At 49.8% G+C, this 141,436-nt stretch overlaps 2 protein-coding genes across 4 annotated transcripts; one reads left to right on the plus strand and one right to left on the minus strand.

The window, feature by feature from the left end:
* Positions 1–1,227: 1,227 nt before the first annotated feature.
* On the plus strand, positions 1,228–34,566 carry RCC1L (RCC1 like). 3 transcript variants are annotated; one of them, XM_060173539.1, is made up of 11 exons: positions 1,230–1,620; positions 5,711–5,840; positions 8,733–8,861; positions 9,493–9,559; positions 11,319–11,370; positions 20,219–20,303; positions 23,418–23,599; positions 25,788–25,875; positions 26,486–26,659; positions 28,730–28,815; positions 33,941–34,560. In XM_060173539.1, the coding sequence occupies exons 1-11, from the start codon at positions 1,285–1,287 to the stop codon at positions 34,127–34,129; spliced, it is 1,518 nt and encodes a 505-aa protein (XP_060029522.1). In that variant the 5' UTR covers positions 1,230–1,284; the 3' UTR covers positions 34,130–34,560. The 3 variants fall into 3 exon arrangements, with proteins under 3 accessions (XP_060029523.1, XP_060029522.1, XP_007518033.2); XM_007517971.3 differs by having other exon boundaries at positions 1,231–1,620; positions 33,969–34,559; XM_060173540.1 differs by lacking the exons at positions 25,788–25,875; positions 26,486–26,659 and having other exon boundaries at positions 1,228–1,620; positions 33,941–34,566.
* A 4,862-nt stretch (positions 34,567–39,428) lies between these two features.
* CASTOR2 (cytosolic arginine sensor for mTORC1 subunit 2) lies at positions 39,429–76,427 on the minus strand. Its single transcript, XM_007517973.3, has 9 exons — positions 76,189–76,427; positions 49,585–49,655; positions 46,105–46,298; positions 45,044–45,176; positions 44,843–44,966; positions 43,227–43,337; positions 42,766–42,848; positions 41,311–41,405; positions 39,429–41,218 (listed from the first exon to the last, which is right to left on the minus strand). The coding sequence occupies exons 1-9, from the start codon at positions 76,299–76,301 to the stop codon at positions 41,153–41,155; spliced, it is 990 nt and encodes a 329-aa protein (XP_007518035.1). The 5' UTR covers positions 76,302–76,427; the 3' UTR covers positions 39,429–41,152.
* Positions 76,428–141,436: the final 65,009 nt, after the last annotated feature.

The following is a 141,436-nucleotide window of genomic DNA, read 5'->3' on the forward strand; positions in this document are numbered from 1 at the left end:
ACCAGACATCACTCTGGTACATGTGCTACTGAGATTGAACTCGGGACCTCATGCTTGAGAGTCCAAGGCTTTTTTATTTTTTAATTAATTAATTAATTAATTAATTCCCTTTTGTTGCCTTTGTTGTTTTATTGTTGTAGTTACTATTGTTGCTGTTATTGATGTCGTCATTGTTGGATAGGACAGAGAGAAATGGAGAGAGGAGGGGAAGACAGAGAGGGGGAGAGCCTGTGAAGCGACTCCCCACAGGTGGGGATCCTTGGGCCGGTCCTTGCGCTTTGCGCCAAGTGCGCTTAACCCACTGCACTACCACTCAACTTCCCAAGAGTCCCACTGGGCCACCTTCCAGACCACTGGTACTATCTTATACAAAATAATAATAATAATCTTGTGTGGTCTGAGAGGTGGTGTAATGGATAAAGTGCTGGACTCTGAAGCATGAAGTCTTGAGTTCAATTCCTGGTGAAAGAAATGCACGTGCCAGGTTGATTCTCTGGTTTTCTCTCGATTCCTATCGCCTTTATAAAGTAAATAAACAAACAAAAGAGGAGCTAGAGCTCAGCCAGTCAAGTGTTTGCCTCCCCATGTGCAGGGGTGCGGGGGTGAGGGGAGAGCTTGGGCAGCCCATGGGAGCAAAAATGCCAAGTGCTGATGACTCTGTTGTCAGTCACTGCTGAGGGATGAGGAGGTGATGCGGGGCTGCCATACTAGAGCTCTTAGCTGTGGCTGCAGCTGGCACTGAGTGACCTGCTAGTAGACAAGGCAAGTTCTGGTAAGATGACCGGGGACAGTGGCAAGGGTGATGGAATTGCAGGAGGAGACAACCCTTCTGTTTAGCTCTGTTATTTATTTAGTATATTATTATTTTTACCATAGGGTTGTTCTGCTCTGGTTGATGGTGGGTCCTGGGGACTGAACCTGGGACCTAGGAACAACAGACAGGAGAGTCTTTTTTTGCAGAACCATTATGCTGTCTCCCCTGCTTACAGGGAGGAAGCAGAGGGCCCGCGAAATGGACTCCGGGAGGGTAGACGTACACTCCGCCGGAAGTGGTATCCATTCGGTCCGCTGCTGAAGCTCAGAGGATGTTGGCTAGAGCAGGATCCCCAGGGTGCGCCCCCTCAGAAACCAGAGCTGCCCGGTGGAGCCCCGAGGATCTCCGGGAGTCCGTCCTCAGCGCCTTTGCCGTCAGCCCTTACTAAATATGGCGGCTCGCTCTTCCGGCGTGGCGTGAGGTCAAAGGTCCCGCAAGATGGCGGCGCCCAGGAGCAGCCACGGCGTGAGATGAGGATGGCGCTGGCGGCGCTGGCGGCGGGGCCTCGGCTCTCTCGTCGCGTGAGTGGGCTGGTCCCCGGGCTGGGGCGAGGCCACCGGACGGCGGCTGGCCGCTCGCAGGGCCGACGGGAGGCGGCGGAGGCCGAGGCGGACGCGCCGGTGTTCCAGTACGTGGGCGAGCGCGCGGCCCGCGCCCACCGCGTCTTCGTGTGGGGCTTCAGCTTCTCGGGGGCGCTGGGTGTCCCCTCCTTCGTGGTCCCCAGCTCCGGGTCCGTGCCCCGCGCCGGCTTGCGGCCGCGCCGCCGCATCCAGCCCATCCCCTACCGCCTGGAACTGGACCAGAAGGTGCGGCTTCCCCTCTCCCTCCAGCCCCGGTGCACCCACGGCGGGTGACAGGAACCCGTCCCGCCCGCCCGCTGCAGGGTCTTGGGGAGCCTGTGACCCCAGAAGTCAGATTTAGGAGGGCAGAGATCAAAAGGTCAGAGAGGGGCCGGCGACATAGCTCACCTAGGCAGTGCGCTATTCTGCAGGTGCCAGACCGGACTTCAGTCCCCGCCCTCACCGCATTGAAGGAAGCTTCGGTGCTGTGGTGTCTCTGTCTGTCTGTCTGTCTGTCTGTCTCTCTCTCTCTCTCTCTCTCTCTCTCTCTCTCTTTTACTATTCATTGAAACATACATATTTTCATGAGAGTGTGAGAGGCCAAAGCCCTGCTCAGTTCTGACTTGTGGTGGTGCTGGGATTGAACCTGCCACCTTAGAGACTCAGGAACGGAAACCATTTGTATACAGTTATGTTGTCTTCCCAGCCCACTATTATTAGCTTTCTTAACAAAAATTTTTATTATATTTATTTATTTATTGGATAGAGACAGTCAGAAATCTAGAGTGAAGGGGAGATATAGAGAGAGACACCTGCAAACCTGCTTCATCACTTGTGAAGCTTCCCACCTGCAAGTGGGGACCAAGGGCTTGAACCTGGGACCTTGTGCGCTAATGTGTGTGCTTAACCAGGTGTGCCACCACCTGACCCCTTGCTTTTTTTTTCATAAAGATTTTAATTATTTTATTTTATTTTTTAAATTTATTTTCCCTTTTGTTGCCTTTGTTTTTTATTGTTGTTGCAGTTATTGTTATTGATGTCGTCATTGTTGGGTAGGAGAGAGGAGGGGAAGACAGAGGGGGAGTGAAAGATAGACACTTGCAGACCTGCTTCACTGCCTGTGAAGCGACTTCCCTGCAGGTGGGGAGCTGGGGGCTCCAACCGGGATCCTTATTCTGGTCATTACACTTGGTACCATGTGTGCTTAACCTGCTTCGCTACCGCCAGACTCCCTTCTTTTTTTTATTTATGAGGAAGATAGGAGGGGAGAGATAAATAATCAGACATCACTCTGGTACATGTGCTGCCGGGGATTGAACTCAGTTACCTCATGCTTCAGAGTCTAGTGCTTTATCCACTGAGCCACCTCCTAGACTACTATTATTAGTTTTTTATTAATAATTATTTTGCCTGGCCACTGATCAGTCTTAGAATATACCCTATGTTGTCTCTTTCACTCTCTTTCTCTGCCTCTAAACAAATAAATATGAATAAAAAATAAAAGGCCAGAGAAGGGTCGGCAAAATAGCTCCCTTGGATAGTGCGCTGCTTTGCCATGTGCACAACTCAGGTTTGAGCCCGGCCCCCACCACATTGAAGAAAGCTGCAGGGCTATAGTCTCTTTCTTCTTTATTTTATTATTACTTTTTTTTTTTTTCCTCCAGGGTTATAGCTGGGGCTTGATGCCAGCACTACGAATCTACTGCACCTGGAGGCTATTTTTCCCCATTTTGTTGTCCTTGTTGTTATTGTTATAGCTGTTGTTGTTGTTGGATAGAACAGAGAGAGATCAAGAGAGGAGGGGGAGACAGGGGAGAGAAAGCATGACCCTCCTGCAGGTGGGGAACTGGGGGCTCAAACCAGAATCCTTCGCTGGTCCTTGTTCTTTGCTCCATGTGCGCTTAATCTACTGCACTACCGCCCAGCTCCTCTCCCCTTTTATTTTCTGCCTCCAGGGTTATTGCTGGGGCTGGGTGCCTGCACCACGAATCCACTGCTTCTGGAGACCATTTCCCCCCATTTTTGTTGCCCTTGTTATTATTACTGTTATTGTTGCTGTTGTTGAATAGGACAGAGAGAAATTGAGAGAGGATGGGAAGATGGGGAGAGAAAGACACCTGCAGACCTATTTCACCATCTGTAAGCGACCCCCCCAGCAGGTAGGGCACCGGGGATCCTTACTCCGGTCCTTGAGCTTCCCGCCATGTGCGCTCAACCTGCTGTGCTACTGCCCGGCCCCTATTTTTATCATCTTAGCAATATTTATTTTGCCTGGTGTCAGTCTCTTCTCAGAACATGCACCATGTGATTTCTTTTATATACTCTCTATGCCTGTCTCTAAAAAAAACTTAAGACTGTCAGGGAGCAAACTGTTGTATTTACTGTCAAATCTAAAACATTAATCTTCTAATAAAGGGGGGAAAGTTAAAGAAAATAATTGTCAGGGAGGTCTGGAGGGATAGCTCATGAGGTAGGGCACCTACCTGGACACCGTCCCTAGTGCCATGGCATGGGGTGGGGCCACTCTGGTTCATCTCTGAATCTCAGAAGTAGCTGGGAGTGGCTCATAATAACAACAGTGAGAAGTCAGGGAAAAAGTGGGCCTGTGGGCTGGTGGCTGGCTGCAGTCAGTGACTGCTGAGAAAGGAGAGGCTTAATGGAGTAGTTCTACAAGAGAAAGAAGATCTAAACAGGTCAGACTGGTTGCACAGGAGGTTTCTGACTGAACTCAGATTGGGAAAGACCACAGCACAGGGCAGTGCCAGGGGTCTGCCTGCCTTTTCTCTGAAGCCAACATTCTATAGAGTTGTTTTGGGAGTGTTTCATGTTGGTTCTTTGCTGTGTATGGTTGCAGATAATCTTCAAGGGGAGGAGGAAAAGACAGAGGTTTTATTTCTGACTTTTGCCGAGGACAGTAAAGAATCCTTATTAAACTTAAGGTTTTAACTTATTAATTAATGAAAAGGCAGTAGAGAGAAATTGAGAGTCCAGTGCTTTACCTCCCAGACCACTCTTTGTGTTAAGTTTTATTTATTTTAAGATTGATTTGCTCATTAATGAAGGGAGAGAGAGCCAGAGCATCAATCTGGTACATGCAATACCAGAAAGAAAACTCAACTCAAGACCTCATGCTGGATAGTTCCTTTTTTTTTTTTTTTTTCCCCTTTGACCAGCTCTGGCTTGTGGTGGTGCTAGGCATTGAACCTGGAGCCTTTGGTGCCTCAGGCATGAAAGTCTTTTTGTGGGGGTGGGGAGTGGGTTGTCAGGTGGTAGCGCAGCGGGTTAAGCACATGTGGCGCAAAGTGTAAGGATCCTGGTTGGAGCCCCTGGCTCCCCACCTACAGGGGGTCGCTTCAAAAGCAGTGAAGCAGGTCTGCAGGTGTCTGTTTATCTTTCTCTCCCCTTCTTGGTCTCCCCTCTCTTGATTTCTCTCTGCCCTATCACAACAATAATAATGATGACAACAACAAGGGTAGCAACAAGGGCAACAAAATGGGAAAAAATGGCCTCCAGGCGCAGTGGATTGATAGTACAGGCACCGAGCCCCAGCAGTAACCCTGGAGGCAAAGAAAAGAAAAGAACCTCTTTTTGCAGAAACTTTGTGCTGTCTCCCAGCCTGACAGCTTGTCTCTTAATGCTACAAACCCCTGCTTCTTCTAGCGTTTGCCCTTCTTCCGTAGCCAGTCAACAGCGTCAGGTTGAGCCTGATGTCAAGTTTCGAGACCTCCTTTGAATCTGGAGAGGTGGCAGTCGTTAACTCTGGAACTCTTTTTCTTTCTTTCTTTTTTTTTTTAATTATTTTTTGTTGTCTTTATTTTTATTTTTTTTTCTTTTTCTTTTTTTAATATTTATTTTGTTTATTCCCTTTTGTTGCCCTTGTTGTTTTATTGTTGTAGTTACTATTGTTGTTGTCGTTGTTGGATAGGACAGAGAGAAATGGAGAGAGGGAGGGGAAGACAGAGAGGAGAGAAAGATAGACACCTGCAGACCTGCTTCACCGCCTGTGAAGCGACCCCCCTGCAGGTGGGGGGCTGGGGTTTGAACCGGGATCCTTATGCCAGTCCTTGTGCTTTGTGCCACATGCGCTTAGCCCGCTGCACTACAGCCCAACTCCCTTGTTGTCTTTATTTATTAGATAGAGACAGCCAGAAATTGAGAGGGTAAGGGGAGATAGGGAGAGAGAAAGAGACACCTACATCATTGTCTCACCACTTGCAAAACTTTCCCCCTGCAGGTGGGAACCAGGGGCTCGAACCTGGGTCCTTGCGCATTATAACATGTGTGCTCATCCAGATGTGCCACCACCAGCCCCCACTCTGGAAACTTTTTTTTTCAGATTTCATCGGCTGCCTGTGGCTATGGCTTCACACTGCTTTCCTCGAAGACCAAGGATGTCACAAAAGTATGGGGGATGGGACTCAACAAAGACTCTCAGCTCGGCTTTCACAGCAGCCAGAAAGACAAAAGTGAGTCTTCTTCCCTTGGCTTCTTACTTCTGTGATTGGCTTGAGAAAGGACTCTGTTGGTGGGGGGGGGCGTTGTGTTTCTCTCTTTTGAAATTTTATTTTATTATTAGAGACAGAAACAGAGAGGAGACGGAGAGATAGAGGCAGAGAGATACCTGCAGCCCTGCTTCACCACTCGTGAAGCTTTCCCCCTGCAGGTGGGGACCGGGGGCTTAAACCCAGGTCTTTATTATACTGTAGTGTGTGCTCTTAACCAGATGAGCCACCCCCTCTTGTATTAGAGCTTAATGGTTTACAGTGTAGCTGTTGATGTTAACACATAGGCACAATTTCTTTTTTTTTTTTTTTTTAAATATTTATTTACTGGGAGTCGGGTGGTAGTACAGTGGGTTAAGCGCACGTGGTGCAAAGCCCAAGGACCGGCATGAAGATCCTGGTTCGAGCCCCCGGCTCCCCACCTGCAGGGGAGTCGCTTCACAGGTAGTGAAGCAGGTCTGCAGGTGTCTGTCTTTTTCTCCCCCTCTCTGTCTTCCCCTCCTCTCTTCATTTCTCTCTATTCTATCCAACAATGACGACATCAATAACAACAGCAATAAAACAACAAGGGCAGAAAAGGGAATAAATAGATAACAAAAATATTTATTCCCTTTTGGTGCCATTGTTTTATTGTTGTAGTTATTATTGATGTCGTCGTTGTTGGACGGGACAGAGAGAAATGGAGAGAGGGGGAAGAAAAAGAGAGAGAAAGACACCTACGGACCTGCTTCACCGCCTGTGAAGTGACTTCCCTGCAGGTGGGGAGCCGGGGGCTTGAACCGGGATCCTTGTGCCAGTCCTTGCTCTTAGTGCCATCTGTGCTTAACTCACTGTGCTACCGCCCGACTCCCCTAGGCACAATTTCTTATCTTCCTGTGACAAGTGTCTGAAGAACACTCACCCCCTTCCCTTAGGTTCATTTTATTTTATTGTATTTTTTTGGGGGGTGTAGCACAGAGAGAGAGAAATTGGGAGGGGAGGGGGAGTTAGAGAGGGAGAGAGAGGACCAGGTGGTAGCACATCTGTGGTTGAGAACAGATGTTACAGTGCGCAAGGACCCAGGTTTGAGCCCCTGGTCTCCATCTGCAGGGGGAAAGCTTTGCAAGTGGTGAAGCAGGGCTGCAGGTGTCTCTCTTGTCTCCCCTTTCCCTCTCAGCTTTTTTGACTGTCTCTATTCAACATATAAAGATAATTTAAAAAGGGGGGGAGTGAGGAAGGTAGACAGATACCTGCAGAGTTGCTTCAATGCTTATGAAGCGTCCCCCCTGCAGGTGGGGAGTGGGGGCTCAAACCTGAGTCCTTGTGCATGGTGACGTGTCCAGTCCACGGGGTGTGCTGCCACCCCACCTCAACTTAGGTTCTTTCCACCACCATGCACCAGGATCCCAACTCTGTCCACTCCTTCCGTCCCCTCCTTTCCCAGAGTCCTTTGCTTTTGTGCTTTTTTGTTTGTTTGTTTTGTTTTTCAAGAGTGGAATTACCTAAACCAGGCCAACCAGCAAGAGAGATCGAGTCATGGGGCAGCTCTGGGGAATGAACTCGAGGCCTGAATCATGGATCAAGTTTTCACACTGTTTTGATTTGGGGGCGGGGGGCACATCACAGCAGTAGTCTACCACCCATGGAGTTGCCCTGGTGTCATCTGTGGATCTCTAGCATGGCTTTGGGCTCGGACTCAGGGCCACGCACATGGAAGAGAGGTGTGTGTGTGTGTGTGTGTGTGTGTGTGTGTGTGTGTGTATGGAGCTTGCCCTGCTGCTGCAGCATCTCCCTTGTGGTATTGGGGCTTCTGTCCAGAGAACTTCTTTTCTGGCTTCATTTAAGTTTTTTTAAATTAATTAATTAATTTATTTATTCATGAGTGAGATAGGAGAGAAATAACCAGACATCACTCTGGTACATGTGCTGCCGTGGATTGAACTCGGGACCTCATGGTTGAGAATCCAGTGGCTTATCCACTGCACCACCTCCCGGACCACTTAAGTTCTTATTAGACATTTTCTTCCCCCTTGATTTTATTTACTGAAGAAACCACACTGTTTCTCCCGCAGAATCTTCTGCTCTGGACTTTGCTGAATATGCCCTCATGATGCTGTCACTTGATAGTTGGGGTCAGAGACACCTGCAGCCCTGCCTCACTGCTCAGTGAAGCTTCCCCCCCCATCCCCTGCAGGTGAGCACCGGGGGCTTGAACCCCAGGCCTTGGCCACTGTAGTGTGTGCGCTTAACCAGATGCACCATCACCTGGCCCCCATGAGAGTCTCTTAGCATAACCATTATGCTATCTGCCCCCACCCTCTGTCTCTCACCATCTGTCTTTCAAAAAGAAAGACATGGGGAATAAAAAGGTGGCCAGCAGTGGCAGAGCCATGCAGGCACCAAGCCCCAGCAGTAACCCAGGTGGCAAAAAAGAAAAACCAAGAGGCTGGGTGGTGGTGCATCTGGCTGAGTGCACAGGTTACAGTGCGCAAGGACCTGGGTTTGAGCCCCCCGACCCTTACCTGCAGGGGGGAAGCTTCACAAGTGGTGAAGCAGGGCTGCAGATGTCTTTCCCTCCCTATCACCCCCTTCCCTCTCGACTTCTGGCTGTCTCTATCCAAATAATTAAATAAAGATAATTTTAAAAGAAAAGGAAAACCCAAGTCCCCACACCATCACCTGACAGAGATTCCCCGTGCTCTCCTGGAAGCTAACTTGAATGTAATACAGGCAGAGTGTTGTGGTAGGCAGGGAGTTGGGTGCCGGGGTCCGGCTGAGAACTGTAGTGCCTGGAACCCTCAGTCAGCACCCCCTCGGGCTGGGGAGCCGGGTTAGAGGGCGCAGGCAGCGCTGAGCACTCTCTGCTTCCTGTTTCAGCGCGTGGCTATGAGTACGTTCTGGAGCCATCACCAGTGCCTCTGCCCCTGGAGCGTCCGCAGGAGACCCGGGTGCTGCAGGTCTCATGCGGGAGGGCCCACTCCCTGGTGCTGACAGACCGAGAAGGAGGTGACTAGACTGGGTGGGAGGGTTTGCGGGGAGTGGGGGGTAGAGGGTGGGGGGGCAGTGGTACTGTCCTCGTGACATGGAGGTCCTGAGTGGCAGAACCAGGGCCTGGGTGGGGTGGGGCATTAAGAACTTGGAACGTGGTGCAGGCTGTTGGGGCTGGTCTGTGACTGTCACAGTTGGAGAAGGACACCTAGTGGCATCCAGGGTGAGGTGTTGGGCTGGGACCACTTGACAGGTGCCTCCTCCCCCCGCGGTGCTGACCTCACAGGAGCCCAGACCCTCACGCTGATGTGCCCTTGTTCTTTTTTTTAAATATTTATTTTATTTATTTATTCCCTTTTGTTGCCCTTGTTGTTTTATTGTTGTAGTTATTATTGTTGTTGTTGGATAGGACAGAAAAATGGAGAGAGGAGGGGAAGACAGAGAGGAGTAGAGAAAGATAGACACCTGCAGACCTGCTTCACCGCCTGTGAAGCGACTCCCCTGCAGGTGGGGAGCCGGGGTTCGAACCCAGATCCTTATGGCGGTCCTTGTGCTTTGCACCACCTGTGCTTAACCCGCTGCGCTACAGCCCGACTCCCCCTCACGCTGATGTGATTTAGCCAATAAATGACTCTTTGCTACTCTTCAGTCTTCAGCATGGGAAACAATTCTTACGGGCAGTGTGGACGTGAGGTGGTCGCAGACGAGGTTTACAGGTGAGTCTCCCTCAAGGGCACCCCTTCCTCAAGTTGTATTTTGCACTAAGTATGAGAGACATTCACATTATCACGTGAGAGACATCCAGGGCAAGAAGAAGCAGGTTCTCCTATCTTGGGAGGACCAGTGGGAACTCAGGGGCAGCGAGAGTTCTCATTCCTTATTTTGTAGAGAAACAAGAGGTGAGAAAGACAGAAGAACCAGACAGAGGAGAGACCCCACAGCCCTGCTCCACCATCCATGGGGCTCCCAGGGTGGTGTCCATGGTGCTGAGAGAGGAGAGACCCCACAGCCCTGCCCCACTATCCATGGGTTTCTTGGGTGCTCTGCATGGTGCTGAGAGAACAGAGACCCCACAGCCCTGCTCCATCATCCATGAGACTCTCTGGGTGCTATCCATGGTGCTGGGAGAGGAGAGACCCCACAGCCCTGCTCCATCATCCATGAAGCTCCCTGGGTGCTGTCCATGGTGCTGAGAGAGGAGAGATCCCATAGCCCTGTTCCACCACCCATGAGGCTCCCTGGGTGCTGTCAATGGTGCTGAGAGAGAAGCAATCCCCACCACCCTGCTTCACCACCCATGAGGCTCCCTGGGTGTTGTCCGTGGTGCTGAGAGAGGAAAGACCCCACAGCCCTGCCCCACCATCCATGGGGCTCCCTGGGTGCTGTCCATGGTGCTGCCACATGTTGCCCTGCGTCCAACTCAGAACCATACACATGGTAGAGCTTGTTCTCTACCAGGTGAGCTCACTCCTGGTCTAGTCTTGTTCATCTTAAAAAGGCTCCTTTTAATTATTACACATGAGAGTGTTTCAAATGAGACAAAGAAAGAGACAAACCAGAGCAGCACTGGGGATTGAACTGGGAGCCCCATTTCATAGAAGTCTGATTTTCGACTAGTTTAGTTTTCTTTTCCAGCTCCTATCCTGTCCTGTCCTGTCCTGTCCTGTCCTGTCCTATCCTACCTATCCTATCCTATCCTATCCTACTTTCCCCCCGTGCCTTCCTAAATATTTACTTATTTATGAGAGGAAGAGAGAATCAGAGCAGTACTCTGGCACATGTGATACCAAGGATCAAATTCAAGACCTCATGCTTTCAAATCCAGTGCCTTTATCTACTGTGTCACCTCCCAGACCACAGCAATCCTATGCCTTTTAAAGATAGTATTTAGTGGGGCCAGGCAGTGGTGCACCTGGTTAAAAGTACACATTACAGTGCACAATGACCCAGGTTCAAGCTCCTGTTCCCCACCTGCAGGGAGAAAGCTTCACGAGTGGTGAAGCAGGGCTGCAGGTGTCTCTGTCTCTCTACCTCTCTATCTTCTCCTCCCCTCTCAATTTCTCTGTCTAGCCAATAAAAAATAATAAAGTAAATAATTTTTTTTAAAAAATACATTATTTGTTGTTTTATTACACAGGATAGGGGTAGAACCAAGGTATCATTCTGTCTCATATACTACCAGAGATTGACATCAGGACCTCATGCTTGAGAGTCCAGCACCCTATTTGCTGCTCCTCCCCTTCTTCCCTCTTCAGACCCAGTTCTCTTTGCTTTAAGAAAATTTCCTCTGGGGCAGGGTGGTGGCACACTAGGTTAAACGCACTGAGTACAAAGCACAAGGACCCTCGCAAGGAATCCTGGTTGGATTCTAAAGCATGAAGCGGGAGGGGAGCTGGGGGCAAGACCAGAACCTCACTGGGATTAGATGACTCTGACTTGACCCGTTTGTCTTTTCCCCAATTTGCTCCCCCCCAGTGAAAGCCACAAAGTGCACAGGATGCAGGACTTCGATGGACAGGTAGTGCAGGTGAGAGCCGGGGTCCCTGAGCCCCTTGTCCTGCCTCCCTCTTCCCAGCACTGTAGTGAGGGAGGAAAGCAGGGCGGAGGATGGCACACCAGGCATATGTGAATGAGCACACTGTTTTAGAAAAAGCTCTGCCTGCTGGGCTCTAGGCCAGGTTGCACACAGCCATCCACTTGGCCGAAGGAGGGAGCCTATCACTAGATGGAGAGGAAAACAGCCCCAGAGGGGCCAGTGGCGCACCTGGTTGAGCGCACATTACAATGCATAAGGCTCTGGGTTCAAGTCCCTGGTCCCCACCTGCAGGAGGAAATCTTTGAGAGTGGTGAAGCAGGGGTGCAGGTGTCTCTCTGTCTCTCTCCCTATCTCCCATCCTTCTCAATTTCTGGCTCTATCCAGTAAATAAATAAAGGTAATAAAATATAAATTACAAAAAAAGAAAACAGCCTCAGCATGGAGGGGGGCAGTTGGGGCTGGAGATGACAGTGTAAGGGGTCTATAAGGGGCTCAGGAAGTGTGAGGAGGGAAGAGGTTCCAACCAGAAAGGGATTCCAGCCAGAGGGGTGCAAGGCAGATGCGGAGCTAGTGACGTATCGGAAGTAATTATTATTTTAAACGAAGTTATTATTGTTATTATGTTTTAGATAGAGACAGAGAGTGGGGGGCTAGATAGCATAATGGTTATGCAAAGAGTCTCTCATCCCTGAGGCTTTTTTTTTTTTTTCAGATTTTTATTTATTCATGAGAAAGATAGGAGAGAGAAAGAAAGAACCAGACATCACTCTGGTACATATGCTGCTGGGTATTTAACTCTGGACCTCATGCTTGAGGGTCCAGTGCTTTCTCTACTGCACCACCTCCTAGACCACAATTATGACATTTTATTTTATTATTTATTATTATTATTATTTTGTATTTTATTTTATTTTTTTCATTTGTCTTTATTCCCTTTCAATCCTTTCCATACTAGTTGCTGTGGCTATGTGTATAACTACAGGCAAAGGCCTTTCATTATTATTATTATTATTTTTAAATAATTTATTTCTTTATTGGGGAATTAATGCTTTACATTCAACAGTAAATACAATAGTTTGTACATGCATAACATTCCCCAGATTCCCATTTAACAATACAACCCCCACTATGTCATTCATCATTTTTCATGGACCTGTATTCTCCCCACCCACCCACTCAACCCAGAGTCTTTTACTTTGGTGCAATACTCCAATTCCATTTCAGGTTCGACTTGTGTTTTCTTTTCTAACCTTGTTTTTCAACTTCGGCCTGAGAGTGAGATCATCCCATATTCATCCTTCTGTTTCTGACTTATTTCACTCAACATGATTTTTTCAAGGTCCATCCAAGATCGGCTGAAAACGGTGAAGTCACCATTTTTTACAGCTGAGTAGTATTCCATTGTGTATATAGACCACAACTTGCTCAGCCACTCATCTGTTGTTGGACACCTGGGTTGCTTCCAGGTTTTGGCTATTACAAATTGTGCTGCCAGGAACATATGAGTACACAGATCTTTTTGGATGGATGTGTTGGGTTCCTTAGGATATATCCCCAGGAGGGGAATTGCAGGGTCATAGGGTAGGTCCATTTCTAGCCTTCTGAGAGTTCTCCAGACTGTTCTCCACAGAGGTTGGACCAATTGACATTCCCACCAGCAGTGCAGGAGGGTTCCTTTGACCCCACACCCTCTCCAGCATTTGCTGCTGTTACCTTTTCTGATGTATGACATTCTCACAGGAGTGAAGTGATATCTCGTTGTCTTTATTTGCATTTCTCTGACAGTCAGAGACTTGGAGCATTTTTTCATGTGTTTCTCGGCCTTTTGGATCTCTTCTGTGGTGAATATTCAGTCCATGTCCTCCCCCCATTTTTGGATGGGGTTATTTGTTGTCTTGTTGTTGAGTCTGGCAAGCTCTTTATATATGTTGGTTATTAAACTCTTATCTGATGTATGGCATGTAAAGATCTTCTCCCATTCTGTGAGGGGTTTCTTGGTTTGGGTAGTGGTTTCTTTTGCTGTGAAGAAGCTTTTTAATTTGATGTAGTCCCATAGGTTTATACTTGCCTTAGTCTTCCTTGTAATTGGATTTGTTTCATTGAAAATCTCTTTAAAATTTATGCGGAAAAAAGTTCTGCCAATATTTTCCTCTAAGTATCTGATAGTTCCTGGTCTAACATCCAAATCCTTGATCCACTTGGAATTTACTTTTGTATTTGGTGAAATACAGTGATTCAGTTTCATTCTTCTGCATGTTTCAACCCATTGTTTCCAACACCATTTGTTGAAGAGACTCTGCTTTCCCCATGTAATAGTCTGGGCCCCTTTGTCAAAGATTAGATGTCCATACATGTGGGGCCTCATTTCTGTGCTCTCAGTTTTATTCCACTGGTCAGTGTGTCTGTTCATGTTCCAGTACCAAGCAGTTTTGATGACAATGGCCCTATAATACAGTTTGAGATCTGGGAGTGTGATGCCTCCAGTTCTGTTCTTTTTTCTCAAGACTGTTTTGGCAATTCTAGGTCTTTTCTGGTTCCAGATAAACATTTGTAGCATTTTTTCTATTCTCCTAAAAAATGTGCTTGGGATCTTGATGGGGATAGCATTAAATCTGTAGATGGCTCTAGGTAATATATTCAATTTGATGATGTTAATTATTCCAACCCATGAACATGGAATATCTTTCCACTTCTTTGTGTCTTTTTCAATTTCTTTGAGTAGTAACTCATAATTTTCAGTATACAAGTCTTTCACTTCTTTGGTTAGGTTTACTCCTAGATATTTTATTGTTTTTGTTGCTATAGAAAAAGGAACTGATTTCTGGATTTCAATTTCTTCTAACTTAGTGTTTGCATAGAGGAATGCCACTGACTTTTGAATGTTAATTTTATAGCCTGACAACTTACTGTATTGCCTGATGATTTCCAAAAGCTTCTTGCTGGATTCCTTAGGTTTTTTCATGTATACTATCATGTCATCTGCAAATAAGGAGAGTTTGACTTCTTCTCTTCCAATCTGTATGCCTTTAATTCCTTGCTCCTGCCTGATTGCTATGGCAAGAACTTCCAACACTATGTTGAATAGTAATGGTGATAGTGGGCAGCCCTGTCTAGTACCTGATCTGAGGGGAAATGCTTCCAGTTTTTCACCATTGAGTATGATGTTGGCTGTAGGTTTGCTATATATAGACTCCACTATCTTGAGGAATTTTCCATCTATTCCCATTTTTTGTAGTGTTTTGATCATAAAGGGATGTTGTATTTTGTCAAAGGCTTTCTCTGCATCTATTGATATGACCATGTGGTTTTTGGTCTTGCTTTTGTTGATGTGGTGGATCACATTGATTGATTTACGTATATTAAACCAACCTTGCATGCCTGGGATAAACCCCACTTGGTCATGATGGACAATCTTTTTGCTATACTGCTGTATCCGGTTGGCTAGAATTTTGTTCAATATTTTTGCATCTTTGTTCATCAGGTATATTGGTCTGTAGTTTTCTTTTTTGGTTGTGTCCCTGTCTGCTTTTGGTATCAGGGTGATGTTGGCTTCATAGAAGCTGGCAGGGAGTATTCCAGTGTCTTCAATCTTCTGGAAGACTTTTAAAAGTAGAGGTATGAGTTCTTCTTTGAAGGTTTTGTAGAATTCATTTGTAAAACTGCCTGGTCCAGGACTTTTATTTTTGGGAAGATTTTTGATAACTGTTTCAATTTCATTAGCTGTGATGGGCCTGTTCATGTTATCCACTTCCTCTTTACTTAGTTTTGGAAGTTGGTAGGTATCTAGGAAATCATTCATTTCTTCCATTTATTCCAGTTCTCTAGCTTGGTGGCATATAGTTGTTCATAGAAGGCTCGCATGATATGTTGAATTTCTGCAGTGTCTGTTGTGATATCTCCTCTTTCATTTACTATCTGATTTATTTGGGTCTTCTCCCTTTTTTGTTTTGTGAGTCTGGCTAAAGGTTTGTTTACTCTTTTGTTTTTGTTTTTGTTTACTCTTTCGAAGAACCAACATTTACTTTCATTGATCTTTTGTATGGTTTTCCTATTCTCAATGTTATTTATTTCTGCCCTAACTTCAGTGATTTCTGTCCTTCTGGTTGCTTTAGGATTCCTTTGTTGTTCTTCTTCTAGGTCTTTAAGATGTGCAGTCAGGCTGTTTATTTGTGCCTTTTCTTGTTTCCTAATGTGTGCTTGTATAGCTATGAACTTCCCTCTTAGGACTGCTTTAGCTGTGTCCCAAATATTTTGATAGCTTGTGTTGCTGAGGAGTTATTCTGATGCAGTCTCTGCCCCCAGGTTTTTCTATGCCCCGCAAAATCCTAGAGTGCCCCCTTTCAACCAATCCTGGCCCTACACGGCACTCCTGGTTGTCGCCCAATAAAAAGCCCCCTCACCCCTCCCCTCTCTCTCTCTGGGCTCTCGGCTCTCCCTCTCTGAGGTCTCACTCTCTGCTCTCCCCCCGTGGTCGGCCATTGCTGGCTGGCTCCACGTGGTCTGAACCAAACCCCCCCCATCCTATAATAAAGATTTGTGTACCCCTTTGCTCTGGACATCCGCTCTCTTCTCCGTGGTGCAGCCTGACACCAGACCACCGCAACAACAAACTTGTGTCTTCATTTTCATTGAACTCTCAAAACATTTTGATTTCTTCCTTGATTTCCTCTTTGACCCAGAAGTTGTTAAGAAGTGTACTGTTGAGCTTCCACATTTTGGGACTGTTACTAATCTTTTGTTGATAAGTGTTAGTTTAATTCCACTGTGGTCTGAGAAGATGCTTGGGATGATTTCAGTGCTCTTGAATTGGCTGATGCTGTCTTTGTGGCCTAACATATGGTCTATCCTTGAGAATGATCCATGTGGATTTGAGTAAAATGTGTATTCCAGTTTCTTGGGATGAATGACTCTGAAAATGTCCAATAGTTCTAGTTTATCTATCTCTTCATTTAGCTCCCTTATGTCTTTACTGATTTTCTTCCTGGATGATCTGTCAAGTTGAGATAGTGGGGTGTTGAAGTCCCCTACTATGATTGTGTTACTGTTAATATATTGCTGTAGCTCTTTCAGTAGAAGTTTGATGTATTTAGATGGCTTCTCATTGGGTGCATAGATATTAATAATTGTTAAGTCCTCTTGATTGACTGATCCTCTGAGCATTAAGTAGTGTCCATTCCTATCTTTTTTAATCTTATCTATTTTAAAGTCTATCATGTCAGATATGAGAATAGCTGTTCCTGCCCTTTTTTGTGGGCCATTGGCTTGTATGATAGTTTTTCATCCTTTCACTTTAAGTCTGTGTTTGTCTTGGTGAGTTAGGTGAGTTTCCTGTAGACAACATATTGTTGGGTTGTGTTTTCTGATCCATCTTCCTACTCTGTGTCTTTTAATAGGTGAATTCAGGCCATTGACATTTATTGATATCAAAGATTGAAGATATTTTAATGCCATTCTTGTAGAGTTTAGAGTGTTTTGCTATATGTCCTATTTGTGGTGGTCTGGTTGTTTATAGGAGACCTTTCAGAACTTCTTTCAGGGCAGGCTTGGTGATGGTTGCTTCCTTCAACTGTTGCTTTTCTGAGAAGGTTTTGATGCTTCCATCTAGTCTGAATGACAGTCTAGCAGGATATAGTATTCTTGGCTGAAAGCCTTTCTCATTGAGCACTCGATAGATATCTTGCCATTCTCTTCTGGCCTGTAGTGTTTGTATGGAGAAGTCTGCTGCTAATCTTATGGGTTTTCCTTTGTAGGTGACTCTTTGTTTTTCTCTTGCAGCCTTGAGGATCCTTTCTTTATCCTTATTCCTTTCCATTCTAAGTATGACATGTCTTGGTGTCTTTAGGTCTGGGTTAATTCTGTTTGGGACCCTCTGGGCTTCTTGAATCTTTATGTCTTTGGTGTTGTCTAGACTAGAGAAGTTTTCAGCTATTATGGCCTGGAGAATGCTTCCTTCCTCCCCTTCTCTTTCTTCCTCTGGTAAGCCAATAATGCGTATATTGTTTCTTTTGAAGTCATCCCATAGGACTCTGTTGTTGTTTTCAGCATCTCTTAATCTCTTTTTGAGATCTCTTACTTCTTTTTTAGTTGTCTCTAATTCATCCTCAATCTTGCTAATTCTGTTTTCAGCCTCATAGATTCTATTCTCTCTGCCCTCTACTGCTTTCTGGAGTTCATCTATTTTGTTGCCCTGCTCTGATACTGTTTTAGCTTGTTCAGCTAATTGCCTTCTTAGCTCAGCGATTTCAGCTTTCAGCTCTCTAATAACCATGAGATAATTAGAATTTTCTTCCATATTCTCATTTGTTGTTCCTACATTTCTGATTACAATTTTTTCAAATTCTTTACTCACTCCTGTTATTATTTCCTTAGCTAATGTTTGGATGTTGAACTCGTTGTTTTGTGCTTCACCCTCTGGAGGACTTTTAGCTGGACTCTTGTCCTGGTTCGAGTCTCCAATATTTTTTCTTGTTTTAACCATTTTATATATTATGTTATGAGTTCCCTTTATCAGTACTTTTCAAATTATCGATCACTATTGCCTGGATTGACTTGTGTCTAAGTAATTTAATTAAAGGGTTCACAGTGGTGGAAGTTAACAGTTTTTTCAAACCCTGAGTTGGAGCTCAGTGGTGTAAAAGCCTCTTTTTTTTTTTCTTCCCTGTAGGCTATGGGAGCCTGAGGGCTTTTAAACTATCAATAGGCTTCTTAGCTTAATCACTGACTCCTGACCAAGGATAAAGCAGGGTGTGGCAGAGATAATCCAGTGGTTATGCAAAGAGACTTTCACAGCCCCTCAGCTATGCCACCGAGGTATAGGTCTTCTCCTGAGTTTCTCGGTTAGATCTCTGTCCCCTGGTGTCCCTCCCTGTTGCTGCTCCAGATTCTGAGGGTAGTAGCAATGGAGACTCAGAGTTGCACTTGGTGAGTCTCTGGGGAGTTCTTTCCTCCCTTCAGCTGTCCCCTTGTTGTGGAGCAGACTGGAGGTGGTGTCTCCACTGATAAACTGTTGAACTGTTAGCAGTCACTTAATCTCTCCTTAGGCCCCTCTCTCCTCTCTGTCACCAGCCACGTATGTTTGTACTCACGGGTGATTTACTGGGTTCCTGTGGTCATTCTAGTCCTGTCTTGTTTCGGTCCGGGTGGTCTCCTTTGGTATTCCTAGTTGATCCGGGAGTGGAGAGGAGAGGAGAGGAGAGGAGAGGAGAGGAGAGGAGAGGAGAGGAGAGGAGAGGAGAGGAGAGAAAGCTATCTGCTGCTCGTAGCTCCTCCTCTGAAAGTCGAATCTTTATTTATTATTTTTAAAAATATTTATTCATTTTCTCTTTTTGTTTCCTTTTTTATTGTTGTAATTATTATTGTTGTTGTTATTGATGTCTTAGTTGTTGGATAAGACAGAGAGAAATGGAGAGAGGAGGGGAAGATAGGGAGAGAAAGATAGATACCTGCAGACCTGCTTCACCTTCTGTGAAGCAACGCCTTGCAGGTGGGGAGCTGGGGGCTTGAACTGGGATCCTTACACTGGTCCTTGCGCTTTCCAACACGTGCACTTAACCCGCTGCGCTACTGCCCGACTCCCTATTTTTATTTTTTAAATAATTTATTATTGGGAGTTGGGCAGTAGCGCAGCAGGTTAAGTGCACATGGTGCGAAATGCAAGGACCAGCATGAGGATCCAGGTTTGAGCCCCCGGCCTCCCACTTGCAAGGGAGTCGCTTCACAGGCGGTGAAGCAGGTCTGCAGGTGTCTGTCTTTCTCTCCCCCTCTCTGTCTTCCCCTCCTCTCTCCATTTCTCTCTGTCCTATCCAACAATGACGATATCAATAATAACTACAGCAATAAAAGACAAGGGCAACAAAAGGGAATAAATAAATATAAAATTTTTTATAATAATAATTTATTATTAGGTAGAGACAGAGATGTTGAGAGAGAAAGGAGAGATAGAGAAGGAAAGAGACAGAGAGATTCCTGCAGCCCTGCTTCACCACTTCCTGCAGGTGGGGGGCTGGGGGCTTGAACCCGTATCTTTGTGCACTATAAGGTATATGCACTTAACCAGTTGTGCCACCACCTGCCCTCCCCCATTATTCTTCCTTCCTTCCTTTCTCTCTCTCTCTCTTTTTTTAAGATTTTGTTTATTAATGAGAAAGATAGAAGAAAAAGAATCAGACATTGCTCTGATACATGTGCTGCCAGAGATCAAACTTGGGACCTCATGCTTGAGAATTCAAGGCTTTATCCACTGCCACCTCCTGGATGACTCCAATCCCCCCCTTTTTAAAAATTTAATCTGTCTAGTTATATATATATATATATATATATATATATATATATATATATATATGCCTTATTTATTTATTTTTACCAGAGCACTGCTCAGCTCTAGTTTATGATGGTGTGGGGGATTCAGCCTGGATCTTTGGAGCCTCAGGCATGAGAGTCTCTTTGTATAACCATTATGCTATCTACCCCCACCCTCCAGTTACTCTCTAAATATAAAACAAGAGCAGGAAGAACTGGGCCCAGGAGACTGCTCAGTAGTATGTGTGCACGTGGCCCTGGGTTTACCCCCTCCCCCCACATTCAAGAAAGAAAAAGCTTGTGAACCACTGTTAAATCAAGAAAAGTTATTCTTGGGGAAAAAATGTCAGTGGGGCTGGAGAAATTGCAGACCCAAAGGAAGAAGGGAGAGAGATGGCAGAGCCTGAACTGAGGGTGAGTTGGGCCAGCGAGGTGGGTGGGAGGGAGACAGATATTGGCTAAGCTGGGGGACACGGAGGCAACAGCGGTAGTGGTGTCTTGGGGTCTGTCAGCCAGACCTGGGGCCTCTGTCTGTCCTCAGGTCGCCTGCGGCCAGGACCACAGCCTGTTCCTGACAGAGAAAGGAGAAGTCTACTCCTGCGGCTGGGGTGCAGATGGACAGACAGGTACCGTGCTGCCTGCCCCCACTCCCTCATCATCTGATAATCCTAGAGGTCACTTCTGTCCCTCCCCTGCAGGCATCTGTGGTCCCAGGTTCAATCCCCGACACCAAATGTAAGCCAGATTGGAGCTGAGCAGGGCTTTGGTATAGAAAAGCCAAAGTGAGCTTAAATGAGGAGGAGGCAGACAGATAGCAGATGCACAGACCCTGTGTCTGTGAAGCCGGCAAATTCTGTCAGAGGAATTGGGCCAAGAGTCAGACCTGAAAGCCCACATGAGAATGTGTGAAGCCCAAATGGGAGTGGAAGACGGGGACAGTCATAAATCACTGTGTCCAGCGGCGGCTGCCTGGATTTCCCTTTGACCCAGTGTGTCTGGGGCCTTTTATCATCCTTCTTAGACCCCTTCCAGCAGCCCTATCACCTCACACCAGCGTCCCCCAGGAAAATACCTGCCAGGGAGCCCTATGGGGGCTGGGGGTGGGTGAAAAAATTGAGGAAAAACCAAGTTGGGACAATGAATGACCTCCCACCCCTGGATGCCTTGGATGGGTGTTCTATTAGGTTCATTGTGTAGTGATGCTTCATTTTTCTTTTCTTTTTTTTTTTTTTAAGATTTTATTTATTTATTAGAAAGATAGGAGAGAGAGAAAGAACCAGACATTAATCTGGTACATGTGCTGTGGGGATTGAACTCAGGACCTCATACGGGAGAGTCCAGTGCTTTATCCACTGTACTACCTCCCAGACCACTTTCTTTTTTCTTTTTCTTTCTTTTTTTTTTTTTTTTTTAACCAGAACCCTGTTCCTTTTTTTTTGCCTCGAGGGTTATTGCTAGGGTTCGGTGCCAGCACTACAAATCCATTGCTCCTGGAGGCTATTTTTCCTATTTTTGTTGCTCTTGTTGTGGTAGTTATTGTTTTAGCTGTTGTTATTGGATAAGGCAGAGAGAAATCAACAGAGGAGGGGGAGACAGAGAGGAAGACACCTGCAGACCTGCTTCATCCGTTGTGAAGGGACTCCCCTGCAGGTGGGGAGTTGGGGCTCGAACCGGGATCCTTATTCCAGTCCTTGCACTTTGCGCTGTGTGCACTTAACCCACTGTGCTACCGCCCAGTCCCCAGAACCCTGTTGTCAGTTCTGGTTTATGGTTGTGTGGTGGTATGCGGTATTGAATCTGGAACCTCAGAGCCTCAAGCATGAGAGTCTGTTTGCATAACTATTATACTATCTCCCCCACCTTTCTTTTTTATAAAAAAATGTTTTTGTTTTTATTTTATCTTTTTGCCTCCAGGTTTATTGCTGGGGCTCAGTGCCTGCACCATGAATCCACTGCTCCTGGAGGCCATTTTTTCCCCCTTTTGTTACCCTTGTTGTTGTAACCTTGTTGTGGTTATTATTATTGTTGATGTCGTTCATTGTTGGATAGGACAGAGAGAAATGGAGAGAGGAGGGGAAGACAGAGAGGGGGAGAGAAAGACACCTGCAGACTTGTTTCACCGCTTGTGAAGCGACTCCCCTGCAAGTGAGGAGCCAGGGGCTCAAACCAGGATCCTTACGCCGGTCCTTGCCCTTTGCGCCACATGCACTTAACCCGCTGTGCTACCACCCGACCCCTCAAAAATGTTTTATTTAGGGAGTCGGGCGGTAGTGCAGTGGGTTAAGCCCACGAAGCGCAAGGGCCGGCTTAAGGATCCCTGTTCGAGCCCCTGGCTCCCCGCCTGCAGGGGAGTCCCTTCACAGGCGGTGAAGCAGGTCTGCGGGTGTCTGTCTTTCTCTCCCCCTCTCTGTCTTCCCCTCCCCTCTCCATTTCTCTCTGTCCTATCCAACAACAACAGCAATAGCAACAATAATAATAACTACAACAAAAAAACAAGGGCAACAAAAAAAAGAAAAAATAATAAATTAAAAAAAAAGTTTTATTTATTTTTTTTAAATTTTTTTTTCTGTCCCTCCCCCCCTATTTTTTTTAAATTTTTTAAAATTATTTTTTTATGTAAGAAAGGAGACATTAACAAAACCATAGAATAAGAGGGGTACAATTCCGCACAATTCCCATAACCCGATCTCCATATCCCATCCCCTCCCCTGATAGCCTTCCCATTCTCTGTCTGTCTGGGAGTATGGATCCAGGGTCGTTGTGGGTTGCAGAGGGTGGATGGTCTGGCTTCTGTAATTGCTTCCCTGCTGAACATGGGCGTTGATCCATACTCCCAGTCTGCCTTTCTCTTTCCCTAGTAGGGTGGGGTTCTGGGGAAGCGGAGCTCCAGTACACACTGATGGGGTCATCTGTCCAGGGAATTCTGGTCAGCATCTTGTTGGCATCCGGAACCTGGTGGGTTCTTTAGTTATTTTAATGAGAGAGAGATACAGGAGGTAAGTGGGGGGGGGGGGCACTGCTCAGCTCTGGCTGATGGTAGTGCTGGGGATTGAACCTTGGGCTTCAAGAGCCTCAGGCAGGAGAGTCTTTTTGTCTCCCCAGCCTTTTTTTTTTTTTTTTTTTTTGCCTCCAGGGTTATCTCTAGGGCTCAGTGCCTGTACTACAAATCCACTGCTCCTGGAGGCCAGTTTTCCATTTTTGCCATTGTTGTTATTGCTGCTATTTGTTGTTGGATAGGACAGAGAGAAATAGAGAGAGGAGGGGAAGACAGAGAAGGGGAGAAAAAGATGGAGATACCTTTTCATGGCATGTGTTCAATCTGCTATGCCACTGCCTGGCCCCAGCAGCCATTTTTAATTTCTTTTTTCTTTCTTTTTTTTCCCCGTCCGGGTTGATGCTAGGGCTTGGTCCCTGCATGGCGACTCTACTACTTTTAGTAGCCTTTTTTTTTTTCCTTTTAAATAGAGACAAAAATTGAGAAGGAGAAAGGGAGAGCGACACCTATTGCTGCTCCACCGCTCGTGTAGGTTCTTTCCCCGCCACCAGAAGGTGAGGACAGGGGACTTGAACCCTGGTCCTTGTGCCTGGTCGCATGTGCACTCTACCAGCTGCACCACTGTTTGTCGCCCGCCCAGTAGACTGGGAGTCAACATTTGCTAAGTGCTCAAGCTTCAGGAGGCCTAGTAAGCGTTGGTTCAGAGGCTCTGTAACTGCAGCCATGTTCCCTGTCGTCTCCACAGGACTGGGCCACCACAACACGACCAGCGTCCCCACCAGGCTGGGCGGTGACCTGGCCGGTGTGCCCGTGGTGCAGCTGGCCACCTACGGTGACTGCTGCCTGGCTGTGTCCGCTGACGGGGGCCTGTTTGGCTGGGGCAACTCTGAGTACCTGCAGCTGGCTTCTGTCACCGACTCCACCCAGGTATGGTGGGGACCCCCACCCCCCACCCCTAGTGCCTGGAGAGATGGCTCACTGGGCAGAGCCTACACAGCACCTGGGTTCGAGCCCTGTCCATAGCACCAGAGGAAGCTCCCGCATCATCTGCTGCTCCTCCTACCTCTCTGCCCTGTGCCATTTCATTTACTTTTTGGCTCTGGCGTCTCGGGCGAGGATGGTTTCACTGTTACCAGCATCCTCCACTGCAGATTGTGCTCTGAGCCCCTCAGTAGCCCAGAGCAGCACGGAGGCCATTGCTTCTCTAAAGAAACAGCAGGGAGTCGGGCAGTAGCGCAGCGGGTTAAGTGCATGTAGTGCAAAGCACAAGGACCAATGGAAGGATCCCAGTTTGAGCCCCCGGCTCCCCACCTGCAGAGGAGTCGCTTCACAGGCGGTGAAGCAGGTCTGTAGGTGTCTGTCTTTCTCTCCCCCTCTCTGTCTTCCCCTCCTCTCTCCATTTCTCTCTGCCCTACCCATCAACGACAACATCAATAACAACAGCAACAATAAAAACAAGGGCAAGAAAAGGAAAAATAAATTAATAAAAAAATAATAAAAATTAATAAATAAAAATAAAATGAGGGCAGGGGTAGATAGCATAATGGTTATGCAAACAGATTGTCTTCCTGAGGCTCTAAAGTCACAGTTTCAACCCCCTGTACCATCATAATCCAGACCTGAGCAGTGCTCTGGTAAAAGAAAGAAAGAAAGAAAGAAAGAAAGAAAGAAAGAAAGAAAGAAAGAAAGGAAGGAAGGAAGGAAGAGCAAAGGGGGCCAGGCGGTGGTCCACGGAGTTAAGTGCACATAGTATGAAGTGCAAGGACTTGCACAAGGATTCTGGTTCAAGCCCCTGGCTCCCCACCTGAAGGGGAGTCACTTCACAAGCAGTGAAACAGGTCTGCAGGTGTCTGTCTGTCTCTCTACCTCTTCTCTGTTTCTCTCTGTCCTATGCAATAAAATGGGAAAAAATGGCCTCCAGGAGCACGAACTCATAGTGCAGGCACCGTGTCCAGCAATAATCCTGGAGGCAAACAAACAGAACCCAGCCGTGCATCCTCTGGGGGTTCCTGTGGAGACAGAGGCAGCCGGAAGCAGCCCAAGCTGTGGGTCAGGAACTAGGTGTGTGTGTGGGGGGAGATAGCTGGGTTTCCCGACCACCCAAGGTCTTCTCTCATCTTCCAGTTCAGGCTTCTGCTGGGGACAGGCAGTGTCCAAGGCCCTCTTGGTGGCTGCTGGTGGGACGCAGACCCCGGCCCCTCAGCTGTGGGCCGGGCCTTCCTGGGCTCTCGGCCTTCATGGCCACCCTGACGTGGGTGCCTCTACATGGTAGCCGGCCTAGAGGAGTGGTAAGAAAGTGGCCAGCTCACCGTCTCTGAGTCTGGGCGGTGACGTTGCCTCTGTCTTGCTGGCTTTCTGCTCCATGGCTGTGGCCCAGGCCTATGGGGGCCACACTGGCTCCCTTTACTCTCCCAGTCCCTCCCCTCCTCACTCTGGGCGGCTCTGGCTGGGGGACCAGAGCTCCCGCCCCCTTCCCTGCCTCTGTACCCGCCCCAGCCGGCCCCCACTGGTAGCCTGGAGGAGAGAGAGAAGGAGAGAACGAGAGACACGTGCAGCACTGCTCCACCACATGTGAAACTTACCCCTGTAGGTGGGGACCTGGAGCTTGAACCCAGGTCCTTGAGCATGATAACTTGTGTGCTCTCCTGGGTTTGCCACTGCCTGGCCTCATGAATACTGTTTTTGTTTTGTTTTGTTTTTGTTTTTGCCTCTGCCTCTAGGGTTATCACTGGGGTTTGATGCCTGCACTAGGAATCCACTGCTCCTAGAGACTATCTTTTTTCCACTGTTGTTGCTATTATTGCTGCTGCTGTTGTTGGATAGGACAGAGAGAAATCCAGAGGGGGGAGAGAAAAACAGACACCTGCAGACCTGCTTCACCCCCTGTGACGCGACCCCTCCCCCCACAGGTGGGAAGCTGGGGGCTCGAACTAGGGTCCCTGAGCTGGAACTTACTTGCTTCGCACTATGTGCGCTTAACTGGTGCGCTACCACCTGGCCACCATGAACACGTTTTTAAGGTGGCTAGGAGATAGCCCACCTGGCAGAGTGCACGCTTTACCAGGCACAAAGACCTGTCTTTCTAACTGTGCTTCCCTTCCTCCGTCCCTCCCAGGTGAACGAGCCTCGGTGCTTGTCCTTCCCCTCGCTGGGGCGGGTGACGCAGGCTGCGTGTGGAGGCACGGGCTGCGCTGTGCTTAATGGTGAGACCTTCTCAACCGCCGGTCCCCAGGGCACTTATCAGCAGTGGGGCCCCAGGAAGGGAAAGATGACAGCCGTGATTTACTTAGTATTTGTTTACTTTTCTGTGTGTGGAGCCAGGGCCTGCTCCCTGCCTGCTGCTTTCTCATCTAGACAGCACCTGAGCTTCCCCTGGTGACTTGGCCCCTCCCCCTGTGGTGCCAGGGCTCAAACCTGGACTGCAAGCCTGGTAAAGCTTGTGAAGTTCCTGGTGAGCCTGTTAACCGTGGATACTATGGAGACAGATAGACAGCAACAGAGCTGAGTAATTCAGCAAATCCCTGAGTAGGACATTGGAGGACGGGCCGGGGGTTCCCTTTGCACCCCCTCTGCAGGGAAGGTGGCGGAGCCACCGCACTTGGCCTAGGCTTCTGACCGGTGTGAAAACTCTGGGGTGTCAGCAGGGAGCCTGTCCTTCTGGGCATCCTTGTGTCCACGGGACGCCCCCCCTCCCTGGGCCAAGCTGGTGATCTGTTTCTCTTGGGGGTGCTGGGGCATGCCATGATCTGGGCTCCGGCAGGGGAGGCGGGAATTCCTCAGCCCTCACTCTGATTGCCCTTTGGGGGGGGGCAGGAGAGGGGCATGTCTTCGTCTGGGGCTACGGCATCCTGGGGAAGGGCCCGAACCTGGTGGAGAGCTCACGGCCCGAGAGGATCCCGCCCTCGCTCTTCGGCCTGTCACCCTACAGGCCCGATGTCCACGTGGTCCGCATCCGCTGCGGTCTCAGCCACTTTGCTGCCATCACCAGTAAGTTACCAGCACTCCCCCCCCACCCCCAGAGGAAGATGAGGTGAAACATGGCCAGCGAGAAGGGCAGAAGTGGGGCTGCAGAGAGCTGGATGCGGCTCTCGCAGCGTTTCGTTTGCACCCTTTCTGTGCTGTCACTGTTGATGATGACTCGATGACAAAGGGAAACAGGCCGGGGAAATAGCTTACCTGGACCGTGAGCTGCTTTGCCATGTGCACAACCCCGGGTTTGAGCCCAGCACCCCACAGCATTGGAAGAAGCAACAGGTGCTGTGGTATCTCTCTGCCTCTCAGTCTCCTTAAAAAAAATTGATTTAATGATAGGGAGAGGGAGCAGGGAGGTGGCTCACAGGGTTAAGAGCATATAATACGAAGAGCAAGGATCCCAGTTCATGTCCCCGGCTCCCCACCTGCAGAGGGATCATTTCATAAGCAGGTCTGCAGGTGTCTTTATCTTGCTCTCTCTCTCTCTCTTTTTATTCTTATTTATTGGGTAGAGACAGCCAGAAATCGAGAAGGAAGGGGATAATAGGGGGAGAGAGAGAGATACCTGCAGCCCTGCTTCACCACTCACAAAGCTTTCCCCCTGGTCCCAGGTGGGGACCAGGGACTTGAACCTGAGTCCTTGTGCACTGTAACATGGACACTCAAGCTGGTACGCTCAAGCTGGTAATACTTGGCCCCTATGTCTGTCTTTCTCTGTCCCTCTCTATCTCCCCCTCCTCTCTCAATTTTTCTCTGTCCTACCCAATAAAAATGGAAAAAATGGGGGGTCGGACGGTGGCGCAGCGGGTTAAGCACAGGTGGCGCAAAGCACAAGGACCGGCATAAGGATCCCGGTTCGAACCCCGGCTCCCCACCTGCAGGGGAGTCGCTTCAGAGGCGGTGAAGCAGGTCTGCAGGTGTCTATCTTTCTCTCCCCCACTCTGTCTTCCCCTCCTCTCTCCATTTCTCTCTGTCCTATCTAACAACGAATTGCGTCAACAAGGGCAATAATAATAACCACAACGAAGCTACAACAAGGGCAACAAAAGGGGGAAAAAAAAATGGCCTCCAGGAGCGGTGGATTCATGGTGCAGGCACCGAGCCCTAGCAATAACCCTGGAGGCAAAAGAAAAAAAAAATCTTACTGGGCTAGAGAGATAGCATAATGGTTCTGTCAAAAGACTCTAAGGTCCCAGGTTCAATCCCCAGTGCCATCATCAGCCAGAGCTGAGCAGTACTCTGATTAAAGTAAAAATAATAGTAAAAAATACCATTTTAATCCCATGGTAATTTTTTTGAGTTAAAAAAAAAAAAAGACTGATTTACTTATTGATGAAAGAGCCAGAGTGTCACTCTGCACATGTACTGCTGGGGATCAAACGGGGGACTTGGTAGCCCCTGGGCCACCTCTCTTTTTATTTAGACTGGGTGGTGGGGGACACAGAGCACTGCTTAGCTCTGGCATAGACATTGCTGGGGATTGAACCTGGGCCTCTGACATTAGGTCCTGAGCCTGTATGCTGAACTCTGTCTGCAGCTCCAGGAAGGGCTTCTGTTATAAACCCCTGGGCAGGAAGGCTGCTTCAGGCCTTGTTTATGAACTCACACTAGGTGAGGATGGTCCTCTAGCCACCCAGCCAGAGCCCCAACTACTGGTGGTCACTCTTTCAGATACTGTGGGGCTGCTGTGACCTCACACGCAGACCCCAGCCCCTGGCCCAGAGCCTCCAGACCTCAGCTCTAGTCCCCAAATCTCACCATCCTAGCTCCCAGCCCTGGCATCTAGGCTATAGCCCAAGCCCCCAGTCCCAGTCCTTGTCCCAGTCCTTGTCCCAGCCCCTGCCCCCTGTCCCAGGACCAGCCCCAACACCCCCGTCCTGCCCTACCCCCATCCCAAACCCAGCACCTGTCCCAGCCCCTGCCCCCCATCCCAGCCCCAGCCCTGTCCCAGCCCCTGCCCTCTGCCCCAGCCCCAGTGTCCCCTCCCAGCCCCCTGTCCTAGCCTCAGTGCCCTGTCCCAGGCCCCAGCCCCCCTTCCCAGCCCCCCTGTCTGAGCCTCAGCCCACCTTTCCTTTCTCCTTGCAGACAAGGGTGAGCTGTTCGTGTGGGGCAAGAACATCCGTGGCTGTCTGGGCATTGGCCACCTGGAGGACCAGTATTTCCCATGGAGGGTAAGGCCAGGCTGCTGCCCCTGGGTGGCCCTGGACCCAGCACGCTGCCCTCACTCCCCCATCTCCTCCCACCCTAGCGGCCTCTTTGCCCTTCTCCTTCCTGGGCCCCTGAGGGAACAGGGAAGGGAGCTGCCTGCTTGGGGGTTCCTGGGCCCATCCTGTGGGAGGCCGGCCTGCAGGGGCTGCGGAGCAGGAAGCACAGGCACACGGTGCTGAGAGAGGGAGCTGGCCTGGCAGGATGGCCAAGGGTCTGGAGGGCAGACCCACAGCCAGCCCAGGGGATGGGGGACAGGGCGAGGGGGCAGGGTCAGGCTGGGCACATATGTGATGTAGATCTCTAAAGCAGAGGTCGGAGTCGGGGGCAGTCAGCCCGCACACACTGAAAAAAGGCACAGGTGGGGAGGACCTGGGTTCGAACTCCTACTCCCCACCTACAGGGGGGAAGCTTCACAAACAGTGAAGCAGGTCTGAAGGTCTCTCTCTTTCCCTCCCCATTCCCCCTTCCCCTTTCAATTTGTCTCTTTAAAAAAAAGTAGATATATTTAGAACAATTACAGGTGAGAAGCCTGGGACGCAGCACAGTGGCTAGAGCATTGGACTTGCAAGAGTGAGGTCCAGAGTTCAATCCCCAGCATCACATGTGCCAGAGTGATGCTCTGGTTCAATCTTAAAGAAAGAAAAAAAAAGTGAGAGGCCAGGTGATGGTGCACCTGGTTGAGCACACACGTTTGAGCTCCCGGTCCCCACCTGTAGGGGGAGAGCTTCGCAAATGCTGAGGCAGGGCTGCGGGTGTCTTTCTGTCTCTCTCCCTCTCTCCCCCTATCCTTTCGGTTTCTGGCTGTCTAGCCAATAGATAAAGATAGTAAAGATGAGGTTTTTAAAAGTGATATTCTATAGAAATCCATTAAAAAACAATTATTTTTCTAGCTGACTTTTTAGTGGGGAGAGAGGTCACTTCACTGAAAGTTTTTTCAGAAACAGAAAGGCCTCAGTCTCTGCAGAGCTGCTGACGAAGCCGACAGACCTCTAGAACCGGGCTGGATCAGACGTGGGCTGGGAAAGTGACGACAGCCCAGCCACAGCATGCACACCTCTCCTTCTGGGCCGCTCATCCATCAGAGGGGCAGTGATTAGACTCAGGCTGCTAGGGGTTAACTGTTCTCCTTTTTCTCCCGACTTCTCTACCCACTACAGGGTTCCTGGGTCCTTGTGCCTAGTGACACATGCGCTCAACCTGGTGCACCAACCACCAAGTGTCCCCTTCAAATTAATTTTCTTTTTTTAAATATTTATTTATTCCCTTTTGTTGCCCTTGTTTTATTGTTGTTATTGATGTTGTCATCATTGGATAGGACAGAGAGAAGTGGAGAGAGGAAGTGGAAGACAGGGGGAGAGAAAGATAGACACCTACAGACTTGCTTCACTGCTTGTGAAGTGACTCCCCTGCAGGAACCGGGGACTCGAACCAGGATCCTTATGCCAGTCCTTGCCCTTTGTACCACCTGCACTTAACCCGCTGCACTGCTGCCCGACTTCCTGAAATTAATTTTCCTTAAGAAAAAATTACTGATTTATTAATGAGAAGGGTGGAGAGAGAGAAAAAAAAATCAGAGAACCCCTTTGGCACAGGCAATGCTGGGGATCAAACGTAGGACCTCATGTTCTTAGGCCTGGTGTTCTAACCACTGTGCCTCCTCCCTGAGTTGCAAAATGAGTTTAGAGTAGAAACCATTACATGGGGGCAGAAATAAAAGCAGCTGAGGGCAATCTTCTGGCATGGAGCATCTCAGTGCCTGGTAGACAAGTGGGTCCCCCCAGAGGGCACTAGAGGCCGGCCACCCTGCCCCCACCCTGGCCGGTGCCCCCCAGGGCCCCCTTGCTGCTTCTGCAGGGGTGCTGGGGGCTCTCCAGCAGCAGGGAGCAGGAGCCTGGGCTGAGGTTGCTAGGAACCCTTAAGTCCCAGCCCCAAGCGCCTCTTGTTGCCTTAGCTGTCACCCTAATGGGTGTCACTGAGGTCATTTGTATAGGAGGGAAGTGGTGAGTGGGGCTTGGTCACCACCCTGCATTTGCTGGTGGCCATGGGCCCTTAATGGACTTGTCTCCCTGCCCGGTTCACCGTCTGGGCCTGTTTAGCCAGGCCATCTGGTCTTGCCGTCCACCTTAAGCTCAGTAAACGTCCCAGGCTATCGCACCCCCCTCCACCCCTCGCCGTCGCCACGCGCCCCAGCTGTCAGGCTGCCCGCAGAGCCCTGCTAGGGGCAGGGTGGCAGTGTCCAGGCTGCTGGTGGCCATTGCTTCTGTCTCTGTGTCTAGAACCTCCTAGAGGAAAATGAGAAATCAGCCGCCTGTCATTGCCCGGGTTGTCCCCGGTAGAGCACATGGCCCGGCCGTGCTCGAGGACCTGGGTTCAAGTCCCCAGTCAGCACATAGGACACAGTGCACAGGGAAAGCTGAGCTTCACAGGTGGTGAAGCAGTGCTGTGGTGTCCCTCCCCTCCCCTCCCCTCCTTTTCCCTCCCCTCTGCTCTCCTCTTCTTTACTTAGAAAAAATGAGGGGGAGAGAGTCTGCTGGTAATGGGGGTATCACCCAGGCATGAAGTCCCAGCAAAAACCCTAGAGGCTAAAAGAAAAACCTTTTCAGGGGCTGGGCAGTAGCACAGTTGGTTAAGCGCACGTGGCGCAAAGCGCAAGGACCAGTGGAAGGATCCCAGTTCGAGCCCCCAGCTCCCCACCTGCAGGGGAGTCGCTTCACAGGTGGTGAAGCAGGTCTGCAGGTGTCTATCTTTCTCTTCCCCTCTCTGTCTTCCCCTTCTCGATTTCTCTCTGTCTATCCAACAACAGTGACAACAATGATAGTAACAACAACACCGATAAACAACAAGGGCAACAAAAGGGGAAAAATGGCCTTTAGGAGCAGTGGATTCATAGTACAGGCACCGAGCCCCAGCAATAACCCTGGAGGCAAAAAAAAAAAAAGAAAAAAGAAAAGAAAAAGAAAAAGAAACCTTTTCAACAGCCCGGGAAGTGGCTCAGTAGTAGGGCACTTGCCTTTCATGTGAAGCCCTGGGTGCCGCCAGAGGCAACAAAGACAAGGGCAGGTGGGGCTCCATGAATGGTGGAGCTGTGTCTCGGTGTCTCTCTCTCTCTCTCTCTCTCCTTTTCATCTCTCTCAAAAATAGACACTTAACACTCATTCATACATAGGTGCACATAAGTACACACACAGAAACACGTGAAACAAACCCTGGGCTGGGGAGGTGGCTCAGCCATGTTGCTGGTATATAAGGCCCTGGGTTTGGTGCCTGGCATGGCATTGAAAAAGTCACTTTCCAGGGCAGAGGGGACCCAGCCAGGATGACACAGAAGGACATTTGGAACCCTCTTCTTGATGAATTGTCACTTTGCACAAGAGACACGTGAATCAGTTCCCTATGTGAGATAGTCACCGTTGACTGTTTTTTTTTTATTTCCTTTTGTTGCCATTGTTGTTACTGATGTTGTTGTTGTTGGATAGGACAGAGAGAAATGGAGAGAGGAGAGGAAGACAGAGAGGGGGAGAGAAAGATAGACACCTACAGACCTGCTTCACCACCTGTGAAACGACTCCCCTGCAGGTGAGGAGCTGAGGGCTCTAACCGGAATCCTGATGGAGGTCCATGCTCTTTCTGCCACATGCGCTTACCCCGCTGCACCATTGCCAGGCTCCCAGATTACTCATTATTTTAAAAACTTTTATGTTAATGAGAGATAGAAAGGGAGAGAGACCAAGAGATTAGAGCCCTGCTCAGCTCTGACTGATGGTGGTGCAGGGAATTGAATTTGGGGCCTCAAAGCCTCAGGCAAGAAAGTCTTACAGATGGATCTACCCTATGACCCTGCAGTTCCTCTCCTGGGGATGTATCCTAAGGAACCCAACACGTCCATCCAAAAAGATCTGTGTACACATATGTTCTTGGCAGCACAATTTGTAATAGCCAAAACCTGGAAGCAACCCAGGTGTCCAACAACAGATGAGTGGCTGAGCAAGTTGTGGTCTATATACACAATGGAATACTACTCAGCTGTAAAAAATGGTGACTTCACCGTTTTCAGCCGATCTTGGATGGACCTTGAAAAATGCATGTTAAGTGAAATAAGTCAGAAACAGAAGGATGAATATGGGATGATCTCACTCTCAGGCCGAAGTTGAAAAACAAGATCAGAAAAGAAAACACAAGTAGAACCTGAAATGGAATTGGCGTATCGCACCAAAGTAAAAGACTCTGGGGTGGGTGGGTGGGGAGAATACAGGTCCGTGAAGGATGATAGAGGACCTAGTGGGGGCTTTATTGTTATATGGGAAACTGGGGAATGTTAGGCATGTACAAACTATTGTATTTACTGTTGAATGTAAAACATTAATTCCCCAATAAAGAAATTTTTTAAAAAAGAATCAAAAAAAAAAAAAAAAAAGAAAGTCTTACAGAACCATCATGCTGCCTTTGTGCCCTTTAAGATGAGTTTATCAGATAGAGAGAGCACGCTGGGGACCAGGCGGTGACGCACCTGGTCGAGCGCATATGTTAAATTGCACAAGGACCCTGGTTCAAGCCCCTGATCCCACCTGCAGGGGAAAAGCTTCACAAGTGGTGAAGCAGGGCCACAGGTGCCTCTCTGTCTCTCTACCTCCCCTCCCCTCTCAATTTTTCTCTATCTCTATCTAATAATGAGTAAATATATAGAGAGAGAGGAAGAAAAAGAGTGAGCGAATGCTGGTAGATGTGGTGCAGGGGTGGAGTTCAGGTTGCTGTGCTTGCAAGCTTAGTGTTCTCCCTGGGACATAGTTAATCCAGGAAGTCAAGCCTGGCTGGCTTCCTGGAGGAGGTGATTCATTAAGTTTAAGGACTTGAGAGCAGGGCTACTATTACTAGTTCACAGTTAATACAATTGTTGGTACACGTGTAAAATTTCTCAGTCTTCTGCAAAATGCTGCCACCCGAAAGTGGTTCTTGAGCCCCCACACCATAGACCCTTGGTGCTGTGTGAGCACCCTCACCCTCAGGGTGCTGGTTGCTGGCGCCAAGGCCAGGAGAAGGCTGGATGGCCCTGGGGGAGCTGGCATAGGGTCAGGCCAGAGCTCTCCCCAGGTCCCAGCCTGCTGCCCTTCGTTTCCAGGTGACGATGCCCGGGGAGCCCGTGGATGTGGCCTGTGGAGTGGATCACATGGTGACCCTGGCCAGGTCCTTCGTCTAAACCCTTGGACTGCCCGGCCGAGGCGCTGGATCGGGGACCCGTGTGAGTGTCCCTGGCCCCTCCCTCCTCCAGCTGACGTGTAGCCAAGCATTGGCAAGGGCCCCAGCCTTGCTGAGGGTGCTGGCAGCCTGGGGGGCTTGCCTGCAGGTCCCCGACTGCCTGGACACCTCCAGTCAGCTGCCTACAGCCGGCTCCCTGAGGGAACCCATGCTGAACCCCTCAGCCTGGGGTCTTCTCTCTGGAAATAGTGGTGGGCACCAGCTACAGACCCTGTGGAAACACAATTGTTACCTGCCCTGAGGACGTCCTAGAAAGATGACAGACCCCCCACAGGAGGGACATCAAGACCCAGTCTCTCGAGAGCTGAGGTCTCTAGACTCAAGCCTGGCCTGAGTGCCCACTGAGGAAAGCTCCAGAAACTACCAGACAGCAAGGCGTGGGGAGCATGACTTGTCTTTGCCTTCCAGAAAAGTGTCTTTTACGAATCTCTTTTGGAATAAAGTATTTTCTGGCTTAATCTATCATTTTTTTAAAAGAACAAATGGAAGGGGGTACGGTAGTGGCACACCTTGTTAAGTGCACACATCACTGTGCACAAGGACCTAAGTTTGAGCCTCTACTCTCTGATGAAGCAGGTCTGCACAATAGAAAAAATAAAATAAAATATAGCCTCCAAAGATGATGGAGTCATAGTGCTAACACCAAGCCCCAGTGATAACCCTGGCAGCAAAAACAAAGAAGTTGTCTTTATTCCCCCCCCCCCCCCCCCGATTTTACCAGTTCATGTAGAGATCAACTTTCAGGAAGATGAAGCTTTTAAAATTTTTTTTACATTTATTTATTTTCCCTTTTGTTGCCCTTTTTTAGTGCTGTAGTTGTTATTGATGTCGTTGGATAGGACGGAGAGAAATGGAAAGAGGAGGGGAAGACGGGGAGAGAAAGATAGACACCTGCAGACCTGCTTCACTGCCTATGAAGCAACTTCCCTGCAGGTGGGGAGCCGGGGGCTCGACCCATGATCCTTACACTGGTCCTTGTGCTTTGCGCCACATTTTTAACCCGCTGTGCTACCACCCTGAAGATGAGGCTTTTCCATGAGGCCGATGCTGATGTTTGAACATGAACTGGGAATCGTATCAAACGGGGAGCAGTGGGTGGTCCATGTGGGGGTGGCCTCTGGCAGGGAGGCAGCCCAGGACCCCTCCTCTGAGCCCTAGCCATTACTCCTGAGGGGGGGGCCAGTTCTTTTTTTTTTTCATTTTATTTATTAATGAGGGATAGGAGAAAGAGAAAGAACCAGACATCACTCTGGTATGTGTGCTGTCGGGGATTGAACTCAGGACCTCATGCCTGAGAAACCAACGTTTTATCCACTGTGCCACCTCCTGGCCAACAAATTCTCTCAAATTATTTTAGGGGACAGTAGGTGGTGCACCTGGGTTGAGCACACATTACTGAGCAAGGATCCAGGTTTGAGACCTTGGTCCCCACCTGCAGGGGAAAAGCTTTATGCAGGTCTCTCTCCCCCTTCCCTCTCGATTTCTGGCTGTCTCTATCCAATAAACAAATAAACATAAAAAATTATTTTAGGGGCCAGGTGGTGGCAATGCACGAGGACCTAGGTTAAAGTCCCTGGTCCCCACCTGCAGGGGGGAAGCAGGTCTGCAGTTGTCTCATCCTCTCTTAAAATAAAGGGGGGGGGATCGGGCGGTAGCACAGGGTTAAGCACAAGCCCCCGGCTCCCACCTGCAGGGAGTCGCTTCACAGGCGGTGAAGCAGATCTGCAGGTGTCTCTTTCTCTCCCCCTCTCTGCATTTCTCTCTGTCCTATCCAACAACGGCAGCAATAATAAAAACAAGGGGGAAAGAAAGCAAAAAAAAATTTTTTTTTTAATGTAAACTGTTAATAAGAAGAAGCAAAACTTTGGGGCTGGGTGGTGGCACACCGGGTCCTGGTTCAAGCCCCTGGCTCCCCACCTGCGGTGTGTATATGCGGGGTCGCTTCACAAGCAGTGAAGCAGGTCTAAAGGTGTCTGTCCTTCTTTCTTCCCCTCTCATTTTCTTTTTGTCCTAGCCAGAAAATGGCCACAGGTGCAGTGAATTCATAGTTCAGACACTGAGTGAGCCCTTGTAGGCAGAAAAAAAGTTTTTACAGGAGCCAGAACTTTACATTTTTTTTAATATTTATTTTCCCTTTTTGTTGCCATTGTTGTTTTTCATTGTTGTAGTTCCTTATGCCAGTCCTTGCGCTTTGCGCCATGTGTGCTTAACCCGCTGCACTACTACCCAACTCCTGAGCCAGAACTTTCTAGGGCTCAGTGTGGAGGCAGTGGAGCACTTTCCCCCCTTCTGTCTCCAGGGCTGCTTTTCCTGCTGGGCAGGGAATGGGGGTCAGCAGGCCCTGCCTGCCCCCTTACCCCTACCCTCCATGGAGCCATCAGGGAGGCCAGAGTCCCAGGCAGGAACTGCTGGCCTCAGACCCTCCACTGCGTGGGCAGTGCCTTGTCAGTAGAAGCCATTCCTGGGGTGGTATGTCCACAGGGGGTGGGGGTGGGGGGTGGGTCCCGGGCTTGGGAGGGGAGGAGGGAGGCCCAAGCCCACCTGTCCCATGCCTGCCTCCCCCACCCCCTCCAGAGTTGGGAGAAAAATGACGAAGGAGCCCATTTCTGTTTTCCCCACTTGGTCACCTCCCACACCTGACTCCCACAAAAAGTGGGAGTCCCTATTCAGGGGTGACCTATTAAGACAGCCTGAGCGGGAGTCAGGTGGTAGCACAGCGGGTTCAGCTCCCCATGTGCAGGGGAGTCGCTTCACAAGCGGTGAAGCAGGTCTGCAGGTGTCTTTTTCTCCCCGTCTTCCCCTCCTCTCTCCATTTCTCTGTCCTATCTAACAGTGACGACATCAATAACAGTAATAATAACTACAACAATTAAAAAAAAAACAAGGGCAGAAAAAGGGAATAAATAAATACAAAAAAGAAGGTGGCCTGAGGGACAAAAGACTTGTTCTACGGTCCTCACCCAGGGCCCCAGCATCTGCACAAAGTCAGTCATCAGCCAGTTTTTTTTTTCCCTTCTGCATTTGGTGAACACTTTACAAAGTACAAAATATACTGTCTTTTTTTTTGGGGGGGAGGGAACAAGGTTTTTTTTCTCTCCGTCATACAGTACATGAAATCTCGAGGGGGGTGAGTTTCTCCAACAAAGAAAGTCAGTGTGAGGGTCCCCAGAGAATGGGCCCCCTTCCCCTGCTGGTCCCCTTCTCCCCCAGGCTGGGGTGGGGGGCGGGGGCAGATAGGAGTCCACTGCTGATTGCTGGTGAGCCAGGGCTTTGGGGAGGCCCCCATGAGCCCCGCAGCATCTGTGCACGCACCCCCACCTCGGGATAACGGAAATGATTTTGGCATCAAGGAGGGTGGGGGGTGTCGGCCGTCGGCCCCCTGCTGAGTTCAGAATAGGTAAACTGAGGCAGAGGACGGGAGACACACTGAATTGTAAGAGGGTTAGGGAGCTGGTCGGGCGTGTGTCTCCCCACAATCATGACGGGGCCAGATGCTTCTAGTACTGCTAGAGCCCCTTGCAGAGTGGGGTTCCCTAAGTCCAGGGGGTGTTGGGGCGGGGGACAGTCTACCAGGGGTTCCTGGTAACCCATCATGTCTCAGCCTGCCCCTGGGGGAGCAAGCCAAGGAGGCCTCTGAGGACGGACTGGGCTCAACTCAGCATGAGCGCATGTGTGCACACACACATCACATGCGTCTGACTGCACATGTGTGACCATGCAGGGCACGGTGCCCCAGTATGAGCAGGGGCCCCCCTGCACCTCTGGCTCTCACAGCACCCCAACATGAACTCAAAGCTAAGAAGAACCTCTACCCACGCACACCCTACCCTGCCCCTGTGCCCAACCCTGTGCCCATGTGGTGTGGGGGGGGACATGTGTATTGAGCAGGAAGTGGCATAAAAAAAATCCATTCAGGGCTGGAGGCTCCTGCCATCACGGGGTCCCCATGTACAGACCCAGAGGCCCCCCTGCAAGATCCCCAAAGAGCGTGAGCAATCAGGGAAGGTGACTAGCAAGCTGATGGTGCCTTTGGCCAGGGTACAGGGGCCACCCACCTTCCAGACACCAACCTGCCCGATGGCGGCCTACCTGTAGGGGGTCTTTCTGGCTCCTCCTTTTCCCCAAGATTTAGGGGGGACCAGGGAGAATGCTGGTGGCTTTGGGGGGGAAGGTTGGAGGCCCTGAATCTCAGGGAAGGGAGCGCTATTCACCTCTTGCTAACAGCAGTGGTGCAGGCAGCTCTCTCTGAGGTTGGAGGGTGGGGGGTCCGGATACCCCCATGGGGGAGGGGAAGGGGTCTGGAGGTCACATGATGCCCTATGGTGCTGGGTCAGGGTGAAGGGGGGCTGAGCAAGAAAGGGGGTTCTTGAGAGCTGGAGGGGCATCTACAGAGACTTGAGAGGGTGCCCTCCACCCCTGGTTCTGTGTGCGGGGTGGGGGCTGGGGCTGGCATTCAGGCCTCCATGTCTGCTCACCTAGAAGCCGCCCAAAGGCAAAAGATCTGCCCCAGCACCCCACAGGGCCACACCCCCCATGGCCCTCGTGGCTCCAGACACATCAGCCTCAGGGCCCTCCAAGCGGGCCTGGGGGGTGAGCACCTGTACCCAGCAAACTCTTGAGATGATGCACCACCACCCTATACGCTGGGAAAACTACACACCCCTCAGAAAGCACACCTCCTAAAAGCCAAGGAGACAGAACTGAGGCTCGCTGTTCCCTGAGACACAGGGAGGACATGCCGCTGGGGCTCACCACAGGTGGGGGGGGGGGCTCATGGCATCCTCTCTACCTCCCCCCTACCGTTAAGGCTGTCACCCCCTCTCAGTGAGGCCTGAGAGAAGGAGCTGAGGTTTCTAAGCTGATGGGTGGGAAACAGCACAGGAACAGCAATCAGAAACGGGGGGGACAGGACCCCAAGAACGGCTCGGGAGGGGGGTTCGGCTGGCCTGCAGGGTGGGTGGGGTACAGTGGAGGGGAGGAGCACCCCAGGGAGGGGGCACTGTTTCATTACAAAGCAAGACTACTCCAAACAAAGCAAGGGTGGTCAAGGTGGGGGGGGGTGAACAGGGGTGCAGGAAAGGGCCAAACCCAGCTTTTAAGAGAGACGGGGAGGAAAGGGGGGCCCCCCACTACCCCCACCCCCACCTGGGGCTCAGTCCTGGGCTGCTGGTTTTGTTTTGTTTTCTGAAATCAGAACTGGAGGGAGGGGACGGGGGTTAGGGAGGGCAGTGGCTGTATTGCCTGGATACACGGATGGGAAGTCAGAGGTGGCTCAGCCGGGTGGGGGTGGGAGGTAGGGGCCTCACACGCTCACACACGTGGAGGGGGCGCCCACACAGTATATATTAACGTATATATTGCTCCAGTCTATCTGCTATTTACAGGGTTTCTCTATGGACATAGAGCACAGGTATGTGCACAAGAGACACGCCTGGGCGGGGGCACACGTTTCGGGGTGACAGGGCCGACACAGGCAGGCAGGGGGAGCGACAGGGATGGGGACCTGGCAGGGGTGCGGGGGGGGGTTCACGCACAGCCATCCCCCCACACACCCCCTAACACTCTACATATTTTGGTTGTTTTAAGCAAAATGAACAAGGGGAAAGGGGGAAAAAAAAGGGGGGGTCCTACTTAGTGCTGGGGTCTCCGGGCACCTGCCAGGAGCCAGACATACACACTAGCTGGTGGGTTTCTGGCATTCAGGGTAGGAGGTGTTCCCATATGAATTCTTCAATGGACCAAGGAAAGGTCCCTTCTCTGAGACAAGGTCTGAGGTGGGGGGTGGGGTGGGGGAGGGTTTGGCTCCTGCTTACATGCAAAGCAACCCCCCAAAGAAGTGAAGGTGCCAGGGTTCACCCCATTCCCCCACCACGACTGGAATACCACCCGTGACCCATGGGTCCCTCCTCAGATGCTCACACACCAGCGGGGCTGCCCCCCTTCTTGCTGGCTGGGCAGCCCAATGTGGGGGACCCCTCCCCACCGAGGAACCCCGTCATATAATAGATCTCTGCCCCCCACCCCCACTTTGTATATCACAAGGGGACCTAGGCCTCTAGGTAGTGTCCAGTGCTCAGAGCCAGGTGACAGCGAGTCTCTATCCTCAACCCCCCACCCCAAACTTAGCCACCTTACCCCAAAACTGGTACAGCCTGGGTGCAAATTAGGTTAAATTAAAATGAGGAACGGTTTTCTCTATTAAGGCTCAGTTTGCTGCCTCCCCAGCGAGGGAGTCATGAACACCATGGGCCCCGGGCTGGGAGGGCAGGTGACCTGAGGCTCAGAGGCCTTCCAAGACCCCCCAAAGTAGGAGGAGGGGCAGGACAACTGGGGGGGGGGGCCTGTGCTGGTCTCTCAACTGCTGGGGAGGCCCCCCCACTGGAGTCTGTCTGAGGGAAGTGGGGGTCCAGGGCTCATACCCCTGGCTGCTGGGTCTCCTGGGGGGCTGCCCCTCCTCCCAGGAGTTAAGGGTGGAAACAGGATCCCCTCTTGGCAGTCATGCTGAGAGTCGGGGTGCAGGCCCTGTGGTTGGCAGGTGAGGTTCTGGGGGACCCCCGCCCCCAGCCCCATCCTGGGTCTGAGCTTCGGTGACCACACACTACGCCCCCCACCCCAACCCAGGGGTGGACATTCACTCTGCAGGAACCACCCCCCAGCAGATGGGACCAGCGCCAGAGACCACGCAAACAAACAGCCCCACCCTCACAGGGGTCTTAGAAGTGCCCCCCTAAACTCAGCCGCTGCTCAGCCGGCCTCCCAAAATGCCAACAGAATGGGTACCCCAGCTTCCTTCTGGGAACCCCTCATACACTCCCCAGAACCCCGCCACTGCTTTCCAGGGGATCAGGCAGTTCTCCATGAATCTGGGGGGTGAGGGGGACAGCGGCTGGCAGGGTCCACATTAGGGTGGGGGACTCCTCCCCCCCCCTCCGCCCCCAAAGAAGCCTAGGGACCGAGTTTCCAGTCTTGAGAAATAACTGCAGGGAGAATCTTCAGGGTGGGGCTGAGCCCAGGCCAAGGGGGGCAGGGAGCGCAGGGAGTCCTCTTCTAGTGCTTCTCCGCCTGGGTGACTTTTAGGGCGCTGATGACCCCGCTGATGTTTTCTTCAGGGACCTGGAAGGGGTGGGAGGTGGACAGGTGAAGCCCTGTCCTGGAGTTTGGTCAGTGGCAGGGGTGGGGTGGCGGTTAAAGGCATGTGCTCTCACCAGTGCATGGTCGAACTTGAAGGTGCTGATGTAATAGGCAGGGATGTCGGCTGCGGCCAGGGGCTCAGAGATCTGTGCCACGATTCCACACTCATCTGCAGGGGTGGAGGGGGACAGGAGACCCTGACTCAGTGTCTTTGGACCCAGTGCCCCACCCCCAGTCTCCCTGGGAACCCCTGCCTTCTCCATTCTCTCTCCTAGGCCCTGGATCTGCCCACCTCTGCTCCCCATCTGCCTGTTTTCAACCCTCCACCTCAGTTCACTCTGGAATGTTTCTTTTTCTTTTTTAAATTTATCCCCTTTTGTTGCCCTTGTTGTTTTATTGTTGTAGTTATTATTGTTGTTAATTGATGTCGTCGTTGTTGGATAGGACAGAGAGAAATGGAGAGAGGAGGGGAAGACAGAGGGGGAGAGAAAGATAGACACCTGCAGACCTGCTTCACCGCCTGTGAAGCGACTTCCCTGCAGGTGGAGAGCCGGGGGCTTGAACCGGGATCCTTATGCTGGTCCTTGCGCTTTGTGCCACGTGCACTTAACCCTCTTCGCTACGGCCTGACTCCCCTCTAGAATGTTCTGGAATGAAACTAGGGCTGCTGTGGTATCTCTCTCTCCCCCCTCAATATTTATTATTCTTTAATCTGATAGGATAGAGAGAAATTGAGAGGGGAGAGGAAAGAGAGAGAGACATCTTTCCCCCCTGCAGGTGGAGACTGGGGGCTCAAATCAGGTTCTTGCGCGTTATAACATATGCACTCAACCAGGTGCGCCACCACCTGGCCCCTATTATTTATTTGTTTGTTTGTTTATTTATTTATTTTAAAGAGAGACCAAGGGCCGGGTGATAGCGTACCTGGTTGAGTGCACGTTACAATGCACAAGGAAGGACCTGGATCCAAGTTCCTGGTCCCCACCTGCAGGGGGGGAAAGCTTTGCAGGGAGTGGTGAAGCAAGGCTTCAGGTGCCACTGTGTCTTTCTCTCTAACTCCCCTTTCCCTTTCGATTTCTGGATGTCTCTATCCAATAGAGATAATATAAAATAATAATAAAGGGAGAGCGACAGAGACAACAGGAGAGAAGGAATCACAACACCAGAGCTTCCTCAGGTGCCTCAGTGCTTCCCCTGTGGAGATGAGTTTGGGCCTGGGCCGTGTGCACAGCAAGGCAGGTACCCTCCCTGATGAGCTACCTCATTAGCGGATTATTATTATTATTATTTTTTTTTCCCAGAGCACTGCTCAACTCTGCCTTATGGTGGTGTGGGGGATTGAACCTGGGACTTCGAAGCCTCAGGCTTGAGAGTCTCACTGGATAACTATTATGCTGTCTATCCCTGTCTGGGATTAATTTCTGACACACCTTGAGCTACCCTCCTGGCCCCTGCTGTCACTTCCCCCCTTCTCCACCATGGAGTGCAGACACAAGCTGGACCCTGGGGGTGGGGAGGAGGTGTCTCACCGAAGCCCAAGGGCTGACCCCCAATCCGGACCATCTTCCAGAGCTCCCCAGAGGCGCTGGTGAAGAGGAGGTTGCTGGGGAACCTGGGGAGAGCAGGAGAGAAGCCAGCGGAGTCACTAGATGGGAGGACCTCCTGGAACCTTCTAGAATCAGGTGGAAATGGGACACAGGAGGGAACAGCAGTGCTGGGCTTGGGAATAGCAGATACCCATGTTCCGTCTGTGCAGGCTGCCCCCTTTCCCATTTCCAAAGGGGGCTATGGGAGGGATGGGGTATCCTGAGGGAACCCCACTGTGGCCCCTATCAGGGCAGGGCTGGAGTGGGGGTGAGGCTGCTGGTCTGAGAGGGAGGGGTTGTGGGAAGGGCCCAGGAGGGGCAGAATGGGGCATGCTGTGTCCAACTTGGAGTCTGCCCTCCCCACCAAGGCTGAGCACCCCCTATTTCCCAGGAGCCCCACTCACCTCTGCTGGGTCTGCACGTCCATGACCAGAGAAATGTAACCCTCGATGAGGGAGAAGGAAAAGAACCGAATATTGCCACATTCGTCACCGGCAGCCATGGGGTCCTTCACCCTGGAGGTGGGGGAGCAGGTGAGGCCTGAGAGAGCTGGGGGCCAAGTGCCAGCATGACTGTTCCTTGTGGGGGACCTGAGAGTTTGTGGGAGGCAGATCATCCCCCCGAGATTTTCAGAGGCAGCCATAGCCCTTCCCAGTGACAGAGACCTTCAGCATGGGCCTTGCCCTGGCATAAGGTGATACCTGGGATCAAGCCTCCAGCCTCTGGGGCCCCGGGAATATTCTAACAGGTTGAACTCTGTCAATTGGTTCTCCAGCTTGTTTAAAACATAACTGATTTTTATCGTCATTATGGCTTTACAACTCCAGGATGACTTTCTTTTTTTTCAGATTGCAAAAGACAGAGGGAGGAAAGACATGACATCACTGAGCTTCCTCCAGTGCAGTGGGGGCTGAGATGGAACCTGGGTCAGACACGTGACAGAGCAGGTAGATTATCCAGGTAAGCTATCAAGCTATCTTCCCAGTCTTTAATTAAAAAAAAAAAGAGGGGCCAGGTGGTGGCGCACCTGGTTAAGTGCACACATTACAGTGTGCAATGACCCAGGATTGAGCCCCTGGTCCCCACCTGCAGGAGAGAGCTTCATGAGCAGTGAAGCAGGTCTGCAGGTCTCTCTCTCTCTCTCTCCCTCCCTCCCTCCCTCTCTATTTCCCCCACTCCTTTCACTCTCTGGCTTTCTCTGTCCAATAAATAAATAGAAAATATATATTAAAAAAAAAAAAAGGCTGGGAGACAGCATAGTGATTCTGCAAATGACTTTCCTGCCTGAGGCTCTGGGGCTCCAAGTTCAATTCCTATCACCAGCCAGAGCAAAGCAGTGCTCTGGTAAAAAATAAATAAATAAATAATAATAATAATAACTGTTTTGGGGCCAGGCAGTGGCACACCTGGTTGAGCGCATACATTACCATCTGCAAGGACTGGGGTTCTAGCCACCACTCCCCAGGTGGGAAGTTTCACAAGCAGTTGAAGCAATATTGCAGGTGTCTCTCCCCTTCTCTATCTCCTCTCCCCTCTCAATTTCTCTGTCTCTCTCAAATACCTAAATAAATAAATCTATTTGAAACAGCAGTGAGAAAGACAAAGACAGAAGGGGGGGGGTAAGAGATGCACCCAGTTGAGTGCCTACGTTACTTTGTGTAAGAACCTGAGTTTAAGCCTCCGGTCCCCACCTTCGGGGAGAAGCTTCACGAACTGTGAAGCAGGGCTGCAGGTGCCTTCCTTTCTGCCTATCTCCCCCTCCCTCCTCTCTCTCTCTAGTGCACTCAAACCAGGTGCGCCACCACCTGGCTCCTCAATTAGTTTCTACCCCTTTCCCCTCAAAAATAAACAGATAATGAGAGGGAGAGGGAAACGGAGGAGGGAAATGTTCAGCTCCGGTCCCACGCAGTGCTGGGAAATGAACCTGGTGGCTCTCTGGTCCCGCCCCACCAACCGGGAGGCCCCGCCTCTATAGGGACCCGCCCATACCGGATGTCCCGCCCACAGACCCCGCCCCTACCCGCCCGAGTAGAACATGACGTCCATGAGCAGCGTGGCCACCGTGGGCAGCGTGTCCGGGTCCAGGCTGGTGACGCAGAAGCTGTTGCTGGGGCTGGACAGCGGGTGGATGACCGGCCTCTGGACTGCGGGCAGAGGGGTGGCTGAGCACGCAGGGACGGCAAGTCAACTCCTACCCCCCACCCCCAGCCCTGGGACTCACCCATCTTGGACTTGACGAAGCCATTGGTGACACCCAGGTCCTCTGCTGCCACCGGCTCGCCGTTGACCACGCGCAGGATGGTGAACTCCGAGGATAGCGTGTGGGTGACAAAGGGCAGGTCCCGCTCGCGCACCTGGGGTGAGGGCCAAGCTGTGAGGAGGGAGCGACACCCCTAGGCCCCCATTCCCCGGCCCCCTTCTCCGCTCCCTTAGTTCTAATAAAAGTCAGGTGCAAGGGGGCCGGGCGGTGGCTCAGCGGGTTAAGCGCACGTGGTGCGAAGCACAAGGACCCGCGTAATGTTCCCGGTTGGAGCCCCCGGCTCCCCGCCTGCAGGGGAGTAAGTAGCTTCACAGGTGGTGAAGCAGGTCTGCAGGTGTCTATCTTTCTCTCCCCGTCTTCCCCTCCTCTCTCTATTCCTCTCTGTCCTATCCAACAACAATTACAGCAATAACAACGATGACCAAGGGCAACAGAGGGGAAAAATAGCCTCTAGGAGCAGTGAATTCATAGTGCAGGCACTGAGCTCCAGCGATAACCCGGGAAAAGAGAAAAAAAAAAAAAAAACACCACCAAAACTGCCTATGTTCCCTCAAGTCAATGTAAATACAATGCTTACTAACAAAGCCATGAAAATTTGACCTCTTTCTTTCTCTCTCCTTTTTCCTTCCTTCCTTTCTCTATTTTTTTGTTATACCAGAGCACTGCTCAGCTCTGGCTTATAGTGGTGCTGGGGATCGAACCTGCACCTTTGGAGCCTCAGGCATGAGAGTCTCTTTGCATAACCATTATGCTATCTGGAAGCAAAAAAAAAAAAAAAAAGTCAGGTGCAGGGATGAAGTGGGATGGAGGCCACAGCACCAGAGCTGCTTCTGGTGTCACAGCACTTGCCCATGTGGTGCTGGGGCTTGGACCCGGGCCCCATACACTCTTCCTGGTCAGCTTTGTCCAGGGCACCCAGGATGGGTTCTGGCCAGTGAGGCACAGGGAGGGCTGGGTCACCCCCCAGGAGACAGCAGTGTCCCCAGCAGAGCTAGGAGGGAGCCAGACCCCCAGGCCCTCACCAGGATGAAGTCGGTCTGGTAGGTGGACAGCATGAACACTGAGATGTTCTGGTCGGCCAGCGGCGCGATGACGGACTTGGCAATCTTGGTGACGCCGATGGGCTGTGAGCCGGGGAAGCCACCACCACCAGACACCACATTCAGGGCCAGCCAGGTGGCGTCTGCCACGCTCAGATGCTCCGAGGACGGCAGCTCTGTGGGGACAAAGGGGACAGGTGACAAGGTGGGATGACAGAGGCGACGGACTCTGGGTCTCCATTCTGCTCAGCTTCCAGGATCTCTTCCTGGCAGGAGCAGACGGGGAGGCTTGGGGACAAGTGTCTTCAGTTGGGCAAAGAAATGATGAGTCAGCATCATTATTATTACTGTTGTTATTATTAAAAGAGAGGAGGAGGAGATAGAGAGTGAGAAAGAAAGACACCTGAGATCTGCTTCACTCCTTGTGAAGCTTTCCCTCTGCAGGTGGGGAGAAAGGATTCGAACCTGGATCCTTGCACATGGTGATGTGTGCACTCAACCTGGTGTACCACTGACTGGCCCTCTTATATTATTTTCTAGATAGAGCAGACAGACTGAAAGAGATCACAGCACCTTCCTTCAGTGCAGTGGGAGCTAGACTTGAACCTAGGTCACGCAGATGGCAAAGCAACATGCTATACAAGTGAGACATTTGGCTGGCCTTTTAATTTTTTTTTTATTTGCCTCCAGGGTTATCACGGGGACTTGGTGCCTGCATTATGAATCCACTGCTCCTAGAGGCTATCTTTTCCCCTTTTGTTGCCCTTGTTGTTTATTATTGTTGTTGTTATTGCTGTCGTTGTTGGATAGGATAGAGAGAAATCGAGAGAGGAGGCGAAGACAGAGAAGGGGAAAGATAGACATCTGCAGACCTGCTTCACCACCTGTGAAGTGACTCCCCTGCAGGTGGGGAGCTGGGGACTCGAACCAGGATCCTTACATCAGTCCTTGTGCACTTAACCCACTGCGATATCACCCAGCCTCCTGGCCTGACTTTTTATTTATTTTTCCTTCACTGAACTCAACCTGCTTTTTATTTGGACAGAGAGAAGGAGAGACATCACTGCACCAAAGTTGTCTCCTGGGGGGGGGGGGGAGAGCACTGCTTCACCACCCATGGGCCTTCCTGGGTGCTGTGCATGGTGCTGAAAGAGGAGAGACCCCCCCCACCCAACCCTGCCCCACCCTCCACAGAGCTCCCCAGGTGCTGTGCCTCCTTCTTGCTGAGGTGTGTGTTCTACTTGACGGTTATCTCCTGGCCCCTCTCCCCTGTTGGGAAGTAACACCGCAGGCTGCTCTTCTTAGGCCTGTTTGAACCCTGGAAGGAGTCCCTGATCTATAAGGGGAAGCGTGAAGGCTAACCATTGGCTGTCCCCTCTTCTCAGGCTCTGCTGGCCTGGTTTAAACACACTTTCTGTGTCCCGCCTCCAGGACTCTAGAGGAGCCCTGTTATCATTTTGTCTCAGGAAGCCTGGGGACAGTTTCCAGTGGCTCCAAGGGGCCCCAGGGCCTAACTCCTCGCTCCCTCTCCTGCACAGTCAGCCCAGGTCCAGCTCTGCTGCTGACTGCTACGGCTCAACAGCCTTCCATAGCTCCCACTGTCCAGAGGAGGTTCAGACATGCCCTGCTTGCCTCTGGGTTGTCTCAACCTCTTGTCTCCATATTGGTTTTTTCCAAGGCTGAACCTGGTCCCTCCTTCTGTCCCCTCAGTCACACACCCCTGATCTGACATGGCCTCTGCCTCTCCAGCTTCAGTGTCAATAGAATTCCTCCCCCAGGAAGCCTGCCTTGACTGCACAGGTCAGCAGAAGCCCCTTCTGAGTCCCCTATAAAAAGCTGTTCCATGGAGGGCTCCCCATATTCTCCTAGATCTAACCAACTGCAGTGGGATTCTGGGATATGGCCCAGGTGTGTGCACATCTGGACTCTGCAGCACCCTCCCACCCTCCCTGCCTCCCCCTCCCCACAGCCAGCTCAGACCCCATGAATGTTCCCCCAGAAGCTGTAGACAGAGCTCCAACCTCCACATCTGTCCGTTCCCAGCACTACCTACTCTAGGAAGCCCTTTCAGACTGCGCTTCCCGGCAGCACTTCCTGTTGACACTATCATCCTGGTTTTCTGCATCTCTGTCCCCCAAGAACCCCAAGTCCTTGAGGGGCAGGGGTTGGAGCCTGGCTCATAGAAGCACCTGTAAGTGAGCACAGGTGTGAGGCCCTGGGCAGGTTCCAGAACATTCCTGGTAAGTCTTCAGCTCTGGAGCCTGTCAAGGCAGGAAGAGGGGCACCAGCCAGGTTGGGGGGGTGGGTAGGTGTGTGTGTGGGGGAGGAACAGACTCTGCTGCCTCCCTCACCCCCCAGTGGAGGCAAAATAAGCAGGTGGGGTGAATCAGCAGGTGGTGCAGTGGACAAAGCACTAGACTCTCAAGCATGAAGTCCTGAGTTCCATCCCTGGCATCATATGTGCCAGAGGGAGGCTCTGTATGTCTCTTGTCTTTCTAGTTAATAAGTGAAATTTGAAAGGAAGGGGGAGAGCGCACACTTATTACCATGTACAAGGAGCTGGGTTTAAGCCCCAGCTCCCCACCTGCAGGGGGGAAGTGTCACAAGCAGTGAAGCAGGTCTGCGGTTATCTCTATCACCCCCCCCTTCTCAATTTCTGTCCTATCAAGTAAAATGTATTTACTGTATTTATTTTAATTTGTATTTATTTATTTTTTGCCTCTAGGGTTATTGCTGGGGCTCCGTGCCTGTGCTATGAATCCACTGCTCCTAGAGACCATTTTTCTCATATTGTTGCCCTTGTAGTTGTTATTTTTAAAATGTTTTATTTATTTATTCCCTTTTGTTGCCCTTGTTGTTTTATTGTTGTAGTTATTATTGTTGTTGGATAGGACAGAGAGAAATGGAGAGAGGAGGAGAAGACAGAGAGGGGAGAGATACCTGCAGACACAGGCTTCACTGCCTGTGAAGCGACCCCCCTGCAATTGCAGAGCCAGGGGCTTGAACCGGGATCCTTATGCCGGTCCTTGCACTTTGCGCCACGTGTGCTTAACCCGCTGCACTACTGCCTGGCTCCCGCCGTAGTTGTTATTTTATTGTTGCCGTTGTTGTTGTTAGATAGGACAGAGAGAAATCAAGAGAGGAGGGGAAAACAGAAAGGGGGAGAGAAAGATAGACACCTGCAGACCTGCTTCACTGCCTGTGAAGCAACCCCCATGAAGGTGGGGAGCCGGAGGCTTGAACCAGGATCCTTGCGCCTGTCCTTGCGCCTCACACCGTGTGCGCTTAACCTGCTGCGCTACTACCTGGCCCCCAAGTAAAATGTATATATAATTTTTAGATGGCCAGCAGGAGTGGTGAATTCAAAATGGAGACTCTGAGCCCCAGCAATAACCCTGGTGGTAAAGAGAGAGACAGAGAGCAGAGAGAGCCAGAGGGCACACACAGGCAGCCAGTACTTACCCAGGAAGCCCTCCTCATCCACGATGATGGTGTAGTCCTCTGGCGTCTCTGTCAAGCTGAAGAATTTGCACCTGGAAGAACAGACAGACATAGCCATGAGTTAGTTCCCTCAGGGCTCTGGGAAGGTTTCCCACCTCTAACCTAGGGGGGGCACCCAGAGAGTAGGGGAGCCTCCAGTCTCTCCCTCTGCTCCCCCCAAGCTCAGGGACCTCTGAGTCGGCTAGCCTCTCAGATGCTGCTGAGCCCCTAGGAATGGGGCTTCCCCATACTTGAACTCAAAGGCTCTATTTCCCCCTCGCATCATCTGAGAAACTCCCACAAACTCTGAAGGTCAAATTCAATTCAGGGATGGGAGAGGGTATGTCTGTCAAGGGTGCTTTTTTTTGTGGGGGGGAGTGCAATGTCTGCACTATCCAATGTCATCTCTGGTCATATGGTTTAGCTTGGAGCAATGTCACCATTAAAAAAAAAAAAAGATTTTATAGAGATCTAGAGGTATAGGGAGACAGACACCTGCAGGGGGCCAGGTGGTACTGCACTGGGTTAAGCACACTGCACAAGGATTGGTGCAAGGATCCCAGTTCGAGCCCTCAGCTCCCCACCTGCAGGGGGATCGAGGCAAAAAAAGAGAGAGAGAGAGAGAGAGAGACCTGCAGCATTACTCCACCACTTGTGAAGTATTCCCGCTGCAGGTGGGAAATTGGGGCTTGAACCTGGGTCCTTGCACACTGTAACATGTGCATTCTACTAGATGTACCACCACTTGGCCCCTTGTCACTATTTTTAAGCAGCACTGGGAGTCAAACCCAGGGCCTCTGTATAATGTATAATGTATAATGCCACTGAAGAGCTTCCCCAGGTCATGCCCTTCCTTCCTTCTTTCTTTCCTTCCTTCCTTTTTGCTCATTCATTCATTCTGTATTTCATCTTTATTATTCATTATCTGCTTCCGGGGCTTCACTTGATTTTGAGCCTGTAAGACTCCAGTGTTCTTATTGGCTCCTCCCTCCCTTCTTTCTGACAGAGGGTCTGAGATGAAGAGGAGAGGCACCGCCACACTGGAAACCAAATCTCCCCTCTGCATGGTTCTTCCATGTGGTAGCTGGCCGGGGGCACGGGGTTGGGGGTCCTCAAACCCAGGTCCTTGCACCTGCTGCACTCCATCGGATGAACTATCTGCCAGCCCACTAATTCTTTATTTTAGAGTAAGAGGGAAAGAGAGAGGCGAGGACATCACACCACCACTCCATCATCCTTGAAGCTGCTCTTGCTGGTGTTTATGCTGCTTCTTGGTGGCAGAGGCTCAAGGGTGCCTGCACATGATAGTGTGGGCTCTGCCCAGTGAGATAATTCCCAGTCCACCTGTTCTTTTATTTTCATTCTTATTTTCATGTTTTTTAAATATTTATTTATTCCCTTTTGCTGCCCTTGTTTTTTATTGTTGTAATTATTATTGTTATTATTGGATAGGACAGAGAGAAATGGAGAGAGGAGGGGAAGACAGAGAGGGGGTGAGAAAGACAGACACCTGCAGACCTGCTTCACTGCTTGTGAAGCGACTCCCCTGCAGGTGGGGAGCTGGGGTCTCGAACTGGGATCCTTACGCCAGTCCTTGCGCTTTGCGCCACCTGCGTTTAATCCGCTGTGCTACCGCCTGACTGCCCACCCATTCTTTATTTTAGAGAGAGGGTAGAGACAGCACATCACAGCTCCACCATCCATGGAGCTCAGTGGCTGTCCATGGTGCTGAGAGAGGAGAGACCCACAGCCCTGCTCCACCATCCATGGGGCTCCCTGGGTGCTGTGGACCCCACAGCCCTGCTCCACCATCCATGGGGCTCCCTGGGTGCTGTCCATGGTACTAAGAGAGGAGAGACCCTCACAGCCCTGCTCCACCATCCATGGGGCTCCCTGGGTGCTATCCATGGTGCTGAGAGAGAAGAGACCCTCACAGCCCTGCCCCACCCTTCATGGAGCTCTCTGGGTGCTGTGCATGGTGCTGAGAGAGAAGAGACCTCACAGCCCTGCTCCACCATCCATGGGGCTCCCTGGGTGCTGTGCATGGTGCTGAGAGAGAAGAGACCCCACAGCCCTGCTCCACCATCCATGGGGCTCCCTGGGTGCTATCCATGGTGCTGAGAGAGAAGAGACCCTCACAGCCCTGCCCCACCCTTCATGGAGCTCTCTGGGTGCTGTGCATGGTGCTGAGAGAGGAGAGACCCCATAGTCCTGTCCCATATCCATGGGCTCCCTGGGTGCTGTCCATGGTGCTAAGAGAGGAGAGACCCCACAGCCCTGCCCACCATTCAAGGAGATCCCTGGTGCTGGGCCTCATGAAAAGTGCTGGGGCTGGGTGGCTGCAGGATGGGCTGCTGCATCCTCGACTAAGAGCTTGTGCCCTTGGGGGTGACAGAGGCCACTGGGGATCTGTCACCATTGCTCTAGTCACCAGTATTGGAGCCAGCCCCCATATTTCCTGCTAGCCACCCCCCTGCTTCCCTCTCTCCCTACTGTTATTCCTCTTCCTGTGTCTCCTAGACCCCCAACTCTTCAGTCTCAGGCCTGTAAAGGGTGACATGGGTGGTTGATATCCATTCCACTGTCCAGAGTATCCCTCCAGACCCAGTTTGAGACCCTACAGGATCTTTCTTCCCCCCCAGCCTGTCCTTGTGCCACTCTGCCTCGATTATCCCCCAGGAGAAGACAGCAATGGCTGGGGGGGAAGAAAGGCTCTGAGGTCCTGGTGACCAGAGACCCAGGTTCTGATCCCAGTGTGACATGGCAGCACTATGGACAGTGATGGGCCTGCGAGGGGTTAGGCAGTTCCCAGTCAGCTCCTGTCAGAACTCAGGACAGATTCAGCCACCAAGCTGCAGATGCTGCCATGATGCCACCCTGACTTCCCTGGGCAGACGACCTCACCAATGTGTCCTGGAATCTCACCTTCCCAGAGCCCTGTCCCACTAGGGAAAGACAGAAACAGGCTGGGGGTGTGGGTTGACCTGCCAACATCCATGTCAGTATTGAAACAATTACAGAAGCCAGAAATGTGAATTCCAAATAAACCTTGTGCTGTAAAGTCACTATTCAGTGCCACACCAGAGTTTTATATAATTATACAAAGTTTTAATATATTAAAAATTATATATATATATATATATTTGACCTCCCACCTTCTGCACCCCACAAAGAATTTTGGTCCATACTCCCAGAGACATAAAATATAGGGAACCTGGGAGTCGGGCATTAGTGCAGCAGGTTAAGCACACGTGGTGCAGAGTGCAAGGACCGGTGCAAGGATCCCAGTTTAAGCCCCCAGCTCCCCACCTGCTGGGGAGTCGCTTCACAAGCAGTGAAGCAGGTCTGCAGGTGTCTATCTTTCTCTCCCCATCTTCTCCTCTCCATTTCTCTCTGTCCTATCCAACAGTGACGACATCAATAACAACAATAACTACAACAATAAAAAACAAGGGCAACAAAAGGGAATAAATAAATATTTTAAAAAATAGGGAACCTTTAGGAAATCTGACAGTTGTATACAGATGTATATACCACCTTAAACAAGATATAGAATATTTTCATCTTTCCAAAAAATTCCATTGTGTCCCTTTCCAGTTTGTTCTTCCCTGTAATTATCGTTTTGTCTGTTGTATTTTGTGTAAATAAAATCATATACATTAAAAAAAAGGATATTAAGTGCACATGGCACGAAGCACAAGGACCAACTTAATGGTCCTGGTTCAAGCCCCCGGTTCCCCACCTGCATGGGGAGTCGCTGCACAGGCGGTGAAGCAGGTCTGCAGGTGTCTATCTTTCTCTCCCCCTCTCTGTCTTCCCCTCATCTCTCCATTTCTCTCTGTCCTATCCAACAACGACGACAACAATAACTACAATAATCAAACAACAAGGGCAACAAAAGGGAATAAATAAATAAATATAAAAAAACAAGAATAGGGAACCTTCCGGTGGAGGGGATGGGACAGGAGACTCTGGAGGTGGGAACTGTGTGGAATTATACCCGTTATCTTATAATCTTGTTAATCATTATTAAATCCCTAATGCAAATAAAAAAAGAACCCAGGACAGAGGTGTTTTCCAGGCTGCCGCTGAGTCCTCACTCATCAGAGCTGAGCAGTGCATAGCCGGTGTAACTGTCAGTCTCTCTCTTTCATTGCCCCCAGAGTTATCACTGGGGCTCAGTGCCTGCACGACTACCTACTGCTCCTTGTGGCCATTTTTTTCTTTCCTTTCATTTGATAAGACAGAGAAATCAAGAGGGAAGGGGGAGATAAAGAGGGAGAGAGAGAGAGAGACAAAGAGACACCTGCAGCCCTGCATCACCACTCATTAAGCTTCCCTCTTGTTTGGTGGAGGGCAGTACTCCATGGGCTAGACTACAGATGGTGGCAGGTAGCTGGGAGGCAGAGCTGTCTGTCCCACTCCTGGCTCATTCCTGCTGTCTATGGCAACTATGTCTCTGGGCCCACTGGCTTCTCCCTCTTTCTCTCTCTTCTTTTTAAAAAGTTATTTTATTTTTCTAATTTTTTAAATTATCTTTATTTGTTGGGTAGAGATAGCCAGAAACCAAGAGGGTAGGGGGAGATAGACAGGGAGAGAGACAGACCTGCAGCCCTGCTTCACCACTCATAAAACTTTCCCCTTTCAGGACCGGAGGCTTGAACCTGGATCCTTGCACACTGTAACGTGTGCTTAACCAGGTGTGCCACCACCTGACCCCCTCTCTTCCTTTCTTTTATATTTATTTATTTATTTTGGATAGAGTCAGAGAAATAGAGAGGGAAGGGGAAATCGATACCTGCAGACCTGACTTTGCACTTGTGAAGTTTCCCTCCTGCAGGTGGGGGTCAGGGGCTCGAACCCTTAGGGATGGTAGCGTGTGTTCTCTCTACCAGATGAGCTACCGCCCTGCCCCTAGGTCCATCAGTTGTGATTGGAATAATACTACCGAAGAGGAGGTCTCCCTGTACCTTATTATTATTATTTTCCCAGCGTACTCACTGTTCAACTCTGGCTTATGGTAGTTTGGGGGATTGAACCTGGGACTTTGGAGCCTCAGGCATGACAGTCTCTTTGCAGAACCATTATGCTAACTACCCTTACACCCCCCCATGTCTTGTTATGACAGGAAAGAAATCATCTGCTGAGGCCACAGGGGGCTGGAGAATCAGCGTCAGGGTTACTCTGCCAGCAAGTTCTGGGGCGTCCTGCAGAGGTGGAATTGCAAAAGGCACAGGGATCTGAGGGTCTGCAGGAAGCAGCTCAGGCCAGGGGCCGGTACATCCAGTTACTCAGCAACTCTGGGGCTGGCAGGTGGTGGCTTTTGCAGGCCAGCACAGTGTACTGGTGAGCTTTGGGGCTGGGAGAGAGCTCACTTGCTAGTGTCCATGCCTGTGTGGAAGGCTGCAAGTTGGAACCCTGGCACCACACAGGAGAACCACAGCACCAGGAGAAGCTCCAGAAGATGGTGGTGTAGTGTTGTGCCTTCCCCTTTCTTTCTGTCTTTGTCTCTCTTGATTGCTGAAGTGGAAAGAATGAAACAACTGGCCTAGAAGTAGGGGAATCATACATGTGTGAGGCCTCCTTAGGGCAGGAATTTAAAAAAAAAAAAAGAGATGATGCATTTTATGTTCAAAAACTGAGCTGGGAAGGGAGAGTCTGCAGGAGACCTGTAGGAGGTGGGAGGAGGGAAGAGTGCCTGAAAAATGTGCACAAAGGTGGGCTGTGAGGCCAGAGATGGCGACTCAGGGGGGCAGGGGGACCACCCTGAGGCCACTGGGAGGGGCCAGACACTGTGGTCACAAGGACCGGTGGTGGGGGGCAGGGTGGACAGACAGGAATCTCAGAACAGCTGTTGGGGGAAGGAGGGCTTGGAGTACAGTTGAAGGCTCTCATGCAGGTGCCAGGGCTTGAACTTGGGTCACTCACATGACACAACAGGCTCTCTCCCAGATCAGCTATCTTGCTGGCCCTGGGGGGGGGGAGGGGGGTTCAAGCTTTAAAAGGTAGGGAGCACTCACAGAGCAACCTGCCCCGTTGCACCTGGCTATCATGTGACACCCGAGGGGACCCAACTGGGGGCCTCAGGGCCTGACCCTACACTTACAGGTGGCAGAAGGTGGAGGGGGTATATCCCCCACGGATCAGTCTCAAGGGGGCTCTCGCCAGTATTGACCCCCACCTCCCTACCAGGAAATGGAACCTGGAGGCGCTATTTCAGGAGCTGTTGACTCGTTGCCTGGCAACCCTGGTAGAGCCCGGGTCACTCAGTGTGGTGGCCTGGGTGGAGCCCACCACACATGACCCCGGCCAAGCCAGCCACCCCCTCCCACAGCCAGGAAATCCCTCTACCTGGTGGACCAGCTCAGACCCCCACGTCTCCCTGAGACAGGTTCCACGTTTTGCCCTGAACCCCAAGCTCCTGAGAGGCAGGATTAGCCAGACAGTGAACAATGGTCCCTTTCCCCAAATGCCACAGGCACTTTGTCTTCCTCTATTTTTATCTTTTATAAAAGACTTATTACTGATGAGCAAAAGAAAGGAGGAGGAATAAGAGAGGAGAAAGAAGGAATAAGAGGAGGGGCAAGGAAGGAGGGAGGGTTGAGGAGGAGAAGCAGAGTCACTCTGGCACATGTGATGCTGGGGATCAAACTTAAGGCCTCATCCTTGAGAGTCCAACACTATCCACTATACCCCCACTGGGGTATCATCAAATTAAAAAAAATTTAACGAAAGAGATAAAGAGGGCAGGGTAGATAGCACAATGGTTATGCAAAGACTTTTGCGCCTAAGGCTCCAAAGTCCCAAGTTCAATCTCCTGCACCACCATAAACCAAAGCTGAGTGAGAGAGGGAGGGAGAGAAAGAGAAAGACAGAGAGACAGAGACTTGAGCTCTGCTCAGCTCTGGCTTTCTGGTGGTGCTGGGAACTGAACCTGGGATCTTGGAGCCTCAGGCAGAGGAGAGTGTTTTGCAGAACCACTGTGCTGTCTCCCGAGCAGTGTTGAAGCTCAAACATGGGAACTCATGCCTGAAGGTCCAGAGCTCTGGCCGCTGTGCCACCTGCTGGGCCGCCTTTTAATTTCTTAAATCCAGTGCCAGGGTTTAGACCCCACCTGAGCTCTCCCACGGAGCCACTTCCTTCACCCAATTTGCATTTTACTCTTGAGAGAGAGAAGGGGCTAGGCGGTAGTAGCACAGCAGGTTAAGCGCAATGGCACAAAGCACAAGGACTGGTGTAAGGATTCTGTTTTGAGCCCCCAGCTCCCCACCTGCAGGGGGTCACTTTGCAGGCAGTGAAGCAGGACTGCAAGTGTGTCTGTCTTTTCTCTCCCTGGCTTTCCTTCCTCTCTCGATTTCTCTTTGTCCTATCCAATAGTAACAACGGCAACAATAACAAGGGCAACAAAATGGGAAAAATGGCCTCTGGGAACAGTGGGTTTGTAGTGTAGGCATTGAGCCCCAGCAATAATCCTGGAGGCAAAAAAAAAAAAAAAAGAGAGAAACACACACACACACACACCAAAGCACCCACAACTCCACCATCCAAGGGGAGGAGTCTGGGGCTTCACAAAGGGAAGCAGATGCCTCGCTGCAAAGCCACCCCCAGCCCTGTCTGGCCCAGCTCACCCCTTCTCTCTCATGGACAACAGAACACCCCAGCCCACTCCTCGCCTCCTTGCACCTTCCCTCCAGAGACCCCAAGCACTCGGCTTCCCTATTTTCACACAAACATTCAGGAAGGCCCCTTAGGCCACCCCTGGACAAGGTCCTCAGCGGGTCACTGCCCACCACACAGCCCTTAACCCTGCCTGGGACCCTGCCTGTGAGTTACCTCCCCCACCCAACCCCCGTTGGCCCCGCAAGGCCTGGGCTCCTGCTCTGTTCCCTGCAGCCAGACACTCTTCCTGGGAATGACCCCAAATTCTCACTCTTGGTCTGCAGCTCTATAGGCTCAGGGGGAACTGGCCTGGCCTCTTATGTCTCCCCAATTCCCAGAGGAGAGATTCTGAGACTCTTGTGGGGGGGACCATGGCTCAGCCACCCCCCCCCCCCCACCTCCACTCCATGGCTGAGTCAGCCCCAGGGTACATTCTCCGCCAGACAGCCACACAGGAAACTGGATCTGTTTACTTGTGGATTCCGAGCCCAGCAGAGCGAGGCCTCATGCAGGCCAGTCCTGGGCAACCTGGGCACTGAGCCCTGGTCAGGGAAGCCCTGTCTGTACCCCACCCCGATAAGAAGTGGAGGTGGGGAGCAATTTCAGGTAAACCTGCCCAGTGAATATACACAGTGAGCCTTCAGGTTTATAAACCAGATGGACCAAAGAGGAAGAGGAAGATGGCAAGGGCTTGACTTGTGGGGAACTCTCTATAAGCAACCCCCATTCCTACCAAAGAGGGAGGGGCTGGGCCAGAAGTTCAGGAGGAGGAGGAGTGCAGGACTTGTCCTGATTTCAATTCCTGGAGCCACCAATGATGGAACAGTGGTCTGCTCTCTCAGTTGAAAAAAAAGAAAATTGGGGGTCGGGTAGTGGTGCACCTGGTTAAGCACATATAGTATGAAGCAAAAGGACTCATGCAAGGAACTAAGTTCATGTCCCTGCTCCCCACCTGCAGCAGGGATGCTTCATGAGCAGTGAAGAAGCAGGTCTACGGGTTTTTCTCTTTCTCCCTCTCTATCTCCCCTCCCCTCTCAATTTCTTGGTCCTGTGGGGGGGAAAAAAAAGGAAAAAATGGTCACCAGGATCAGTGGATTTGTAGTGCAAGCACTGAGCCCCAGCGACTGGAGGCAAAAACAAAACAAAATTAAAAAAAACAAACAGTAGAATGGTGATGCAAAAAGGCTTTCATTTTTTAGGCCCCCAGGTCCCAGGTTCAGTCCCCAGCACCACCTCCAGCCAGAGCTGGACAGTGTTCTGGTTAAAAGCTGGACAGTGTTCTGGTTAAAACAGGCATGTGGCACAAAGTGCAAGGACTGGCGGAAGGATCCCAGCTCGAGCCTCCGGCTCTCCACCTGCAGAGGAGCTGCTTCACAGGCGGTGAAGCAGGTCTGCAGGTGTCTGTCTTTCTCTCCCCCTCTCTCCATTTCTCTCTGTCCTATCTAATAATGACAACATCAATAACAACAACAATTAAAAAAAGACAACAAGGGCAACAAAAGGGAAAAAAAAAAAACAGGAATCACCCAAACAGCATTCAATCCCCGGTGTTTCACTCAAGAAAGAGCAAATGGCCCAGGAGGTTAACTCCGTGGACAAGTGTTGGGTTCTCAAACATGAGGCCCTGAGGCTGACCCCTGGCATCATATAAAGAAGAATCACTCTCTGGTTATAGTTCTCTCGTTAATAGTTATCTTTTGGGAGTCGGGCGGTAGCACAGCGGGTTAAGCGCACATGGCGCAAAGCACAAGGTCTGGCGTAAGGATCCCGGTTCCAGCCCCTGGCTCCCCACCTGCAGGTGAGTAGCTTCACAAGCGGTGAAGCAGGTCTGCAGGTGTCTTTCTCTCCCCCTCTCTGTCCTCCCCTCCTCTCTCCATTTGTCTGTCCTATCTAACAATGATGACATCAATAGCAACAACAATAAAATAAGGGCAACAAAAGGGAATAAATACATAAATATAAAATAAAATATTTTTAAAAATATCTTTTTTTTTTTTTTTTGCCTCTAGGGTTATTGCTTGGGCTCAGTGCCTGCACTACAAATTCACTGCTCCTAGAGACTATTTTTCTTCCTTTTTTGTTGTCCTTATTGTTGTCATTATTGCTGTCATTGTTGGATAGGACAGAGAGAAATGGAGAGAGGAGGGGAAGACAGAGAGGGGGAGAGAAAGATAGACACCTGCAGACCTGCTTCACTGCTTGTGAAGTGACTCCCCCCCACAGGTGGGGAGCCGGGGGTGGAGCTGGGATCCTTGTGCCCGTCCTTGCTCTTTGCGCCATGTGTGCCTAACCCTCTGTGCTACCGCCCAGCCTCCAATTTTTTTTTTTTTTAATTTTTCCCTCCAGGGTTAGTGTTGGCGCTCAGTGCCTGCACTACAAGCCCACTGCTCCTGGAGGCTATTTTTTTTCCATTTTGTTGCCCTTATTGTTATTTTTGCCATTGATGTTGTTGTTGGATAGGACAGAGAGAAGTCGAGAGAGATGGGGAGATAGAGAGGGGGAGAGAAAGACAGACACCTGCAGACCTGCTTCAGTGCTTGTGAAGCGACCTCCCTGCAGGTGGGGAGCCAGGGGCTCAAACTGGGATCCTTACGTGTGTCTTTGTGCTTTGCGCCACGTGAGCTTAACCCATTGTGTTACTGCCTGACCCCCAATAAGTATCTTTATAATGTTTATCTGGATCATCTTTATGGTCTGGGAGTGAAGAGCTAGCTGAATGAGTAATACTCATGTTTTGGTGTCCCTAGGTTCAGTCCCCTGCACCATGGACAGCTACCAGGGAGCCCATGGATGGTGGAGCAGGGCTGTGGGGACTCTCCTCTCTCAGCACCATGCACAGCACCCAGGGAACTCCATGGATGGTGGGGCAGGGCTGTGGGGTCTCTCTTCACTCAGCACCATGGACAGCACCCAGGGAACTGCACGGGTGGTGGTGGGGGTCTCTCCTCTCCCAGCACCATGGACAACACCCAGGGAACTGCATGGATGGTGGGGCAAGACTGTGGGGTCTCTCATCTCTCAGCACCATGGTCAGCACCCAGGAAGAGCTTAGTTCATGGCTGTGCAATGCTGTGGTCCCTTGCCCTCTCCCCCTCCAAGAATACACAGTATCAAACAAGCCAACGCAATTGAAGACAGGTCTGCAGTGGGCTCACAGCTGAAGATGGCACTGAAAGATGAGGACCCTCCCCACTGGGTGTCTGGGTCTGGCAGGACTGTGAGCCTGCTGCCCACCACACCCCAAGGCTGTACCCTGCCCACACACTCAACTGCAGGACAATGCCAGGGATCCAGCAGGTACTTTGAGATGGAAGTCCTCCCAACTGAGCCTCCTTTCTGTGCCCTGAGGGCTTTGCCCGCAGATGGTGGGGCATTTGTGAGGACTACATATTGTCATCAGCCATGGTGACCTTGGCAACCCCCACATACAACACAGAGATGAATAGCTTGCTGGCTAAGAGGAGGAGGAAGATGGAGCAGAGGATGACATTGCAGGGAGCTGGTGAGAAACAGCATGGCTGGGACTGTCCTGGTTTGGACATTAGACATTCAGCAGCCCCACCCCCTAGAGAAGAACTGTCAGTTCTGACAGGTCTGAAGCCTCAGAGTGGGCTGGACAGTCCCTCCTAGTGCTAATGAGACATAGGAGGAGGGGAGACAGCTTAGCTGGTTGAGCGCAGGGCTTGTGAGCCCAAGGCTCCTAGTTTGATCCTCAGTGTTGCCCTGTGCTGGAGTGGTGCTGTGGGCTCATTCTCATATGACAAGTGAAGTGAATCAAGTCTGGAAAAATAAAATGGAATACAAGCCGAGGGCCTGCAGGAGGGCTACTCAGGGCCCCCACCCCCCTGCAGCCTCCTTCCAGCTGGGGCCAATGCAGGTGGAGCAAAACACAGGCTGTGACCTCCGGCCAGGTCCCCACTGCTGGATACCAAGTTGGCAGCTTGAAGTAGACCTCTAACCCCTGGAGTCTTCCAGCTGCCAAGCCAAGAGCTGGGGCTGCAGCTTCTTGGGAGGCCTGGCCTGCTCAATCCTGCCCGATGTCTGTACCCTGCACCCACCCCATGCCACCCCCGCCCGGAAGAGCCTGGAGCCAGGAAGGAGTGTGAATCTCCACTCTTTGCAAGCTGGGCAACCCCAGGCATGTCCTGTGCCTCCCTGTCACCACCTCTGTCTCTCCCTGCAAAATGGTGGCCCCACACAGTAGACAGAACACTAGGCTTGCACATGTGAGGTCTCCAGTTTGACCCCCACCAGTGCATGTGCCAGAGTGACACTCTGGTCCTCTCTTGTGTTAATTAATGAACCTTAAAAAAAAATTGTGGTTCAGGCGCAGTGGACTCTCAAGCTTTGGACTCTCAAGCATAAGGTCCCAAGTTTGATCGCTGGCAGCACATGTGCCAGTGATGTCTGGTTCTTTCTCTCTCCTCCAATCTTTCTCACAAATAAATAAAATATTTAAAATTAAAAAAAGAAAACCCTCATTAAAAAAAAAGTTGGGGCAGGGGTAGGGGTAGATAGCATAATGGTTATGCAAACAGACTCTCATGCCTGAGGCTCCAAAGTCCCAGGTACAATCCCCTGCACCACCATAAGCCAGAGCTGAGCAGTGCTCTGGTTAAAAAAAAAAAAAAAAAAAAAGTTGAGGAGGGGAGATAACACAATGGTTCTGCAGAAGACTTTCAAGCCTAAGGCTCTGAGGTCCCAGGTTCAATTCCTGGCAGCACCATCAGGCAGAGTTCTGGTAAAAAGTAACTTAAAATTTTTTTTCAGGGAGTCAGGCGGTAGCGCAGCAGGTTAAGCGCAGGTGGTGCAAAGCGCAAGGACCGGCGGAAGGATCCCAGTTCAAGCCTCTGGCTCCCCACCTGCAGGGGAGTCACTTCACAGGCGGTGAAGCAGGTCTGCAGGTGTCTCTCTTTCTCTCCTTCTGTCTGTCTTCCCCTCCTCTCTCCATTTCTCTCTGTCCTATTCAACAACAATGACATCAATAATAACTACAACAATAAAACAAGGGCAACAAAAGGGAATAAATATTAAAATTTTTTCCCTAATTTCTCTCATTTTATATTACTACCCTAAATCAAAACCAGAAAATATAGTATAAAATCTAAAAACATCAGCCATGCATATAGATTCATAAATCCTTATTAAGGTGAGGAAGACAGTATAAGCGTTCTGCAAAAGACTCTCCTGCCTGAGGTTCTGAAGTCCCAGGTTCAATTCCCAGCACCATTAGCAAGAGCTGAGCAGAGCTCTGGTTTCTTTCTGTCTCTCTCATTCAAATCAATAAACAATATTAACATTTAATCAGTATTTAAAGAAGAGAAGGAGAAAGTAGAATAAAAAGGAGAAGAGTGGGAGAAAGAAGGAAAAGTGACCTGAGAAGTGGTGTAGTGGTTAGAGCTTTGGATTTAAGAAAAGGAAGGGGGGCTGGGGAGATAGCATAATGGTTCTACAGAAGACTTTCATGCCTGAGGCTCCAAAGTCCCAGGTTCAATCCCAAGCACCAGCATAAGCCAGAGCTGAGAAGTGCCTGGTAGCTCTGTGTCTTTCATCCTCTCTCTCTTTTTTAAAATATTTATTTATTCTCTTTGGTTGCCCTTTTCTATTGTTGTTATTTTTATTTTTTTAAGTATTTCCTTTTTGTTGCCCTTGTTTCCATTGTTGTTGTAGTTATTGTTGTTGATGTCATTGTTGTTGGATAGAACAGAGAGAAATGGAGAGAGGAGGGGAAGACAGAGAGGGGGAGAGAAAGATAGACACCAGCAGACCTGTTTCACCGCCTTGTGAAGCTACTCCCCTGCAGGTGGGGGCTCGAACCAGGATCCTTATGCCCGTCCTTGCGCTTTGCCCCACATGGGCTTAACTTGCTGCGCTACCGCCCGACTCCCTATTGTTGTAGTTATTATTGATGTTGTTGGATAGGACAGAGAGAGGAGGGGAAGACAGAGACGGGGAGAGAAAGATGAGACACCTGCAGACCTGCTTCACCGCTTGTGGAACGACTCACCTGCAGGTGGGGAGCCCGGGGGCTCAAATCGGGATCTTTATGCCGGCCCTTGCACTTCAAGCCACCTATGCTTAACCCGCTGCACTACCGCTAGACCCCTGGCATCTCTCCTTCTAGCTGAATGGGGAAAGTGACTCGGAACAGTGAAATCACATACATACACTCACCCTCTACATCTCTCAGAGGAAGAAGGTGGGGTGCCAGCAGCTAGCGCCCCGCTGGAAGCTTCCCCAGGAAGGGAGGTGCATGAAAGGTGAGGGGGTGGGAGTCTCTGGGCTCCAAGCCGCCAGGTTCTCTGGACCTACATGGCAGCTGGTGACCTCAGCGCCCACAGCCTTGGCAGCCGCTTCTAGATCCTCTAAGGGTCACAGCGGCCAGTGGCTGCCCACTCACCAGCCTGGGGCCAGATGGTGAGGTTTTAAAAAATATTTATCTCAGGAGTCAGGCAGTAGCGCAGCGGTTAAGTGCACATGGCGCAAAGCACAAGGACCGGCATAAGGATCCCGGTTCCAGCCCCCAGCTCCCCACCTGCAGGGGAGTCGCTTCACAAGTGGTGAAGCAGGTCTGCAGGTGTCAAAAATTTTTTTATCTCATGAGCTAGAGAGAGAGAGAGAGAGAAAGAGAGAGAGAAGCAGAGCACCATTCTAGCACATGCAGAGTCAGGGATGGAACCCAGAACCTCATGCTTGAAAGTCCAATACTTTACTTGTTGGTATGCTTCTAAATTCTGTTTCTAAGACCCCTTCTGTTGCATTGCTTGCGTTATAGTCTATTTTCATAATCATTGTTTTCATTGGTTTAATCCCCACTGGTTCGTGCGCTATTTTCCTTCTCCCCACCCCCTATCCTACGTACTTCCTCTTCCTGACACTTCCGCCTCAGGAGATATATAGGACAGAATTGTGATTAGAGATTAGATTGTTGAACTGCATCCCTGCTCGTCAATAAAGATTGAACTGCGTTCCCAGCTCAGCCATGAGTCCCTGTTCATCTGTCTCCCACCCGTGAAACTAGCCCGGCAAATAGCACCTTGAACAGGGACTGGCATTTACCCACTGTGCCCCCTTCCCAGGTGCCATGTGGTATTCCCATGGAGTGTGTGCAATGTGTGTGTGTGTGTCTCTCTCTCTCTCATTAAAACAAAATGGAAGTGGGTGGGGGTAGATAGCATAATGGTTATGCAAACAGACTCATGCTTGAGGCTCCAAAGTCCTAGGTTTAGCTGAGCAGTGCACTGGTAAAATAATTAACAATAATAATAATAAAATGAAATTGAGCTGGGTGGTAGTGACAGTGTCTCTTGACTGTGGGGAGCACAGGTGTGCAGTGAGAGGCTTCCTGTGAGCTCACTGGCGGGACTGGCCCTGAGCACTGTACTCAGGCCCCCAGGAAAGTCAGCAGGAGAGGTGGGGGCTGTGGGCTCCCCAACCAGAGCACTGGGTCGGGCAGGCTTAGAGTGTGCAGTGGTTACATTTGGTTCCCCAATGGTTGGACCTTGGGACCGGGCACACTCCAAATTGTGTGGGGTGTAGGTGAGGGGGAGGTTATTGGGGTTGAGGCTCTTCAAGTGAGAGGGGTGAAGCCATTGGTCATTAGGTGGGGGGTGAAGGATGGGAGGGTGGCCCTGAACCTTTGGCTGTGTCTCCCTGGGGTATGGTCAAAGAGGTGGTCATTGACACCTAGTTCACTTCCACTTTATACTAATGAAAGACAGAGAGAGAGAGAGAGAGAGACAGACAGACAGACAGACAGAGATCAGAGCCCTGCTCAGCTCTGGCTGCTGGTGGTGCTATAGATTGAACTTCAGGCCTCAAAGCCTCAGGTGTGCAAGCTTTTTTGCACAACCATCATGCTATCTCCCCAATCCAAAATATTTATTTATTCTAATGAGAGATACAGAAAGATGAGGTGGGGAGAGAAACACCAGAACCCTACTCAGCTCTGGCTGATGGTGGTGCCGGGGACTGAACCTGGGACTTCAGAGCCTCAGGCAGGAAGTCTCTTGCAGGGCCATCATGCTGTCTCCCCAGCCCCACTTCCCGCCCCCCCCCCCTTAAGATATATTCATCAACACACGTGAGAGACTCAGAGCAGCACTTTGGCACATGGGATGCCGGGGATCAAACTCAGGACCTCACCTGTGTCAGCTTGCAAATCTGATATCCCCCCTCCAATACATAGCGTCTGCAGCCCTGTCCTCGAGGCCCTGACTGCCCCAGGTGGACAGAACCCCGTGCCCTCTCTCTCCTGCACCACAACCCACTCCACATGCTGCCAGCTTCTGCCCTCCCTGCACCTGTCAACCCAAAGCGAGCAACACTGCTGTGACTGCGGGTGACAGACAAGGCCCCAGCTGCTAATGCCAGGTTTCAGATGTCAGCAGCCATCCAAAAGGGCATGCAGTCTAGTGCCCCATGGCCATGTTTATGCCAACAGAGAAGCACATGCACGTTGCTGGGCCCTGTACGCACCCTCGTGTGCAAGAATACCCCCTCCTCCAATAATTGGTTCTCAGCATGCTTCCCTGTCACAAATATTTGATTCAACTGAAGACAGACACAGGCTTTTGATTTCACACACTGAGTGACTAGGGAGGTGGCCCAGTGGTTGAACACAGAACTGGCAAACATCCAGGCCCTGGGTTGGATCTCTGGCACTGCATTCTCCATGGTGGCACTCTGGTCTATTTATTTACTTAGGACAGAGAGAAGTTGAGGGGGAGGAGGACGTGGAGAAAGAGACAGACACCTACAGTACTGTTTCACTATTCATGAAGCTTACCCCCTGCAGGTGGGGGCCGGGGGCTCGAACCCAGGTCTTTGTATACTGCGACATGTGAGCTCTACCAGGTGCACCACACCTCCCAGCCTCTTTGCTCTCTTTCATCAAAAGGATTTCCCTCCTTCCCTGGTAGAGACAGAGAGGCAGAGAGTGAAAGAGACCACAGTGCCAAAGCTTGCTTCAGTGTGGTGGCACTGGGCTCAAACCTGGGCAGTGCAAAGCTGTACTCTGTCCAGGTGAGCTATTCTGCTGACCTCAGTACATTTTTTAATTTTATTTATTCATGAGAAATGATAGGAGAGAAAGAACTAGATTATCACTCTGGTACATGTGCTGCCAGGGATTGAACTTGAGACCTCATGGTTGAGAGTCCAACACCTTATCCACTGACCCACCTCCGGTCCGGACCACCAACTATTTTTCTCCTTCCTTCCTTTTTTTTTTTTTTTTTTTTTTTACTAGAGCCCTGCCTAGCTCTGGCTTATGGTGGTGTGGGGGAATGAACCTGGGAGCCTCAGGCATGAGAGTCTGTTTGTATATCCATTATGCTATCTCCCCTGCCCTATCTTTTAAAAAGTGTCTTAAAATTGTCTTTGTTTATTGGCTAGAAACAGTCAGAAATTGAGGGGGGGAGATCGAGCCAGAGAGACTCCTGCAGCCCTGCTTCGCCACTCACAAAACTTTCCTTCTGCAGGTGGGGATCGGGGGCTCGAACCCAGGTCATTGTGTACTATAACATGTGAGCTCAACAAGGTGCGACTAGTCCCCCCACCCTCTTTCCTTTCTCTTGTGTTCGGTTGCAGGAGCTTCCCTACACTGGGTCCAACCAGTTCAGACAGAGACAGAGCACGGTACTTCAGCTTCCTCAAGGGCGTGCTCGGGGTCAAACCTGGGTCGCAGCATGACAAGGCAGAGAAGCCCTCCCAGGTGAGCTATCTCAACTGACAAACCATAAAAAAATAGTTGTGGGAGTTGGGTGGTAATGCAGCGGGTTAAGCGCATGTGGCGCAAAGCGCAAGGACTGGCATAAGGATCCTGGTTTGAGCCCCCAGCTCCCTGACTGCAGGGGAGTCACTTCTCAGGTGGTGAAGCAGGTCTGCAGGTGTCTGTCTTTCTCTCTCCCTCTCTCCATTTCTCTCTGTCCTATCTAACAACGACAGCAATAATAATAACAACTACGACAAAAATTAAAAAAAAGAAAAACCAAAAACCCAAACAAGGGCAACAAAAGGGGGGGGGGACTGTTTTGTGGGGGTGGGGGTGACTCCATTGCAGAGGGCAGCACAGACAACTCTGAGGCCCCAGGTTGAGTCCCCAGCACAGGTAGGGTCTACACCAGAGTGACGCTCTGGTTTTGCTCAATAAATAAATAAGTCCTGAAGATACAATAAATAAGTCCAATAAATAAGTCCTGAAGATACAGTTTAGCATGCTGCTTGGTTCGTGTGGCTGGGCCAGGCCTTCTGAATTCCAGCCTCGTCTCTCTTACCTACGGTCTGTTAGGACACAACTTGTGGGGCTGGGCTGTGGTGTACTTGGTTGGCAACATGTTACCATGTGCAAGCCACCGGTCCCTGAGAGGGGAAGAGATACCTAAGGCAGTGCTGCAGGTGTCTCTTTCTCTCCCTATCTCCTCCTTCCCTCTCAATTTCCCTTTAGTCTGTCAAAGGAGGGAAGGAGGAGAAAGAGACCATCAAAGTCCTGTAGAGGCTCAGAAGAGAATCAGTCCTTCCCAATTGTGACTTCTGATCTTGGAGGTTGACTGTGCCACAGAGCTCAACGGATCCTAAGGCTTGGATGTGCCCCTGAGGTGAGGACAGAGGGTTCCTAGTCTTTTCTACTCATCCCAGAGACATGGATGATGCAAGAATCATGCCAGCCCTGGTGGCTTTCTGGAGGAGGTGATACATTAGGTTTAAGGACTTGACAGCAGGGTTGCTGGACTAAAGTGGGAGCAACCTGGTTTGCTACAACTGTCCAGGATAATTAGTTGCACTGTTCCTGGTTATTATTATTTTTCCTCCAGGGTTATCTGATGGGCTTGGTGCTGGCACTACAAATTCACTGCTCCTAGTGGCCATTTTCTTTCTTCTTACAGGATAGGACATAGAGATTCAGAGAGGAGGGGAAGACAGAGAGGGGGAGAGAAAGACAGACACCTGCAGACCTGCTTCACCGCTTGTGAAGAGACCAACCCCCCTGCAGGCAAGGAGCCAGGGGCTCGAACTGGGATGCTTGAGCAGGTCCTCGTGCTCCTGTGCTCCTGGTTCTTCTCAACAGAATTATTCCCCATCTGGAATGAGTGATTGCAAATTTTATTTACTGCATTGGCTACCTGTCGCCGAAGGAATTATCTCCAAACCTAGTGGTTTGAACTAACAGACTTATATTCCACACAGTTCCTATGGGTGAAGCATTCACATTCACACTTACCCAACAGGGCATTTCTGGTTTAGGGTCACTCTTGAGGGCACAGTCAAGGTGCTGGGTGGGGCTGTGCTCACCAGAGGCCTTCCCCGGATGTGGGGATCTGTTTTCTTTTTGCCTCCAGGATTATTGCTGGTGCTTGGCACTACAAATCCACTGCTCCTGGTGGCCATTTTTTTCCCAGAGAGAAATAGAAAGGTGTGGGGGAAGATAGAGAGAAAAAGAGAGACACCTGCAGATCTGCTTCACTGCTTGTGAAGCTTCCCCCTCCTGCAGGTGGGGGCCAGGGTCTCGAACCTGGATCCTTGTGCTTCGTATTCTGTGTGCTTAACGTAAGGCAGGTGTGCACAGGCTGAGCACCCTAACAGGCCTCAGCCCCTCTCCTCTACTCTGGGCTGCTTGAGCACCCTCACAACATGGCTGCTTCACAATATGGCTGCCAGCCCTTCAAGAAGCAAGAAGGGAGACAGGCAGGGTGGGCAAACGGGAAGAGACAGAAACTGTCTGCCCCTTCATGTCTTCAGCTCAGAAGCCTCCACCACCTTCTACTGAGGAGAGCTCTGCAGATCCCACTTGAAAGTCGTGGAGCTCCAGGGTTATTGCAGGGGGTCAGTGCCTGCACTACGAATCCACTGCTCTTGGAAGCCAATTTTTCTCTTTTGTTGCCCTTGTTATTATTATTGCTGTCGTTGTTGCTGGATAAGACAGAAATGGAGGAGGAAAAGACAGAGGGGGAGAGAAAGACAGATACCAGCAGACATGCTTCACCGCTTGTGAAGCGACCCCCCCACCCCCCGTAGGTGGGGAACCAGGATTCTTATACTGGTCCTTGCGCTTTGCGACACTGCACTACCACCCACCCCTGAACTCCAGCTTTCATAGGCAAGAGTATCAAAGGATTTGGGATGGTTAAAAAAGAAAAGAGCATGTGGGTTCACGTTGGGGCACAGTGCTGGGGAGGGCAGATGGAAGGTCAAGGAGCATTCACAATGCCAGGGGAGCTGTGTGCACCAGGGGCAGGAGTGGCTAGGGGTTCACACTGAGCCAAACATCTGCCCCTCCCCTGTCCCCTTCCCCACAGCAGTCGCCCCCTCCTTCAGGACCAGAAGCCTCTCACTCAGCAGGTGAAGAACATGCCTTCCCACTGGATGGAAACTCTGTCCCCAACCACAGTGAGGACATACTGCAGGGTCACTGCTCCAACAAACATGCCACTTTACACCCAGGCTGTAGTCACTCACAGCCTGCACCTGACACATCTTTTTCTTTTCTTTTTTTTTTGGGGGGGAGGGGGCTCTGCATCGTTACATATGGGCAAGTCCACTGTTACCAGGCTAACTTTTTCATTCTTATTCCAAATAGAGACAGAGGGAAGCAGAAAGACACCAGAGCTTCTCCTGGTGGTATGACACTCCCATGTGGTGCTCAGGCTCAGACCTAGTTACACCACCAAGGCACATGCCCTCCTGGATGAGTTATCTTCCAGCCTTGAAAGATGAGACTTCTTTATTTATTTGAAGATTTATTTTATGAGAGAAATACCCGAGCACTTCTCAGCTCTGGTATAAGGTGATTTTGTGGGTTGAACCTCTGGCTTCTGGTGCCTTTAGGCATGGGGGGAGGGGTGGCGCCAGTGATCAGAGGGAGCTGTCTGGGCTTAACTGGAGAAGTGGCCCTGGGAATAGATGGGTAGTAGAGAGTAGTAGAGCCCGTATAACTGCTGGTAGAAAAATGGGGATCTGACACAAGTGAGGAGGGCTGGGTGAACCACACTGAACATCTTGGCTCGGGGGCCCACTGAGGTCTCCCCACCTGCACCCTCGCCCTGATCCACCTTTGCACCCCCCCCCCCAGCAGACAGCTGTCCCTTCTACCTAGACTCAGCTCACACTGTACTGCCTCCCCCAGGAAGCCTTACTTGCTTGCATCTCTCAGGAATCCTAGAGTATTTGGAGTGACTCTATCTGTGAGTGTGAATGGGGACCTTGAAGGGCTCCCTAGTGCCAGACTTTTCAAATCCACACACCCCTATCCTCCCAAGTTGCAGTTGGCGCTGGGCCAGCTTACCCAAGGGCATTTATTCTTCCAGTTATCCATGGAGCTGATGGTGGTACAGGACTAGCTGAAGGGTTTGTCAGGTTTTGTCTCTGGAAGTTCTCAAAGTAGAGGCCAAGGGACTTGTCCAAGGTCACACAGCCAGGGCACAGCAGCCCTCTTGGCCTTTCCCTAAACTGCACTCAAACATTAGCCCCAGCTCAATGCACTCAGGACGAATTTCCTAGAATTGTCAGTCTTTCTAGCGGAAACAGTTCGGTGTGGAATCATGACCTTGCTTATGCCCCTCGTGTGCACTGGCCTCTCAGCGACACCTCTGCTCTTGGCTCCTGGAGGGCGGGACATCCAAATCTGTGAAATTTGGGGCGATGCTGAGGTGTCACCAGGCCAGGTTCAAACCCCAGCCCTGCCCCTTCTGTGTAACCCTAAGAGATGTGCAAGTCCGCCCCCTACCCCGCCAATTTCCACATCTATAAAACAGGAACCAGTCATAGCCCGTCTAAGTGGGCTCGGTGACTTCTCTCGGCCTGGGGCTGACCCCCACCTTCACCTGAGGATTGCTGGGGTCTGGCCACACCTGGGGCCATCTGATCCCCCCACCCACCCCGGCCCCCAGTCTCCGGGCAGGTGCACCTCCAGTACAAGCCCCCTGAAGCTGGGGGAGAGGGAGGGAGACTCTTCGCCTTCCCATTGGCTGCACGTCCCCCAGGGCTGCAGCGGTGAGTCCTGATTGGCCTGTGGTGTGCTCGGCTACAGCCGGGACTCCTGATTGGCCGCTGATGGTCTCATCCCCTGCACCAGTGATTGGTGGAGGCACCGTCATGTGACTCAGCTCCTCTCAATGAGAAGAGGAAGTGTGTGCAGGAGGGGGGCGTGTGCGTGGAAAGGTTTCTCTGCAGGACATGCTGGAGGCCGCAGCAGCCCTTTCCCTCCCCTGGGGCTGCAGCGTGCGTGCGTGCGTGTGTGTGTGTGTGTGCGTGTGCGTGTGTGTGTGTGTGTGTGTGCGCGCGCGCGTGTGCGTGTTGAGGTCACAGCGACCCTCCAAGGACGGCCTCACAGAAGGAACATCCTGACACATGCCTTTAGTTTAACCAAGCCCCCAGCAGCCTGACTCTCCTCACTCAAAGTCCCAGCTTCTTGGAATGGGTCTGGGGTTTGGTATCCGTAGCCTGAGGCCTCCTGCCATTCCATGGTCACGTCTTCCTGGGATTATGCCCATCACCACGATGGAGGAGGGGGAGAGCCTGAGCTCCGCTGAGCACTCAGGGAGGACTTCCTGGAGGAGAGGAGGCTGAAAGGGAACTTGCAAAGAATGAGAAGGTGGCAATGGATGTAGGGCAACATTTCAGACCTGTAGAACAAAGGGCTGAAGGCAGGACATGCGGAAGGTGTGTGAATAGGTGCTAAAACCGTGTTGGGGGGGGGTGTCATGAGAAATAAGGGGGGAGGGGAAGAACAAGAGATAGGTAGTTGGATAAGGGTGAGGTCTTCTGCCAGGCACCTCAGGTTCTGCACAGGGTGGCAGGGGGAGCTCTGTGGCCTGCCTTGATTCTGCCCACCAGTTCCACACTTAAAATAATTGGACCCAGCAGGCATTCAGACCTCTGCCTCAGGCGCCAGGTGGAAGCTGCCAAGAGCCAGGACAGGGGTGCTGGACTATGCCGGTCCAGGTGTGATCCCACCTGCCTCTTCCAGAGGAGGCTCTGGCTGAAATCTAGGCCACTGGGAGCATGAGCAAGACATCCATGAAACCACCAGTCACTAAGTGCCTACAGAGTGCTCATGAAGTGTGCTGGAGAGAGGACCTGGTTCAAGGCCCAGTTCTGTCTCTCCCCGGCAGTGACCTTGTGGCAGCCAGTCCCCTTCTCCTCAAAATGCCAAATCCAGGGGGTGAAACTGATGGCAGCTCTTTGCCCTCTGGTCCTGTGGGGATGAGAAGGTGCACAAAGAATCCTCAGAGGACTGGTTCTGATCTAGGCAGGAGACCCAGACGACACCACAGATGAAGTTGAGAAGCAACGAAAGGTGGCCAAGGGAGACAAGGAGGGGCCAGCATGGCATTCCTGTCAAAGCTGAAGCCCACAGAACGATATAGAAAGCCAGGAGGAGGGGCTAAGCGGTGACGCAGCTGGCTGAGCACACACACTACAGTGCACAAGGACCCAGGTTCAAGCCCCCCTGGTCCCCACTTGCAGGGGGGAAAGCTTCATGAGTGGTGAAGCAAGGCTGCAGGTGTCTGTCTTCTCCCTCTCCCTTCCCAATTTCTGTCTTTATCCATATATATATATATATATGCCTGGAGGCTCCCTTCTGGAACTTTCTAGAACTTTTTGCACAGTTGCTGTGACTATAGAGGGGCTGGACTCAAGTATCGAGTATGGGCCCTGTTCGCAGCCTCTGAACCTAAGCTGGAAAGATGCAGATTCAAAGCCAGGCTCCACCACCTCCCATGTGCCCTTGAGTGAGACACCTAGCCCTTGGGCCCTGGATCCATTCTTTGTGAAGCAGGGGCGATACCTAATCCACAGAGTTGTACTGTCACATTATGTAGGATCAGAGGGACTAGGACACCCCTCCCCGCCACACTTCCTATCTCGAATATTCCTGCTCAAAAGCTTTAGCCTCCTATGCCACCTTCGACAAGAAGCCCTTCAGATTCCCTCTTCTACCCCAGAGACTCTTGCCTTGAATGGACCCTGCTGTTTCCTTCTTTCTCACTGGGCACTGAGCTATGAAGGAGCCAGGTCACGCTGGCAGGTGAGTTCAGGAGCTCTCAGACTCAAGTCACACCCCTACACCGAGAGTGAGGAACCAATCAATGTCATTTCCTTCCTCAAGCCTGCACCCCAGGTAGACGGACAGGAGTGGGTAGGATGGAAGCAGGGAGGCCATGACTCAGTCTGCTGGGGGTGGACAGCCAACTTCCAGGGAGCTGTCTCCAGATCAGAGGACTGCACAGGAATTTCCTGAGGGCAGAGGGTTAGGCAGAGATGGTGGATAAAGCGAACCCCAAAGATTGGGGGTGTAGAGGAGGTGGGAGAAGGGACAGTGGAGGTGGAGGTCACCAGTCTTGGTTGGAGTGTGGCTAAAGGCAAGGTGAGAGTTCTGGAACCAGTTCCCAGAGGCCTCAAATACTGTTCGAAGCAGCCCGGGAAGGGGCGCAGTGGAAACAACACAGATTCTCAAACATGAGACCCCAAGTTCGATCCCTGATGTTGCATGTACAAGAGTGACACTTAGCTTTCCCTCCTCTCTCTCTCTCTCATTAATAAATCTTGAAGGAAAAAAACCATGCCAAGGACTCATGCCTAGGGAGAGTGACTGGAAAACTTCAGAGGGACAGCTCAGTCTCCCAGGGGTGGGGTGTGGGAGTGCGTGTGGTGGCGGTGGTAGGGGGTGCTGAAGAATTTTGGGCAACAGTAAGCTGGGGTGGGTAAGAATGGGAACAACCACAGGATGTGGGGAATCCCAAAGGACCCAAAGTCTTACCTGGATGACCAAGTACTAAAATCAGTTTCAAAGTACCCCCACTCCCACATCACCCCCACCCCCATGTGTGAGAGCCTGAGGAGGAAGACGAGGGACCCTGCTAGGGTCACTGGGACAATGAGCAGGACCTGTAGTCAACCCAACCTGCCCCCCCACCCCCTAAGTCTGGGCCCTGGGCTTTGCCTCTAGCTTGACAAGTGAACTCTGACTTGGCTTCTTACTTAGCCAGCCCCTGGGGACAGAATGACCTTTGACCCCTGAGTCATCTTGAGACTGGACTGGTCACCTGGGCCTCAGATCATCCAACCCCCACCCCATGTCTGGAGGAGAGGAAGAAGGTGGGGGGGCAGGGGCTCCCCCCCTGCCCACCTAGGTGGCCAGAGAATGGGTGTGTGGAGGGGGGAAGGTAGAACGGGGCTGGTCCCTCCAATAAGGGGCAAGGGCAGGGGGCACTGGCTGTCTGTGCTTGGCCAAGAAGCCCCCAGATGCCCCTTCCTTGCAGCACCCAGGCCGAGCTCGGCTGCAGCCTGAGTCATCATCTCAGTTTGAGTGGGAGCCAGTCAGGGGGGCTGCCTGGAGCCAAGGCCAAGGGTTGGCAAGCCCAAGCTGTTTTCTCTTCCTTCCAGTCCTGGAGCCCCCAGATGGGCTAAGGAATGGGGGGCACCGAGGCTGAGGGTGTGCTGGTAGATGAAGGACAGGGAGAGCTGTCAATAGCCAGCAGGGGTTTTATTTGGGGGGGGGGGTGTGGGCAGGGATCAGAACTGGAGCAGCCTGGAGCTTTTGTTTTCAAATGACCTGTTTAATAATTACCTTTGCAGTCTGAAGAGCCAGCCCCCCCTCCCGGGAGCCAGGCGACTTGGGGGGGTGGACTGCAACCCTGCTGAACCCCACAGAGCAGCCGGGAGAAGAAAATAAACAAGATACCGCGGATCTCACACACAATGGTGGGACCCAGCTCCCCCCAAAACACACATCAAAGTGAGATTTTTTTTCTTTTCTCTTTTTTTTTTTTTTCCTTCGGGTAAGAACTTTCACAGTGGCTGAGATGAATGGTTCCCTGCATCCAGGAGCATTCTCCCTTCTCCCTTAGCCCCCAGGAGGGTGATCAGTAAAAGGGGAAGGAGGGGGGCCCAACCTGGGTGTGTGCATTGTATGTGATTTTAACATTAACCTTGACCAGTAATAGATTGATTCATTCCCAGGCTTCTCCGGCGTCGTCCCCCCCCAACCCCCCAGGCAAAATCCAGCCGCCACCAACTTCATCCAGTTTCATTAGTCACAATGGTGGACAAACAAGGGCGTTAAGTTACAGGGGCTGGCGAGTACTCAGACTCCGGCGGACTCTTTAGAAGAAGAGAGAGAAGAGAGATGGAACAAGCAAGCAACTACCGTAATCCAAGCACCCACCCGGCTCCCCCAAGTCAGGCCCTGGCAAAACCTAACTTGAGGTTTCTTCCTCTCCCCTTTTTTTTTTTTGTTTTTCTTTCTTTCTCTCCCCCACCCCACAGGCCTTCCAACTATTTTTTTCTCCCTGCAGCATCCAAGCAGGGTCTCAAGGTGAAGCTATAAACATGTCAGCTCCTCCCCCTTTTTCTGGGGTTCAGCACCCCGCTGTCCCTGCCCCCCACAACCCCCAGCCCGGGGAGGGGGGTGGCGAGAACCTCTTCTGCAGCTCACCCCGGAGCCCACGGGCACCGACACCCATAGGTGCTCCCCTGATTTTCCTGCTGGTGTGTGTGTGTTGGGGGGGTGGCTGATCTTCTGAACCTCTCTTCCCCCCCGCCCCCCAACACCACCCAGCCATGTTGGGGGGGGCGCCCCGGCCGTGGGCAATGGGGGAGGGGGTTGCGAGTTTGTTTTTTCCACACCTGTTTTCCATTCATTCATTCACTCATCCATTCATTCGTTCGTTCGTTCGTTCATCCATTCTCAGCTCGGGCCCTGCAGCCACCAGGGTCCAGAAATCTCGCGGGGGTGGGGAGGTGGGGGTGCAGAGGCGGGGAGACGGCGGGGGGGGCGGCCCCCCAGCCCGGGCTGGATGTTGGGGGAGTGGGTGGGGGCGGTGAAGGTGGTGGGGGCGGCGGCCGGGGAGATGAGGGGTGCCCCCCACCAACCCCCAAGTTGCGCTCGCGGCCGCCCGCGCCCCTTTGTCTGGCGACCGCGCTCACCTGGTCTTGGAGGACAGGAAGGCGAGCTTGATGAGGCCGTAGGTGAAGAGCGGCAGGCTCTCCCTGGCGACGCTGGCGACTTGCAGCCGGTGCTCCAGGATGTGGAGTTCCATCGTCCGCCCGCCCGCACCCGCGGCGGCTCATCGGCGGGCCCCCCCCCCCCGCCCCCTGCGCCCCGCCGCCCCGAGCGCCCCGGACAGCACAGAACAGCACAGCACAGCCGGCCGGGCCCCGCGCTGCGGCCGCGCGGGACAAAGGGGAGGCCGCGGCGGGCTGCGGCGGCGGCGGCTGTGGCGGGCGAGGGCGGCAGCGCGGGGAGAGGGGCGGCGCGCGGCCCCGGCGCTGAGAAGCAGCTGGTGTTCGCTGGAACAAACAACTTGCCACTCAAACGCCGGCCCGCGGCGCATGCGCGGCCGCGCGGGGGCTGCCGGAACTTGTAGTTCAAAGTCCCGCCCCTCCTTCTCGGTGGCGGCTGATGTCAGGGGCCGACCGGGTGCACTGGAAATGTGGCTGCGCTGTGCCCGGCGGGGCTCGGAGTGGGGGTGGGAGCTATAAGGCCGACCTTTGCAGCCAGCCACACTGCACTGTGGCTCCGAGTTCCGGACTGGGCTCTTTTTTTTTTTTTTTTTTTGAATGGGAAGGTTGCACAGCGAGTCACCCCGAACCTTAACGGGGAGGCCCAGGTCTGCAACCGGAGAGATGGAGAGAAATCGGTGCGGACCAGTCAGAAGGCCGAGTGTGGGGGGGCGTTGCTGGGGGTAGAGGTGGGGCAGAGATCTGGGAGAGCTTCCTGGAGGAGGGGGAGCCCCCAGGCTGGGTGCCACCGGGAGGGAGGGAGGGAGGCCGGCGCGGCCTTCCAGCTGAAGGAGCGTCCAGCCTGGGGCGCCGGAGCGTGACAGCCCCCGCCGAGCGGTGTTTGGCTTTGCTGGAGCGGAAAACACGGCCGGGCGGCCGGGGAGGCGAAGAGATAAGGCGACAGCCTGGGGTCATGTATGCGGGGTCCGAGCCTGCAGTAGTCCCCTCCCCCCCGGGAAGTTGCGGGGGGGCGGCTCTTCTGTTACTGGGTGATGGGTTGGACCTTTCTTAGGTGAAAAGTGACTGGTGCCTTGCTGCCCTCTGGCAGTGATTTGGGGCAGGTGGGCTCTCTTGCCAAGATTCTGGCTGGACCCTGACCTCCCCTCCTCCCCTCCCACCAAATGGGAACATCCTGGGCCTCCTCATTTGCAAAGGGGTGTGAAGCCAACAATCTGGTGACCCTCAGAGGCTGCTTATCTCTTTTGCCTTGATTTCTTTTAATTTTTTTTCTTTTTCTTTTGCCTCCAGGGTTATCACTGGGGCTGGGTGCCTGCACTATGAATCCACTGCTCCTGTGGCCATTTTTTCGATTTTATTTAAATTTTAATTGTGTGTGTGTGTGTGTGTGTGTGTGTGTGAGAGAGAGAGAGAGAGAGAGAGAGAGAGAGAAATTGAGAGTGGAGGAGGAGCTAGACACCTGCAGATCTGCTTCACTGCTTGTGAAGCAACCCCCCTGCAGGTGGGGAGACAGGGGCTTGAACCCGGATCCTTGATCTGGTCCTTGTGCTTCGTACCACCAGCCTCTGCCCCCCGCCCCCCGCCCCCCGCCCCCCGCCTTGATTTCCATGAAAGAACCGAGCAACCTTTTTCCATAAAGAAGGTTTCTGGGGTGGGGGTAGAGAGTATAATAGTTATTCAAAGAAACTCTCATGCTTGAGGCTCCAAAGACCCAGGTTCAATTACCCCACACCAGTTGAGCAGGACTCTGGTTAAAAAAAAAAAAAAAAAAAGATACCTATATATCCCAGGGCCTTGAATATACTGCTGAGTGGCCTCCTCAATTCAATTCATTTTTTTTGTCTCCAGTTGTTGGGCACTAGGAATCCATCGGTCCTGGAGGCCATTTTATCCTTTTTAAAAAAAATTATTTATTTATTCCCTCTTGTTGCCCTTGTTGTTTTATTGTTATAGTTGTTGTTATTATTGATGTCATCGTTGTTGGACAGGACAGAGAGAAATAGAGAGAGGAGGGGAAGACAGAGAGGGGAAGAGAAAGACACCTGCAGACCTGCTTCACCACCTGTGAAGCGACCCCCTTACAGGTGGGGAGCCGGGGGCTCGAACTGGCGCTTCGAGCCACCTTTGCTTAACCCTCTGTGCTACCGCCTGACTCCCCCATTTTTCCTTTTAAGAGAAATTGAGAGAGAAGGGGAGGTAGAGAGAGAGAGAGAGAGAGAGAGAAAGAGAGACCTGCAGACCTGCTTCATTGCTTGTGAAGCATCCTTGCTGCAGGTGGGGATTGGGGGCTCGAACAGGGATCCTTCTGTAGATTCTTGGTCTTAGTACTATGTGCGTTTAACTGTCTGACCCCCCTCCCACCGCTTCTCACACCTCCGTCCCCTGCTAGACCCCTGGACACATTCCTGTTAGGACCACCTTCACCTCCAGATTCTCATGGAACAGGCAGGCAAGTGTCTCTCATATGCTGGTTACTTTGCAGGTACTCAGGACAGTGAATAATGGAGGCAAGAGTCTAGAGAGGGAAACAGGAGAGCAAATCAGTAAATAAAAACAATGGGGAAGATGTCTGGCTAAAGAAATTATGGGACATATACTCCATGAAATACTACTCTGCAATGAAAAAGATGATATTATATCCTTTGGAACAAATGGATGGAACTGGAGGTGATTATGCTTATCGAAACAAAGAGGTGGTAGACATCTATGAAGTGGTTTCACTCATACCTGGAATCTAGAGAACAGATATACATGAATGAAAAAAATAAAACAACAATAAAACAAACAAACAAACAAAATAGCAAGAAAACTGTTTTATTGTTTATTTGTTTTTGTTGCCACCAAATCACTGGGGCTTAGTGCCAGCATGATGAATCCATTGCTCCCAGTGGCCACTATTTCCTTTTCTTTTTTTTCTATTTTATTTGATAGAACAGAGAGAAATTGAGAGGGGAAGGAGAGATAGAGATAGAGATGGAGAGAGAAAGAGAGACACCTGCAGACTGGATCCACCACTCATAAAGCTTCCCCACTGTAGGTGGGGAGTAGGAAACTTTGCACATGCTCACATGTTGGCTTAACCAAGTGCACCACTGACCACCCCCATATACAGTTTCTAAGACTGGTGAGAACTCTGGTGGTTCTCGCTGGGAGGTGGGAGGGTGGGAACACAGGACTTCCGTGGTGTGGAACTACACCCTGTAATTTTACAATCTTGTAATCCACTATTAATCACAAATTTACAAACAAGAAAAAAATAGAATGAAAGTAAAAGGTCAAGGGGTCAGGCAGTGGCACACCTGGTAGACATATTACATATACAAGGACCCAGGTTTAAGCCCCCGGTTCCCACCTGCAGACAGGGAAGCTTCATAAGTAGTGCAGCAGGGCTGCAGGTGTCTCTCTCCACTTCTGTCTTCCCCTTCCCTCTTAATTTCTCTTTGTCCAATCAGATAACAAGTAAGAAGCCAAGAGATTACTCAGCAAGTAACTGTAAACTGTATGTCTTCCCATTCCTAACCTGGTCTCATGTTTATGTCCCAGCACCATATGGGAGCATCATGGACAGCAGACTCTCTCCATATCTCCCTCTCTCTCTCTCTCCCCTTCTCTCTCCTCTCCTCTCCTCTCTCTCTCTCTCTCTCTCTCTCTCTCTCTGTGGTGCTGTGGTATTGTTCCCTGTGTCCTCTCCCTTTTCTCTAAGAATATAGAAAAAAAACAGGGGCCTGGGGTTGGCACACCTGGTTAAGCGTACATAGTACTTAGGGCAAGGACCTGCACAAAGATCCCGGTTCGAGCCCCTGTCCTTACCTGCATGGTGAGGGAGAATGGCGACCTGCCTGCAGGCCTCATATTCAGTGTATAAAAACACAAGTCTTAGGGCTGGGTGGTGGTGCCTCTGGTTGAGCGTACATGTTAATTGCATTGGCACAAGGATCCAGGTTCGAGTCTCTGGTTCCCCACCTTCAGGGGGAAAGCTTTGTGAGGGATTCTCTGTCCCTGTCTATTTTCCTCTCCCCTCTCAATATCTGGCTATCTCTATCCAATAAATAAAGATTAAAATAAATAAATAAAATAAAACACAAGTATTGCTGGAGGGGGACTGGGGTAGTGACACACCAGGTTGAGTACATGCTTTACAATGCTCAAGGACCCAGGTTCAAGCCCCTATAGGGGGAAAGCTTCATGAGAGGTGAAGCACGTCTGCAGGTGTCTCTCTGTCTCTTTCTCTCTTTCTAACTTTCCCTCCCCTCTCAATTTCTCTCTGACTCTGTAAAAATAAATAAATGAGTACTGACAAGAACCAAAGCCCAGGAGATGGATGGCACAATGGCTAAAGTGTTGGATTCTCAAGCAAGATGTCTCAGAGTTCAACCCCAGAGGGATGCTCTAGTTCTCTTGTATTTTTTCTCTCTCTCTAACAAAGAAGCCTCCTTCCTTTTTTCTTTCTTTCTTTCTTTCTTTCTTTCTTTCTTTCTTTCTTTCTTTTTCTTCCTTTCTTTCTCTCTCTCTCTATCTCTCTTTCTCTTTCTTTCTTTCTTTCTTTCTCTCTCTCTTTCTTTCTTTTTCTTTTTTCCTAGTATTGCTCAGCTCTGGCTGATGGTGATGCTAGGGACTGAACCTCGGACCTCACAGCCTCAGGCAGGAAAGTCATTTGCATCACCATTATGCTGTCTCCCTAGCCCTAACAAATTCATCTTTAAAAAAGGGGGCTGGGTGGTGGCACAGTGGGTTAAGCACACATGGCACAAAGCGCAAGAACAAGTGCAAGGATAAGGATCCTGGTTCAAGCCCCCCCCCCCAGCTCCCCACCTGCAGGGGAGTTGCTTCACAAGTGGTGAAGCAAGTCTGCAGGTGTCTATCTTTCTCTCCCCCTCTCTGTCTTCCTCTCCTCTCTTGATTTCTTTCTGTCCTATCCAACAACAGTGACAGCAATAACAAGAACAATAATAATAACAACAATGATAAACAACAAGGGCAACAAAAGGGAAAAAATAGCTTCCAGTAGCAGTGGATTCCTAGTGCAGGCACCAAGTCTCAGCAATAACCCTGGAGGCAAACAAAACAAAACAAAACAAAACCAACAGTGGTCTGAGAGGTAGCCTAGTGGATAAAGCATTAGATTCTCAAGCATGAGGTCCTGAGTTCAATCCCTGGCAGCACATGTGCTAGAGTGATGTCTGGCTCTTTCTCTCTCCTATCTTTCTCATTAATAGATACATTTTTTTTTTTAAAAAAAAAAAAGCACCCTGACTTGCACATAGGAGGCCCTGAGTTCAATCCCTGGCACCACCAATGCCAGGGTGGTGACTGGACCCCCCCCTTTAACAAACACATCTTTATTTAAAAAAAAAATAAAACAGAGGGGGGCCTGGCGGTAGTGCAGTGGGTTAAGCACACATGGGCAAAGTGCAAGGACCGGCTTAAGGGTCCTGGTTCGAGCCCCTGACTCCCCATCTGTGGGGGGGGGGGGATCGCTTCACAGGCTTTGAAGCAGGTCTGCAGGTATCTCTCTTTCTCTCTCCCTTTCTGTCTTCCCCTCCTCTCTCCAGTTCTCTCTGTCCTATCCAGCAGCAACAACAACAATAACAATAATAACAAGGATAAACAAGAAGGTCAACAAAAATAGCCTCCAGGAGCAGTGGCTTCATAGTGCAGGTACTGAGACCCAGTGATAACCCTGGAGACAAATCAATCAATAAATAAAATGGAACAGAAAAATGGCACAGAGCTTGTGCACAGCAAAGGTCAATTACTGTCATCTTTTACAGGGTTCAGGAAGCTCTTGTCTTGAGTGTGTGTGTGTGTGTGTGTGTGTGTGTGTATTCATGCTGAGGCCTCCTGAGAGCAGGGCACTCTCCACCATTTAATTTTTTTTTTTTTTTTTTTTGGTCTCCAGGGTTATTGCTGGGGCTCAGCGCCTGCACTACAAATCCACTGCTCCCGGAGGCCATTTTATCCCTTTTTGTTGCCCTTGTTGTTTTGTTGTTATTGTTGCCATTTATGTCGTTGTTGGATAGGACAGAGAGAAATGAGGGGAAGACAGAGAGGGGGAGAGAAAGACAGACACCTGCAGACCTGCTTCACCGCCTGTGAAGAGACCCCCCCTGCAGGTGGGGAGCCCGGGGCTGGAACCCGAATCCCTACGCTGGTCCTTGCGCTTTACGCCACGTGCTTGCGATTTACGCCAAGTGCGCTTAACCCATTGTGCTACCCCTGGATCCCCCCACCCCACATTTAATGTTTTTTTTTTTTTTTGCCACACAAGGGATCACACGTGCAAGGTACTACTATTGAGCCACCTTTAGGCCTTCTAATCTCTTAATCTCTCTTTAGGATAGAGATAGAGACATTGAGAGGGAAGGGAGAGATAGAGGAGTGAGACAGAGAGACACCTGCAGCCCTGCTTCACTGATTGTGAAACTTTCCCTCTGTAAATGGGGACGGGGGACTTAAACTCAGGTCCGCGGGCATAACATGTGCACTCAACCAAGCATACCATCACACAGTCCTTCTTTTCTTTCTTGTTTATTTATTATTGGATAGAGACAGAGAGAAATTGAGAGGGGAGCGATAGCTAGGGAGAGGGACAGAGAGACACCTGCAGCTCTGCCTCACCATTCGTGTGAAGCAGGTGGGGACAAGGGGCCTGAACCCGGGTCCTTGTGCACTGTAATGTGTGCATTTAACCAGGTGTGCCACTGCCGGGCTTCCTTCTTTTCTTCTTTTTATTTTATTTTTTCCCTTTATTGGGGGGTTAGTGTTTTATTTTTTAAAATTTCTTTATTGGGGGACTAATGCTTTACAGTCGACAGTAGATACAATAGTTTGTACATGCACAACATTTCTCAGTTTTCCACATAACAATACAGCCCCCACTAGGTCCTCTGTCATCCTTTGCCAGGACCTGTACCCCCCACCCCCAGAGTCTTTTACTATGAATGCAATACACCAACTGCAGTTCAGGTTCTACTTGTTTTTTTTTTTTTTTTTTTCCACTGCCACTGGGATTATCACTGGGACTCTATGCCTGCAAGAAGAAATTCACAGCTCCCAGTGACCATTTTTTCTTTTCTTTCTTTCTTCTTCTTCTTTTTTATTTGACAGGACAGAGAAATTTAGAGGGAAGGAGGAGGAGCTAGAGAGGGAGAGATAAAGAGACATATCTGCAGCACAGTTTCACCAATTATGAAGCAGCCTCCTTGCAGGTGGGGACTGGAGACTTGAACCCAGATCCTTCTGCATGGTAATGTGTACTTAATTGAGTGCTCTACTGCTTGGCCTTGTCGTCTCTATTTCTCTTTATTTCCTTCTTTATATTTATTTTACTTTATTTTAATTTAATTTTTATTTCCTCCAGGGTTATCGCTGGGGCTCGGTGCCTGCATCACGAATCCACTGCACCTGGCGGCCATACGTTTCCCATTGTTGTTGCTATTATTGCTGTTGGAAAGGACAGAGAGAAATGGAGAGAGGAGGGGAAGACAGAGAGGGAGAGAGAAAGATAGACACCTGCAGACCTGCTTCACGGCTTGTGAAGCGACTCCCCTGCAGGTGGGGAGCTGGGGGCTTGAACCGGGATCCTTGCTCTTTGCACTATGTGCGCTTAACCCCATGCGCTACCAGCCGGGCCCCCTGTACTTTATGAGGGAGATACAGAGAGAGACAGAGACTAGAGCTCTGCGTGCCTACATATGTGCCTGCGTGCGCACCTCTGCGTGTACGTGCGTGCCTCCGTGCGTGCTGTGTGCTTCCATGTGTACGTGCCTCCTTGTGTGCGTGCGTGCCTCCGTGCGTGCATGCGTGCCTCCATGCGTAGTGCCTCCTCTGTACGTGCGTGCCTCGTGGGTGCATGCGTGCCTCCGTGCGTGCGTACGTGCTTCGGTGAGCACGTGCGTGCCTATAAAAGGCGCACTGTCCCTGGAGGTCCCAGAACTGTTCCTGGCAGTGGCTACCCGGCGCATCTTCATTCGGGGGTGCTGCCTTGAGTTTGTGACGCCTTTGTGACCTTACGGCCACCGGGCTGTGGCTCCTGCACCCCCAGAGAGGTAGGGAAGTCCAACGACGCCATTTCTGCAGATGAGGGCTGACGGGAGGGGAGGTGAGAAGGGGGCCTGTGGGCATCCACGTGGCTTTTGTGGGGTGTCCCCACCCCTAGGGGACCCCGCAGACTGAGCCCACATTGACAGCGGGACCCCAGAGCCCCGCTGGGACAGGACACGAGGCAACCGAGCCTCCCTGTCTCTCAGTCTCTGACTGTCTCTCCAGCGTGGGTCATTCGCCTCCTTCCTCCTCCTGTGTCTCCCCCCATTCTTCCCCTCCCCCCCAGTTTGTGCCCTTTGGACTTTTTTCCTCTTTCGACCCCCTTAACTTGTGGCTGGGGGACAAGGTCAGGAAGAACTGAAAGCTGAGCTGGTGGAAGGTAGACACCTGCCCCCCACTCTGCTTCAGTTTCCCCTCTGCGACTAGGGATGATGCCAGAGCAGGTGCGGCCCCTGTTGTTATTGTTTTTGTTGTTATTATTTTAGCAGAGCCTTGCTCAGCTCTGGCTGATGGTGGTGCTGGGGTCTGAACCTGAGACCTTGGAGCCTCAGGCTTAGAAGTCCGTTGCATAACCATTGGGCTGTCTTCCCAGTCACTACCACCTCCTGCTTCTCCTCCTCCTCCTACTATTTATAATAATAATGAGTTCTTTTATTTATTCTTGGATAGAGACAGAGAGAAACTGAGAGGTGAGGGGGAGATAGAGAGGGAAAGAGACAGAGAGACACCTGCAGACCTACTTCACCACTTGTGAAGCTTCCCCTCTGCAGGTGGGGACCAGGGGCATGAACCTGGGTCCATGTGCAATTTAATGTGTGTGCTTAACCAGGTGAACCACCACGTGGCCCCAATTATTATTGTTATTTATCGATTTATTTATTTAATTTATTATTGGGTAGAAACAGATAAATTGAAAGGGGAGGGGGAGAGAGACAGAGAAAGAGACAGAGAGACACCTGCAGCCCTGCTTCACCATTCGTGAAGCATCCCCCCAGCAGGTGGGGACCAGCGGCTTGAACCTGGGTCCTTGTGCACTGTCATGTGTGCACTCAACCAGGTGTGTCACCGCCTGGCCCCCCTATTATCATCATTTAAAAATTTTATTTATGTTAAGAGGAGAGAACCAGAGAATCACTTTGGCAGATGCAACGCCAGGGATTGAATTTGGGACTTCGGCTTGCAAGCCATGTGCTCTAGCTTCTGCACCGACCCCCCAGCCACAGAAATGCTGTGCTTGCTATTTAGGTATTCCCAAAGCTGGCCTCCCATGGAACATCCTTCAAGGTCACGACCTGAGCTTCTTTCTTGCTATCCCCCCCCCCTTTATTTGGGATTAATGTTTTACAGTCAACAGTAAAATATAGTAGTTTGTACATATGTAACATTTCTCAGTTTTCTATAGAACAATTCAACCCCGATTAGGTCCTCCTTCGTCTTCCAGGACCTGGACCCCTCCCCCCCCAGAGTCTTTGACTTTGGTGCAATACACCAACTCTAGTCCAAGTTCTGCTTTGTGTTTTCCCTTTTGTTCTTATTTTTCAACTTCTATGAGTGAGAGCATTCCACATTCATCCTTCTCTTTCAGGCTTATTCTTGCTGCTTTTATTTTATTTTATTTCATTTTTGCCTCCAGGTTTATCACTGGGGCTCGATGTCTGCACTATGGATCCACTGCTCCTGGCGGCCATGTTTTCCTTTTTCTTTTTTCTTTTTTTTTTAAATATAGGACAGAGAGAAATCGAGAGAAAAGAAGCTGGAGAGGGGGAGAGACAGACACCTGCATGCAGACCTGTTTCACCGCTTGGGAAGCAACCCTTCTGCAGGTGGGGAGCCAGGGGATTGAACTAAGATTCTTGTGAGGGTACTTAGGCTTAACCTGGTGTGCTGCTGCTTGGATTCCCTTGCTGCTATTACAGTTATTGTTGTCTCATTTTTTTCCCCGTTAGAGCTCTGCTCAGCTCTGACTGATGGGATTGAAGCTGGGATCTTGGAGCCTCAGGCATGAAAGTCATTCTCTTTCTGCTTTGATCGCTTCCATCTCCCTCTTGCTTATTGCTTTCATTTTGCTGCAAAAGACAGGGCCCCAAAGGGGTGGGTGATGGTGCACCTGCCTGAGTACATGTGTCAGCATGCTCAGGGATCCAGGTTCAAGCCCCAGTCCCCGCCAGCAGGGCTGCAGATGCCTTTTCTTTCTCCCCATTCCCCCCTCTCCTCTTGACTTCTGTCTCTCTACAATAATTATAAAATAAAATAAGATGTGGGCCCGTGATTCCCCCAGGTGTGATTTGGGGTAGGTGGCACCCCCAGGCAGCTCCCTGGCCTGCACGAGTCTGTCATGTCCATGAGCAGGATGGGAGAAGCAGACGGGAGCACCTGGAAGTAGCATCCGGAAGTCGCCTGGGGCCCGTTCAGACTGTAAGCCCGGGGAGGACCCTGTGACTAGTGGGGTGACTCTTGATGCCGGTGTGGTGACTGGCTGGGGGGGGTGGTGCACTGGGGGTCTGAGTGACTCCAGCTCTAGAGCAGCCTGGAGCCCCTCATGTCATAAGCTGTGCCCGGGGTGTCTCAAGGGACATTCCAGAGCTGAGACGGTGTCTGTATGGAAGGCATCTGGCCCCATTGACATGCTCAACAGATGAGTGGCTGAGAAAGCTGTGGTTTGTATACACTGTGGAATACTACTCAGCTGATAAGAATGAATTCCCCTTCTTCACCTCATCTTGGATGGAGCTTGAAGGAATCATGTTAAGTGAGGGGCCAGGCGATGGCACACCTGGTTGAATGTACACATTATAATGCTCAAGGATCTGGGTTCAAGCTCCTGGTCTCCAACTGCAGGAGGAAAGCTTCACAAGTGGTGAAGCATGGCTGCAGGTGTCTACTTGTCTCTTTTCCTCTCTATTTTCCCCCTTCCCTCTCAATTTCTCTGTCTCTATCCAATAATAAAATAATTTAAAAACATCTAAAAAAGTCATATGGAATGAGATAAGCCAGGAAGAGAAAGATGAACACTGGGTGATCTCACTCATGGACAGAAGTTGAGAAGTAAGAACAGAAAGGAGAAACACAAAGCAGAACTTGGACTGGGTTTGATGTATTGCACCAAAGTAAAAGACTCTGGGGGCTTGAGGGGGCAGCTTTCAGGTCCTGGTACATGGGGTGAAAGAGGATGTAGGCTGGGGGTGAGAAAATTTGCAGAAAATTGAGATATTTCTCCCATGTACCAACAACTGTATCTACTATAAACCATCAGTCCTCTACAAAGTCACAGCACCTCTGCAGTGAGGTGGCATCTGCCTTATCTCAGCGCCAAAAGTGTCTGTCAGGTGATGCCCCTCCTGCCACGAAGGACCTCTCAGAGCTGATGCAGTTAATGTCTCGGCCTCTCCCAAGTGTCAGCCTCCACTCTCCATTGAGATAGCGAAACCTTTTAATTTACTGTCCAGCTCCTAGATGGAGTGAGTGAGTCAGGCATCCCTGTGCCCCAGGTCTGCTGGACCACTCCTCCTCCTTCCCCAGCTCTGGGGGCCCAGTTCACCTGGCATGTGGTTATGCTTTTCTCAGCTGGCACTGCTCACCTCCTGGGACTAGGGGAAGGAGGTGACACAGGGCCCTAGGCAGCCTTGGTGGGTCCCAGCCAGGCTACTTCCTGCCCATTGTGGTACTTGTTCCCTTGAAGGCTTCTGTAGAAATGGGGATGAGGACATAGTGGGTTTGTGCTAATGGCTGAGGATAGTGTGACTGAGTAGATAGTGCCCAGCACACGGTGCCTGGCACACAGTAGCTGGTCCAATAGGAGTTGTCTCTGGGGGGGACCAGGAGATTGTTAAGAGTAGAGTAAAAGCATTATAGTGTGTGAGGCCCTGTGTTAGGTCCCCAGCACCATGGACAGCACCCAGGGAGCCCCATAGGTGGTGGAGCAGGGCTGTGGGGTCTCTCCTCTCTCAGTACCATGGACAGCACCCAGGGAGCCCCATAGGTGGTGGAGCAGGGCTGTGGGGTCTCTCCTCTCTCAGCACCATGGACAGCACCCAGGGAGCCCAGTTGATGGTGGAGCAGGGCTGTGGGGGTCTCTCCTCTCTCAGCATCATGGACAGCATCCAGGGAGCCCCAGGGATGGTGGGGCAGGGCTGTGGGGTCTCTCCTCTCTCAGTACCATGGACAGCACCCAGGGAGCCCAATGGATGGTGGGGCAGGGCTGTGGGGTCTCTCCTCTCTCAGCACCATGGACAGCACCCAGGGAGCCCTATGGATGGTGGAGCAGGGCTGTGGGGTCTCTCCACTTTCAGCACCATGGAAGCTTTATGGGTGATGTCTCTCTCTCTCTGTTTTTGCCTCTCCCTTTCTTCTTTCTCTCTGCCATTGTAGTGATACAGAATAATAAAAAGAAATGACTCAGGGAAGGTTTATTCCTGGTGCTGCATAACACTGCCTTTGGCTGGTCAAGCTGAAGTTAGTTTTAGGGGATTCCTGGCAGGTTCCCTTCTGTGGCTGCACCACAACCCAAGACAACAGCCTCCGGCACCTCCCCATGACCCTCCCTCCACTGTTCCCAGCCCAGAGATGGGGCAGCTTACCTAGGGTCAAAAGCCAGCCAGAGGTGCCACCAGCTCTGGACCTGAGCCCCTGCTGGCCTCCTGTTGAGACTGAGTGTGTGAATTTGGCCTTGGTTGTACAAAGCATGTCTCTGGGGGGTGCAGGCTTGGGGTATGTGGGAGGCACCTGTCATTTGTGTTGATTGTAATTCTGTAGAAAGTTTCAGCTACTCTTCCCCCTCCCCAGCTGCAAAGAAATGAATTTTTTTTTGTTTGTTTCCAGGGTTGTTGCTGGGTCTCTGTGCCTACACTACAAATCCACTGCTCCTGGAAGCCAGTTTTTCCATTTTATTGGATAGGACAGAGAGAAATTGAGAGGAGAGAGGGAGATAAAGATAGAGGGGGAGAGAAAAACAGACACCTGAAGACCTACTTCACTGCTTATGAAGCATTGCCCCAACCCCTGCAGGTAGGGAGTCCAGGGCTTGAACTGGGATTCTTGTGCTGGTCCTTGTGCTTTGTATTATGTGCGCTTAACCCGGTGTGCCAGTGCCCAACCCCAAGAAATTATTATTATTTTTTTTTTGCCTCCAGGGTGATTACTGGTGCTCGGTGCCTGCATCATGAATCCACTGCTCCTGGAAGCCACTCCCCCCTTTTTGTTGTCCTTGTTGTTTTATCATTGCTGTGGTCATCATTATTATTATTGTCATTGATGTCATTGTAGTTGGATAGGACAGAGAGAAATCAAGAGAGGAAGGGAAGACAGACAGGGGCAGAGAAAGACAGATACCTGAAGACTCGCTTCACTGCTTGTGAAACGACCCCCCTGCAGGTGGGGAGCTGCAGGTTCGAACAGGGATCCTTATGCCAGTTCTTGTGCTTTGTGTCATGTGCACTTAACCCGCTACACTACCGCCTGACCCCCAAGAAATGGATTTTTGTTGTTGTTGTTGTTGTTGTTACTGGAGCAGTGCTCAGCTCTGGCTTATGGTGGCATGAGGGATTGAACCTGGGACTTCGGTGCCTCAGGTATGAGAATCTGTTTGCATAACCATTATGCTATCTACCCCCCCTGCCCAAGAAATAAATCTTTAAAGAGCAAATAAAATGGCATTAATAAAACCCAAGTTGGTGTGTCTCAGCAAGTCCTTGTCAAAGCCCAGGCAGAGGTGTGCAGAGATGAGCAGGGGAGGGGTTCAGGGTGACCTTGGCAAGCCAGTGTCTACCCATGGGACCTGGGGAGACAATGTGGGTGCTCGGAGTCACCCCACCTGGGGGGAGGTCACCAGTTTCTTTGGTTAGGGCCATAGTGAGGGACCCCTCCCCCCCAAGAGATGACCCCCTCACAAAGCTCTGCTGGTCTGGGGGTCGGGGTGCCTCGCTGACTGCCGAGTCGACCACTGTCACCTGACACATGCTGAGGGAACCCCGAGATGCTGAGGAAGTAAGGCATCACCCTCAGAGCACACAGGCCTCGTATCTGGGTGGCAGACTTGAGCCAGGTGGCTCTACCCTCAGAGGGGGGCACTTTCTGCATTCTACCCCCCTCTTCACAGATCTTCCTGAAGCTTGGAGCAGTGGGAATGGCCCTGCCTGGGAATGAGTTCTGGGGTCCTCTCACAGTTCTCCCAGGGTCCTCAGCCCTCTTCCAGCCAGGGGGCTTCCCTGGAGCCCTGATGCCCCCCCTCCTTCAGTGACCTTCCCATGGTGCAGCAATGCCTGCCTCAGTTTCCCCTCTTGTGCTCTAGGTATCCCTGGGGCTGTTGTTATTTTTTCCTAACACCCAGTTGACTTGACAGGGCCCTTGAGCCAGGGACTGTCCCTTTCCTGTGTCACTTGCTTGGCACCTGGGCTACCGGATATTCAGTTTCCCTCTTTACTTATTTTTTTTTTGGGGGGTCAGGGTTATCACTGAGGCTCCATGCCTGTGCTGCTCCACCACTCCTGGTGGCCTCCTGTCTTGCTTGTAGAACTAGGGGTTGGGGGTGGGCAGGCCTATTGTCTCTCCTCCCTCTCTCCTCTGCCCCATCTCTGTTGCCGTGAGCCCCTCACGCAGACCCCCCCCTGGAGAACAGAGGTGGACACGTCCTGTTTGTCCTGCCCAGCACGTTGCGCAGCCCAGGGTTGACCCTCGCCTCTGAGAGGGCCCCCTGGCCTCACTCACCCGGTGACTGGCTGCTGCCTGCTTGACCAGACAGCAAGGCCTTCGTTGCCATGGAGACAGATAGATGTGCTCACCCAGCCTGGGGTCCTGGACCAGCCCCAGCACCGCCCAGTGCTGACGAGGCTACACCTGCTGCCTGGTGGAAATTGTTCTTTTCTTCTTTCTCTTCGTATTCTCCCTTCTCCTCTTCTTCCTCCCCTTCTATCTCTCTCTCTTTCTTCCTTTTTTTTTTTTTTTGCCTTGCCACCAGGGTTATTGTTGGAGCTTGGTGTCTGCATGGCTCCACTGTTGCTGGTGGCTTTTTTTTGTGATAGGGAGAGAGAGAGGGGGAGAGAGAGAACACAGCACTGTTCCTGCTCTTGAAGCTCCTCCCTTGCAGGCTTTCCCAGTGGTGTCATCTACCTGCCAACCCCCTTTCTTCTCCTCTCCCTCCCCCTCCTCTTCCTGTCTTCCCCTTCCCTCCATTCCTCTTCTCTTATTTGTTTATTGGCACCGGGGCTGCACACATGTGAGATTCTACCACTCCAGGCTCATTGTTCATTCAGATACAGAGCCAGAGAGGGAGAGGCACCACAGCGGTGGAGCCTCCTCAGGTCCCATGGCGCCTCTCATGTGATGCCAGGGCTTGAATACGGGCTGTTTATGTGGCAATGCAGGCACATTACTTGGTGAGCTGTCTTTTTGCCTTTAACTTTTTAAAATATAATCTTTCACATTTATTTATTTATTGATAGAGACAGAAATTGAGAGGGCTGGTAAGATAGAGAGGGAAAGAGAAAGAGACCTGCAGCCCTGTGCCACTGCTTGTGAAGCTTTCCCTCTGCAGGTGGAGACTGGGGACCTGAACTAACGTCTTTATCTGATAGAGACGGCCAGAAGTTGAGAGGAAGGCGAGACAGAGAGGGAGAGAGACAGAAAGACACTTCCAACCCTGCTTCACCATTTGTGAAGCTTTCCCCCTGCAGATTGGAAACAAAGGGCTTGAACCTGGGTCCTTGCACACTGTAATGTGTGCTCTTAGCCAGGAGTGCCACCACCTTTCCCCTCCTCTTTTGCTTTTAAGAGGGGAAGGGAGGGGAGAGAGGGAGAGGGAGAGGGAGAGGGAGAGGGGGAGAGAGAGAGAGAGAGAGAGAGAGAGAGGGAGAATGGGAGAGAATGGGAGAGAGAAGCACTACTTGGGCATATACAGTGCTGGGAATCAAACCCATGGCCTCCTGCTTTTAAGGCATGTGTTCTACTGTGGACCCAATCCCCCACCTGATTATTATTTTTTTTAAATTTCTTTATTGGGGAATTAATGTTTTAGATTCAACAGTAAATAAAATAGTTTGTTCATGTATAACATTTCCCAGTTTTCCATATAACAATACAACCCCTACTAGGTCCTCTGTCATCCTTCTTGGATCTGTATTCTCCCCACCCATCCACCCACCCCAGAGTCTTTTACTTTGGTGCAATACGCCAATTCCAGTTCAGGTTCTACTTGTGTTTTCTTTTCTGATCTGTTTTTCAACTTCTACCTGAGAGTGAGATAATCCCATCCTCATCCTTCTCTTTCTGATTTATTTCACTGAACATGAATTTTTCAAGGTCCATCCAAGACTGGCTGAAAACAGTGAAGTCACCATTTTTTATAGCTGCGTAGTATTCCGTTGTGTATATAGACCACAACTTGCTCAGCCACTCACCTGTTGTTGGACACCTGGGTTGCTTCCAGGTTTTGGCTGTTACAAATTGTGCTGCCAAGAACATATGTGTACACAGACCTTTTTGGATGGGTGTGTTGGGTTCCTTGGGATATATCCACAGGAGAGGAATTGCAGGATCATAAGGTAGGTCCATTTCTAGTCTTCTGAGAGTTCTCCACAGACTGTTCTCCACAGAGGACCAATTTACATTCCCACCAGCAGTGTAAGAGGGTTCCTTTGACCCCACAATCTCTCCAGCATTTGCTGCTGTTACCTTTTCTGATGTATGGCATTCTCACAGGAGTGAAGTGGTATCTTATTGTTGTCTTTATTTGCATTTCTCTGACAATCAGAGACTTGGAGCATTTTTTCTTGTGTTTCTCTGCCTTTTGGATCTCTTCTGTGGTGAATATTCTGTCCATGTCCTCCCCCCATTTTTGGATGGGGTTATTTGTTGTCTTGATGTTGAGATTTGCAAGTTCTTTATATAATGTGGTTATTAGCCTCTTGTCTGATGTATGGCATGTAAAGATCTACCATTCTGTGAGGGGTCTCTTGGTTTGGATAGTAATTTCTTTAGCTGTACAGAAGCTTTTTAATTTTATGTAGTCTCATAGGTTTATGCTTGTCTTAGTCTTCTTGTAATTGGATTCGTTTCATTAAAGATGTCTTTAAAATTTATGCAGAAAAGAGTTCTGCCAATATTTTCCTCTAAGTATCTAATAGTTTGTGGTCTAACATCCAAGTCCTTGATACACTTGGAATTTACTTTTGTATTTGGTGAAATATAGTGGCTCAGTTTCATTCTTCTGCATGTTTCAACCTATTTTTTTCAACATCATTTGTTGAAGAGACTCTGATTTCCCCACTTAATAGTCTGTGCACCTTTGTCAAAGATTAGATGTCCATAGGTGTGGGGGCTTACTTCTGGGCTCTCAATTCTATTCCACTGGTCAGTGTGTCTATTCATGTTACAGTACCAAGCAATTTTGATGACAATGGCCCTATAATGCAATTTGAGATCTGGAAGTGTGATGCCTCTGGTTCTGTTATTTTTTCTTAAGATTGTTTTGGCAATTCTAGGTCTTTTCTGGTTCCAGATAAACATTTGTAGCATTTGTTCTATTCTGCTAAAAAATGTGGTTGGGATCTTGATGGGGATCCCCCACATGAATTTTTTTCCTTTTGAAGTTGAAGAAAATGATTCCCTTTGCTTTTATTTTTGAAGAGATTTTCCCAATACTCCTCTTAACTTGCTGACCGGCGGAGAGAAATTCATCCTGCCCATTGCCGGAGGGTCTGCTAGCTTATTTTGCCTTTTTTGACAGACTGGTTTTGTTTGGGATTCTTTTCTGCTGCTGACTTCATGAGCAAGCTTTCCTGAGGTGTCAAGTAACACATAATTTCAGCCAGTTAAAGTCATAGCATGGCAAAGATGGGGAGGACCAGCACCCCAATTTATTATATAGAGTTGGAGTAACTGACACAGCAAGGCTTGACAGAGAACCAAAAAAAAGAAAAACACCAATTTCTTTTCTAAATGTCACTTATAAACAGATATCAGTGACAGGTGAAAAATAACTGGCTCCTGCTACTAAGAAATACAGTTTATCCTCGGAATGTAAATATGGTTTTGTGCTGAGAGGTTAGTGAGTATGATTTATTCCACCAGTAGATTGCTGGAGAAAACAAAGTACTATGATAATGCTTGATATAATTTAATCTATGTTCATACCGTAAAAAAACAGCTGACGGGGGTTGGGTGGTAGTGCAGTGGGTTAAGTGTATGTGGCACAAAGCACAAGGACCAGTGTAAGGATCCTGGTTCAAGCCCCCAGCTGCCCACCTGTAGGGGAGTCGCTTCACAAGTGGTGAAGCAGGTCTTCAGGTGTCTATCTTTCTCTCCCCCTCTCTGTTTTCCCCTCCTCTCTCCATTTCTCTCTGTCCTATCCAACAATGACAACATCAATAACAACAGCAATAATAACTACAACAACAAAACAACAAGGTCAACAAAAGGGAAAAATAAATAAATATAAAAACAAACAAACAAAACAGCTAGGGGGCTGGGTGGTGGTGCACTGGGTTAAGCGCACATGGTGCAAAGCACAGGGACCAGCATAAAAATTCCCAGTTCAAGTCTCTGGCTTCCCACCTGCAGAGGGGTCATTTCACCAGCAGTGAAGCAGGTCTGAAAGTGTCTATTTTTTTCTCCCCCTCTGTCTTCTTCTCCGCTCTCAGTTTCTCTCTGTCCTGTCCAACAACAACAATAGCAGCAGCAACAACAATGACAACAAAAATGGAAAAAAGATGGGTTCTAGGAGCAGTGGAGTCACAGTGCAGGTACCTAGTGCCAGTGATAACCCTGGAGGCAGAAAAAAAAAAGCCCAACAAACAAAATACTTTATTTGAGACCAGATGGTGGCACAGCTAATAGAGCACATGAGTTATCATGCTCAGGGAACTGGGTTCAAGTCCTCAACCCCCACATGCAGGAGGGAAGCTTCAGGAGCAGATGTCTCTCTGTCTCTTCCTCTCCTCCCCTTCATATTCCCTCTGTCTCTATCAAGAAAGACATGTCAGGGGACTTTTAGGAGGTGTGGCCATGGGATAACAGGGATCTAATCGTCTCTCCTCCCCAAACATCAAATAAATACAAGAGACCCAACTGAAGTCATAATCTACAGCTGAAAGTTCTGTAGCCGCAAATGGGTGCATGCATTCGGTTGGGGCAAAAAAGGGGCACGGGTGTGGGTTGAAGAACAGCCAGTTCAAATCAGAGCTCCAGATGGCATGACACTGAGCTGTTCCATTTTGGCGATTTTACATTAAGCCCAACAAGCAATGAAGGTTGTTCTGAGTGCTGGAAGAAAAGAGAAAGGGGTTTAAAACCTCTCAATCTTTGACTCAGAGAGTATTTAGCCTTCTGAATTTAATGCAAGGACACAACATAAAACAGGGCATTTGTGACCACAAGATAACGCAACCCCCTCCCCATCCAACCTGCCAGGGATCACACAAACAAGAGAAACCTAGAGATCACAATAGCACCACCTGCTGGCCATCAATAACCAGCACAGAAAAGTAGCAGCTGTGTCTCTCTACTCTCCCTAGTCAGACACAGATCAACCCAGGTAGGTGTCATTAGTGGGATTGAATGGTACTGAGAGAGGGACCTCATAACACACCATATACAATGGTTAAACCAAGAAGAAATAGTCAAGAAACAAACTAGGACAAAAGTCCAGGTAAAACTCCCCCAAAGGGCTTTGAGGACAAGATTCAAACACTAACTGAGCCATTAGTAACAGGAGTGAGGAAAGAGTTTGAAAATAATATCATCAGAAATGGGGAGGCAGCAAATGAGACTCTGGAAGAAAACACTAACTATCTGGAGGTAATTGGAGAGCTGAAAGCTGAAATAGCTGAGCCTTAGCTCAACTTAGCACAGCTAGCTGAACAAGATAATGCAGTATCACAACAGGGTAACAACATAGCTGAGATACAGAAAACAAAAGAGGGGAGAGAGAATAAGTGAGGCAGAAATCAGAATTAGCAAGATTGAGGATGAATTAGAGAAAACTAAGAAAGAAGTAAGAGATCTCAAAAACAGATCAAGAGGTTCTGAAAACAAAAACAGAAACAAATGGGATGACTTCAAAAGAAGTAATATATGCATTATTGGCTTGCCAGAGGAAAAAAGGGGGGGGGGAAGAAAGCATTCTTTAGGACATACTAGCTGAGAACTTCTGTAGTCTAGACAACATAAAAGACATAAAGGTTCAAGAAGCTCAGAGGGTCCCAAACAGAATTAACCCACACTTAAAGACATCAAGACACATCATATTTAGAATGGAAAGGAATAAGGATAGGGAAAGGACCTTGAATGATGCAAGAGAAAAACAAAGAGTCACCAGAAGAAAACCCATAAGGTTAGCAGCAAATTTCTCCACACAAACACTAAAGGCCAGAAAAGAATGGCAACTTATCTATCAAGTGCTTAGTGAGAAAGGTTTTCAACCAAGACTACTGTATCCAGCTAGACTGTCATTCAAACTAGATGGAGGTATAAAAAACTTCTCACATAAGCAACAGTTGAAAGAATCAACTATCATCAAGCCTGCTCTGCAAGAAGTTCTGAAAGGTCTCTTATAAACAATCACATCACCATAAACATGCCACATATTAGAACACTTTAAAATTTTAGAATAATGGCATTAACATATCTTCATTCTATAATATCAATAAATGTCAGTGGCCTGAATTCACCTATTAAAAAGGCATTGAGTAGGAAGATGGACTAGAAAATACAACTCAACTACATGTTGTCTGCAGGAATCCCACCTAACTCAACAAGACAAACACAGACTTTTAAGAGAAAGGATGGAAAACTACCATACAAGCCAATGGACCACAAAAAGGGCAGGAACAGTTACTCTCAATCTGACACAATAGACCTTAAAACAAACAAAATTTAAGGGGCTGGGCGATAGCACAGTGGGTTTAGTGCACATGGCGTGAAGCTCCAGGACCAGCGCAAGGATGCCAGTTTGAGCGCCCGTCTCCCCACCTGCAGGAGGGGTCACTTCACAAGCGGTGAAGCAGGTCTGTAGGTGTCTGTCTTTCTCCCCCTCCCTCTGTCTTCCCCTCTCTCCATTTCTTTCTGTCCTATGCAGCAACAACGACAGCAGCAATAACAACAGCAACGATAAACAACAAGGGCAACAAAAGGGAGAAAAATGACCTCCAGGAGCAGTGGATTTGTAGTACAGGCACCGAGCCCCAGCAATAACCCTGGAGGCAAAAAAAAAATTAAAAAATAGGGATGGACATTACTTAATGCTCAGAGGATCAGTCAATCAAGAGGTCTTAATGATTATTAACACCTATGCACCCAGTGAGAGGCCATCTAAATACATCAAACATCTACTAAAGGACTACCACAGTAAATTAACAGCAACACAGTAATAGTAGGGGATTTCAACACCCCTTGGATGTTAGACTAGAAACTATCAAATACTTAGAGGAAAATATTGGCAGAACTCTTTTTCATCTAAATTTTAAAGGGACCCTCAATGAAATGAATCCAATTTAAAAAAAAAGTTGAACAATAAACACAAAGCAGAACTTGGACTGGGTCTGGTGTATTGCACCAAAGTAAAGGACTCTGGGGTGAGGGATAAGGGGGGAGGATTCAGGTCCTGGAACATGATGGAAGAGGAGAACCTAGTCCTAGGGGGTTGAATTGTTATGTGGAAATGTTATGCATGTACAAACTATTGTATTTTACTGTTGACTGTAAACCATTAACCCCATAATAAAGAAATAAAGAAAAAGGAAGAAAAGAAAGAAAAATCAAGGGGGTCTGGTGCTAATGCAGTGGGTTAAGCACGTGTGGCACAGAGTGCAAGGACCAGCGTAAGGATCCCGTTCGAGCCCCTGGCTCCCCACCTGCAGGGGCGTCGCCTCACAGGCAGTGAAGCAAGTCTGCAGATGTCTGTCTTTCTCTCTCACTCTCTGTCTTCCCCTCGCTCTCCATTTATCTCTGCCCTATACAAGAACAAACGAATGACATCAACAATAACAATAATAACCACAACAAGGCTACAACAAGGGCAACAAAAGGGGGAAAATGGCCTCCAGGAGCAGTGAATTCATGGGGTAGGCACTGAGCCCCAGCAATAACCCTGGAGGCAAAAAGAAAGACAGATCAAACACCTTGATCTGTTTATCCCTCTTGTGGTGACAGCTCAGTGTCTCCTTGGACTCAGAGACTGTTTTTCAGAGATTAAATACTCAGCAGGGAGACACAGGGCTCACTTTTGAGAGGCAGATCTCCTGGGGGCCCTGTGTGTAAGTGCTGTAATGGCTGGAGAGACTCAGCCACGGGGAGGGCATGTCCCATTTCGCACAGGGCCCTGCAGCATGTACAAGGAGGAGTGTGTGAGCGTTGGGTGCCATATTTGACAGTACACTTGTTGGTATGTTTCATATTGGTTTGGTCTCCTTCCCCCCCCCCACCAGGAGAATTGGTTTGGCCCTTGCTAGTTTTGCGGGCCCTCTTTCTCCCCGCCCCCTATGCTATGTAGTTCCAAGGTTCTGGTGGAAAAGCTGGGGGAGTTCTTGGCACGGCCGGGGGATGCAGGACAGATCTGTGTAGTGATTAGTTTAAGGGTCTCTCTGCTGCCAGAGCAGAAAGACAGGAGAGCACATTTTTGCCCGTTTGTGAATTAAGATTAAACTGCAGCTTCTCAACCCAACCAATGTGTCTCTGGTCATCTCTGTCTACCGCTGCAAAGCTAGCCCGGCCTGCTGGAGCCCTGAACAATAACGACAAATGGCACCCTGACCTGCGCATCCCCCCAGATAAGTGAAGACTTTGCCTACCTATCTACAATGGCCTTCTTTTCTGCTTGTGAAGAGGTTTCCAAAGGCCTCTGCCCTTTCTTCACGAGACTGTTTCGCTTATCTCTGGACCACTCTGTGGTTTCCGCCCAACGCCATCCCGCAGGAGCCCAGTGCCAGCCCACATGAGCCGGCTTTCTGCCACGTGGCGCGGGGCATTGGGCACGGGCTCCCTTCACGCTGCTTGGCTGCCAGAAGCAGGGCAGTGGACATGGTGGGCAAGGCCCATCATGGCCGCCACCCCAGGGCACCTCGGCCTGCGCCTTCTGCACGGCCGGCCCGCCCGCCATCCTGCTATGAAGTCTGGACAGATCCCGGACCACCTGGAGACCGCGGGTTCCCTGCCAAAACTGGCTGAGATCCCAAACTTGTCTGAGATCCCAAACTTGGGTCTGAAGGCAGACGAGCTAGAATACACAGAGATTGGTCCAGAGATAGCAACCTACAATTCCTAGAAGTGGAGCTACATGAGGCCACCTCCAGATGGTGACCCCCCCAACAACTAAGACAGTACAGATCTAAATTTGTGTTTAAAATGACATGTCTTCGTAACAAAGGTTTCTCTCCTTGTGTATTAAAGACCATGTTTACGTGTGTGTTTAAAGTTTGGTAAACATTAACTGTAAGGTTAAAAATGTGACTTTAAGGCTATATTATTATCAGACAGAGTTAAATGAAAAAGGTTTTAAACATAGTTCTCATAAGGGTAAAATTAACTTATATTCAAAGTCTGAGTTAAAAATTAGTTAAAAATCAATATATTTTAACTAAGTTAGTAAAAAAAAACCAGTGCACACCTAGGGTGTGTCTCCATCTTGAATGGGTATAACAAAAGGTGAAAAAGACGTTGTTGATATGTAAAAGTCTCAAATTCCTTCTCAATTAGAAACGTTAGATTGTGCTATGGTTATGCTAATGATTCTCATGCCTGAGGCTTTTTTCTTTCTATGGTTCTTATGTTTGCCTTTCCACATTCTGTTGTTTGAACTTTAAACAGCCTTGGAATCGTGCTGGAAGGGACTTCCAATTGTAATAGAGTTATCAATTGTGGTAAACTTCTAACCTGCTACAAGTTTTGTTTCATAAGTAAGTGAATTGCAGCTGTCAAGTTCTCTACAGAAAAGCGGAATTCCGATGGCTGACATTCCCCATCGAGACAGACGTACAACAATTCACCCCCTGGCAATTCTTCGGTGGACATCTGCTTTGGACTTGCACTTCTATCGGACTCACTGGTACACCTCGGACACTTTGCACAAAACTAGCAGCTTCCCTTTATGCTGCTGGATTTCTCAAAGACTGACTGGAGCCAGCTGCCTTGGGACTCTAGGCCATATCCCCGCCCCCATGCTAGGTAATGCCCACAGAGAAAAAAAATGCCCGTCGAGGCAAGTAACGCCCCCCAGAGGCAAAAAAAAGGTCCCCCTCAGGCCTTCCCTTGGCAGCACACTGGTTCTTGTCTTACATGTTCCTCCATGTTTGTGCCAGTTTCTTTTTTGAAAATGCCTGTACCATATAGTCTGTTCGCCCCCACACCCCTGATACTGTGGTCATTTAGTTAAAAAGGAGGAATTGTTGGTATGTTTCATATTGGTTTGGTCTCCTTCCCCCCCACGCCAGGAGAATTGGTTTGGCCCTTGCTAGTTTTGTGGGCCCTCTTTCTCCCCGGCCCCTATGCTATGTAGTTCCAGGGTTCTGGTGGAACCACTGGGGGAGTTCTTGGTGCAGCCGGGGGATGCAGGACAGATTTGTGTGGTGATTAGTTTAAGGGTTTCTCTCTGCCACCAGAGCATAAAGACAGGAGAGCACATTTTTGCCTGTTCGTGAATAAAGATTAAACTGCAGTTTCTCAACCCAGCTGTGTGTCTTTGGTCGTCTCTGTCTACCGCCGCGAAGCTAGCCCGCCCTGCTGGCGCCCCCGAACCTTAACGACAACACTTCTGGGGTGTATCACATTTCTCCCTCTCTTTTTAAAGTTATCTTTTATTTATTTGATAAAGACAGCCAGAAATTGAGAGGGAGATAGAGATACTGAGAGGGTGATCGAGAGGAAAAGAGACAGAGAGAAACACTTGCAGCACTGCTTTACCACTTGTGAAACTTTCCCCCTGCTGATGGGGATCGGGGGCTCGAACCCAGGTCCTTGCACACTGTAACATGTGCTCTCAACCAGGTGTACCCCCACCTGGCCTCACTTTTCCATCTCTTTTGCTTCTCAGAAAAACAAATGAACTTTCTGTAATGAGATTTCCCTCCATTCGGCCACCCCCATTTTGGCAGACACGTGTCCGGAACCTCCTGCTGCCTCCACGGCTGCTTCTTCGCCCACCCCCGTTTTGACAGACACATGTCTGAATTCTCCTGTAGCCTCCAAAACCACTTCTTTGGCCACTTGTCCAGAAGCTTCCACTTCGGTGACTCCTCCTACCGCTACACACTTATCAGAGCAAGTCCACACATTTCCGGTCAATGTTGCCCCCAATAGACAAAAACCTCAGGCCTGGTATCCATATTCTGCCACAGACCTGAAGGAACTACGCCAGGCTATCAAGGATGACGGTGTTCATGCCCCATGGACCAGGTCCATTTTACAAGGCCTGCTTCAGAACCTTAATACCCCCAAGATTGGAGGGATGTAACTCGCGCTACGCTCCCAGGCCCCCTCTTCCTGCAATGGGAGGCATTCTTTCGCGACGAATGTTTACAACAATCGCAGAAAAATATTCAAAATCAGCCAGAGGGGAATTTTGATGCATTGTTTGGAACAGGCCAATTAGAAACAGGGATTCAACAGGTGGAAGCCAAGATTCCACCGGGGTATTTTGATCATGTATGCCTGTGTGCATTAAAAGCATGGGAGCGATTAACACCACCCATGGGAGCGGCCTCAGCCCCCATTCTCTCCCTTCAACAAGAACCTGATGAATCCCTCGCTAAATTCATTGCCACTGGGTCCAGTTGAGTTTGGAAAGGAAGATTTATAATCCTGACGCTTGTTTTCTCCTCCTGCGATCCATAGTCTGGGATGGAATGCTTCCGCATTTTCGACAGGCCTGTATCACTCTTAAAAATGAACACCCAGATACTTGGATTATAGCTACACAGGATCTCAGATCAAGCTCTTTTCAAGGACCTATGTTACAGGCCTATGCAGCTACCTTACATAAGCAAAAAGGGGCTTGCTTTCAGTGCGGTCGCCAAGGGCATTGGCGTAACCAATGTCCAGAAAATAGACCGCGACCCTGCCTCCAGTCAGGGCAACCCCGCCTCCAGACAGGGAATCAGAGACCACGAATGCCATGTCCCAGATGCCAGAAAGGATTTCACTGGAGGAGAGATTGTTGGTCAAGGTTCCATAGGAACGGCATGCCTCTGCCATATGTAAACAGGGATTTAAACTAGGTGTGGGGCTTCCCTTAGCCCCGCCCCCAAGAGGGAAGGAAGCAGGTCGCCCACTTGGTGCTATGCCCTTCTTCCACAAACAGAAGCCCAGCTTGGGACCCAATCCGTCACTACACCCACCATGCCAAGTAACAATAACAGAGGGTGAGCAGAAGGAGGAACCTGTGGTATGTGGGAACTTCCAGCATAGAAATAACTGGCTGGAGCAAGAGAACAGCTTGAATTTGGAGCCTGAGATTTTATGGACCACCCCTGTTTTAGAAAGGGGTCACCCAACTATGACAGAAAAGATTGGTAATATTCCTTTTAAGTGTTTGATTAACACAGGAGCAGATAAGACAATCTTAAGACAAGCAGAGGTTCCCCAGAGTTGGGAACTCCTCCCAGGACCACGCTTACATGGTGTTGGAGGATTGACTCAGGCATTCCGCACACGAGATTCCCTTGTGTGGGAAGATCCAGAAGGGACTACTGGACGCTTTCAGCCTTTAATAGCTGATATAAGCACCAATTTATTGGGAAGAGACTTGCTGGAATCTTTAGATGTAGTGATATCCTCAGACACCTCTGCAGGACACCACACTCACTCCTGTGAGACTGCTAGACCCAACCAGCACCCCCAATACTAACTGCCACTGTTCGTAACAGAACTCCCCGCTTAGATTGGCTTTCTAATGAGCCTGTCTGGGTGGAACAGTGGCCTTTGCCTAGGGAGAAGCTATAAATTTTAAAAGAACTCGTCCAAGAGCAGTTATCTTTGGGACACATTCGTCATTCTCGGAGCCCATGGAATACTCCAGTCTTTGTGATTAAAAAGCGCTCAGGAAAATGGCGCCTCCTCCAAGATCTTCATGCAGTTAATAAAACCATGCAGGTTTGGGGCTCCCCCCAAAGGGGTTTGCCTCTTGCTTCCGCAATTCCCACAGGAATTCCAATCATAGCTATTGATATACAGGATTGTTTTTTTCTCTATTCCCTTACACCCACAAGATTGTAAATGTTTTGCTTTCTCTGTTCCTTCTATTAATAATGCCAGCCCTGCCGATAGATTTGAATGGGTGGTACTGCCCCAGGGCATGGCTAATAGTCCTACTATTTGTCAAGAGGCTGTTAAATCGGCCCTTTTTCCATATATTCATAAGGGCCTTAAGGTTTTTCATTATATGGATGACGTGTTAATATGGGGAGAATTAGATACAGATCTCTCCGCCCTACGTGATTTTCTAATCCCTGCCTTAAAGAGAAGTGGACTTAATGTAGCTCCTGAGAAAATACAGCTAATTCCTCCAATATCTTTCTTAGGCTCAGAGATTTCCCTAACGCAGATTCATCCTTTAAAACCTTGTGTTACTTTTCCTTCTAATCTCACTTTTGCTTCTTTACAAAGTTTTCTTGGAAATTTGAATTGGCTTAGGCAGTATATTTATCTGCCTATGAGCTGCCTGCAACCACTGTTTGATCTGTTAAAAGGAAACAAACAGCCCTCCTCAAAGCGTATGTTAACACCCGAAGCCTCCTTGGCACTGGAAAAAGTTAACCAGGCTCTCCAGGACATGCACCTCGTTCGGTTCTCCCCCTCCTCTCCAGTAAATCTTCTAATCTTTAACTCCACCCCCATGGTAGTGGGGGCATTGTGGCAGAAACATGGCGTTCTCGAATGGCTTCATACACCAGTAGGCGGAGCTCCAAGACTCCTTACCGAGATTGATGCCTTAGCATTTATGGTTCGCCAAGGAAGAAACAGATCGGTTCAGGTCTTAGGAAGGGAACCAGATTCAATCATTCTTCCCTTTTCTCTCATAGATACAGAATGGCTCATACGCCACCATTCTCGTTTTGCCATAAGTTTAATGGGTTTTCCAGGACAATTAGATAATCATTTCCCCTCTAATAATTTGATAGCTTCTTTACCTCTGTTGCCTCTACTAGTACCTAAACTTTTCTCTCGAGATCCCATCCCCTCTGCTCCTACAGTGTTCACTGATGGTGGAAAAAAGGGAGCTGCTGCCCTTATATATTATCCAGACTGGCAATACCCCGAACCTCTCTTTACTGAACTTCCTGATAATTCCCCTCAGTACAAAGAACTTTATGCTGTTTTCCTTGCATTAAAAGTTGTACCAGAATCCTTCAACCTTTTTTCTGACAGTGTGTATACTGTTAACTTACTTCCATGGCTTGCTCGATCTTATGTAAGAATTGATGACAACCCACTTTCTCCTCTTTTAATTCAAATTGCCTCTATGCTCTGTTCTCGAACCCAACCACTGTATGTTCAGCACCTACGTTCCCACAGCCCTCTTCCTGGTCCCCTGTCTGAAGGGAATGCTGCAGCCGACCACCTTGCCTCCACAGGAATTCTCCTAGCTGCTGTCTTTAATCCTGCTGACTTTCATTCCCTAACCCATGTTAATCTTAAAGGTCTTCGAGCTCGATTTCCTGATATTCCTCTGCCACAGTTAAAACGTATTCTTGCTACATGTTCCTCCTGTGCAGGTCTAATCAAAACACCTGCTATTCAGACTCTGAGGGTTAATCCTCGAGGTTTAAAAGCCAATGCTCTTTGGCAAATTGATGTTACCCACATACCCAACTTTGGCAAACAAAAATATGTGTTCGTCTCAATTGATACCTTCTCTAAGTTTATGTGGGCTACAGTTCAGACTGGAGAAAACTCAAAAAAGCTTATAAGCCATATGCTCTCCTGTTTTGCTGTAATGGGCTTACCTCTTCAACTTAAAACGGATAATGGACCTGCTTTTACCAGCAAACAATTTAAAGATTTTTGTTCCCTCTGGAACATTACTCATACTACAGGCATTCTGTATAATCCACAGGGACAAGGCATTGTTGAGAGGGCCCATCAAACTCTTAAGGCTCAATTAAATAAAGAAAAAGGGGAAATGTACCCCCCCCAATATCCAGCTGGCAAAAGCCTTAACAACATTAAATCTTTTTAATATTTACAAAAACTCAGGCCAACCTCCTATTATTCTTCATTGGCAAACACCACCCACCCACCCTCCCAGCTATTAAAGTCAAATTTAAAGACCCACTTGATAAAATCTGGGAAGGACCTGACCCCTTGTTGACTTTGGGGAGGGGTTTCGCATGCATTTTTCCACAAAATTACTCCAAGCCTGTTTGGGTTCCTGCCCGCCATGTCCGGCAATACCCACATGATGGCGCTGATATCCCTGAAGAACAAGAAACACTGCAAGAAGACTGGCTGCAAGAGGACTGGCTGCAGGATGCACCCCAGGATCCATAATACAGCATGGCAGAATAAAAAAAAATATATATATATGATTCACAGAACTCTTCCCCCCTGAATGTCTTATGCTATGACCGGCCAGTTGTGTTTTGTGAGTGAGTGAGTAAAAAAAAAAAAATTGAGTGAGTTGAGTGACCAAAATTTTTGTATGACCCATTGTGCTCAGAGTACTCTGAAAGTTAACCTACTTTATATAAAACGGCTGGACGCAGCCATGGTTTCTGGAGACGTCCAGAAACAGTCCAAAAAATTGTTCATTCCCCTTTTTATTTCTTTTTTAAGTCTTGATATAAACATGAAATGTTTAGTCTTAAACTGTGTGAGTAAAGATGGTTCAACTATGACAGTAGATCTAAATTCGCATTTGAAATGCTATGTCTTATTTACAAGTTTTTCTCCTCCTGTGTGTTATAAACTGTATGTTTAACATGCGTGTTTCAAGTTTGGTAAACATTAACTTAACGGATAAATTGTAACTTCGAAGCTACATTCTTACAAGAAGAGGTAAAATCAATTCATTAAAGTAACTGAGTGTTTAAGGTAAAACTCTAAATATTCAATGTGACAATTCATCATCTCCTAAGTTAAAATACAAATCCTCTACACAGGACATTTTTGGAGGGCCCCCCAAAATGTCCTGTAAGCTATCTTGTGGAAATTAATCCACAACAAATTTGGCATCAATCTGATATTGTAAATGTACCAAAAAAAATTGTCACTAAAATGTGTTAACTCTAGTAAACTGAGTTTGCTTAAAAACCCAATGTAAAAATAGTTAAGAATCAATATATGTGACAAATTTGGTATGAAAATTTTGCTATATAGAGACTGCTACATGAGGTCACATAAGATGACCTTTACATGAAATTATAAAGATACCTAAACCAATTATAATCATTGAGTTATCAATTGTAGTAAACTTCTAATTTGTTACAAAGTTTTTTCATAAGTAATTGACTACAGCTATGACAAGCCTTTGCATAAAGAAGCATCTGCTCATATAGAATCCCCAGAAATCCATCTTGGACCCCTGACCTCTGACATCACCCACAATTACAGCCATCCCCTGAAACCCATGATGTGACCTGACATGATCTGGACAACCTGATTCACAGACTCCAAAGGATAAGACTTTCCTACTGCCTTTCTCTCAACCATCAGTGTCTGCTCTTCCTGCTTCTGTTTCGCCCATCATGTTTTGGCAGTTCCAGGTCACTCTCTACAGAGAAGAAAAGTTCCAGTGACTGTCCTCCTCCATCAAGATAGACGTGTGGCATTTATTTCCTGGCCTTTGACATTGTACTGATGCTTCTATAGAACTTACTGGACACTCCCTTTATACTGATGGACTTCTTGAATATTGACTGTAGCAGTTCATAGAACTTTCCGCCAGCTGACTTGGGATTTTGCAATGCCAGATCACCCCTCTAGCCCCTCGGCTTATCAGGCCCCCACTCCTCCACCCATCAGGCTCACTCTGTCTCTTGCTACTCTTACTTATCCCTCCCTGTCTTGTGCTAGTTCTTTTTGAAGACACTTACATGCTATCATTCTGCTTTCTTCCCAACAGGTTTCTGTTCACCCCTACACTGCTATTCCCCTGACAGAGATGAAGCCTTTTACAGACATTTACCCAGTTATATATGGCCATTAAGTAAGAGGGAGATGTTGGGGAATTGTGAGGATATGGTTGAGCTTGGAAGGGCTTGAGTCTGAGGGGTGTGTCAATCCTGTTAGTCTCTCTCTCTACGGAGAGGTTGAGCAAGGAGGGACAGTAGAACCCCAAAAAGTGTGCCTCTTATCAGTCTCCCTGCCTCACAAAGTGCCCCACACTCCTGATACTATGGCAAATAGTTAAAAAGAAAGGGGGGAGATGTTGGATAGTATGCCAGCTCCCCCTGGCTTCTGCTTAACACTATTCTATTTACATAACCACTGCATTCTATTTACATAACCACTGTTAACAAGCACCACCCTCCCTCCAGGGCATTGGTGGTTCAGTGATAGGATTCTCGCCTGCTCCACCCCCTCCTTGTCACACTCTGATTTTCACCAGTCACTTTTCTCTCCACCCTCTCTATATCACATCCTGTTTCCACCCTACTTGGAGAGTATAAAAACAGCTGCTCTTCTGATTAAAGACACTTGGAAATTGCTTTCCGGCTCTGAGAGTTCCAGAGTGTATCTCCTGCAAAGTTAGTGAGGCACGAGTTCCTGATCCCTCTCCCACGCAGCAGCCTAGATCAGCTCCAGTTGAGTTCTCTCCAACCCCGAGAGCACTAGCTCGGGAAGAAGTACCCTCAGGCTATCCCGGCACTTATACACTTCACACTGTGTGCGTTTAACCTGGTGTACTACTGCCCGACCCCCCAGCTTTTTTTTTCTTTTAAGGTATGAACATAGATTAAATGATATCTATTATATCTTTATTTTAATTTTTTTAAATTTTATTTATTTATTTATTTATTTTATTTATTCCCTTTTGTTGCCCTTGCTGTTTTTTTTTATTGTTGTAGTTATTATTGTTGTTGTCGTTGTTGGATAGGACAGAGAGAAATGGAGAGAGGAGGGGAAGACAGAGAGGAGGAGAGAAAGATAGATACCTGCAGACCTGCTTCACTGCCTGTGAAGCGACTCCCCTACAGGTGGGGAGCCGGGGCTCGAACCGGGATCCTTATGCCGGTCCTTGTGCTTTGCGCCACCTGCGCTTAACCCGCTGCACTACAGCCCGACTACCCTATATCTTTATTTTTAAAGCAGTGGTTTAAGTGCATCTTTAAAAGAGAGATTTATTATATTTATTCACTAAGCAGAGAGCATCAGCAAGAGAGAGAGAACGAGCAAAGCAGAGTGAGCTTTTGTGCACACACAAGCACACGTGCGCGCACACACACAATGCTGGGGATCAACCTTGGGGCTTCACACTTCTAAGGCCAATGCTCTATCCACTGTGCCAACTCCTGGAACACTGAGTGCACTCTCAGACGGTTGCCCAAGGAGAAGCTACAGTGTGTGAGTGCCTTCTGAGGCCTCCAAGATGTCTCAAATCCACCTTTTCCTGAGCTTCTTTAATCCTTTTTTTTTTTTTTTTTTTTTTTGCCTCCAGGGTTATTGCTGGGTCTTGGTGCCTGCACTATGAATCCACTGCTCCTGGAGGCCACCTTTCCCCCATTATTGTTGTTGCTGGATAGGTCAGAGAGAAATGGAGAGAGGAGGGGAAGACAGAGAGAGGGAGAGAAAGATAGACACCTGCAGACCTGCTTCACCGCTTGTGAAATGACCCCAGGGATCCAGGGGCTCGAACTGGGATCCTTGCTCTCTGGTCCTTGCACTTTGGTCCTATCCTACTTTTAATAAAATTTATTAATGAGAGAGAGATAGATAGAGAGAGGAAGAGAGAGAGAGAACAAGTAGAGAGAGAACCTATCAGAGCATCATTCTGGCATATGTGATGCTGGGGATCAAACTTGGAACCTCATGCCTGAGAGTCCAAGTCCTTATCCATTGTGTTTTATGTGGAGAAACTGGAGATGCAGGGGCTGGAGCACAGCTCAGCTAGTTGGGCATGTGCCTTGCTGTGTGTGCAGTCTGGGTTTGAGCCCTTGCAACCACAGCAGGGCGGTGGGGGTGAGGGTGGGGACTCTGGTGCAGTGGTCTCTCTCTGAAAAAAACAAAAACAAAAACAAAACACTTCACCCAGGAGTGATGAAATAATTTTGTGTGTGAGGCCATGGCGCCATCACAACCCACTTGACTCAGGAGATAGCACGGAACTCAGAACTTGGAAGCACGAGGTCCCTGGCATCTGACCCCTGGCATCACATGTACCAGAGTGATGCCCTGCTTCTTCCTCTCTCTCTCTCCTTAACGAATAAATATTCTACAAAAGGGATGTGGATGTAGGTGTTGCTATTTGCTAGTTTATGTGCAGATGTGCCCAGCCATTGAGACAGCATCATCCTTTCTGCTTCCTGGCTGGATCTGACAGGCTTCACAGCCGGCGGGACCAGAGCAGAATGGACCCTTGTCATTTCCCACAGAGCCCAGGGCAAGGATTCTGTCACTGTTTAGCAGAGTCTGCCCTTCTGCAAGGGAGAGCTGAATAGACCTGACAAACAAATCAGTAGTGTCCAGATGGAAGGGGGACACAGAGAGCCTTCAGGAGGGCATGTGGCCACACGTAAGCAAATAAACGAGGCCAGGGAGGTGGCTCAGCGGATAAAACACATGCCTTCCATGTATGAGACCCCGGGTCTGATCCCTGGCACCATCACATGGGAGAACCAACAATATAGAAAAAAAAAAAAGGGACTCTGTGAATAGTGAAGCTTATGTGTTTTTTCTTTTTCTTTTTCTTTTTCTTTTCCTCTTCCTTCCTTTCTTTCTTTCTTTCTTTCTTTCTTTCTTTCTTTCTTTCTTTCTTTTTCTTTGATTTTTTTGCCTCCAGGGTTATTGCTGGGGCTTGGTGCCTGCACTACAAATCCACTGCTCTTGGTGGTTGTTTTTTCCCCTTTGTTGCCCTTGTTGTTTATTGTTGTCATTGTTATTATTATTGTTGTAGATGCTGTAATTGTTGGATAGGACAGAGAGAAAGTGAGAGAGGAGAGGAAGACAGAGAAGGGGAGAGAAAGATAGACACCTGCAGACCTGCTTCACCACTTGTGAAGCAACCCCCCTGCAGGTGGGGAGCTGGGGGCTTGAACCGGGATCCCTCTCCTGGTCCTTGCGCTTTGTGTAATGTGCTTTTAATCCATTGTGCTACTGTCCGACCCGCCCCCCTTTTTGTTTGTCTCCAGGGTTATCGCTGGGGCTCAGTGCCAGCACTACGAATCTACTGCTCCTGGAGGCTATTTTTCCCATTTTGTTGCTCTTGTTGTTGTTGTTACTGTTATAGTTGTTGTTAGGACAGAGAGAAATTGAGAGAGGAGGGGAAGACAGGGGAAGAGAAAGAAACCTAAAGACCTGCTTCACCGCCTGTGAAGTGACACCCCTGCAGGTTGAGGAGCTGGGGGCTAGAACTGGGATCCTTACACTGGCCCTTGTGCTTTGTGCCATGTACTCAACCTGCTGCACTACCACCCATCCCCCTGTATATAACTTTTTTTAAAAAAATGTTTATTCCCTTTTGTTGCCCTTGTTTTTTTTCTTGTTGTAGTTATTATTGTTGTCTGTCTTCGTTTTTGGATAGGACAGAGAGAAATGGAGAGAGGAGGGGAAGACAGGGGGAGAGAAAGACACCTGAAGACCTGCTTCCCACCTGTGAAGTGACACCCCTGCAGGTGGGGAGCTGGGGGCTCGAACCAGTATCCTTACACTAGTCCTTCTGCTTTGTGCCATGTACTCAACCTGCTGCGCTACCACCCAGCCCTCTATATATAACTTTTAAAAGTATCTTTTTTTGTATTGGATAGAGACAGCCAGAAATCGAGAGGGTACGGGGAGATAGAGAGGGAAAAAGAGGGACACCCGCATCCCTGCTTCACCACTCACAAAGCTTTCCCCCCTGCAGGTGGGAACTGGGAGCTTGAACCTGGGTCCCTGTGCACTGTAACATGTGCGCTCAACCAGGTGCACCACCACCCGGCCCCTCATCACAGTTTCTTAATTAGATAGAGAAAGAAAGACAGATAAGACAGAGACAGATAGATGTCACAGGACCAGAGCATCCTCTGGTGCTCTGGCACTCCCATGTGATGCCAGGCAAATGCCATAACCAGTGAGCTCTCTCTCCACTCCTTTGTTCTGCAGTCTCTCTGTCCTGCCCACCCCTCCCCCAACTCTCTTCCTGGCTCTGATTCTTACTGCTGCTTGACAAACAGCCCCTGTGTAGAGCAGCTCAGGGTCATTATTTTATTTTACTTGCATTTTTGCAGGACTCAGTACAGAGTGGGATCTGCTTGGGGCATCCTGTCTGGCTGAGGTGGTGGCTGACTGGGAACCCATTACCGGTCCATCATGGACCAGTCATGTGTCTAAGATGGTGCCCGGCTTTGGCTAGTGGAGATGCCTGCTGGCATTCTACTGCTCCCCCTCCGGCCCCTGTGTGGCAGCCTCTGGACACAGTGGTTTCTTCTAAGGTGAGGGTAGAAGCCATGTGTCTTTCTCTGATATAGTCTGAGTCCTCCATACTCTGTCCCTCGAATCAGCCATACGTCTTCGTGACTAAGGGAAGGGGGTCTGGATGTGCCCTATTGATGGGGGCGTGACAGGAGCACACCCAGGAAAGATGGATGGCATGGAGCAGACCCTCATGGTCATCTGCACCTTCTCTGTTGTGTGGTGGGCTTGGGCAGATGCCATCTTTGTCCACTGGGCACAAAAAGCTTCCGGATACCAGCTTGAGGCTTATCCAGGCTCATTCCAGACTCCCACCGACTCTGCCTGCCTTTCAGGCCACCTGGCTAGCCTCACACAGTCAGAGTCCCCTGGTGAGGACTGTATTTCTGAGGATCAGCTCTGATCAGGATGAGCATGGTCTTGGCAGCCTGGCTCCACAGGGGTCGCTTCTGGCAGGGTCACATTAACACAGAGCCTCTTCCCTGGGCCAGGCTGGCAAATGCTCCTCACGAGAAACCTGGGGTCCGGGCAGACCATTCTGACATCACTCAGGACACCACAGCCCGGTGGCTTCCCAGGGCAATCAGACGGGGCCCACAGCAGCTCAGGGCTGTCATGTGGATGTTCTAGACTGTCCTGCCTTCTGCTACTATTCACCTCCCAGCCAGCCCACCTCCTGACACCATCACAGGACACAGCTGCCTGCCTGAGGTGCCCAGTCTAGACTCTGGCACCGTGCATACTGAAGCAGTTTTCAGGCTTCTCTCTCATATTAAACTACTTTGCCAACTCAGAGGCAACCCATAAAATAAATCCATTAAAAAAAAAGTTGTAAGGGTCACCCTGAGGAGGCACAGTAGGCAGGGCAACAGATACGTGTGTGAGGTCATGAGGTTGAGCTCTGGCATGGCGTACACATCAGAGTGCTGCTCTGGTTATCTCCCGCTCCCTCTCTCTCTTGTGTCAACAAATATATATATTTTTCCCAGAATCTTGCTCGGCTCTGGCTGGTGGTGGTGCTGGCGATTGAACCTGAGAGCTCAGGGTCTTAGGCAGGAAAGTCTTTTGCTGAGCCATTGTGCTGTGTCCCTTGCAATAAGTAAATGCTAACCATGTAGCATTCAACAAGTAGATGTTCACTAGACTTAACTGCCATTGTGATTTCACAATATATACAAGCGGCAGGTCGTTATGTGGTTTACCTTAAATGAATCTGTTGTCACTTGAGCTATCACTCAGGTTTTAAAAGTGTAATTTTTTAAAATTCTTTTTTTAAAGTTTTTATTTATTTATTCTCTCTTTTGCTGCCTTTGTTGTCTTTTTATTGTTGTTGTAGTTATTATTGTTGTTGTTATTGATGTTGTCATTGATAGATAGGACAGAGAGAAATGAAGAGAGGAGGAGAAGACAGAGGGGGGGGAGAGAAAGATAGACACCTGCAAGCTTGCTTCACTGCCTGTGAAGGGAACCCCTGCAGGTGAGGAGCTGGGGGCTCAAACCGGGATCCTTACACCGGTCCTTGTGCTTTGCGCCACATGGACTTAGCCTGCAGTGCTACCACCCGACTCCCTAAAAGTGTAATTTTTTTTTTTTTGCCTCCAGGATTATCGCTGAGTTTTGGTGCCTGCATTATGAATCCACTGCTCCTGGAGGTCATCCCCCCACACTCATTGTTGTTGTTGGATAGGACAGAGAGAAATTGAGAGAGGAGGGGAAGATAGACGGGGAGAGTTAGATAGATACCTGCAGACCTGCTTCACCATGTATTGTGTCGTGTTGTGTCCTATCCTATTTTTTTTTTTAAAGCTTCTGGTCTACCTACGATATTATATGGCTGGTCTCTTCATATTTTTCAAATAAAACTTCAAGTCAATATCTTCAAATAGATTTTCTGAGGTCTGGCTTCCAGTCGAAAGGTTGTTGAATCAAAAGGTGTGTATGTGTGTGTGTGTGTGTGTGTGTGTTCCCATATGCATTGCCAAATGCTTCTGTAGAGGGACTCTTTTCTTCTTTCCTTTCATTCTCACTGCTTTAGCAGGATGTGGAAATTTAATTATTATTATTATTACCCCTGCAACCTCACCAACAGGCGTTAACACTCAGGAGAGGGTTCTGAACTCCCATGCAACATTTGTTGTAATTTAAATCTGCTTCCCTCTGATTGCTGTGAAGTTGAACCAGTGAAGAACAGGCATCCCCTTCTGCGTTGGCTTTGTCTCCCAGAGACTGCTTTCTCCACGCCACAGAGAGAGGGGAACAGTTTGGTGATCCCGTCTTTCCTCCAGTAATCCTTGTTTTAATCTATACTTGTCCGACTTTGGGGGGAGGGAGCTTTTTTTTGTGTGTTCTAAACTGACGTGTGATTCTCCTATTGCTTCAAAGCCTGTAAAGTAATCCTGCCATCAAAGGAGTGATAACTGCTCAATTTTGAAAATTCTGTTATGTGGTGTTTTTATATTTAGCTATTGAATCTACATGAGGTAACATGACTGTTCACAGGACACACACACACACACACACACACACGTGAGGAGTTAGAGGGGTCAAGATATTTATGAAATGCCCAGGATCTGTGAATGAAGGGAAGTGCCAGCTGTGTTTCTCTCAGGCAGTTAAGATTAGAGTGCAGTTTCTAGCTGTGGTGTATACATTATTATTATTTACTATTTATTTATTTTATTTTATTTTATTTATAAAAAGGAAACATTAACAAAACCATAGGCTAAGAGGGGGACAACTCCACACAGTTCCCACCACCAGAACTTTGTATCCCATCCCCTCCCCTGATAGCTTTCTGATTCTTTAACCCTCTCGGAGTATGGACCCAGGGTCATTGTGGGCTGCAGAAGGTGGAAGGTCTGGCTTCCGTAATTGCTTCCCCGCTGAACATGGACGTTGGCAGGTCCATCCATATACCCAGCTTTTAATATGATGCCAGGGAGGTAACTTAAGACCTCACACTTGCATAATACTATGCCAGATTTTTCATTTTTCTCACTTAGAAAAGAGAAGAGAGGGAAGGAGGAAGACACCTCAGTGCTGCTGTCATCCCTAGAAGCCCCCCTCATCCCCCACTCCCATCATGATGCTCCTTTATGGTGTTGGAGGCTGAAACCCAGGACCTTGCTCTTGGCCAGGCATGTTTGAGCTCTGAGCTGTTTCCCAGGCCCTGCAGTGTACACATTTGTTGCAATACTTGAAAAGCCCTGAAGGCAGTTGTAGTGACTATTTGCCATATGATGTTAAGGTTCTCCTGGGGGAGTGGAGAGAGAGAGAGAGAGAGAGGCCCTACCAGGGCTGTAGCTGGGTTCAGTGTCTGTACAACTCCACTACTCCTGGCCATCCCCCCTTTTGATGTTTTCTGTTAGAGAGTGTGAGAAAGGGGGCCAGGTGGTGGCACACGTGGTTAAGTGCACACACCGCAGTGCACAAGGATGCAGGTTCAAGCCCCCGGTCCCACCTGCAAGGGGAAAGCTTTATGAGTGGTGAAGCAGGGCTGCAGGTATCTCTCTTCTCTCTCTCTCCCTCTCTCTTTTCGATTTCTGTCTCTATCCAATAATAAATAAATAAAAATATTTAAAAATATTAAAAAAACAATTTTTTAAAAAAGAGTGAGAGAGAGAGAGATAGAGGGATGAGAGAGACAGAGAGGGAAGGAAGGACACTGCAGTACTGCTTCATCACCTGGGAAGCTTCCCTCCCTGCAGGTGCTCCCATGTGGTTGGTAACCAGGGACTCAAACCCAGGTTCTTGTGTGTGGTCACGTGTGTGCTCGACTGGTGATGACCACCAGCCCTGGATTCTTCCTCCCATTCTTTAAGAGAGCCAGATGGCCTGTTCCCTACCATGCGACTCTCTGGTCTTCCTCTGGGAATGGACATCCCATGTCCGTGGACCTGGGCCTGATCACGTGACCTGCTCTGCATGGAAGCAGCTGAGCACGTGCTCCAGCTGAGCAGGGGTTCTAGGAGGTGCTGCGAGCTGGGCCCAAGTCTCTCGCTCTCTCTCCCTCCCCCCCCTCTCTCACACACACACACACACTACTTTCACAGTAAGGGGTCTTAGAAATGTCGATTTCAGGGGCCAGGTGGTGGTGCACCTGGTTCAGCACACACATTATGGTGCGCAAGGGCCCAGGTTCAAGCCCTAGGTCCCCACCTGCAGGGGGGGAGGTTTCACAAGTGGTGAAGCTGGGCTGTAGGTGTCTCTCTTGTCTCTCTCCCTCTCTTAATTTCTGTCTGTCTTTATCCAATAATATAAAAAAATAAAGAAATTTAGATTTCTATATCTTGGGGACTTTGGGGGCTATGGGAGGTAGAAAAGGTATTGAAAAAAGAAATCAAAGGAAAATGACAATATCTCAAGCACCCCCCCACTTCTTCACCCCAAACCACTTGTCTTCTCATCACCCACCCCTTCACTCTTGGCCCCTCCACACGGGTGGCGTGTGTGTCACATGCTGGCTTCCATCCGGGGACAGCAGGGTGGCCTGACACTCAGCAGGAACACAGATACCTGCCATCCCAAACTCACCGGGACAGTGGAGTGGAAATTAAGGACCATACAGGCAAGAAAGCAACCTAAAAGTCAGGAAGGCAGTCTGCTCAGGAGGACAGGCTTCAGGAAGGAGAAAGGGATATGGCTTTATGCTGAGCAGAACCAAGGTGGCCCGAGGTCCGTGAAGATTCAAGAGTTCTCCAGAGAAAACCATATATATCCATGAAGGGGGTGGGATGGTGGGCAGGAACGGAGGGTGGATACACACAGCCACGCATCCCATGAACAGAAACGGCAGAGAAGCATCATCAGATGTGGCGTTTTGTGAACAAGGAGGTGGGCAACCCAGGAGGTGGGTAAAGGATGTAAAGTGTGAGGCTCTTGTGGGAATTTAATTCCGGGCCAGTGGTGCTCTGTTTCTCTCTCTCCCTCTCCTGAGTCTGTCTCTCTAATCCAGAAAAGACTAAATGTAATCAAAAGAAAACAAAAAGAATAGAACGAGGAGGCAGGGGAATGTTTTCTGCAGAGGGCTCTGGTGCAGTTTCTGTGTTTCAGTTCTGCTTGGCCCAGAGTCCTTATCTGAACCAAAGTGGGGTTATTTATTTTTTTTAAAGTATATATATTTTGCTGGTTATTGCTGGGGCTCGGTGCCTGTACCATGAATCCACTGCTCCTGGAGGCTTTTTTCTTTTTTTGCTCTCTCTTGTTTTAAATGTTGCTGTGGTTATTATTATTGTTGTTATTTCTGTCATTGTTGTTGGGTAGGACAGAGAGAGGAGGGGGAAGACAGAGAGGGGGAGAGAAAGATAGACACCTGCAGACCTGCTTCACCGCTTGTGAACGACTCCCTGTAGGTGGGGAGCCAGGGGCTTAAACCAGGATCTTTATGCAGGTCCTTGCACTTCATGCCACGTGCGCTTAACCCGCTGTGCTACCGCCCGACACCCTAAAGAATATTTTTATGGGGCCCAAGTTGTGGTGCACATAGTGTGAAGTGCAAGGACTCACACAAGGGTCTAGGTTCGAGCCCCTGGCTCCCCACCTGCAGGGGGGTCGCTTCACAGGTGGTGAAGCAGGTCTGCAGGTGTCTATCTTTCTCTCCCCCCCCCCCGTCTTCCCTCCTTCGGTTTCTCCCTGTCCTATCCAACAACAACAATAACAGCAACAGCAACAATGGAAAAATAACGGCCTCCAGGAGCAGTGGATTCGTAGTGCAGGCACTGATCCCCAGTGATAACCCTGGAGGAAAAAAAAATTACTTATACTGGATAGAGACAGAAAGAAATTGAGAAGAAAGGGGAAATAGAGAGAAAGAGAGACAGACATCTGCAGCCCTGCTTCACTACTCCTGAAGCTTTTACCCTGCAGGTGGGGACTGGGAGTTTGAAGCTGAGTCCTTGGGCATTGTAGCATGTGCACTCAGCCAGGTGCGCCACCACCCAGCTCCCCCAAGGTGTATTTCTTATCTTTTTTTTTTTTTTTTGCCTCCAGGGTTATTGCTGGGGCTCAATGCCTGCACCATCAATCCACTGCTCCTGGAAGCCATTTCCCCCCCTTTTGTTGCTCTTGTTGTAGCCTTGTTGTGGCTATTATTGTTATTGTTGATGTCTTTCGTTCTTGGATAGGACAGAGAGAAATGGAGAGAGGAGGGGAAGACAGAGAGGGGGAGAGAGACAGACACCTGCAGACCTGCTTCACCGCTTGTGGCTTGTGAAGTGATTCCCCTGCAGGTCGGGAGCTGGGGGCTCGAACTAGGATCCTTACGCCGGTCCTTGCGCTTTACGCCACATGAGCTTAACCCTCTGCACTACCGCCTGAACCCCCCCCCCAAAGTGTATTTCTGAGGTCTTACTCTAGAGTTAAAAGAATGTAGTGTTAAGCGGTGAAGCAGGTCTGCAGGTGTCTATCTTTCTCTCCCCCTTTGTCTTCCCCTCCTCTCTCCATTTCTCTCTGTCCTATCCAACAACAATGACAGCAACAACAACAATAACTACAAAAATAAAAGCAACGGGGGTCGGGATCCCGGTTCGAGCCCCCGGCTCCCCACCTGCAGGGGAATCACTTCGCAGGCGGTGAAGCAGGTCTGCAGGTGTCTATCTTTCTCTCCCCTTCTCTGTCTTCCCCTCCTCTCTCCATTTCTCTCTGTCCTATCCAACAACGAATCGCGTCAACAAGGGCAATAATAATAACCACAACGAAGCTACAACAAGGGCAACAAAAGGGGGAAAAAAAATGGCCTCCAGGAGTGGTGGATTCATGGTGCAGGCACCGAGCCCAGCAATAACCCTGGAGGAGGAAAAAAAAAAAAAAAAAAAAAGCAACAAGGGCAACAAAAGGGAATAAATAAATAAATAAGTGAAGAGTCTTTAAAAAAAAGAATGTAGTGACATAGTCTCAGAAAGGATCAGCAAAGAAGCTTCTGGCCAGTATGGGTTTAATTTTTGCCTCCTTGGTTCTGGAGAGTCTCTTCAGAGACCGAGGAGGTCCGGTCCTGTTCACCTCTGATCATGACTTTCAGACAAGCCACTTGGAACACATTCAGGAAGTGGAGGAGACAGCAAAAGGGTTCTGCAAGAGACTTTTGGTGCCTGAGGGCTCTGAGGTCTTAGGTTCAATCCCCAGCACCACCATGAGCCAGAGCTGAGCAGTGCTTTGTTATTTATTTATTTAAATTTTGTTTATTGCTCCATAGAGATAAAAATTGAGAGACCAGTAGTTGATAGAGGGGGAAAGAGAGGGGCTGGGCAGTGGCACACCTGGCTGAGCACACATGTTGCAGTGCGCAAAGAACCTGGGTTCAAGCCTTCGGTCCCCACTTGCAGGGAGAAGCTTCATAAGTGGTGAAGCAGGACTGCAGTTGTCTCTCTGTCTTTCTCCTTCTCTATCTTCTCCCTCCTCTCGATTTCTGGCTGTTTCTATTAATAAATAAAAATAATAAAAAATTAAGAAAAAGGGAGTCAGGCTGTAGTACAGCGGGCTAAGCGCAGGTGGCGCAAAGCACAAAGACCGGCATAAGGATCCCGGTTCGAGCCCCGGCTCCCCACCTGCAGGGGAGTCGCTTCACAGGCGGTAAAGCAGGTCTGCAGGTGTCTATCTTTCTCTCCTCCTCTCTGTCTTCCCCTCCCTCTCTCCATTTCTCTCTGTCCTATCCAACAACAACAACAACAATAATAACTACAACAATAAAAAAACAACAAGGGAATAAATAAATAAAAAAATTAAGAAAAAATATATTAAAAAAAAAAAGAAGGAAAGAAGCTTTCCCCCTGCAGGTGGGGACCAGGGGCTTGACCCTGGATCCTTGTGTATTGTAATGTGTGTGCTTAGCCAGGTGTGCCACTACCGGGACCCCCTGAGCAACACTTTGGAAAAAGAGAAAAAGCAAAAAGGTATACCCAAGGAGCCCTGATCACACCAGGCTTTGTCTCCATAGAGAACACAGTCTCTGTGGTCTTTGTCTCAGAGCTGTTCTCTTGGCCTGGAGACACTGCAGCTCAAGTTTTGAACTCCGGACTCTAAGATTTCTGGAGCAATACCTGCGTGGCTTTTCTGGGTCCATTTCCAGGGACTCTTCCTCCTCTGCACTGTCTGACCTGGGGGGCAGGGGTGCAGTCTCTCTGCTTTGATGAGTGTGAGCTCAGCATGGTGCAGCCTTCTAGAATGAATTCTCCTTGGCATCACTTGCCTTGAGGAGGAAGCTGCTCTCATTGCGTTGGCCAGGCCACCAAGAAGAGCTGGGCTCTGAGGGTGGTTTTGTTGGGGTGCTTCCTAGGGGGCAGGTGGCGGGCTCTGGGCTGGGCTGTCCTTGGGCTTTTCAGAGGATTTGCAAGGCTCAGGGTCCTGCTGGGTTGGGCTGGGACTCTGGGTGGAGGGGACTTGCAGACCTCAGTGAGGTGTTCACCCCCCTGAACACTAGATGGCAGTGGTTCCTTATGAATAACTGGGACCTGGCCACTGACCTCCAGCCATGTGTGCTTGGCGCCCTTTTCAGACTTGGAACCTTTGTTCTGATGGGCTCTTTCTCTCCTTTCACTTCTTCTTCTTCTAGCGTTTTCCTTTCACTTAAAAACCCAGGAGTGAGTCATGAGGGCCAGAGGTGGCACTGTGGGTAAAGTGTTGAACCTCAGGCATGAGGTCACAAGTTTGTTCCTCAGGATTGTATTGCCAGACTGAGGTTTTGCTTCTCTCCTGCATCTCTTCGTGAATAATGAAAAATAAGTGATTTGGGTGCAGTGGCTAAGGTGTTGGACTCTCAAGCATGAGGTACTGATTTTAATCTCTGACATCACGAGCCAGAGTGATGATTTGCTTCTCTCTCTCTCTCTCATCAATCAATAAATACATTTTTATTTATTTTTATTAGTGACTCAATATTGACTTACAGAATTGTGAGATACTAGGGCTATAATTCCGTACACTTCCCACCACCGGAGTTCTGTGTCCCATCCCCTTCACTGGAAACTGTAGTAGTTCTCCCAAGGTCATTGATATGGGCTGATTCTACAACTATCTATATCTGTATGTTTCTGCATTTTTTTTCAAAAGTTCTGCCTTCACTTTCTTTCTCATTACCCCTATCCCTATTACTACTTCCAAGTGTCCATTCTTTTCTCCTCTTCTCTCTCAAACAAGAGAAATTGCCTTGCTTCCCTTTCAGTGATGGTATAAAAACAAGCTCCCCAGGGGCTGGATGGTAATGCAGTGGGTTAAGCGCACATGGTGCTAAGCGCAAAGACTGGTGTAAGGATCCCAGTTCTAGCCTCCGGCTCCCCACCTGCAGGGGAGTCGCTTCACAAGTGTTGAAGCAGGTCTGCAGGTGTCTGTCTTTCTCTCCTCTTTCTGTCTCCCCATCTCTCTCCATTTCTCTCTGTCCTATACAACAATAACAATAATAACAAGAGCAACAAAGGCAACAAAAATGGGGAAAAAATGGCCTAAGGGTGGGTGGGTGGGCGGTAGAGCAGCAGGTTAAGCGCAATAGCATGAAGCGCAAGAACCAGTGTAAGGATCTCGGTTTGAGCTCCCAGCTCCCCACCTGCAGGGGAGTCACTTCACAGGTGGTGAAGCAGGTCTGCAGGTGATTGTCTTTCTCTCCCCTTCTCTGTCTTTCCCTCCTTTCTCCATTTCTCTCTGTCCTATCCTACAATAACAACAGCTATAACAACAATAACAACCACAACAAGGGAAACAACAAGGACAACAGAATGGGAAATATAGCCTCCAGGAGCAGTGGATTTGTAGTGCAGTCACCGAGCCTCAATGATAACCCTGGAGGTAAAGGAAAAAAAAAATAGGCCTCCAGGAGCAATGGATTTGCAGTGCAGGCACTGAGCTCCAGCAATAACCTTGGAGGCAAACAAACAAACAAACACAAGCTTCCTAGTGACAGACACTTCAGGTCCTGGTGGAATGGGGGTCCGGAGGCCTCTGGCTTACTTCCCTTATTGTTTACCCCTTTGGGTGTATGGATAAAAATTCTTTTTTGGGTGCAAAAGGTGGAAGGTCTGTCTTTTGTAATTTCTTCACCGCTGAACATGGGCATTGACAGGTAGATCCATACTCCCAGCCTGTTTTTCTTTCCTTAGTGGGGTATATCAATCAAAAAATTAAAAAAAATTAAAGACAATTCACATCCCATTCGCTTCACCCCTTCAAGATGTACAGCTGGGGGTGTGGTAGCTCAGTTGACAGAGTGCAGGACTTGTTTGAGGCTCCCTGGCACTACGCATACCAGAGTGAGGGCTCTGATCTCTCTTTCTCTCATGGGACTCCAGCTCAAATGAAAGAAACAAAGCAAGCATTTATTTATTTATTTTTCAGGGGCAGGGTGTGTGGATGCACCATTTCACTGCTTCAGCTGGTTCTTTTCACTCAGAGAACTAGAGAGACCTCATAGCTTCTCCAGGTTGTGCAGCACCTCCCTGGTGGCACCAGGGCTCAAACCAGGACCTCAGCTGTGGCAAGGCACAGAGCCCTCCCAGTGAGCTACCTCTCTGGCCCCAAAGAGATCTTGTAAGAAATTGCACAGCTCTGGTTTCAAAAAGACAACCCCCCCCCCCGTTGTGGGATCACGGGCTCTACCTAATTCCAGAACGCTCTCATTGCAATGTCAAGGGTTAGCTCCTTCCCAGTGTCTCTGTGCAGCTTCCCCCCGGCCCCACCCCCTGCCCCAAGGAAGGTTTCTGCAGAAAACCGATAGTTATCATGTGGGGGTTGCCTTCACTCATGGAGAAATCTCTGCAGTTCCAGCTATGCTGGGAGGAAATGAAGAATGTCTAGTCTAGGCCCCAGAGATAGCTCACCAGGTAGAAGGGGGCACCTTGCCATAAGTGAGGTGTTGAACCCCATGGATGGTGGGGCAGGGCTGTGTGGGGGGGTGTCTCTCCTCTCCCAGCACCATGGACAGCACCCAGGGAGCCCCATGGATGGTGGAGTAGGGTTGTGGGGGGTCTTTCTTCTCAGCACCATGGACAGCACCCAGGGAGCCCCATGGATGGTGGAGCAGCGATGTAGGGTCTCTCCTCTCTCAGCACCATGGACAGCAACCCAGGGAGCCTCATGGATGGTGGGGCAGGGCTGTGGGGGTCTCTCCTTTCTTCTCTTTTCCCTGTAAACATACAGTGAAAAAAAATGCCAGGAGGCTGCTCAGTGGTGTCATGTATACCTGAGGCTTCTGAGTTCAGTCTGTGGTGCTGCACTGATAAGAAAGAAAAAATGCTCTAGGCTCCTCAGAGGTTAAGAACTGTAACTGACCCCAGGGTCCTGCTGTTCTGTTGAAGGCAATCCCTGTAGCAGGTGCGCTTCTGGGTAACATGGCTCCCGGAGGTCAAGGAGGGGGCTCCAGAATTGGAGCTTCAAGGGGAGCAGGTGGGGGGCTGGGTAGAGGGGTCCAAGGTGGCTTGAACCACCCCCAGGTCCCCAGCGGAGGTGGTTTCTCTCTCTGAATGGTAGTTCCTCAGGGAAGGCCACAGGGCATCAGGAATCTGGGGTGGAGACCCTGCTTGCACCGCAGAACTCCTGGAATCCTTTTTCTAAAAATATTTATTTCTTTTTCCTTTTGTTGCCCTTGTTGTTTTTCATTGTTGTTGATATTGATGTCGTCGCTGTTGGACAGGACAGAGAGAAATGGAGAGAGGAAGGGAAGACAGAGAGGGGGAGAGAAATATAGACACCTGCAGACCTGCTTCACCGCTTGTGAAGCGACTCCCATGCAGGTGGGGAGCCGGGGCTCGAACAGGGATCCTTTCGCTGGTCCTTGCGCTTTGCGGCACGTGCGCTTAACCCACTGCGCTACTGCCCGACTCCCCCTGGAATCCTTTTTTTGGGGGTTCTGGGGAAGGAGGGAGACCTCTGGGCTCAGAGAGGAGGGGGTTCAGGTGACTGGCCTGGGTGGGCGGGGGCCCCAAGGGCAGGCTGAATTGAGGCAGCTTGAGCTGGAGACAGCAGTGTGGTGGCAGCCACCAGGGGGCGCCGGTGACTCATGGAGGCGCTGCCTGCTCCTCCCTCCCTGCCATCTGCGCTGGAGGCTGTGGGCACCTGGCTACCTCTACCCCTGTGGGGAGCAGTCTGAAGGCTGGCACCCCACCAGGATCTGGGAAGGGAACCAGCCAACTGTGGGGCAGCAGCAGGGGTCAGGGCCCTGGGCAGTTGGCCTCCCCTTCCCCCTCTTCCCCTTCCCTCCTTCCCCTCCCTCCTCCTCTCCGCTCTACCTCAAGCTAGCTCCTCAACTCAGTTCTTGAGTTTCTTTCTTCCTTCCTTCCTTCCTTCCTTCCTTCCTTCCTTCCTTCCTTCCTTCCTTCCTTCCTTCCTTCCTTCCTTTCTTTCTTTCTCCTTTCTTTCTTTCTTTCTTTCTTTCTTTCTTTCTTTCTGCCACGAGGGTTATCACTGGGGCTCCCTATGACTGCACCCCACTGCTCCTGGTGGCTATCTCCCTCCCTCTTTTTTTTTTGTTCTTTTCCTTTTACTTGACAGAACAGAGAGAAGTTGAGAAGGGAGGGGGGGATAGAGGGAGAGAGTGACACCCTCAGCACCAATTCTCCCCACTGCAAGTGAGGACCAGGGGTTCTGGGGGGCTGGAACCCGGGTCCTTGTGCATGGTAACACATGTGCTTCACCAGGTGCGCCCCGGCCTAGCCCAGGCCTTTGAGCGTCTGATAGGAACCGACAGAACTGCACAAGACTCACACGTCACAGGGGATGAGAGAAGCAGGAAAGGCCTTGAGGCTGGACGGCAGGGAGGAGGGGGTGGGAGAGACCCTGTGGCGCACACAGAGGCCCTGGGCTGGGTGTGTCCTCACGCATGAGGCCCGTGGGCAGTGTGCCCAGGGCTGCAGCGTGTGGTGACAGGGTGAGGAAGGGGCTGCTATGGAGGCAGCAGACAGTGGCTGATGGCCTCTGAGACTCGGTTTCCTCATCTGTAAATGGAGCCAGCGGGCCTGGGCAGTAGCTGAGGGATGTGTGTGTGGGGTGTGTACAGGCCCTGCCCTTGATCCTGTGCCCCCCCCCAAGCATCCAGGTGTGCTCCCTGCGCAGTGATCTCTCTCTCAGCTGCCACCCCCCCCCCCATATCAGTATCTTCCAAATCTCCAGTCTGCTATTAGGGCTTTCCCCACATTCTCTCGCAGGTGTAATATGTCTGTCAGGGGTCACAGCTGTGGAAGGAAGGAGGCAGGAAGAGGAAGAGGAAGAGGCCGAGGGGTGGGGGTGGTGGGTCAGAGGGGAGAGCAGTGCCCTTCAGAGTTGTCTCAGGCTGTACTCTGGCCCCCTGCCCCCCCCCTCCCAGGAAACTGAGTCTCCCAAGCACTGCCCACAGGGCCACAGAGCTGGGCTGCCTGGGGTGGTATGGCCTCAGGACACTCACCTCTTCTTTTTTATTTGATTTCTTTCTTTTTTCTTCTTATTTTTATTGCCTTTATTTATTAGATATAAACAGCCAGAAATCGAGAGGAAGGAGGAGATAGAGAAGGAGAGAGACAGAGAGACACCTGCAGCTTTGCTTCACCACTTGTAAAGCTTTCTCCCTGCAGGTGGGGACTAGGGGCTCGAACTCAGGTCCCTGTGCACTGTAACATGTGAGTTCAACCAGGTGCGCCACCACCCGACCCCCTGATTTTTTTCTTTATTGGGGAGATGTATGGTTTACAATCAAAAGGAAAATACAGTAGTTTGTACATGTGTAACATTTCTCAAGTTTTTTCCCACAACAATTCAACCCCCTCTAGGTCCTTTGACTAAATGTTCCAGGACCTGAACCCTCCCTCCCACCCAGAGTCTTTTACTTTGGTGCAATACACCAAATATTTTATTTATATATATATTTATTTATTTATTTATTTATGTCTCTTGGTTTATCACTAGGGCTTGATGCCAGCACTACTAATCTACTGTCCCTGGTGGCTGTTTTTTGCCTTTTTTTCTTTCTATTTTTTATTCTTTTTTCTTTTTTATTATTGTTTATTTACTTATTTTTTTTCCTCCAGGGTTATTGCTGGGCTTGGTGCCTGCACCATGAATCCACCGCTCCTGGAGGCCATTTTCCCCCCCGTTTTGTTGCCTTTGTTGTAGCCTCGTTGTGGTTATTATTATTACCATTGTTGATGTTGTTCGTTGTTGGATAGGACAGAGAGAAATGGAGAGAGGAGGGGAAGACAGACGGGGAGAGAAAGATAGACACCTGCAGACCTGCTTCACCACCTGTGAAGCGTCTCCCCTGCAGGTGGGGAGCCGGGGGCTTGAATCGGGATCCTTACGCCAGTCCTTGAGCTTTGTGCCACATGCGCTTAACCCACTGCGCCACCGCCCGACCCCCCTATTTTTTATTTTATTAGTTTTTTTAAATTAATTTTTATTTTTTGCATAGAGGCAGCCAGAAATTGAGAGGGAAGGGGGAGATAGAGAGAGGGAGAGAGACAGGGAGACACATGCAGCACTGCTTCATCACCTGCAGGTGGGGACTGGGGGCTTGAACCTGGGTCTTTCTGCATTGTAACATGTGTGCTCAACCAGGTGTGCTGCTACCCAGCCCTCTTATTTCTAATTTTTATTAGACAGAACAGAGAGAAATTGAGAGAGGACAAGGAGGTGGAGAGAGGGAAAGAAAGATAACTCTCCGGAAGCTTCCCAATCCCTGAAGGTGGGGGCCAGGGGCTTGAACCCGGGTCCTTGAACCCTTTTATGTGTACACTTGACCAGTGTACACGTGGTTCACTCAGGGATTAACTTTAATTAGCAATTTCACAGCAAGCCCTTGGGTGCATCCGGAAAGGCTGACCTTGCATTTTCCAGAATGCCACGTGTTTTGGGGTTGGCATTTCACGTCCTGTTTGTACAGCGCACATGTAGCCAAGCCGAACACCCAAGATAAGTGTCATTACCCTGAAAGGAAAAGAAAGCCCTTAGTCCTTTTTTTTTTTTTTTTTCTCCAGGGTTGTCACTGGGGCTCGGTGCCTGCATGACTAATCCACTGTTCCTGGTGGTGATTTCTGCCCCCCCCCATTTTAATGGATAGGACAGAGAGAAATTGAGAGAGGAGGGGGAGACAGAGAGGGGGAGAGAAAGAGAGACACCTACAGACCTGTTTCACCACTTGCGAAGTGACCCCCCTGCAGGTGGGGAGCTGGGGGCTCGAACTGGGATCCTTGCGCAGGTCCTTGCACTTTGCGCCACCTGTGCTTAACCTGTTGCACTACTGCCCAACTCCCCAACAACTCAGCTTCTATGCTCAAATCACAGGCTGAGCAGTACCAATGCTGGGAGAGCTTAGGTGCTGGGCTGATAATTAAGTGCTTCGGTTGGGATGGCACCAGCCCTTTGGGAAGCCAATGGTTTCTTTTAAAGTCACTCAGGCTTTCTGGAAACCCCGGCCCCAGGGTCTCTGCCCACCCTGGCTCTACTCTCTCCTGGCTGTAGCTTTCATCATCCTGCTCCCTGCTTGAAGTGAAAACAGAACCGTCTGCTGGGGGCCAGGGTGGCTATCTGTGGGTCTCCCACACCTCTGGACCCAACTCTGCAGGCAACAGATCTTCCAGAACAGATCTTCCACTGCTGGCTGGAAGAAAGCACTGGCCAGGCTTCAAAGGATGGGGGTGGGGGAGCTCCCCAAGAAGCGTCAAGGGCCCAGCCTTCAGCCAGTTCTCTTTCCTGCTGCTCGGTCCATACACATTTACTCGGTGTCTCCCCTGTGCCAGGCGCTGTGTCGGGCTCCACATTGGCAATCCTGGTTCCCTCCTGGAAGCATCTGTGTAGCCAGGAGCTAGAGACACATGGAAATACAACACAATCGCTAGCACACAGTGGGAGGTGAGGGGGCCAGACGGTGATGCACCTGGTTAAGTAAGCACATCACCACGCACAAGGACCTGGGTTTGAGCCCCTGCTCCCCACCTGTGGGGGGTGAGGGAGAGCTTCACAAGTGATGAAGCCAGGTTGCAGGTGTCTGTCTCCACTTCCCCCAGTGTCTCTGTCCTATCAAATAAAAAATAGAAGGAAAAAAATAAAAGGAAAAAAAAGGCCTTCAGAAGTGGTGGATTCGTAATGCCAGCACTGAGCCCCAGCAATACCCTGGTGGCAAAAAATAAAAAAGGGGGGAGGGGGTTGTTGTATGCTTTACATTGGGTTGTTCTAGCTCTCCCCAGCCAAGAAAATTGGATCAGTCCTGCTAATTTCGCGGCCCGCTTGGCCCCGCCCCAAGGAACCCCGAGAGGGTTCCAGAGTTCCAGAGTTGGAGAGTTGGAGAGTTGCAGAGTTCGAGAGTGCTTGGCGCCGTCGCGGGGGAAAGAGGCAACAGAGTTCTGTTTGGTGATTAGTTTGTCTTAGTTTATAAATCGTTGTTCCTGAATAAAGAAATACAGCTTCCCTGCCCAGCCATATGTTTCTGGTCGTCTCTGTTACCCGCCCGTGAAGCTAGCCCGGCCAGCTGGAGCCCCCGAATATTAACAACAGGGGGTACTGTGGTGTTAGCCAAACCCAGTAGGACAGGCTGGGTGAGGGAGATGGGATAGGGCATCTCATCTGTCAAATAAGATGAAATAAGGCTTGTCTTCCCCTCATGGTTTGCCTGGGGAAGTCCCATGAGCTGCGGTGTTTTGAGAAATATCTTGGCACCTGGCTGGATGTCACAGTTACTTCTCTGTCCTAGGGAACAGTTAACAGCAGAGTCACCTAGAGCTTATGACAGTGTCTCTGAACTCCCCAAATCCTTAGCTTGATGGCTGGTGTCCTGTTGCCCAATTCCACTTGGCTCACAGGATTCACCCCAGATGCCCTCCTTGTTGGGGTTCCCACTCTGATTTCCCCACCAGCCCAGATATTTATAAAGACACACGTGGGGGTAGAGGGTAGATACCACAATGGTTATGCAAACAGACTTGCATGTCTGAGGCTCTGAAGTTCTAAATTCAGGGCAACAAAAGGGAATAAACACAGGTGGTGCAAAGCGCAAGAACTGGTGTATAGATCCCAGTTCGAGCCCCCGGCTCCTCACCTGTAAGGGAGTCGCTTCACAAGAGGTAAAGCAGGTCTGCAGGTGTCTATCTTTCTCTCCCCCTCTGTCTTCCCCTTCTCTCTCCATTTCTCTCTGTCCTATCCAACAACAACAACAACAACTACAACAAAACAACAGGGGCAACAAAAGGGAATAAATAAATATTTAAAAAAAATTTTAAAAAGCTTTAAAAAGACACTTCTCAACAGAAGAGCAACATTTATTTTTCTGAGTGGGGGAGTCTCTGCTGAAGTTTTTCATGCTCCCAGTCCTACCAAGGTTGCCTTTAAAATGATCAAACCCTCAGGGGCTGAGTGGTCACGCACCCGGTTAAGCACACATAGTACTAAACTCAAGGACCCATGTAAGGATCTGTGTTCAAGCCTTCACTATCTCACCTGCAGAGGGGTAGCTTCACAAGAAGTGAGGCAGGTCTGCAGGCCTCTCTCTCTCTCTCAGTCTCTCTCTCTCTCTCTCTCTCTCTATATATATATACATACATACATATACACACATATATACATACATATATATATACACACACACACATATATCCCATCTTTCTTATTTCTCTCTGTCCTATCCAATAAAAAGGGGAAAAAATATGGCTGTCAGGAGCAGAGGATTCGTCGTGCTGGCACCGAGCTGCATCGATAACCTGGGATGCAAAAACAAAGCAAGCAAACAAACAAAAAACAAATATCAAAAGCTCACAACCATATGTGTGGGTAACGGTACCCCAGTTGGAAACTGAGGAGTCCAAAGATTAATGTGACTGGTAAAGAGAGACTAGATGGAGTCTCCCAACCCCCTTTTCTCCTTCTTCTTCTCCTCCTCCTTCTTTTTTTTTTTGCCTCCATGGTGGTTATTGCTGGGGCTTGGTGCCTGCACCATGAATCCACTGCTCCTAGAGGCTTTTCCCCTTTTTGTTGCCCTTGTTGTTTTATCGCTATTGTGGTTATTATTACTGTTGCTATTGCTGTCGTTGTTGGATAGGACAGAGAAATGGTGAAAGGAGGGAAAGACAGAGAGGGGGAGAGAAAGATAGACCCCTGCAAACCTGCTTCACCGCTTGTAAAGTGACCCCCCTGCAGGTGGGGAGTTGGGTGCTCGAACTGGGATGCTTACTCTGGTTCCTGTGCTTTGCGCCATGTGTTGTAAACCTGCTGTCACTGCCAGACTCCCTCTTTTTTTTTTTTCTCCCCAAACTCCCTTTCTATTGCCCAGGTTTGGCTGTTACTTCCCTCTGCTGTCCCTCCTCCTCCTCCTCCTCCTCCTCCTCCTCCTCCTCCTCCTTCTCCTCCTCTTTCTCTTCTCCTACTGCCTGCCTGCCAGAAAGATGTTTGCCCTGTTTTGTCAAACTCAGGGCCTCTGTTCCTTGGAATTGATGGGAGGGCAGGCTTCCTGGGAGGGTCATACCAATCCAGCAGCAGGCAAAGTGGCCCGCCAGAAGCATGCTCTGCTCGCAGGAGCTATTAGCACTTAAAGGGAGTTTGACTCTGGGGGAGGATTTGTCACGGAACAGCGCTTGCTAGGAATAGATCTTTCCGAGGGCTGTCACCTTGCTGGGAGAATGTGTGACACTCTGGCATCTGTCTTCACGAGCCTGGCTTTCTCCAGCTGTCTGGAGTCTCCTGTCTTCTTTGAAAACAGGGCCGTGTGTGTGTGTGTGTGTGTGTGTGTGTGTGTGTGGTGGAATGGGGACAGTGTTGGGAGGGACAGATGGGGGTCTTCCTCTCCCATCAGTTCTGGGTGACTTGATGGGTGGATGGTTGAATGGCTGGCTGGCTGGATAGATGGATGAATCACTGGATGAATAGGTGGATAACTGGGCTTGTGGGTCAGTGGGTGGATGGATGAATGAATGGCTGGCTGGCTGACCGACTGTTGGGAGGTAGATGACTCTTGGATGGGTGACTGGAGGGATGAATGATGTCTCTTCCTGCTTCCTGTCTTTCTGTGTCCAGGGACTTAGTGAAGGCTATCCAAAGGCACTGTCCCCTTGACGTCAGGGGTAACGTCCTCATTTTCTTATTCACGGAGTAGGAGGATGACAGTGCCTGCCTGCCAGGGTTGTCATGGAGGCTAAAGGTCAGAAGACAACAAAGCAGAGCAGCCTGTGTCTTGGGGCCGTGCAGGGCAGGGCGCTGGGCCTTGTGCGTGTGTGGAGGGCTTGAGGTCAGTGTCTGTGGTGTCATATTTGCTGGTGTCAGGGACGCTTGTGGCTTCAGCTGGCTGTCATTTCCTGAACCATGATCCATTTTCAGGACCATTTAGAGAGCTGGGGGTGGGGCTAGTGCTGGGGCGTGGCCAGGGCGGGAGCTTGGTCCAGGGGTGGGGTCAAGGCGGGGCCTGGACTGGGGGCGTGGAGAGGGAGGGGCCTGATTTGGGAGGGCGCGACCAGGGCGGAGCCAGGACTCAAGCCTACAACATCCTTACAGGTTTCTTCCTGCTGCTTGCACTAGCAGTTACGAAGAGGAGCGTGCAAGAAGGCCGTCTCCAAAGGCACCTGCAGTCACACCATGGTTGTTGAATGAATGTACGAAGGCATCTGCTCCACAGAATCTCAGATGGGTACTTCATAGCACAAGCACATTATTTCAGGGCTGGGAGACACTCACCTAGTCCATATGCCTGTTCCCGAGTAGGAGACCCTGGGTTTAAGCCCTGCAGGGCATCACGTGCAGCACCCGGATGCAGTGGGGCTGTGGTGTTTCTCTTCTCTTCTCCTTTAAATATTTATAAATATTTATAAAATATTTATAAATATTTATATATATATATAAGTAAATAAATAAAACAAGGGCAACAAAAGGGAATAAGTATTATATATATATTTAATATTTATTCCCTTTTGTTGCCCTTGTTTTATTTATTTATTTTTTATTGTTTTATTGTTGTAGTTATTATTATTGTTGTTGTTATTGATGTCATTGTAGGATAGGACAGAGAGAAATGGAGAGAGGAGGGGAAGACAGAGAGAGGGAGAGAAAGATAAGACACCTGCAGACCTGCTTCACTGCATGTGAAGCAACTTCCCTGCAGGTGGGGAGCTGGGGGCTCGAACTGGGATCCTTATGCTGGTCCTTGTGCTTTGCACCATGTGCACTTAACTTACTGCATTACCGCCCAACTCCCTTTTAAATATTTTTTAAATTTATTTTTTTAATTAAATTTTCTATCTTTATTTATTGGGTAGAGACAGCGAGAAATCGAGAGGAATGGGGAGATAGATAAAGAGAGACAGAGAGACACCTTCAGCACAGCTTTTATTTTTTATTTATTTTTATTTTTATTTTTTTTTCTCCCCGCCCACCCACCCACCCCAGAGTCTTTTACTTTGGTGTAATACTCCAATTCCATTTCAGGTTCGACTTGTGTTTTCTTTTCTAATCTTGTTTTTCAACTTCGGCCTGAGAGTGAGATCATCCCATATTCATCTTTCTGTTTCTGACTTATTTCACTCAACATGATTTTCTCAAGGTCCATCCAAGATCGGCTGAAAACGGTGAAGTCACCATTTTTTACAGCTGAGTAGTATTCCATTGTGTATATATACCACAACTTGCTCAGCCACTCATCTGTTGTTGGACACCTGGGTTGCTTCCAGGTTTTGGCTATTACAAATTGTGCTGCCAAGAACATATGTGTACACAGATCTTTTTGGATGGATGTGTTGGGTTCCTTAGGATATATCCCCAGGAGGGGAATTGCAGGGTCATAGGGTAGGTCCATTTCTAGCCTTCTGAGAGTTCTCCAGACTGTTCTCCACAGAGGTTGACCTTCAGCACAGCTTTACCACTTGAGAAGCTTTCCCCATGCAGGTGAGGACCCAGGGACTTGAACCTGGGTCCTTGCACATTGTAATGTGTGTGCTCAACCAGGTGAGCCTCCACCCAGCCCCTTTCTGTCTTTTCTTTGTTTATTTTTTCCTTCCTCCATTCCTCCCTCCCACCACAAAAGGGAGGGAGGCAGGGAGAGAGGGAAAGAGGGAGAGAGAGAAACGTGAGACATTGTGCATTTGTAAGGTCCTTGAGTGCATTCCTCTGTTATATATATCAGGGAGTTGGGCAGTAGAGCAGTGGCTTAAGTGCAGGTGGCACAAAGCACAAGGACCGGCACAAGGATCCCAGTTCGAGCTCTCGCATCCCCATCTGCAGGGGAGTCGCTTCACAAGTGGTGAAGCAGGTCTGCAGGTGTCTATCTTTCTCTCTCCCTCCCTGTCTTCCCTTCCCCTCTCCATTTCTCTCTGTCCTATCCAACAATGATGACATCATCATCAACAACAATAATAACTACAACAATAAAACAACAAGGGCAACAAAAGGGAATAAATAAATAAATGTTTAAAAAAGAAAAGAAAAAAACAAGAACAAAACAGATACTTTTGAACTTGCACTTCTGGGGCAGATGGGAGAGTAAGTGGCAGGTCCAGTCCTGCTGAGACCAGGGAGAAAAATCAGAAAGCTACAGGTCAGGACTAGAGGCGCAGAAAGGCCCAGGGGGTAGGGGCTCTGGAAGGTGGAGGTGGCAGCTGAACTAATGACCCAAAACTGCTTCTGGGGGTGGGGTGAGTGTAGGGGGGGGGCATCTGCCTATCACATTGGCATCTGTGGGGAAGCTGCAGGGCACAGAGAGACCCAGAGTCCCCCTCAGGGTCTTCTCACTTTCCAAGCCTGTTTCTTCTCAAGTCCAGGGGCAAAGCACTAGGGGACATGTTCGCTGGCTGAGAGCCCTCTGCTGAGTTGTGAAGGCTGGAGCTGCGGGTTTGTCCTTCTGGGACCTGTGTGCAGGAGCCTCCCTCCCTCTGTGATCCCCTCTGGCTCCCAAGTTTGGAGTCTTTCCTGGAAAAAGCTCTGTGCCATCTGATTTCTTGTTTTTTCCGATTTTTTTTTTTTTGAAAGTTGAATTAACAATTCATGTTGCTGAGATCAGGGTTTGGAGAGTTTCACAATATCCTCTGGAGATAATTGGTATCTCCCCAGGGAGTCTTGGGGCCAGGGTCTGGAAGCAGGGTGTGAAACACTTGGAGTGCCAGTGGCAGTTTTAATTAATTTTTTCTCTCTTCACCAGAATCAGATGCTTATTTCACCAAGAGGCATTGGGGCCTCTGGTTGATGAGTGACACACAGCACTTCCTTCTCTGGGGGGATTTGTCACCATCAGGACACCCCCAGGTCCCTCTGTGAGCTGATTGACCTGTCCTCACTCAAGGCCCATGGAGGTGCAGAGGGGCAAGGAGGGGGGTTCTCTTTCCCACGTGGGTGCCCTCAGATTCTCCATCTTCTCCTTCCTGCCTCCTCACCTCTGCCATGGGAGGGAGGCCTGATTCCACCCTATTTTTTCAGAGAAGGAAAGAGGCTAGGATTTAGAATTCTAATTTTGGGGTTCTGCCTCCAAAGATCTAGACTCCTTGCCACCCCTACAGAGAAGACTGGCCAGAACAGAAGGGTAGGACGGTGGCTCAGAACATCTGAATGGCTGTCTCTTGTTGTGGATGGGTGACTGGGGTCGGGGTTCAAGCCCCACCTCAGCCGTGACTTTGCCATGACCTTGCCTGGGTTTTCTTCACAGAGCCTCCCAAGTGGGGGTTCCCCATGGGGTCTCTTCCAGGAGAGAGGGAAGGAGCCCATACTTTGTGGGATGCATTTTGACCCATTTGTCCTACTGTCCCCACTGGAAGCTACACAGCACAGCTCCAGTCCCTAGACATGGCCGAGGTGACCCTGCCCCACCCCCCCATTTGCAGTTGGAATTGGAGACCCCAGTTCTTCAGGCTGGAGCCTCAGAAGCCAGCTGAGCATTAAGACCACAAAGAGAACTGTGCACAGTTCCTGGTGCCCAGGCTTGCCCCGACTACGGTTCATGTCCCACTGAGCTCAGTGGATAAGGTATTAGACTCTCAAGGACGAGTTCCTAAATTCAATCCCTGGCAGCACATGTACCAGGGTGACGTCTGGTTTTTTTCTCTCCTATCATTTCTCATGAATCAATAAATAAAAATCTAAAAAGAAGAAGGAGAAGAAGAAGAAGAAGAAGAAGGAGGAGGAGGAGGAGGAGGAGGAGGAGGAGGAGGAGGAGGAGGAGAAAAAGAACAACCAATGATAGTCCATCCCTTCTCCACAGTGACTGGCCCTGGTGAGCCTGTGACCAAGAAGATCCAATCAGAGTCCCTCCCTCAGCCCTTCATGTCTCAGTCACCTGGCCTATGCAGCGGGGCTACCTTTGATCTCTCACCAGCCGCAGGAAGATCCCATACTCTCCTGGCCTACTTCAGCCACCCCTATTCCTGTCCTGCACCCTCACCCCTACACCCCTTCCACTCTCAGGCTCTGAGAAGTGTTTCTGATCTCCCAGCAGAGAGGTCCAGGGGTCTAGACAGCTCCTGCCTCCTGGGCCAGCTGTTAAACTGATGAACCCACCACTCAGCATCCAGCAGGAGAGCATAGCTGACTTATGATAGCCTTCCATTTGCAAGGGGGAGAGCAGGGTGGGCTGTGCTCTGTCGCAGGTGGGAAGGAGGAGGCAAATTATCTTTGTTCTCTGAAGAGCCTGGGCTGGGTTGGCCTCCTCCTACTTGCTCTGCTGAGCCAGAGAATCTTCTAGGCGGGAGGCAGGCAGCTAGCGCCCCAGCCCATAGCTCAGGCCCAGTGCCTGGCCTGCAGTGTTGGGGGTGGGGGGCACTGCCCCTCCCTGTGGCGGCCCAGCTCAGCACAGCCAAGGTCTGCACTCCTGCCATCAGGAGGGATATGACCCTAATTTATATTGCTGCGAGGGTAATTTATACACTAATGTAAATTTTCTTGACTGCTGGTTCTCCAGCAACCGAGTGCAATTATTCCCCGCTCCCCTTCCCAAGACGCCAGCTGCAGATACCTTAATATTCTGTATGATTGCCAGAGATGATATTTCTCCCGGATCAAATGTCTCCAGTGGGGTTTGACATAATTGGGTAAAAGATTTTTCTTTTCCTGAAACTGTGAGACGGGTGAAGTTTATGTAGGCCGGGAGAGATGACGGCCGGCACCTTTTGTTTGTGGTTGCTTTTTCTCTTCCCTGAAGCACAGGTCTCTCTCTCTCTCTTGCCTTGAGGGTTATCCCTAGGGCTTGGTGCTTGCACCATGAATCCTCTGCTTGTTTTATCATTGGGGTTATTATTATTGTTATTGATGTCATTGTTGTTGGATAGGACAGAGAGAAATGGAGAGAAGGGGAAGACAGAGGAAGGAGAGAAAGACAGACACCTGCAGACCTGCTTCACCACTCGTGAAGCGACCTCCCCTGCAGGTGGGGAGCTTGGGGCTCGAACCGGGATCCTAATGCTGGTCCTTGTGCTTTGTGCCATGTACACGTAACCCACTGTGCTACTGCCCAACTCCCCCCTTTGTCTATCTCTGTCTCTGTCTCTCTTTCTCTCCCCTATGGGCCTACTGGGTGCTCAGCTCAAAAGGAAGCAAGTGACAGGGACATATTGTGTGTGTATGATAGATCCAGTGAGGGAGAACTGGGGGAGAAGGTTGATGTAACAGCAGGGAGAGATTTTGTGTAATGGCTATAAGATGTGCACGGAATTTGACTGGCAGTATTTGCAGAGTGACATGTAGATGGAACTTGACTTGTGGTGTGTTAGGCATTACTGTCCACCGGTTAACCCCCCATTTGAAGCATCTGGTTGGATTGAAGAGATAGTTCCACCTCAGTTCCAATGTCTGCAGAATGCGTCTTTCTCTCTGGCCCTGCTGTGGGCAGCTGAGGACTGACCAGAGTGGCTACCAGGGACTGAAAGCCTTCGACCATCTGTTTCCAAGCCAGGCTCTCTGGCATCCACTCTGGGTTGCTCTGACCAGATAACCCGTGGACCAAGTTCCAGTCTCAGCTACAATGGAGCAGCAGCTTTGAAACATTAATGACTTCTGGGCTGGGGAGATAGCATAATGGTGATGCAGAAAGACTTTCTTGCCTAAGGCACCAAAGGTCCCAGGTTCAATCCCTAGCACCATCGTAAACCAGAGCTGAACAATGCTCTGGTAAAAAACTAACACAACACAACAACAACTTCTCATCACCGAATATCTCTCACAAGTTCCTTTGTATACCTCCTCAGAAGTCAGCTGTCACACCCCACCCCTGTGACCCACGTGCCAGTGTCGCTCTACCTGTAAAGGACGGCCATCCCTTTAAACTCCTTGGACCCTCTCCCTGGGACAACCTCAGTTTTGCTGCCCAAACCCAAGTGTGAGGTCGGTCTCTCTCTCTCTTTTTTTTTTCTCTCTCTCTCTCTCTCTCTCCCTCCTTCCCTCCCTCCCTCCCTCCCTCCCTCCTGTTCTGTGCTGTGCTATGCTGTGTTATGCTGTGGAGTAGAATGAACCCAGGGCCTCGTGCATGGTGCTTGTGATAGACGATGGGGCCACCTTCCTCGCTTTTTTTTTTTTTTTAATTCTAAATTTTGAGACTGAGACAGAAAGCCTTATTCTAATGTTGCCTGGGAAGAAGCATTTGCAGTTTGGTTCAGTTTTAATTTTCTGCCAGTTTTAGTCCTGTTCTACCAGTATTCCTACCCATTCCCTCCCTCCCTCCCTCCCTCCCTCCCTCCCTTCCTCCTTTTCCTTTTCTTTTGCCACTGGGACTCAGTGCCTACACCACTTCACTGTTCATGACAGCATGTATGTATGTATGTATGTATGTATGTATGTATGTATGTATTTATTTATAGAGGGCAGGAGAGAGAGAATTATTTATTTATAGAGGGCAGGAGAGAGAGAGAGAGAGATAGGATCGGTTAGGTGGTGGCATACCTAGTTAATCAATCTTATCACTGTACGAGGACCCAGGTTCAAGCCCCTGGTCCCCACCTGCACAAGGGAAACTTCATGAGTGGTGAAGCAGGGCTGCAGGTGTCTCTCTGTCTCTTTCCTTCTCTATCTTCCTCTCCCCTCTCAATTTCTTTCTGTCTCTATGCAATAATAAATAAAATGTTTGAGAGAGAGAGAGAGAGAGAGAAGGAATGGGAGAGAAAGAGACAGCAAGAAGCAGAGACACCTGCAACACTTACTTCACCCACCATTTGTGAAGCTTCCCCTCTGCAGGTGGGACCAGCCCCCTTGTAAGCACTTTATGTGGGTCACCCGCCCCTTTGTCCCTGTGGCCACACCTGGGGTTGCTTTGGGACATTCTGTTGAGAGGCTGGGGTGGCCCCGGTGCTCTGTCTTGGTTCTTTGTATAGCCCAGTGAGTCCAGCGCCGTTTGTCTCTGTTTGTTACTTATTTGTTGTTGTTGTTTCCCCAGATCATTGCTCAGCTCTGGGTTATGGTGGTGAAAGGGAGTGAACCTGCGACTTTGGAGCCTCAGACATGAGAGTTTCCTTATAGAACCACTATGCTGTCTCCCCCACTCCTTATTATTTACTATTAGTACCGTTGTTATTATTGCCACCAGGGTTATTGCTATGGCTTGGTTCTGGCTCCGAGAAACATGTGTAGCACTGGTCTGCCATTTTGAAGTTTCCCCCGTGCAGGTGGGGACTGGGAGCTGGATCATTGGTGCTCGTGCACGGTGACGTGTGTGCTCCACCAGGTGAGCCACTGCCTGGCCCCAGGGAACGGGCATAGTTTTGGCTGTGAATAGATTAAGAAGGATCCCAGCCAGACCCTGCCAGACCCCCTTATCTGTGAGGCCCACCTCAGTCTATAGTCACTCTCTCAGCACTTGACTAAAATGGCCCCTGGTGATGACTCTTCTCTACTTTGGCTCCATGTGATTTTACACACAAGCTTATTCCCAGCACCCCACAAGTATGGGTGCTCTTCCTGGGACGCCCTTACATGTGTAGAGAGCGCTGCATCACCCTAACTCTGGCATAAAAGCAGACTCCCCACCTCCCCTTTCTGAGACTTGCTCTACAGCCAGTGCTGCTGAGAGACACCTCCAAACTCCAATTGTTTCTGAGACAATAAAGTTCTTCCTACTCAGCTGTTCCTGAGTGGGCTTTGACAGCATTGTCACTCCAGAACAGTGATAATCTCTTGAATACAGTGACTGATGTGGTGCATATCCCCTGAATACTGGTTCTCTCTCGTCTTAATTTTATTTAAAAAAATATTGTATTTATTATTGGGTAGAGACACACATAGAGAAATTGAGAGGAAAAGGAGACATAGGGAAAGAGACAAGAGAGACACTTCACTCATGAAACTCCCCCTGCAGGTAGGGACCAGGGGGCTGAAACTGGCTTCTTTTTTTGAAAAAATATTTATTTATTTTCTTTTTGTTGTCCTTGTTGTTTTTATTGGTGTTGTAGTTATTATTGTTGTTGATATTGTCGTTGTTGGATAGGACAGAGAGAAATGGAGAGAGGAGGGGAAGACAGAGGGGGAGAGAAAGATAGACACCTGCAGACATGCTTCACCGCCTGTGAAGCGACTCCCCTGCAGGTGGGGAGCCCGGGTTCGAAACGGGATCCTTAAGCCGGTCCTTGCACTTTGCACCACGTGTGCTTAACCCAATGCGACTGCCCCCTCTTTTTTTGCCTCCAGGGTTATTGCTGGGGCTCAGTGCCTGCACCATGAATCCACTGCTCCTGGAAGCCATTTTCCCTCCTTTTTGTTGCCCTTGTTGTTGTAGCCTTGTTGTGGTTATTATTGTTGTTGTTGATGTCGTTTGTTGTTGGATAGGACAGAGAGAAATGGAGAGAGGAGGGAAAGACAGAGAGGAGGAGAGAAAGAGAGACACCTGCAGACCTGCTTCACTGCCTGTGAAGCGACTCCCCTGCAGGTGGGGAGCCGGGGGCTTGAACTGGGAATCTTACTCTGGTCCTTGTGCCTTGTGCCATGTGCGCTTACTCTGCTGCGCTACCACCTGGCCCCCTGAACCTGGCTTCTTGTACTTGGTAATGTGTGGGCTCAGTTGGGTCCATCATTGCCTGCCCTCCCTCCCCCGTTCTCTTTTTCTTGCCTGGGGACAAATGAGTGAGAGGGACAAAAGGGTACCTGCAGCAGGGTACATGTGTAGACTACATTTCCCAGCTTCCTTTGCAGGTCACGTGACTGGGCTCAAGCCAATGAGCTGGGGCAGAATTAATAGCAGTCATTTTTACATGACCCATTCTACTAGTCATGTCCCGACCCCCCAGTTCTGCTTGCTTATTTAATTAAATTGTTTTGTCTCCAGTGTTGTGGCTCTACCACTTTCAGCAGCCATTTTCTTTCTTTCTTTTTTAGATACAGAGACAGATCTGGGATTGGAGTCGGGGGAGGAGAAGGGGAAATACCTGAAGCACTGCTCCTTTGTCATGAAGCTTCTCCCCTGCAGGTGGGGACTGAGGGCAAGAACTTGGGTCTTTTTAATGAGTTTTACTCCATTCTTCCTTGGGACACTGCTCTGAAGGACAGAGATACTCCCCATCATCAATGCAGAGTCTCACCTGTACATCTGGTCTACCTCCTCTGTCTTTCTAAGGCCTCACTTCTAGGCTGCCACCCTGTCCATAAAGCTTCAGTATGTAAGAGGACACTAGGAGACCTGGGCTGGGGGCCGGGTTGTGGCGCACCTGGTTGAGTGCACATATTACGCAAGGACTCAGGTTCGAGTCCCTGGTCCCCACCTGCAGAGGGAAAGTTTCACAAGTGGTGAAGCAGGGCTGCGGGTTTATCTCTCTTCCTCTCAATCATCTCTCAATTTCTGGCTATCTCTATTCAATACAAATAAAGATTAAAGAAAAAAAGGAGACCTGGGCTGGAAGTGAGACTTTATTTTATTTAATTTATTTATTAAATAGAGGGAAACTGAGCGAGAAGGGGGAGATAGAGGGGGAAAGAGGCAGAGAGACACCTGCAGACCTGCTTCACCACTTGTGAAGCTTTCCCCCTGCAGATGGGGACCAAGGGCTTGAACCTGGGACCTTGTGCATTGTAATGTGTGCGCTTAACCAGGTGCGCCACCTCCTGGCTCCAGAAGTGAGACTTTCTTAGTTGATTTTTTTTTTTCTTTTTGCCTCCAGGGTTATTGCTGGGGCTCGGTGGTGCCTGCAGTATGAATCCACTGCTCCTGGAGGGCATTTTTCCCATTTTGCTGCCCTTGTTGTTGTTGGTTGGGACACAGAGAAATTGAGAGAGGAGGGAATGACAGACACCTGCAGGCCTGCTTCACCGCTTGTGAAGCGATGCCCCCTGCAGGTGGGGAGCCTGAGGCTCCAACCAGGATCCTTGCGCTTGGAACCATGTGCGCTTAACCTACTGTGCTACTTACTGCCCAGCTCCTAGTTGATTCTGCAGAATCCAGTGCTGACCAAGCCCAACCCAGTCAGTTAACTTGAGAGACTCGAGATCCCAACAAGTTATCCTAATATAAAATCCATTTTCCAGTTCCCCCTGGCTGGGTGCTAGTGCTAGTCACAACAGGGAGAACACTTTCTTTTCACGGAAAAAGCAGCCAAAGAAAGAAAAAGAAGGCATGGAGACCACAAGCAAAGACAAACAACCCAATGTTTTTTTTTTAAATATTTAATTTATTTATTTATTCCCTTTTGTTGCCCTTGTTTTATTGTTGTAGTTATTATTGTTGTCGTAGTTGTTGGATAGGACAGAGCGAAATGGAGAGAGGTGGGGAAGACAGAGAGGGGGAGAGAAAGATAGACAACTGCAGACCTGCTTCACCGCTTGTGAAGCGACT

The sequence above is a fragment of the Erinaceus europaeus genome, chromosome 15, assembly GCF_950295315.1.
Source record: "Erinaceus europaeus chromosome 15, mEriEur2.1, whole genome shotgun sequence".
NCBI classification, from domain to species: domain Eukaryota; kingdom Metazoa; phylum Chordata; class Mammalia; order Eulipotyphla; family Erinaceidae; genus Erinaceus; species Erinaceus europaeus.

What these genes read in the sequence shown, in the direction of transcription:
- CASTOR2 (XM_007517973.3), bottom strand. Translation starts at nt 76,301, where the DNA reads ATGGAACTCCACATCCTGGAGCACCGGCTGCAAGTCGCCAGCGTCGCC. An exon ending in CTTCGTCAAGTCCAAGATGG is followed by an intron (nt 44,967 to 45,043) that starts GTGAGTCCCAGG and finishes CTCTGCCCGCAG; the next exon opens with TCCAGAGGCCGGTCATCCAC. An exon ending in GTCATGTTCTACTCGGGCGG is followed by an intron (nt 43,338 to 44,842) that starts GTAGGGGCGGGG and finishes CCCCACCTCCAG; the next exon opens with GGTGAAGGACCCCATGGCTG.
- RCC1L (XM_060173539.1), top strand. Translation starts at nt 1,285, where the DNA reads ATGAGGATGGCGCTGGCGGCGCTGGCGGCGGGGCCTCGGCTCTCTCGT. An exon ending in GCTGACAGACCGAGAAGGAG is followed by an intron (nt 8,862 to 9,492) that starts GTGACTAGACTG and finishes GCTACTCTTCAG; the next exon opens with TCTTCAGCATGGGAAACAAT. An exon ending in GTCGCAGACGAGGTTTACAG is followed by an intron (nt 9,560 to 11,318) that starts GTGAGTCTCCCT and finishes GCTCCCCCCCAG; the next exon opens with TGAAAGCCACAAAGTGCACA.